Source organism: Papaver somniferum, chromosome 4 (genome assembly GCF_003573695.1).
Source record: "Papaver somniferum cultivar HN1 chromosome 4, ASM357369v1, whole genome shotgun sequence".
NCBI lineage: Eukaryota > Viridiplantae > Streptophyta > Magnoliopsida > Ranunculales > Papaveraceae > Papaver > Papaver somniferum.
The window spans coordinates 110,008,110-110,130,886 of record NC_039361.1 but is presented as its reverse complement, the minus strand read 5'-3'; the positions used below and the strand labels follow the sequence as shown (position 1 = coordinate 110,130,886).

Here is a 122,777-nt window from a genome sequence, read left to right as displayed (position 1 = left end):
AAAAAAAAAAAAAAAAGAGAAAAATGAAAAAATCAATCAAGTATTTATCAATTTCATCCTCTCTTGTTCCAAAAATAAAAGAGAGTAGTCAATGTAAATAAGAGTCATGTAAAGAGTCATCTTTTGTTTTATTGTAATAAGCAAGGAAGGGTGTATGCCATTGATGTACAACGCGAGTAATTGTGAAATACCTCCAACTCATTCACAATTCTCGTAAAGTCCGGACAGCTAGCTAGATTTCGACCTTGGTTCTTAGCCTGAGAAACTATCTCTTGGTGATTAGTAGTCATAACATCCGATCTTTCTTTACACATGTGTAGATACACTTTACACTCTTATCACATGTCTTTATTTGTTATCAGTGCTAGGATTGTGCCTTGGATAGCTAGATTGACATCTCCATTTTGTTGTGAGCTTAAACTGTCTTGCACATGTCACATTTGATGGAATCTGAGCTTATATTTTGACCTAGAACTTTGTAGGTACGTTCTAAGCAAACCTTCACGAGACTTCACTCGTCCACTAGGGACACTTAGTGGTTTAAAAGGCTTAGTGCATATGCTAAATGCATTCGAGAGACCAGCGACAGTGGTATAGGTAGGATTTCCTTAGTTTTGTTTTACTTGAGGACAAGTAAAATTCAGGTTTGGGGGTATTTGATGAGTGCTAAAAAGTGCATATTTCTATATATTTTTTTTGGCATTTAACTCATCTTTTGTGCATTAATTCTACATTTTATCCCATATTCTGTATTTTCATTGTTTTCAAGAATAAATATTTTTATTAATTAATTTTGTATTTTTAGGTACCAAATAAAGACTAGATGAGTTGCGGAGCCAAAAGAGCAAAGACACGGGAGAAAGCCGGTGGAATCTCTAGCGGAAAAGAAGTGAAGAATGTGTTATGGAAGACTCAAGGATAAAAATGGGCTTAAAAAGGAAGAAATTGTTCTTAAAGAAGAAGTGGGCTCAAGATTACCTAAGCCCAAATCCAATTCCTAAGCCCAAACCTGTTTTCCTTCTTAACCGTAAGATTGGATCCATTCCATCATCCAACGGTCGCTGCGTCATCATGCATCAGATTTCGATGCACCTTACCAACACTACAGCACCTAACTCCATCTTGAGCCGTTAGTTTCGTTGTATTTTTGCATCCAACGGTCGCTCATGATCTGTCTCCATCTCGCCGTTAGATCCGTTTCAGAAGTTATCATCCCACGGATTCCCTTCACAAAACATCAAATTTGATGATCCCGTTTAACACCTAAGCAACCTAACCCTATTACCCGCACCAAACGCACCCTTCTGCCAAAATCCATCGAGCCATCTCCTTCTTCCCCTCTTCTGAAACAGCGACGCTGTCTCCATCACCACCATCTTCTCCCCCAAATCACTCCACCATCTTCTCCCCCCAAATCATTCAATCATCACCACTCGAGCCATCATCACTTAGACCTACTTTTCTAGCCACTTATTACATCACCTCCTAATCGTTTCATCTCACATGAACCCTAGGTTAGGAGTTGATGAAATAGGTGAGGTTAGAGAATAAATCGAAGGCATGGGTAGTATCAGCAGACGACAAGGAAGCATGGGTGAGAGCTATCAATCGTTTTCAGAGATTAGGTAAGGATTTTTTGTAAAACCCTAATTTCACTGATTTGGGGATTTTAGTTTTTTTTTGGCTGTAACTATAAAAGGGTGTTAGGGGTGTAAAATTGGGCATCTCTGGACTAGCCAGTAGAGAATTGAAACAAATTTATTTTGATGCAATTCCAATTTCAGTTCTTCTTATGCAGTTAACAGTGAATGTGTGCATGTTGTTTTCAATTATCTCGAATGTTGAATGTTGCTTGAATTATCATACTCAATGAATGTTATTGCTAGTTACAAGTTTAGCATGAGCTAAACTGCATTAGGCTGAGGCTCAGATGAAGCCTAGTGCATTGTAAAATGGTGAATTGCTAGGATAGTTATCCTGATGTCTGTTTTGATTGAGCAATGGGAAGAGATTGATGCTCTTAGTGCCTGTGATTGATTGTTCTGTCAAAAGACAGTCAATGCTAGGGGAAAACTAGTGAGAAAATTAGTTTTCCTCCCATTCTAGATGTATGCATAGGATTTTCAACTCAACCTAGGATCACATTGCTTGGCTAGGACACAAAGGTGGATTCTAAGCCCTTAGCTTAGCCACAATCCCTTTTACAGTCACTTAAATTCAGTTCTGTTTTGCTTCCTGTTCAGTTTATCTCCTTACCTGTTTTGCTTGTTTAATTTCTTGCAATTTGTAGCTGTTGTGCACTGAAATCAGTGCACAAACTCCCCCTGCCCTTGGCTTACAGCCTTGGTTCCCTGCTATTTTTATTTTATATCCTCTGCCATTTAATCTTCGCTGTTTTGCCATCTTGTGTTAACTGCTTTGGTTTGTTAACTGTTTTGGTTCTTTGCATCTGCCATATTACCTTGCCTTGCTCACTGCCATAGTGCTTTGCACCCATTGATAGCTTAGGATAATTTCTTGTATGCTCCCACTCCCTGTGGACTGATCCCATTCTTACTTTCTATACTAAAACTTGACCTTGTATACTTGCAAGTCTTTTGTGTGTCGTTCCCAAGCACACCACAAGCTAAGTTCGATATAGCGGTTGAAAGATATTAGCTTGAGTCTAATCAGGTTTTCATTTAACGACGAATATTGAATGCTTTGTTACCAAGGTAACATTGATTGCAAACCCTGATTTGAAGATTATATAAATGAGAACTCTAGCAACTGGGAAACCTAATCCCCACACCTCATGTGTGATTCTAGTTGCGACTAGAGTAGATTCTCTTTTAACCTTAGGTTTTTCCAAAACCATGTAGGTTAACGACTTCAAGACTTCATTGGGATTGTGAAGCCAGACTCAACTATTTTCTCTGTAGTTACGTGTTCTAATCTTGTTGTTTTCTATCGTGATTGAGTATTATCTTCTCTAAGATTTTCTCGAGATTTAATCCCCGATGGGCAGTATAAAAAGTAGTCACAAACATCTTCGTTTCATCGTTTGTGATTCCACAATATCTTGTTTCACTTTTATACGATTAAGATTATTGTGAGGTAATTGATAATACTAGGATGTTCTTTAGGAATATAAGTCTGGTTTATCAATTGGTTCATGTGCACCTTGATTTATCATAACACGGAACAAAACTCATAGATATTTCTGTGGGAGACAGATTTATCTATCTTAATAGACTTTTCTGTGTGAGACAGATTTGTTTATCAAGTTTTCGACTTTGGGTCGTACAACTCTTAGTTGTGGGTGAGATCAGCTAAGGGAATCAAGTGCGTAGAGTCTTGCTGGGATTCAGAGACGTAAGGAGCGCAACTGTACCTTAATCAGTGTGAGATTGATTAGGGCTCAACTACATTCCAGTCCGAAGTTAACTTGTAGTAGGCTAGTGTCTGTAATGGCTTAATACAGTATGGTGTTCAAAGCTGGACTAGGTCCCGGGGTTTTTCTGCATTTGCGGTTTCCTCGTTAACAAAATTCTGGTGTCTGTGTTATTTCTTTTTCGCATTATATTTTCTATATAATTGAAATATCGCAGTTTGTGCGTAAGTTCAATCAATTCTTAGATCCGAACTTTGGGTTGTTGATTAAATTGATTGACACTTGGATATTGGTTTTTGATACCGTCCAATTTGTTTCTTATATTAATCAGTCTCACGGATTTCTATCTGTTCGATTTGTTGATTACATTTTTTTTTCTTTGAAGCATGAAATTGTAATAAAGTTAGGAAGAAATAACACGAGGGTACATTATACCCATAGAGTCTGTCATTACAGTATGGCCAATACACGATGGAGTTGTGTGGTCCCAGATTGTTGTGGTTAGATTTCCCGTTGTGCTGTCATCTGCCGCTTTGTTTGCTAACCCGTCTGCCGCACGATTTTCTTCTCTGTAAATATGGTTCATGGTGAAATGCGGAATTTGGGGAAATCTAAGCTTAATTTCTGTTATCATATTGTTTAAGTACCAAGGTGGTTCGGCTGTCGAGGTTAAAAATCTTAGAAGATTTTCCGAGTCTGTTTCGAATTGCACCTTTGTCCACTCTCGATCTATAGATGTTCTTGACGCTATGAGCATGGCCCAAATTTCGGCAGTGAGCGTTGTTGTTATCCGTAATGGTTGTGCAATTGCTAAGATTGTTATAGCATTTTCGTTTCGGCAAATAATTCCCGCTCATGTTATTCCCGGATGTCCTCTAACTGCTCCATCTGTGTTGATTTTGATTCAGTCCGGGTGGGGTTTACTTCATCCTACTAAAATTGTGGTTGACTTGGGAATCTGATGCAAAATGTTTGTATAAGGTTGCATTCCTGGTAGTTACGGTGGAAGGTTCTGTTGAGCCCATGTGTATTCCTGTTGTAAGCGGGTAGCCATTTGGAGTATGTTTGTTGGGTGTGTTTTCTTTTGGTTGTATACGATGTCATTTCTAGCTAGCCAAAGTGAACAAAAGAGAAAGTATAATGTAGTGGTGGTTTGGTTACCTATTTTATCCTGAAGAAGTAGGGATATAGATGTATGCGGGTTTATTGAAGCGTGTATTCCTTGGTGGGTGCTCTATGGAGTGGATATCCGGGGAAGTAGTAGGTTCCACGAATCCATAGCGATCGGAAAATTTAGCAGGATATGCTTTGCGGTTTCAGGGTCAGAATTGCATTGGGGGCAAATATTGGAGTTGGCGAGGCAGATGTGATTGAGTAGTTGGAGGGTTGGTAGGCCCCCGTTAAGTGCTTTCCATAATAACAGTTGTACTTTTGGTAGACAGGGGAGCGTCCATAGGAAGTTGGTTGGAGGGGGGAGTGGATTGTGCTGCAATTGATCTGAAATGTATGTTAGGCATTTGTATCCTGAAGCCGTCGTGTATTTTCCTGATTTTGTGAAGGGCCAGATTATTCTATCTGGCTGGTTCTCATGTGGAAGGTGAAGGTTTACGATTATTTGCATTGTGTTTGGAGGGAGGATACTCATCTTTTCGTGGTTCCAAGACCGGGTTAATGGGTCAATGATATCAGCTACTGATATTATGGGGTAGCAAAGTATGGGGTCTATGCTATTTTCTAACTGAGGGATCCAGTTTGCTTGGATTGGGGTGGTGGATCCGTTTCCTATTTGGTAAAAGAGATGTTTTTTCATGGTTGGTATGAGGGAAGCCAGATTCCTCCATAGGGGGCTTGTGGACGAGGGAGAAGGAGGGATGTTTAGGAGGATTGGTTGGTGTTTAAGGTATTTCTCGTTGTACAACGAGGCCACTATAGAGTTTGGTTTCTCAAGTATGTTCCAGATTTTTTTAATAAGTAGGGCCTTGTTATGCTCTTTGCTGCTTCGAATTCCCAATCCTCCTTTTGATTTAGGTTTGATGAGTTTATCAAATCCTACTGGATGAAGTTTCCTTACGGTTGAGTCGTGTCCCCAGAAGAAGTCTCTGGTTATGCGATCCATTTTTTAGTGGATATGAGCTGGAAGTAATTTTGTTTGCATAAGATGATTGGTTGTAGGTGTGAGAGAAGTTTTAATGAGAACTAATCTTCCTGCCTGATTTAGGCATTTCGTCATCCAACCTTTTTCTTTTCGAGCTAGTTGCTGAAGAAGGGGGGGCAACAATATGTTGAGATGTTCTTCCTTGTTTAAATTGTACTCCCAGGTATGTGGGTGTGTTTGATGTTGTTGGCATGCCGAAAGTTTGTTGAAGTTCGATTACCTGATGTTTTTCCAGATTTGGGTGATGGATTATTGTCGATTTTGAGGTATTGATATGTTGACCTGCTGAGGTACTATTGCAATAAGTTCTTGAGTTGGTTTGTGCCCTCTATTGTTGCTTTATATGTTATTAGCAGATCATCCGCGTACATGAAATGCAGTATTGTGGGGCTTTTTGAGAGATGCGCAGTCCCTCTACTTTTTTTGCGCTTCTAGGTTTCCCAAATTTGTTGAGAGGATTTCCGCACAGATAATAAAGATATAAGAAGAGAGGGGATCACCTTTCCTAATTCCTCTAGTGGGGGTGATGTAACCGTGCGGAGTGCCGTTGATATTGACTGAGTATGTTACTGTGGTGATGCATAGCATGATGTAGTCCACAAAGAGTTGTGGGAAGCCCATTTTAGTAAAATCTCGTTTGATGAATCCCCAATCTAAGGAGTCATAAGCTTTTTGTATGTCTAGCTTGAGAGACACTTTTGGGTCCTTGGTTCGGCTAGAGGATTTGATATAATGGAAAAGCTCACTGGCGATTGCTATGTTATCATGAATAGATCTTTGGGGCACAAATGCACTTTGGTAGGGGCTTATGAGGAAGGGGAGAAAAGGTCTTAAGCGGTTGACTAAGATTTTGAGATAATTTTGTAAGTGACATTGCATAGTCCTATTGGTCTGTATTGAAAGGGTTTAGAAGGGTGATCTACTTTCGGGATACGGGTGAGGTTAGTATGATTCATGAGTGGGTGTATGTTAAGGGAGTTAAAAAAGCTGCGTACCATATCAATTAGTTGTGTCTGGGTTGTTTCCCAAAAAACTTTGAAAAACATGCTAGTGTAGCCGTCTGGTCCTGGGGCACGTTCGGAGCCGATGGAAAAGAATGATTTTTTGATTTCCTCAGGGGTCACCTTTGAAGTAAGAAGAGAACATTGTTGAGGGGTTATCCTTGGGGTAATGTTTTCAAACAATTGGTCATCAATTCTTGTACTTGGTGCTGTATATTGATCGGTGAAGTGATCTAGCATAATTTTGATGATTGCGTCCTTATCATGGATCCAATTATTTTGTTGATCTTGGAGTTGCTGGATGTTGTTGAAGCTTCGATGAATTGTATCCTTGGTGTGAAAGAATGTTGTGTTTCAATCTCCCGATTGCAACCATTGTATTCTACATCTTTGTTGCCAATAGGTTACATGGCAATCTAGCAGGGTGAAGTGATCCATGCGTAACTGTTTTTCTTGTAGTAGCCATTGTTCCAGTGCTGGGCCCGTCTGCGTAGCACATTGATGTTGTGCCTGCTTGATTTTGGCGGTTGATTTTTTAATTAGGGTAGGTAAATGGTCGAAGGTTACCTTATTCCATTCCGTCAGGTTTTCGCTGGTTGATATGAGCTTCAGTTGGAGATTTAAGGAGGGGTCTGAGTCATGCATTTTGTCCCAAGCCTAGTTAACCACTTGCTTTAATTGTGGGTGAGATAACCATGAATGTTCGAATTTGTAGTTCTTATTTCCTTGCCAGTCCAGAACTTTGATTTGTAGAAGAATGGGGGCATGATCTGAAGCTATTCGTGGCAAATGCGTGATTCCCGCATGAGGATTGACGGTTCTCCACTGTTGGTTTGATATAGCTCTATCGATGCATTCTTGGATATTGTCCTGGCCTTACTGGTTGTTTTTCCAAGAGTAAGGGTCGCCTCGGAATCCTAGGTCTAAGAATCACATCTGATCAATTATATTAAGAAAAGGTTGAGTTTGAGCATAGGTGACTGGTGTTCCGCCTTTCTTTTCGGATTGTTCCGTCACTTCATTAAAATATCCGATGAGAATCCAAGGTGTAGATATGATGGGGAATAGGGATGGGAGATCTTGCAAAAATCTTTCCCTGCGTCCGGTTGTGGTGGACCATATATACCGATGCAAATCCATGGTTGCGCTGGGGCTGGGGGGGTGACAATGGCGTGAATAAAACTTTGGGATGTCCTTATGATTTGTATGTTGACATCATTATTCCATAATAGGCAGAGGCCTCCTTTTCTTCCAATTTTGGGGACAGAACAGTGGTTCTGGAATGGTAATGTTTAAGCAATGCGAAGCATTTGATTGTTATTGGCTAATGTTTCTGAGATGAATAAGATGGTCGGTTTATATATAGAGATTAATCCTCTTAGGTGGTGTGTTGTTGGTGGTTGGTTTATTCCCTGGAAATTCCATGCCAGGATTGACATGGTTAGGGAGGAAAAAGTTGGTTGGGTTTCGGGTTGTTTGGTGTTGGTAGAGGTTTGAGGTAGGTGGGAATTGGGCCTGGGTTTTTAGGTTTTTCCGGACGAGAGTGATTGTAACCTGAAGGGAACCTTAAATCAGTTTGAAACTTGAGATCCGTTTTGATCTGTATATAGATTGAGACCAGTCCGTTGCGGGTGATGTTACTGTTCCTGAGCTTGCGCTGATGTTGATTCAGTTACATCTTCAATTCTAGGACAATCGGGAGGCTGACACTGTGCTGTGGGATTATGCACTTGACCAAATCGCTAATGAAAGTATAGTTGTTGTACGAAAACCTTATAATGCGACTTAGGTTCAGTAGAAGTTTCAAATATTATACACGTACAAACTTTCAAATACATAATACAACTTAAAATTGAACAAAGTTAAGATAGATACAATTGCAAAGAGAATGAGAGATTTAATATAATCAATGTATTTTGGGGGACTCACCTGGAGGTTAGTCAGATCATAGGAGCATGGGTTTGGGCAAAGGGGATATTTCTTCATATTCGGCATAAACAAAAGAGGCACTAAGGAGGTTTGATCGATTTAAAGTAAAATTGAAAATTAAAAGCATGAGAAGGTCACACCAAATAAAAATAGATCCTACACTACTGAACATTAAACAACATAGGCCTTAAAAGGACAGATAAAAGAGAATTAAGAAAAAATAATGATTCTACAGATGGTTAATTATCTAAGTCAAGCTGAATAACCCAAAATCTAAACCTATATAATCAACCCAATACAAAACATCAAGCTCAATAAGCCCCACAAGGCAAGAAAAACACAGTAGAATAAACGATAAGACTAAGGACAAACAGGGGGGATAACTAGGGGCCAGGGGAGGAAAAATGCAGGGAATGGTTAAAGAATCAAGCCGATTGAGTCTTTGATATACTTTTCTAAAGATTGAGTTTGACTGTGTAGTTGATTCTCTTGAAAGTATATTGGAGTTAGCCCATACATATTGCTTAAACGAAATATTGGGTGTGGTTGTTAGACCCCCCACTTTTTCAGAGGAGTATGCAATAAATGCGCAACAAACCGATTTGGAGAATGATCAAGTTATTATTTGGAGCATCTTCTTTCTCAGTTGTATGATCAAGACCCATGTTAGTCTCTTCCATATTATTTGATTTTATGTAATCTCAACAAATGTAAATCACATTGCATACTTGTTGTGTCAATATGAAGTGTATAATGATGAAACAAGAGGGTGTATTCATGTAACACCTCTTCTATGTAATCCTTCAAACCACTTGAATGAGGTAGTCAAATACATAAATTCTAGGGGCTCTTAAAAGACCCTCCTTCCTTACAAAGAAAAAAACAAAAAAAAAACCATGCACAAGACGTCGTGGCATAACACACACAGATATGCCTGAACATGGTTTCGGTTTAATTTCCACCGAAACCGGACCGAAACAGACCGGTTAGGAAGAAACCGAACCGAACCATTTACTAATGGATTGGTTATGGTAAAAAATTTTGAAAACCGACATTACTGATTCGGTTTTGGTTTGACCCCAAAACCGAACCAAAAACCAATGGAAAACCAGTTATGTTCAACCGTTAGATTAAAACCTAAGATTTAATCTGCACCCTTCGTTTTTCTTAACCTAAGATATCATCGAGCAATTTCTTAACCTCATTTTCTCTATTGTTTATGTTTTTTGAATTTGTAATCTTTATGTTTTGAATTGTGCGTCTAAACTTGAAATATGAACTATGGTTGTGTTAATTACTTTCTGCAGGTAGGTTAAAATTCTACTGTGATTATTTTCTTTTTAAGATTTGAATTGTCAGTTTCAGAAAACTTACATACAGTCAGTTTTCCATTAACCCAATAGAACAAACCGAAACTGGCTAAAATCACTAAGAAACCGAATCAATGGTTAATGATTCGGTGATGGTAACATTATATTGATTTTGTTTGGCAGGAAACCGAGCCGAAACCGACCATGAACAGCCCTATTACAGATGCTGGAATTATAAACACGTTCGTGTACACCCTTGGGTAGCATTTGCGTACATTGAACTCAATCAAGAGCCCGGTCCCTTTCCAATAAAAATAGTCATTTTCATTAAACGGCCACCACCACTCGCGTGGCTCAAAAACTTATCATCATCCTCATTTTCTAATATTAATTCATATTCATAAACCCTAGGGGGACTCTGTTTGTCTCTTACCCCGAAACCCTAAGGCCTAAAACCCCCTTTTTCATCATCTTCTTCCTCCCCCCTTTTCTCTGTAACATCGGCTACTCCAGATCTACGGTGAGTTTCAACATATTCTCATTCTTATCGAATTCAATTGAAAAAAAAGATTTGAACATGGCTGCTTTTTGCATGAATCCTGTTGATACGACTAGTTTATCATCATCATCATCTATATTGAATTCGTCGAAATCCTCATTGTTCTTAAAATCTGGGTCAATCCAATTCTTATTGTATTCAAAGAAAAAGGATAATAATCTTTCATCGTTGAGTCTTCGTTTGAAGCAACGTCGATTTAAGAATAATAATGGTGTTGGTTTAGTGAAATGTGGGAATCACATTGTTAATGAATCTCCCAGTAATGGGGGTGTGTTTGATGGAGGTCTTGGTAGTTCTCCTGTTGGTAAGAGAACTGATTTGAAGAAAATAATGATATTAGGAGCTGGTCCTATTGTTATTGGGCAAGCTTGCGAGTTCGATTACTCGGGGACTCAAGCTTGCAAAGCTTTAAAAGAAGAAGGATATCAAGTCATTTTGATTAATTCGAATCCTGCGACGATTATGACAGATCCTGATTTGGCTGATAGAACTTACATTACACCGATGACACCTGAGTTGGTTGCGCAAGTAATTGAGAAGGAGAGACCTGATGCTCTTCTTCCTACAATGGGTGGACAAACTGCGTTGAACCTTGCTGTGGATTTGGCTCAAAGTGGGGTGTTGGAGAAGTACGGTGTGGAGTTGATTGGAGCCAAGCTCGATGCTATTAAGAAGGCGGAAGATAGGGATTTGTTTAAGCAGGCAATGAAGATTATTGGGATCAAGACGCCGCCGTCAGGGATTGGAAATACTTTGGAGGAGTGTTTCGAGATTGCTAAAGAGATAGGAGAGTTTCCGCTGATTATTAGACCTGCGTTTACTTTGGGTGGGACTGGAGGTGGGATTGCTTACAATAGAGAGGAGTTTGAGGAGATTTGTAAATCCGGTCTTGCAGCTAGTACTATGTCACAGGTACTTGTGGAGAAGTCTCTCTTGGGTTGGAAAGAATATGAACTTGAGGTCATGAGAGACTTGGCTGATAATGTGGTTATTATTTGCTCGATCGAAAACATTGACCCAATGGGGGTTCATACTGGAGATTCAATAACAGTGGCACCAGCACAGACGTTGACAGATAAAGAGTATCAACGTCTTAGAGATTATTCCATTGCGATCATTAGGGAGATTGGTGTTGAATGTGGGGGTTCAAATGTCCAGTTTGCTGTTAATCCAGCAGATGGTGAGGTCATGGTGATCGAGATGAATCCTAGAGTGTCAAGATCTTCGGCTTTGGCATCTAAAGCTACTGGATTTCCAATTGCTAAGATGGCTGCCAAATTGTCAGTTGGGTACACACTTGATCAGATCCCAAATGACATTACAAGGAAAACACCAGCTAGTTTTGAGCCGTCCATAGATTATGTGGTGACCAAGGTAAAATTTCTTTCTTCTCTCATCATCATATGAAACGTGTATTTAAATTGTTATTTTCCTGTTTCTTAATTCTTCTCCATGATTATCTACGCCATTTCCCTATCACTTGTATATGATAACTTCAGTGATTCGGGACAGATGAAGCATCTATCTCTTCCTTCTGGTGTTCATATTTCTTCGCGTTAGCATGCTAAACTGCCTTTCCATTATTTATCTATCATATATGCTAAAGGAAAACTTCCCTATTGTTGTTAATTGCCTTTTCTTTCCTTCGTGTTATTCTCTATGTATAAATGATACCTGTTGAATATGTATATAAAAATGTGGCCCCATCTCCAAAACTCAGATCAGCTTTTTCATCCGAATTGCTTACTTGCAGAATGAATGCTTAATGTTTCTTTCTCCATGTGCAGATTCCTCGGTTCGCTTTCGAAAAATTCCCCGGATCTCAGCCCATATTGACTACCCAGATGAAGATGTTATAAACATCATTGAGTTGGAACGACCTGATGGAATCATAGTGCAGTTTGGAGGGCAAACACCGCTCAAGCTTGCTCTTCCTATCCAGCGTTATTTGGATGAGCACAAGCTTTTGAGCGCTAGTGGGGCAGGCTACGTTCGTATATGGGGTACCTCTCCAGATTCGATCGATGCAGCTGAGGACAGGGAGAGATTCAATGCAATCCTAAAGGAGCTCGAGATTGAACAACCACAAGGTGGAATTGCTAAAAGCGATGCTGATGCTCTGGCCATTGCTAAGGAGATTGGCTATCCAGTCGTGGTTCGTCCTTCATATGTTTTGGGTGGACGTGCGATGGAGATAGTATATAGTGATGAAAATCTCGTGAGATACCTTGAAACTGCTGTCGAGGTGGATCCAGAACGCCCTGTCTTGATCGATAGATACCTTTCTGATGCCATTGAGATAGATATTGATGCTTTGGCTGATTCATACGGGAATGTGGTCATTGGTGGAATAATGGAGCACATTGAGCAAGCTGGGGTCCATTCCGGTGATTCTGCTTGCTCGTTACCCACAAAGACTATCCCTTCATTGCGTTTGGAAATTATCAGGTCATGGACTAAAAAACTGGCCAGGAGGTTAAAAGTTTGTGGGCTCATGAACTGTCAGTATGCAATCACGGCAGCAGGAGAAGTTTTCTTGCTTGAAGCAAATCCTCGTGCTTCCAGAACTGTTCCATTTGTTTCCAAGGCAATTGGGAAACCGTTAGCCAAGTGTGGCGCACTAGTCATGTCAGGCATGTCACTCCAAGACCTACGTTTCACGGAAGAGGTTATCCCTAAGCACATGTCAGTTAAGGAAGCCGTACTCCCATTTGAGAAGTTCCAAGGGTGTGATGTATTGCTTGGACCAGAAATGCGTAGTACTGGTGAAGTTATGGGTATTGATTTTGAGTTCTCTTCTGCATTCGCAAAGGCTCAAATTGCCGCGGGTCAGAAGTTACCCCTCTCGGGAACTGTTTTCATCAGCTTGAATGATCTTACAAAGCCACATCTTGCTGCAATAGCTCGCTCTTTTGTGGATCTTGGGTTTAAAATTGTTTCGACATCTGGCACGGCTCACATACTAGAAATGGAGGGGATCCCTGTGGAGAGGGTATTGAAAATGCACGAGGGAAGGCCGCATCCTGGTGATATGTTAGCGAATAAACAAATTCAGTTGTTGGTGATAACAAGTTCGGGTGATGCCTTGGATCAGATTGATGGCAGGGAGTTGAGGAGGATGGCCCTGTCTTACAAAGTTCCCATTATAACAACTGTTGCTGGAGCAAAAGCAAGTGCAGAGGCAATAAAGAGCATGAAACACAGCAATGTGAAGATGATTGCTCTTCAGGACTTCTTTGACGTAACTGTAGATGCTGAACTGAACTTACAGTCTGCTTCATAGTCACTTTGACCTGCTATTAGTTATTTTAAGCTCTTTTTTATATAATGGGTGTAGATTTTTCTGAATTTTGTAATGCAACTGGTTTCTCTTTCTGTTAAGGTTATTAATGAAAATCTTATGTTCTTTTAGAGTTACTTAGATGCATTAGATAAACTTGTTCCCCGATGCACATGTTAAGTGTGTTTTCTGGTTTGGAGATGCTATGTGGTTTCAGATAATATAATCTAAAAATTGCAGTCTATGATAATAACTCCAGTGGTAATAATTTTTGAACTTCATGTTTGTTTTGTTTTATATGTTTGTTTGTTTTTTTGGTGGGGTTTACTAGTTACGACCTTCCAGTTAATCTCTTTAGGCCATACTTTCTTCGGAGGGAGGCTTTTAGTTGGCTGTTTCCTGTTTTGAATCACCAGTTTGATATTTACCAGGCTCTGCAGTTGATAAATTTCTGATTTTTTCTTTGTGCAGTCTAGTACCACTGGTGCAGAAGGTCAGTGAGGGAGCAGTACTGGGAATTGACAGAAAAGCTGTGTGATAAATTATTAAATGGGGAAGATTAGCAGAGACAGTACTAGTGTTGCGCTGAAGACGATAGTTTAGGAAATGGTGTGACAACTGTTGCACAAGGGTTTCTTGTATCTCTTTCTCCGGAACTAGTTAAGCGAATGATGTAAGTTTTGATCTACTAGATAGAATACATTCTTACTTCAATCTATGTTTAATTTTATATCACGTGTGGTTTTTCATTTTTGAGGTCTGTCATTTGACTCATTTTCTAGTTTCTTGTTCAAATTTGCTACTGTTGTCCATCCTTGCATTAAGGTAAATTTTTTTCTTATTTTCTGCACATTCTTTCTCCCCGCAGAACAATTTACTTTCCTCTCTTATTTCTTACTGAAAACCGAAGCACTTCAATAAGCTTTGTTGTTTTTAACTGGTATGGTGCTCTTTCAGAACTAAACAGGAATTGAACCAAGGTTTCCAATGGTTATACAGGGACAACTGGTTTTAAATATTAAACTCACAGCCCGATATATTTGCTACATGTTAAGAGATGTTGAACAGTTTCTTTATATCTGTAGGCAATCCATTAGTTGTTACTAGGGTAACTATTATGCGGAGTCTGATTTATGATGTGTTTATTTTCTGTTTTATTCGTCTCTTTCAAATGGTAATGAAGAGATTGTTGTTGTTCCTTGTTCAGTTTGATTAGTGTTTAAATTGACAATGCTTCAGGTCCTGTCTGCTCCTGTACTGTCTGCTGTTGGTGAGCGTTATTACAATGTCATTGCTGAAGCATTAAGAGTGTGTGGGGAGGTTGCCTGAGTTGTGCAGCCTAATGTTGTGGTGAGAGTTGTTGTAGTTCACGAGATTACCCAATTTATGTCGGTCTTTTGTTTCATATTTAACACCCATCTTTTTCAGGATGTTGAATTTGATTGTAAGCTGAACATTCATCCAGTCGATAACTCGTCTAGCTAACCAAGATCAAAATCAGGTTGGTAAAATCCGGACACAACCTTCATCTTCTTTTTATGTCGTCTTGGAGACTTAACTAGCTAAGCTACCAGCCGAAGTTCTCTTTCTTATGTACTGAATCTCTTCTTGCAGGAAGTCAAGGAGTGTACTATTTCTTGCATGGGCCTCTTCGCTTCAACATTTGGTGCTAACCTCCAAGCGGAATTACCTGTATGACTTCCTGTTCTTGCTGATTGGATGGGTGGTGAGATGACTAGACTTGCTGCTGTGAAGGTAAGTTTAGATCTTTAGAAGAGTTAATCATGTAAGATTTCCTTTTTTGGTAATGCTTGTTCTGTATTATGCGTGCCGGAGCATCTTATTGCTGAATTCACGGCATTCCTGCAAAAGGTGTGCTCTCTGCTTCTATAAGAGTCGTTCAATCGCCCTCTAAGAATTTTGCGGTATATGACAATTAGAAGTACTGTTACCTTTTCTTTTCTTGTTAAAAAGGGTAGCCGTACATTGAGGCAAGCAACATTAGGGACACTAGGTTCTCTAGTTGTAGCTTATGGTGATAAAATTGCAGCTTTTGCTATTAAGTTAAAATTGCGAAACTTTCAGCTAAGGAGAGGTTCTCTTACTTATCATCTAGCCACTTTATTGTTTCGATTTTCTTCTTTAAAGGTATTTTATATGAATTGACTCAAGGATTTGAGACCTTGCTTTTCATGTTACAGTGTCTCAGACTTGCATATCTGTTTTACTTTGATGACAGATAGAAAGTCAATTCCCAGTGTTGGTTTGACAGTTAGCAATGAAGTTCTTTCACAAGCTCTAACTTTCATCAGGAGTTCATAGTTGAGTTCCCTCAACTTTGTGATGTTACTTCATCCTGGATTTGCTGACCGTTACATGGAACGCTTTCCTTCAATTCCGCTGGGCCCTGCGAAGTTTTTCCGCTGCCTTGATGGTGTCTGTTTGTAGCATGAAGCAAGAAATGGGTATTCCAGTGAGACAACAATATCTAACTGGAATACATGAAATTGGGAGAACGATAAAGCTTTCAAAAACTAGGATCAGTTAACAAAATCACATAATCTAACTGTAAATAATAGGCTAACCTTTTACTTATCTGCATGCCGATGAGCCTACATTAGGCCATTTAGCATTTAAGAAACTACACAAGGTGAGGTCTATCTATCCAGTTCAGGATAAGAGTTCCAGAGCAGTAAACAACACCGAGAAAATGCACTAAGCTACTATTCTATTTATTTTTGTATGTATGACAAAAGCAACAAAATCCGAGCAACATACATGTCCCAATTGCACCTCTGCCTGCAGATTTTTCTTCTGATGAGGGTATGGAGTACTTTATATAGCTGAGATGCAACCACTGGTGATCCAAAGTTGAGTAACGCAGAACGGTTCCCACCTTCACCTGTCCGTGATAGATAAGATACAAATTTTATCATGAATGTTAAAAGGAAATACAGCGTCAATCAAAATCCCCCTCTGCCTTGCTACTTCTGACAGTTGCAGTTCTAAGATTTTCATTGTACTACTGCTGGCATTTCTTTTTATGGACAAGTTCCCTATTTTTTATTGCTGGAAGCCAAGTTCTGAGTTAGACCTTGGAACACGATCTAGTAAGCAGCAACTTTTAGGAACAATGAGATAGGATAGGCTTTAGCCAATATCTATTGTATGCAAATTAAAAACGTTATTTACACTTATGAAGGGATTCAAAAGCTACTTCTCAACTTCGTTGCACATCCAAAAAGTTGTTTTTCGACTTCCAGAAATCAAAAAAATCAGAAGTCAGTTTGACAATAATAATTCAGGACGACTTTTAGGAATCTTTTGTGAAACAAATTTGTATCTAAACGTGTTAAAAAATCTGAAAATAGTTTGGGAACAAATTTCGAAATGATATTGGAAGCTAAATTTTTTTTTGTAAAGTAAATTATTTTTGTTTCGCTTCTGTATCCCTGTCGATCAAATCCATACCGTTAAAATGGATTAGTTCGGCCATTGACACGTTATTGGTTGGTCAGCGGAGTGTCACATCTTTATTCGAATGATAATATACCAAAATTAAATTAGTCAAAATTAATTACGTAATAATTCATAATTCCGTTAATTAATAATAACAAAATGAACTTTTTCTGGAAAAAAATATAAATGGACCTATTTTCTTTTTTATCTATCATCAAAAAACAATCTGCTGCTGGTGGTGGTTACTATCGCTTTCGGCACCGCTTTGATAAAATTTTCCTTGTTTCTTTCTACCGCTGATCTGCAAACCATCATCTCCTCTTCTCCGTTGGTACGTAAATTTCTTCAGAATCATATTAAATTCCTTTTCTTTTTTCTGTAAATTGGTGATTTTTTTTTATTTTTTTTATGAGATACTAGGGTTTAGTTTGACATTCTTTTGTGTGATTGAATTGAAATTTCATTCAGGTGGGTTTGTGACATCAATGGCGGGGGGTTGTATTGATTTTGTGCAATTGCTCAATCAAGACTTATCAACCAATATCTTATCGTATTTGGATGATCCAGCTGATGTTGTTCGTGTTGGTTCCGTTTCGCGTGCTTGGCGTCAATTTGGTAAAGCTCTTGAACCCTGAATTTATGCCCAGTTTATGTTTCATCTTGGTGATTTTGATTATGCTACTGTATAAGATGCATTGTAGTGGGAAATTAGCTTTGTAATGATGTGATTATGGTAGAAAACAGCCTGTAAGGAATATCGGTTCTGCGTGTTCATGCATCGAGGGCCATTGTTTGTTGTGATTCTATGTGTCTCTCTACCAATGCAGCACACTTGTAAAGGCAGTTTCCAGTACTTGTTCTATCAATTCTTATAGACTGTAGTTTGCCCGATGTCGCCTTTTAAGCTTTTTTGTCTTTTGTTTTGGTCGATAACATACGCATAAATCTTTATTAAGTAGAGGAATTGCGAACCTAAGAAGCATCAAACAAAATTCTGAATTGAAGTGAGAATTGAGATGGATAAGCAGTTTAAGTCTTGTCACGGTTTGGATTTTTTTTTTCTTATCATGGTTTAAACATGGTTTATTTAATGTGCTGCAGTGATTTCAAATGGTCTCTCCAAGAATCTCTGCTTAAGATTGTTGCCAGAAGTATCACATGCTGTACCTGCCATTGAAGAAAACGACATAGTAGAGCCACTAGATGTCAAGTCTACTGATGATATGGAAGTGGAGAAATCTACTGCTGATATGGAAGTGGAGAAATTGAAGAAAAATCATCGAGTTTATGCCTTCCTAGCAAAAGGTCTGGCTTCTTCCGTGGGAAATTGCATTTCTGAGGTAATATGTGCATCCAGTACCGATAATTATCCTGAAGAAAGCATTCTGAACACATTGGAACCTAGAGATAGGATCAGTGACAAGGCTTGTTACTGGTCAAGTGAAGGAGAGAGTGATCAAGGGGTGCCTGAGACATTAACTTATAAACTGACATCCGACTTGTGTTTTATTAATGAAATCAACATCCAACCATTCGAAGGTTAGTGTCCATGATCTAGTTGTATTATTTGACTCCATTCTTTGGTTCTGTTTATACTGATGACAAATATGTTTTTTCTCTATCCAGCATATTTCCAGTATGGTTCTCCTATATATTCAGCCAAGGCTGTGCGCTTTCGAATTGGCCATTTTACTGATCACTATACGGAGACAGATCTTGTGGATGTGTTTGAGGTAGGTCATAGACACATTGAAGATGACGTAGTATGGACATACACCTCAGAATACTTTCCAATGGCCCAGGTATGCTAATGTTGCAATTTTCCTTCTCAGCCTCTCTTTCTCTTTCTTCTTTGGAAAGGGGTGACGATGACATAAAAACAGATTTATTGCTTATTCCTGGTGGAGGCCTTTTAACTTCTCAACAACTCTAATTGATTTTACCACCGAACAGGAAAATTGCTTACAAAAGTTCAAGCTGCCACAACCTGTTTTTGCTGTTGGTGGAGTTTTGCAGATTGAACTTTCAGGTCGGGTTCAGCAGCAGGACGTAGATGGGTTATACTACGTGTGGTTAGTTCTTTATCTCTGCCTCATCTCGTTAATAGCCAAGAGGTCTTTAGTCTTGTCATCATTACATTGTTTTCTTACTAGATGTTGATTTTTCTTCCTTCTAGTATTTCTCACGTTCAAATCCTGGGACGCTCACTCAAAGAGGATTTCGATGCTGAGTTTGTTGATTTTTCTGGGAAGTGCGTGCTGAAGTATATCCCAAAACCAGATGCCACTGGTGACTCTAATCCTTCTGCAGGTGATGTGTTAGAAGATGGCAGTGGTGGTAGTACGCCTGGCCCATCTAGGTTGCATTCTTTCACAGCCGGGTTGGTGCAGAGAGCAGGGATGGGTTTCGAGCGCATTTTTTCTTTACGTGGGCATGGTGTGCTCATTATGGATGATGATAGCAATGATGAAGACAATGAAGATTATGAAGATGGCATGAACGATAATTTAGTCGAGGCTGAATCTGATGCTGAACAAGCTTTTGAATAGGCTTTGCATATGGAATGGAAAATAAAAATTTAGACTGCCATCTTTGGCAGCAGAAATTTTATTTTATGTTTACTGTGTGTGAGAGACCTAAAGATGGAGAGTCCTGACTCCTGACATTGTACTTTATTTGCTATTGAATTTGTTTTCATTTGCACTTGGCTTGCACATTACATATTTAGACATGAAGTCTTAAATGTGCCTCAGATGTTTCTTTCTTCTGTAGCATTTTTCAGATTTATGCTCAATGTAATTCAAAAAGAACATGTCCAACGTATTTCTGCTAGTGTGGTATAATCGGCAACTTTTTTCCCTTGTCACCTTAAAAGATGGTTTTGATAACTAGGAAATGGCAGGAGATGCGAAAGCAATGAAGCTATTGTGCACAGTTAGAAATTTGATTGCATTGGCAGTAACAGATTATACTTTAAATTTCTTGGATTAAACCTGTTTGATCAGAGTCAATTGCAACTAGGGTTACACTTTAAGAAAGACCAATAGAAAATGGCGCAACTGCAAAACTGCCAATCCCCTAATAAACATACCCAACACAACGACACTTTTAACCATAGAGAGCTGCTCTCAACATACATTAGTCAAAGGCTTCTCAGATGAACTATTACTGGCTGCCTGTTTAGAAAGGTTTCTGTACAGTGAGAATTCTTCTCTCTTTGAAGTCATCCTTATAAAAAAGAAGGCCGTCTTAAAAACAGCCAAATATAGGTAGCACAACTTGAGATTAGTCATCCCAACAGTTCGGAAACTCACTAGATATGTCTTGAATCATATCAGGAAAATCTAAATGACTATCAGAAACCTTTTTCTCAAAGCTGTTTGCACCACCACCACTGACCACGGGACCGTTGCTGCTGTTGGCAGTTCCCTTGAAACTATCACTTCTACCCATACTGTGACCACTCGAGGGGGCTGCACTGTTTCCAAATCCCCCTACCGGATTACCAACAGAACATGTGCTTCCAGCTTTAACTGCACCTGAACCACTTACAGTGGAACCATTATTTCCATTCACACCATTTAAAGCATGCTCATTCATAGATGTCCCATTTGCATTATCCAAACCAGAAGAGTTTTGCGGCTGTGGAGGCTGCTGGACCTTTACGTCATTGTTATTCATCATATCTGCCAGCAATTGCTGGATCATTTGCTCACTTAATTTTCCCTGAGAAGAGGATTGTGGGCTGTTCTGTTGAACCAGGTTATTTGTATTCTGTCGCTGATGCTGCTGTTGTTGTAGATGGTTCTGCATATGTAAAGGACTTGGCATATTGTTCGCTTGACCATTCTGAAGAGATCCTTGAAGTGAAGAACCTGCACCTTGAAACATCACAGACTGCTGTGCCTGGTTTGACATGCCAGAAGAACAAGAAGCTTCTTGTTGGAATGTGTTACGGTTTGAATTCATTGAGCTCTGTCTCAGCAAATTTTGGTAATTATTCAATCCAATTGCTGATTGAGCTGGACTATTCATAATCCCATTTCCAACCATGTGGTTATTGTTTCCATTGTTCATGTGGTTGTTCAAGCCACCAGACTGCATAGCCAACAGTTTGTTCAGAGTGTTTGCGTCCGTTGGCAAACCCTGAGCAGTAGCCAGCTGCTCCATTTCCTGCATCTTTTGAATCTGATATTTGGCAGCAGTTGTCTGTCGAGGATAATTCTTTAAGCTATCTGCAAAGTATTTAAATGGGAATGACTTATGATACATCCAAGGATCAAGTTCATTTTCAACCAAAAGCGTAAATAATCCTTCCAAAATTAACAGTAATTAGTTACCAATAGGTCCAATCTTGTTATCACGGCTGAACTCTATCAAATCTTTCATGCTACTGACGACTTCTGATATCTGTTGGTTGGTAACAAAAGCAGGAATATGATGAGAAAAAGACGCATCCAATTTTTATTCAAAAAAAGAAAAAAACTTCAAACAATAGACTAAAGACAACAGGCAAAATACCTGCAAGCACCGAACATATCTCTTTGAAAATCCCAAATCATTCAGTGACTGCAACTCCATAACTTTTCCTAGCTGACGCCAGGCTCCCGTGAAACTACAGAAAGAGAAACATAAAAGGCCCGACTAGGGAATTAGATTATATTCTCAGCAAATGAGTTGCACATCCATATAATAATATAGGATCTAGTAAAAGGGCCATCAACAGTACAAGCAGTTGAAGTTCGCCATAAATCTATGATGCTTTTGAAGACCCATGGAGTTGAGAGTTAATCCCAATTACAACCAGAACAAGATTTAGATCCTCCCTAACCACAATTTTCTTGTAACTTAATTTATCAAGGCACCAAGCTCCTTACTCTCTATATGAAAAAGTAGGTACAGAATGGAAACATGTCATATTTTAGTAAGAAAATATATAAAGAAGTGTTTAGCTGACTCACGCATTGCAGTGACTATGCAAATCCTGAGGTGAGAGACCTGTAGATCCACTTTCGCTGACAGCACTTTGATACTTTTGGGCTGCCTGAACCAATTGGTTCACCTGCAGTGAGAAAGAGCATACTTCGAGTTACTAAAACGTTAAAGCCATGATTATTAAATTTAATATTACCATGCATAGTGAAAGAAATTACATCAAAGACAAAAACCTAGTAGATCAACAAGACCCTGACAACTTATCAGGTTTTCTTCAACAAAATGGGAGTTGACAGAACACTTCCTGGATGCAATGAAGCAAATTTTGAGACCCAGGCCAAAAAAATACACAATCATTGAATAAAACTAAGATGCTCAGTGTTCTCAGTATTATGGCAGTGTCCAAACCACTAAGGCTTACTATATACAGACACCCACTAATCACTTGGATTTGTTACGAAAATCCACTTCTTTCGTCAGTAGGAATGTCATATAGTTAAGAGGCCCGAAAACAATAACTACAGAGTCGGTGACATGCTTAGCAGGGGAAATAAGGCTACTGAGGTGATCATATCCACAAATTAGCCCAGAGATTGGCGTTGGAGAATGTTAAGGTACATCAAATGGCCCTCAAATCCTGAGTAGATGTTTGAGCTAGTGAGATGAACAAGGAAAAACAATGACGTACCTGTGGCGCTAGCAGCCTACGAGACAACAGTTCTTCATGACGCCTAGCACAGAACTCCCATTTCAATATCTGCAGAGCAAAATATATAATGCCAAGATATTATTAACAATTTGCAACCCCATTTTTGTGCCATGTAGCAGCTTTTCCTTGAGCTTTTTTCCCCAAAAATACTTGTATTAAGAAAATTTGATAAAAAGTAATGCCACCCATACTACAAGCACTTCAAAGTTCAAACAACACTCTCCACCACACAGACAACCGTCTCAAAATCTCTCTCAATGACTCTCCCACTTCCTCATGAAAGTAAAGCTAAGATGATAACTACACAAACTTAGCAGAAGATACACCTAATAGCTATAATTAAGATGCTCCTTTAACTTAGCAGATGATAACTAAGATGCTCCTTCCTAATAGCTATAACTAAGGTATTAAAAATACCTTCACAATACTTGAAAAAGTTCATGAACCCACCGAGAACAAGCCAAGAACCATGTTTCATTGTATACTGTATTCCTACCATTTATGAAAGGCCAAGGTCATTGTATACTGTATTCCTACCATTTACGAAAGGCCAAGGGAATGGGTCAAAATCAGTATGTCCCTCTCATTAAGTGCGTACAAAGTACCTTTAACTAAACTATGGGAACAAGTTAAGTTAAGTATTTGACTTAGCTATTAGTTACATTATGTAGTTAAATAAATAGCAAATAGCAACAACTATTAGTAAGAGTATCCTAATATCTTATACTATACTCCCGCTTATTTGTGTTTCCCTATTTGATAGTTGATTGTGTTTTTCGTGTGCTCCAGATAACCATCCCAGTATTTTCCATTCCCTATTTGGTAGTTGATTTGTTTTTCGTGTCTCCAGATAACCATCCCAGTATTTTCCATGAATCCGCGGGCCTCGTTTTCATCTCAAAATAGGTTGAAGTGACCAAACTGAATAATACGTGTTTTCTGAGATTCTTCATCCTTTACCAGGATCAGATTACAGACATCAATTAACAATTGGCTCTAAAGAGTATTAGAAGTGTTATCTATTAGAAAAGTTATCTGAAGGGGTGGCCTTCTTTTGGGAAGCAAAAACATGCAGAATCTCCTAGTACAGCTGCCCTGTTTTCTACTAACCCCATTTTTTATCACTGATAATATGAGGATTAAAAGATAACGACTAACATAAAGAAGAACATAAAAATAAAAAATAAAATATCTTAAAACATGAAGAATATCACTACACACCTTCAAATCAGGGGTGAATATTATACGAAGTTGGCCCTCACGAACAACACGAAAATTTTGATAAACACTCTCCTGGACTGCTTTTCCATATTCCAGCATCATTATACCTGAGGGAAACCTACACTCGCGTGGCATGTCTACAAATAAGAGCTCGTCAACCACACCACTATCAAACTCGATCTGATTCAGTCTAGGGAATACTTCCACCGTCGCCTCTGTCACAATAAACAACAATGAAAGGTGAGTTTGTGTACATCCATTCGATGACTAGCAGTATATCACTTCTTACTATGACGTCTAACAAAAGAAACGTGAAAGAACATAAGGATATTGCCAAAGAAAGAATTAGCTGCATTCAAATTGCTTCCTCCTTACCATGCACAACAGTTAAAAGAAGAAAAGGGATTGAAAACATAAAACATGAGCTACTTACCAAACCCCCTTCCTGATCTGCAACCACAAATGTCACATTGCCATGCATCCTGACAAAGACACATACATCAGCTTGTAAGCTAATCAAATTCTAGAAGCCCGGCGGTGGATTAAAATAAAGCTATAGGAGCGCTCATTGGTGCTAAAGATTATATGAGTATCTATGTATAATGATGAATACCCTCATGGTGGTAACGGACAATACAACCCTATGTACCAAACAAAAGAATATAAGCAATAAATAGAAATCCACCAACTGCATGACTAACCATAGCTGCCTGGGGGAAAACACCCAATGCATGAACTCCAACATTATCATACATTGACAAACACCACCTTCTCGTAGCACGTGGAGCAAAATACTCCGCTACAAATTTTCTCCAATAGATAATAGTGTTTTCCTACAAACAAAAATCAAAATCAAGTCAAATAGTGAAATGCAACGAAAAATAATCTAACCATGGCAACTAGATAGGGAGGAAAAAAAACAGAAGCTGAACCGGCAAAAGGAACTGGTGATAAAAAGGGAATAATCATCCATTTGACTTGGCAATAGCAACTCAGAGTAGGGGAGCAAAAAACAGGTGCATAAAACATACAGGGGGTCGGTGGCGTTGATGATATATGTACTGCATCAGCCGGCGAGCACATACACCACTCTCATAGGGGCGTTTCACTCCAGAAAGTGGTTGTATACCCTGTTGCACTTGTTGCCTTAACTGTTGCTGCTGCAACTGCTGCTGCATCTGGGCCCTCTGAATCTGAGGCAGAGACTGCAGTATATGTTGTGGCTGTTGTTGGCGCTGCTGCATGATCCTCTGCTGTTGAAGTAATGTTTGCAACTGCGGATAAATATCTTCTTGCTTGATCTCAATTCCAAGCCTTGGCTTCTTATTCATTTGTGAGTAGTTATTTGGCTCCTGACCCAAAGGGCCAAGCATTTGAGGAATTTGGTTTGGTCGCAATGATGGTTGAGATGTAGCACTAGAACCCCCTTGCTGCCTTTGCTGCACTTGCTGGGAGTTCTGATCTTGATGAGAGTTCTGATGAACCGAAGAAGCATCCATCACTGAAGAACCCGAAATGCTAATATTATTAGACGAAAATGACAATGGTGAGGCAGGTAACCTCATATACGACTCTGTATTTATGCTGGCACTTCTCTGAAGACGAGGTCCCCCAGAGTGAGTAGAATTAGCGTCTGTAACTAACGAACTCGCCCCAACACTTGGTCCTGAGTTCGCTGCACGGTTCATATCCCCCGAAACCGGACACAAAGTTGTACCACGCCCAGCTCCCGAACACGAAGAGTTCCCAAAAGATGAATTTAACTGTCCCTTCACTATTGATTGATGATGTTGCCCTTGCCCGTCTCCTTGATAAAAAATACCAGAACTCGAAGTGGAGTTTGTTGGCCCCCCAGCCACCCTAGACGGTGCCGCAGGGGGCACCGTCCCCTGGTGACTGGTTTCCAAGTAGCTCTCCAGTGCCAGCACTAAACCCCCAATCTTCAACAATGAAAACTCAACTCAAACCCTAAAAAACCTAATAACTTTCAACATCATCCTTAATCCCACGAACCCCAAATCTAATTCCACTTCAAACAATCAATAAATCCCAAAACTACAACCTCTTCATCATAATCATCATCAAAATCTGTTACAGATATCAAAACACAAACCCTTTGTCAGGATCTCAAGCTCATTCCGAGTAATGCAAAAAAAAAACCCTAATTTTCTAATTTCAAACCTTAAAAAAAAATTCAAAAAAATCAAATCATGCACAAACCCACAACAACAACACCATCAATCATACTAATTTCATTCTTAAAAACATGTTCTTGGTCCTAGATTTAACTCTTAGATACTGTAATAACAACAACAAGGATCAATCTATCCAACAAAGACAAATAAAGTCAAAATTAGTACTCACTGACCTGAAAAAAATGAGGAGGAGAAGAAAAAACAAGGAGAAAATAGATAGATTTTTTTCTTTTCTTCACTAGATTTTCTTAAATAAGGCAACCGCCATTGCAGCTTAAGTTCACAACCTAAAAAGCTTATATATATAACTCGCGGGAATTACAGTAAAAGAAAAAAAAAATACTTTTTTTTTAATGTACCGGCCGTACCGGTTACCTACCCTACTGTTACCTGATTTTCTCGGTGACGAATTTGGCAGAAACACGTGGCTAAATCTTTGCGAATTATTCGTCTCGATCTAGAGATCTAGTGGTGGAGACACGATTCGGTTGTTTTGATGGGGATACGTGTTGTGCTTTTTGGTTGATTTGAGGATAGTGTCACGTGCGAAGGAGATGGTGGGGTGGTGTGTGGGATGGAAACAAACCCTCGTGTGGTTTTCACTGTCATGCAATTAATTTATTTATTATAATCTATTAATTAATTGTGATAATTTAATTGGATTTATTGAATTTGTTTAACGCTTTAAAGAATTGATTATTTTTGTTTTTTGTTTATAATTTCGTATTTAAAAATTACTATATTAATTTGTAGACAAGGCTATGTTTTGTTATGGGATGTATTGAGCTGAAGGATATAATATGACCATTGGTTTGCCTGGGCTATAAAGGCCGTCAAAGTGTGATTTTTTTTTTTTGTCGATAAAATTTGGTGTTGACGAATTTTAAATTCAGGTTGTCAATTTTATTTCCCAGTAACCTTATCACTGAAATAAAATGATATCGCCGATCATACTACACTAGAAATATGATCATTTCCGGAAAAACAAATATGTCATTTAAGAGTAGATTAGTTAGGAGGGACAAGCTTTATTTCTCGAAAAAATATGTACCAAAGGTTGTCAAGCATGTGCTTTATTCCAAAAAAATAAATATAAGTAACTTCTAGATAACTCTCGATTTACAAAAGTGATATCCAATATAACGGAGATACGAAAGGTAATTCTGATTACTGCGTCTTCGGATTCGATATCCATTTTATAACACTAATATTCAAGATTAGAAGGTCTCCGCTTTTAGCTCTTAAAATTATAATATGTGACTATTAGTGAAAATTAAGAAAGTTGTCTCATCTGATGGTATACAGAAAAAAAAAAAATCAAAGCATCCGGCAGATGATGTCTTTTTAACTGAATAATAAAATCATTTGCTAAGACCAAGCATTATGATAAGTGTTTCGTTCAATTATATTGATGGCCATCTATTTAGGGACGAAGAGAATATTAATTTATTCGAGAAACCATGTCTAACTCGAATGTAAGATCTTACGGGTATGCACTCTACTCGGCTAGATATGACTTGAAAGTTGAATCCCACTCAAACAAATGGGGCTATTCAATTGTGTGATTGATCTCCATGAAAGTGATACCGATACTATAGCCATGGAAGATAATTTTACAGAGATTAATATAATATGGACTATAATCATGCAATAAGCTTAGATATTTTAGTATATAACTTTCTTCATCAGAATTATAGTATACAATCCATTAGTTTATGTTAATTTTTGTGTGTGGAATCTGTTTAAGAGTATACAAATGAAGAAGACAGAGATAAGGACTTTTTCTTACAACACTACTTTATGATAAGATAAGATTTAGATTGTTAATAATCTCATATTATGATCAAGTACCTAAGTGGCTAAGTTCATAACCTACATTTTCTATTAGTAATCATTCCTTTGTTTTGGACACCATTGGATGTTTTCCATGTGTAATGCGTACTCTTTTAAGCAATATATTTAGATTTTTGTGAATATATGTTCTTCCAATGACGGAAGACTGTGGAAGATCAAAAACGAGCTCAAAATTTTTTAGTTAAAGGTTGTTATTTTTTGTGGTTATTTTCAAGTGAAACACATAAAAGACTTTCTTCTCCTTCTAATCGTTTATGGTAGTTAGTTTCTTTTCGTGGACGACTATCAAAGAGAAGGCGTTAACACGGGATAAACTCGTGAGAGAAGGTCGGCAGGGCCGTAGCAAAGGTTTTAGGGACCCTAGGCGAACTTACTAAAACGGGGCCTATACAAGCAAAATGACTAAAATTCTGGCCATTTGATGTAAAGTTATTACAGATTGTCAAATGATAATGCAAAAAAAAAAAAAAAAACACAAAGCAAATACCTTATCTCATAATAAAAAACGATCTTCCTGCCCTTTCCGATGTGAAATCTTCAATTATACCATCCAAATTAATGTTATCTAACATCTCAATAGATAACATTGCTAACCCATTCAACCTTTTTTGTGACATCGTCGACCGAAGATAATTCTTGATTAACTTGAACTTCGAAAAACTTCGTTCGGCCGAGGCCACTGTAACTGGAATTGTCAATAAGATTCGGTATGCTATAAAGGCATTCAGATAGCAACCTTCTGTATCTTTTAAGAAATTCAATACTTCAATTGTTTTACCGGTGTCGGCAAGCATATAACTTTTTAAAACTTTCAATTCCGAATAAAAATCATGCCCATTAGTATCGAAACTCATACCATGCTTTAAATGACTCTCAAGATTGATACAAGAATCTATTAAGATATATCATCATCAAGAGAACGCAACTGATCAACATTATATAAGAATCCAAAATTTTCTGCGAACTCTTCAAATTGTTCAAATCTACTAGTGAATGAAAATATAGCTTGATCTAATACGTAATTGAAATAGTTAACTCTAAAGAATTCTTTACTTGATGGAGGTGCTTTTTCGGGTACACTTTCATCATTAAAATGTCTTGTTCTTTTAATTATGCGTTTTTCTAGAAAAGTAAGTTCAATCCCCACTGTTGCGGCGACCGATGTAGCTTCAATCAACGAATTCTCAAATCCAGTCATTATATATTTGTCAATAAAAGAAACAAGATCTTTAAATCGCTTCACGGCAGTGTCGAGATGCATATCCTTATTTTGAAGCAACTTAGTAATTGAATTAACCACAAGCAGTAGATGGTGCCAAACAACCATCCCAATTATGAATTCAAAATTTTCAAATTCATGCTCCAATAGTGAAGAAGCTTCAGCTCTTGTTTCTGCAGTAAACTCACTGGACTCTGATAAGTAAAGTAAAGCCTCTTGAATTTTCGGAGCTTGGAATCGTATTGCTCTAATAGCCTCAATATGGATTTCCCATCGAGTATCTGAGAATGCTTTAATTGTGAGACTACCAACCTTATCTTGATACACTTGACAACGCTTAGTTGATGCTGAAAAAACTTATACAAATGTTGCACAACCTTAAAAAATGTTACTGCCTTGGGACATGATTTATCCATATCCAAAATCAAAAGATTTAGGCTATGACAAGCACATGGCATGTAAAATGCTCTAGGATTTACCTCAAGTAACCTGTTTTGCACCCCTTTGTTCTTTCCACTCATATTAGATCCGTTATCTCATCACTGTCCTCTAACATCATCAATATTAAGATTAAGCTTACGCAAAAAAGATTTAAGTTCTTCAAAAAGTCCTTCTCCCATCGTCTCTTCTACTTTACAAAAACCTAAAAAGAATTCTTCAACTTTCTGTCGGAGTTGCCGAAACATCTACACACCTTATAACAACAGACATTTTTTCTTCACGACTTTTGTCCGAAGTACAATCAAGTATCACAGAAAAGTACTTGTATTCTTGAATCTTTTTAACAATTTTTTCCTAACATGACGTGCCAACAATGAAATCAATTCATTTTGGATTTGGGGTCCAAGATAATGGTGATGAATGTCATGATCTTTAATACGCCTAAGATGTTCTTGCATTACCAAATCAAATTTAGAGATCATTTCAATAAAGCTCAAAAAATTACCGTTATGTGGTTCGCCAATCTTGTCGACATCTCCACGGAAAGCCAAATTATTCCTGACAAGAGTATTAACAGGAGACATTATTCTTATCAAGACTTGCTTCCAATAATCTTTCTCTTTCTTGATCTGGACATGCATCTCCTTGTCTATGGTCACCTTCTTTTGCAATCTGTTTTCCAATTTCACCCACTTATTAAGATTTATAATATGTCTTGAGGAAGTTTCATGACTGCTATGTTTATCACTAATATTCTTCCAGTCCTTGGAATCCTTTGTATCTAACTGAAATTTTTTTCCATCTTATTTAAATAACTTGCAGCAGAAACAAAAAACTCTATCCACAGTACTTGAATACACTAGCCATTTCCTGTCCCAACTTCCCCCATTCTCCATCTTTCGTAGGTAATGATCATGATTGAAACATCTATTATATTTATCAAGAGGAAACCAAAAATTCTTATTTATTTCCCTTATTGGACCTTTCGTTACCAAGATATCTCTCACACTTTGGTTAATATTGTTACCCCAATTTCCCAGATCATAAATATTCACTGGTCCATATTCTTTATGTTCAACTTCCTCTTGCACAATCTCATTTGTATCAGATGATGATAATTCTTCCCACTTGGCTCTTCATCTTTCTGGATATCATTTGTATTTGGTGGTAACAATTCTTGCCCCATTGGTTCTTCATTTTACTTATGTGCATTTTCATCATTCTCCAACAAATCACCATTTGCTTCCATCTCATTAACCAAATTTTTCCATTCTTCATCACCGTCATTCATTATTTCTTCATGGATGTTAGCATTTGAAACCAAATATTTATTCATTGCTCCTCGTAGAGAATTCTTAAGTTTTTCAGCTTTTGCCTTCGTCTTTTTTTTAGAAGCACCACTCTTGCATTTTGTTCTTCTAAATGGACCCATGATTGGAATCAATGTTTGATCACTTCAAGAATCCAGAGATACAAAACATGTTCACAAACAAGCCAATTTTGTATGTCCATGTCAATTAACTAACAATTGAAATTTAACAATCACCCATTTGACAACAATAATAATACAACATAATCCAAATCTAATTAAAGAGTAAAAACTTAAAAATTGAATTGAATCAGAATTTGGAAATACATGAAACCAATTGTTCCCTAAATTGCAATATAATGAGCATTCTTTACATACAATAACTAATGAATTGTTAAATAAAAAGTAGAAACAAGAGAGAGTTAGACTATTAATCGGAACTTACCTGATTTCAGTAGTTTAATCTTCTTCTTCTTTTTTAATTAGAGAACGGTCGGAGGAAATCTAAAGCTTTCATACAGAGAGATAATAGAAAAAAGGGAAAGAAAGAGTTGTAGTCAAAACGATAAATCCAAAATTAGTTTTTATCATCAATACGGAATATTCCGTGATCCTCTACTCACTGTCGACACAAACCAAAAATTTTACAAGGGTGTAAAACATACCATATAGCGACCAACATATAATTTGGGGGCCCCTAAGATTTGGGGTCCCTAGGCCATTGCCTAGCTGGCCTATAGCCAGTGACGACCCTGAAGGTCGGTCGTGGGTTAATATGTGATTTTCATGCTTTAAGGAGGAAGAAGCAAAATGCACGCTTCTAAGTTTTGGTTCGTTGTGCAGACTTCGGACCATTTCGTTAGTAAGTTTAAAATGAAATGGGAAACTCCTCAAAATATAATTAGTTTAATAAACCATTGAAGTAGAATGGATAAAGGTAGAATGACTCTAGTTTGGAAAGTTGTTTCGGCAACAATAACTTAGGTGATATGGCGGAAAATAAGTTTGAGAGATTTTCAAAATATAAGCTCAATTGAAGTCAAATTTGCATGTATAAGTTTGGTTAGGCTTGTTATGGTTAAGTCACAAAGAGTTATTCAAGTGTGTCTATTTAGTAAATTTCAAAAGCAGATAGGAAAAGGTTGGGCCCGATGAACATTGACTGGGGTTATTTTATCTAATTTTTGTAACATTTTCAGTTCACTTTTTCTTTTCTAGTTTGTCATTTTACGGTTTTATTACACCTTTGTGGTTGACCTAATCTTTTTTTGGGTCTATTCCTGGTTGGCTATAAGTTGGGGGCATCTCGCCCTTGTTTCCCTTATATATATATATATAGAGAGAGAGAGAGTTCTCTTTTTTACTGATCCAAAAATAAATAAAATGAAAGTTAACTCCACAAATTTCCCTATAGTGTTACAGTATAACGAGCTAGCTGGTTAGATTGAAGCAGATACTTTGAAATTTCACAGATGAATTTATTTATCACATTTTATAAAGGGGATACCCAAATTTTCAGGTTCCAATCCAAAGATCCAGTTGCCAAGGTTATCTTATTTTACATGGAGACGGTACCAAATATACTCCCCAAAAGGTTTGGTGTCCCTTATAACAATCGCCTGATTTTCGTGAGTTCAAACTCATTAGTAACTAAATACTAACAGTTACATTTTATTTTCAATGTTATTAATTACACTTATTAAGAATATAGTCAAGTATTAGTCAACTTGTATTGAGTGTTTTAATTTTAAAGTTTGTTATGTCAACCGATATGCTATAAATACCTATTAGCTATGTTTAATGGATTCACCTGATAATACATTTGGTATGTAATAATATCCTTACTTCACTCCAACGTTTCATATGTTATAATTTTAAAGTAAACTGGATGACATTCAAGCAAGCTCTAACTGTCAAAAAGTTAAAGATATGGATAAAAATTTAAAATACTTTCATGTACGACCTAATAAGCACAAATCTCGTAATAAAATTGATTTTTTTTCTTGCTCCGGATGAATCAAAGCGTCAGACAGGAGAGTCTAGAGAAAAACTTCTAAAATCACACTTTCAAAAGATCATAACTACTTCGTCACCTGCTGATAGCTTTCAATTCCTCAGTCAAATCCCTACATGTATCCCAGAGGAAGACAACAATGCTCTCACTGCAGTCCCGACTGAACAAGAAATATACCAGGCCTTAATATCAATAAATCCATGGACTATCCCAAGACCAGACGGATTTCCCCTGGCTTTTATCAGTATCAATGGAGCATTGTAAAGTATGATGTGTGCAGAATGATACAGGCATTCTTTCACTCGGTTTTCTTCTAAAGCAGCTGAACCAAACTAGAGTAGATTTAATTCCCAAGACTAAAATAGCTCGCAAACCAGAGGATTTTCGTCCAATTGCTTTGTGCAACATTGTTTATAAAATCATATCAAAAGTTATTTCTCTTCGGATGAAAAAGCACACAAACACTATTATTTATCTCATGCAAACAACGTACGTGGAAGGTAGACTAATCTCAGAAAATGTTAGCTTAGTTCAAGAGATAGTGCATGCCATGAACAGAAAATAGGATACACTGCTCATTTTGCATTGAAAATGAACATGTCGAAAGCGTTCGACAGATTGGAATTAATTGAGTTTCTTGATAAAATATCCTGAGAAAATTTGGGTTTAGTGGAAAGTTTTGTCAGCTAATTCTGCAACGTATAAGTACAACATAAATTTATTATGATTAACGGCTCTTCTACAACCTCTTTCAAATCATCAAGGGGTTTTCGTCAAGGAGATCCACTGTCTCCATATCTCCATCCTTGCAATGGAATCCTTCTATAGAATGCTAGCTCACTCCGAAAGTATTAAACAACTATCGGGTATAAAAATCTCAAGATCTGCACTCAAGATAAATCATCTACTTTTCGCGGATGATTGTCTTATGTTTTGTAAGAAAATCTCACTCGTGTTAAAAAAGTCCTTCAAGTTATTGGAGATTTCATCTCATGTTCAAGGCAACTCATCATTTTCTCAAAATTTGTAGTTTACTTCAGTAAAAATGTTAATCCTTCTTGTGGTCAAGACCTTAGTGGTATCTTGCAAGTAAGACAACTGAATATTTCAGAGGAAACATATCTCAGTCTCCCTTTCTTTGTTAACAGGGAGAAGAGAATTCCTTTTCAATTCTCATCGACAAGATGGAAGCTAAGTACTTAAGATGGAGTGGAATCAGCATGTCAGAAGCAGCAAGATCTGTTATATTCCGTAATGTTACAAATGTCATCCCATTTATCACATGACAAGTTTCAAACTTCCAGACTCCACTATATCAATAATGAATTCATCCCAACAAGCTTTTTGGGGAAATAAGAAATCTAACAAAGGGAAACACGTGATCAAATTGAAGAATCTCAACAAACCAAAAGAAGGGAGTGGTCTCGGCTTTATGGACCTCCACTTACTCAATAGAGCTCTATTAGCTAAATCGGCATAGAGACTTTGTGAAGCAAACATAACCCTTTGGGATAAATCTACGGAAGCTAAGTACTATCCAGATGGTGAAGTTTTTGACCTAAAAAAGAAAGCCAACACCACTTGGTCCTGGCGAAGTATCTCTTCTGAACTACATTTCATCAAGCAACATAGTTGTTGGGCACTTGAAAATGGTAGTAATATTCTTATATGGAAGCACATATGGAATCCGAAGCTTACTGACCCACATATTCCCAAACAGAATTCAATAAACTCCCACCTCTATACTTATGTTTGGAAGCTGTTTGAACCTGACTCTTCTTCTTGGGATACAAACCTGCTACATTCTCTCTTTAAGCCAGGTATTGGTGAACATATTCTCAAGATCTCCATTTATAGAGATAATAATGATAAACTAATTTGGATTTTAGAGAAGAGTGAAAGATTCTCTGTCAAATATTCCTACAAAAATATATATGAAGACAACATACAAACGACATCAGTTGGTCCACGAATGCAACAAATATTTAAGCGGCTCTGCAAATTACAATGTCTCCCAAGGATCCGTCAATTTTTGTGGAAATGCATAGTTGGTATTCTTCCAACAAGAGATCAGCTTGTCCGTTACATGCAACACATTTATCCATTATGTTCTTTATGCTATCAATGTGTTGAATCTCCTGCTCATATTATTTTGAACTGCAATATCTGGCGAATAGTGTGGTTTACGGTTACAGGCTGGACTACCAACAACAACACTAACTTGATTGAATGTGTGTGTAGCTGGTTTGACAGTCCTTAACACAATCAAATCTCTGAAGCAGATCTAGTCAAGAGATCCATCATTTCTTGGTGCATATGGTCTGAGAGGTGTCAAAGAGTCTTTCAAAACTCCAAAAGTACCCCTGACAAGATTATCTTCAAATGCAGCTAGTTTATTGAGGAACATAGTAATGGATATATTACCACTCAAAAGAGAAGCACTAGATTTAATCGACAAAATCTTCACTCGATACCCCCTCTCATTGACTTTCTTACTGTAAATGTTGATGGTTCATATAATGATGTATTGAAAACTGATGGCATGGGTCTAATTATTCGAAATTATGCAGGTACGCAGCAAGGAGCAAAATGCGTCTTTTTGAACCAAGCATGGAGTGCCGAGCAAGCGGACTGTATGAGACTAAGAGTCTCTGGGAAGGAGTTTGCTGGAAAAAGAACTCAATTGGAGAAGGTCCGATTCAATCTTGACTCAAAGATAGATATTAGACGTGTTTTTAATCAATTTAACTCATGACCGTGCCATTACATACCAAAGGAGATAAATAAGATAATAGACATATTGTCTAAACATGCCAGATTTGAGAGGTTAAGTAATGTATGGTCAAATGTTTCCCTAGACTACAACTTGAAGAGGATAAGAGTCATGTACGCTGTTAATATCTTTTAATAAGATTGTTTTTGCTTCAAAATACAAGAATCCTTAAAAACATTTTTCTAAATATCTTCACTAGAATTATGATTCAATCGCATTCTTAAAAAAGAATTGATCACATCTATTTTCAACATCTTGATTCTAAGTATATTAGATCTTCTCTTTCTTGATTATTTTTTGTTTATTCTTTTAATGATCCAAACATCAATTTCTTGAAATCGTTAACGTCAACTACTCGAAATATGTCAAACAATAATAAAATCCTCAAAATGTAAGTAATCAAAATATTATTGATAATAGTTATTATATCGCCAATTCTTCTAGTAATGGTGATATTAACTTTTATTACCATTTAACAACATTGGTGCTTTTGTTTCGACTCAACGAATTACTTGTTTTGGAATCATCAGTTTGAATCGATTCTGATATCCGGTGATCTTTTTGGTTATGTGGATGGTGAGGTTACAAAACTTATACTTAAATTTCTTATTAATGGTGTTAGTGTAAATCCAAAATGGATTTATTTAAGGAAAACAGATCATTGATATCTAGTTGTTTGAATTTAATTTTTACGGAAATATTTTCGAATGACGTTCTTGGTTTATTTTCTGCCCGTGAAACTTGGTGTTTTCTTGAGATTAGTTTCAGAACTCAATTTGCAGCATTCAAGAATACACAACGAAGTCATATACAAGGATTAAGAAGAAAAGGTCAATCAATCTATATTTATCTTCATACTATGGAATGGATGATGATTTAGTTGTTATCGAAGAAAGGTAGCATTATGATTTAATGATGTACATATTGAATGGTGTAGGATGGGAATATGACAACTTTGTGATTTCAACACAAAATCGTGAAATTCCTTTAACGCTTGCGGAAATAAAATCTCGTTTGTTGAATCACGAACAATAATTTCATGATTAATAACAAGATTTTATAAATGTTTTTGATACTGCTAATCCTACGTATTTTGGTAGAAGAAATGTTAATTATAGTAATAAAAGTAGGAAGAATAAAAACAAGAATTCTAAGAATAGTATCAATTTTTCCAAGAACTCAAAGAATAATATGGTTTTGTTTTTTTCAAGAACAATGTTAGTTCTACAAATGCTAGTGTCGATGCTTCAGGTAACATTGCAAATACTTTTTAACAGTTGAGCGTCAAATCTATAGGAAGATACATCATTTTGCTAACACATGCATTTTTACTATCACTTACTAAACAATGATTCTCATGATGTTTCAAACGTCCAACAAATGCAACAATCCATTGGTGGTACTCAAATTAGTGTTATGAATACATGTGATGATCCTTTCATTACATCAACTTGGATTTCTGATTTAGGTGCTTCAAGGTATATGACTAGAGATAAAGATTTACTTCAAGATACTTTACTTTTGTTTAATTATGGTCACGACATAGTTATTGTTAGGAATGGTAAGACACTAACCATATCTCAATCTAGCTTATGTGCGTTATATTACCTAATGCTAGTTTAAGATTATCAATTTGTTGTTAACACTAGAAATGAAACAAAACCTATTTTCAGTTGCTTAATCTACTAAAGATAATTATTAAAATTTTATTTTTTGATCCACGGAGTTATGAAATTAGGGATTTAAACACACATGTTATCCTGGCTCAGGGAACATGGTTAACAATATGTATCATATTTCTACCACTCTTGCAAAATATTATGCCAATTTTACTTCTTATCAACTCTTATTACTTCTCCAACTATGTCGCATAACAGTTCAGGCTATCCTTTTATGAAAATTGCTTAACACTTGAGTTCTAGTATATACAATACTCTTAATTCTGAACCTACTGAACCATTATGTCATCCTTGTAAGATTGTTAAGACTTAAAAATAAGAAACTTCTTTTTGATCTTTCATCTCCTAATGAATTTTATCCATTGCCTCTGACTCATTAAGACGTTTGGGGACGTTCTCTTATAGTAATGCATCATGCTGGCTATATATAGGAACTATATTATTTTTGGATATGATTCTAGTATATTTCACTAGATTTATTAACGAAGTTGGAAACTGAATATTGTTCAATATCTCTCATTGTTCACTATTAAAATTTTATGCTTTCAAACTGAAATGCTTGCGAACTTGTCAAGGTCCATTTAAGCATTTCTTGTTTTGAAGGTATCGCCTTAGAATTTCTTGTCCCAATATCCCTAATAAAACCAGGTTGGTAATTAAAGAAGAAACATACACATACAATTGAGATGGAAAATACTCTTTATTAATTTTTATCTTATTCAAAATTTTATAGGTTTGATGCATTTCTGGCTACAACTTACCTAATCAATAGAACTCCAACTCAGTTTTTGCTTTTAAATCTCCTTACGAGAGTTCTTTTTAAATTATGTCTAAGTTTATTCTTTCTTGAGAATATTTGGTCGTTGATCTAGACCTGACAAACTTTCACCAAAGTTTGTGAAGTGTGTGTTTCTTGACCACAATCCTTTTCTAAAGGATAAAAATGTTTTGATCTTGTAGTTATAAATGTTCATATTTCTAAACATGTCATTTTTATGAGTCCAGATTCTTTTATTCCCCATCCTAATATGGTGATTCTATTATTTTTTCTTCAGTTTCTCCTTATCCAAATTTGTATTGGTACATTTTTACTAGATTTCTCGGATTCTGCTCCTACCCATTCTGAATCTTTTTCCATTATGCATGTTACTACTAGGTCCATGAAGGGAATCATTAAGCCCAAATTTTTTCCATATTATGTTTTGAATAATTATGTCAAACATCTGCTTTTCTCTACTTACACATCTTTGTCAACCATTGTTCTCGAGCCTAAGACTTATAATACAACATATAAATATATCCAGTGGGAGACTTCGATAAGAAAAAAGATATTTGATGCACTTGTGCACGATGAAACTTGGGTACTAGTGCCACCATAACCACACTTGAATATTCTGGGTCGGGTGTAAGTGAACATGCAAAGTTAAACTTAAGTCAGATGATACAGTGGATAGACTTAAGTCAAGAATATCGGCTCATCGATCTAACCAACAAGATAATTTTAATGAAACCTTTTGCCTTGTGTTTGATTCTACAGCTGTTAAAGTTGTTTAAACTCTGATTATTACTCGTGGATGGTTAGCAAAACAATTGGATATCTCCAGTGCTTTTCTGCATGGTTGTTTGTCTGAGGATGTGTTCATGAAACATTACCAGGATTTATACATCCAAACTATCCTTCTTATTCTGTCATTTAAAAAGGTCACTTTAGGGTTTGAAATGAATTTTGATATCCTGGTTCAACATATTTAGTTATTTCCTAGTTGATCATAGGTTTGTGAATCCCTTCTGTAATCATTCAGTATCCATCTATAGGAATGATTCAGAGATGATGGTGATGTAGTCACATGTAGATGATATACTTCTTCATGGAAGTTTCCAATACACTTATTGATGATTTGATTTTTTTTTTAACTAGTAAGAGGCTTGCATTACTTCTGAGGTATTGATCTAACACATACTCTAGAGTTATTAAATAAAACCAAGATGTTAGGATGTAAGGCTGGTGACAATCTATCCGTGAAGTTTAAGAGAGCTTTCATTCATGATGTTGTTTTTTTAACTGATTTTTTGGAGTATAGGAATAGTTGGAGGTCATTCAATATTTAACTCTTACAATGCTTAAAATATGCTTCGGTATGAACTACGAGATACAATTTACGCATACTTCTATGGGTCAACATTATTTTCTTGTGAAGAGGGTACCCTGGGTACTATTATTTCCTTGACGAATGGAGATATTCATTCTCCAATACCTTATACCGATTTAGATTGGTTGGTTTCCTAGACACAAGGAGATCTACTTCTCTATATGTAGTGATTATGGGGTTGATGACCATGAAACAACCTACTGTCTCTAGGAGTTCAATTGAAGCTGAGTACAAATGTCTTACAGTTGCTGCTACTGAGTTACAATGACTTATATATATTACGATTGAGTTCCACATTTCAGTTCGTCATCTTTTCATGTTGTTTTGTGACAATCAAATACAATATTTCTGGCTTCTAACCTTGTTTTCCACGTCAGAACAAATATCCACAACATAAGGGAACTGGTAGATTTTGGAAGTTCATCATGTTATGTTTGAAAACCAATTATCTGATTGATAACTAAAGGCTTATGGTTACCTACGCTTTCGAGGTTGCACTTTACCTTGTTGTCTATTTGGTAAAGGCTTGACCAATTCTCAAAGTTTGTTGTGTTATCTGGTACACTATATATGCATGTTAGCTATATGTAATAGACTCACGAGATAATACTTTTGATAATGATGCTCTCATTTTTTTGGTCACATTTTTAGCAATTTTTTTTTGTAATAAACACTGCTTATTATTTACCTTTATGTTGTATACAGTGCAAATTCAAGCCTACAAAATTAATCCATGGTGACATAAAATAGTTTTAAAGATAGAACGAAAATCAAGATAGTACCTCATAACAAATGAGATAGGATCCATTGAGATGATTGTTAAATTTGAGAATATTGTAATTTAAACAACATTTTTTTTTAAATAAAAATCGAGCAATTTATTTTCAAGCATGGAATTTATTTACACTACTTTATGTCAATTACAAGAAGGTATGTCTTACCTGTGGAGTCATTTGTTACAATCTTTTGATCTGGGAATGGCGGACTCATACTTTCCCAAATTATTGTGGAGAAATTTCCTGTTAGGTTGTGCTACCTGCCGCGTGATTGGTGAGAATCACGAGATCATCTGCTGCCTGGTTTCTTTCACTGTAGTTGTGCAAGATATTCTGTTACGAAATTTGTTGCATGTTTTGTTTGATTTATTTAATCATCCCAGTTATATATCACGGTGATTCAGCCTCAGTTGTGTACACAGTTGTGCAGGAAGCACAAAACAAGTTGTTCTTCCACCTTTCAAAGTCAGATGGTAGCGAATTTGATTCTATTTATTGGGTAATATACTCTTCTTATAGCATGGGTTATGAAGTGAGTGTTTTTAACACTCATTCACTGCCAAAATGAGTGAGAGACTAGTTGGAAGAGTGACTTCGTGACTGTGGGAGAGCAAAATGATAGACTAGGCGGCTGAAAGTCAGGCGTATCAGGTAAGTTACTCGATCAAAAAGAGCAGAAAAATCTAACTATCCCAGGTAAGTTAACAGGTAAGTCAACAGGTAGTATCATGTACTACTTAAGCATAATTTATAGTTTTTATAACTTAAACAAAATTTTTAATTGAGTATTAAAAATGCAGGAATTTTTTAGAGATTATTCTCGATTATAGCGAAACGTCACATTTTTAAAATTCTTGATCTAACATGTAAAAATGTTCTATACAAAACACAGTAGTACTTTTCCTTTCTACGAAAATAATAATGAATGTACCGAGAATCTTTCTGGTAAGATTTTATTTGATTTGTACCCGAATTTTCTATTTTTTTGAATTTTAATTTCAAAAACAAATTCATACTTCATCCTTAGAGGGGTTAGCACGATTACTAAAGGCGGGTACCATTCTTGCTAGGGGCGTGTACCAATCCATATAAGACAAGACAATTCTAGCCGTTGGATCTTTGGATTGGTATCCGCCCCTAGCAAAGAGGCACCCACCTTTAGCAATCATGGGAGTTAGGACTTGGGAGTACTAAAAAATCCTGGCTAAATTGGGGCATATGACACTTATTTGGGGCCTACTCCTAGATTACAAAAAAGGTCATTAAAAATAACTTTCACACCACCCCTTATCCAATAATTACCTAAGTACCCATTTTACCCCTGATTGATTAGCATTAATTAATCGTATTAGGTGTTAATTATGTTTTAGATGTGAGATCAACTAATGTTAAAGAGTTCTTCAAAACATCAAACAACTTGATTTTTTTGATTTTTTTTCGTAAACAGTACCAAGAATTGGTTTACGTTCTTGCACTTGTAAACCGATTCTGGGTTGGTGTTCCAAAATTAATAGAGGACTTCCATAATCTGTTGACGTTGGCATATGTATAATCCGATTGACCAAATTGGGGTTTTATGTGACATATATAAACCTATTATTGTCTTTCATAAGATTTTTTTTTCATTCATTTCATTATTGTAGGATGCATTTAGCACATGCATCAAGCCTTTAAACCTCTAAACGACCCTAGTGGACGAGTTGTAGTCTCGTGAGGGTTTACATAGAGATCTACTCACAAAACCTACACAAAAACTTCTAACACCATCAATCCTCGTCGGAGGAATCCGAGTCCGATTCACCAACCATCATCACCTCCGGGGCATACTCCGGAATTTTGGATACCATGAAGTGATAGCTTGCATCAAATGCGAATGCTTCCCCCTTTTCCTCCAAGTAGCGCGCTTTCACGACTTCATGCTACAAAAACACCACACAAACTTACTTTGTTAGTAGTGTTTAGTTGAAAGATCAAACCACATGGATTACGTAAAATAAACCACAAAAACACTTACAAATTATTCAATGGACAAGTTAAAGTGGCTAGCGTTCAAAATCCGATGTCGGATAGCTAAATAAGCAAGTATCGCATTTTCGATGACTTGGTGCCTATCATAGACTTGCTGAACACTTCTTCCATTAGGATTTCCACAATTTTGCCTATATTTGTTATGCACCTTTGTCCAAAAGGTTTCGGCATCTACCCTTACGGAGGACTGATTTTTGATTCGAATTTCGGCATACCATGCTTTGATGATTGCCAAATCTTCGGCAGAGTCAAACGATGCCATTGTGGAGGTATGAAATGAGTAGTTGTGGAGTATATGGAGTGAGAGGGAATAGAATGAGAAATTTTGGAGCAAATGGGGGTCCAAGGATGAGATCTCTATATATAGAGAAAGTCCCTAACGGTTATTTATTTATTTTTGAAAAAAGTGAAATAATTTGAAATAATCGGTCTTCTCGAAGTTATGTAAAATCCGATTGTGTTTTTATGCCACCAGGAATCGGTCTTTCTTGTGACCAACATAAACCGATTAAAGACATGTAAAAAAAATTGAATTTTCACCGACACTAATCGGTTTATATAGATGCATATGTGATCCGATTGTAGCTTGAAAAACATACAGGAAAAATGACATTTCTAAGGCATGGAGATACCCCACACATAAATCGATTCGTATATGGAACCTAGACAATCGGTTTATGTTGACATATTGAGTAGCCCGATTGTTGGCATGTGTTCAGGCTAGAATTATTGAGCATGCATAAACTTGTTTGATAGACATAATTATAATTAAAACTTTAAGTGCATTAAGTTCAACACCATGATCATCCAAAATATTAACCATCCCAAAAGAGTGTTAAAAACTTAAACAACCACAAGTCTTATAAACTTAAACTTTTAATATCTAAAACTTAAACTTAAAAACTTAAAGAGCAGGAGCACCAACATCAGCAGCAGCAGCACTGGGAGCATTTGCAGCAGCAACAACAACACCACCATCAACAGGAGCACCAACACCAGTATCACCAGCGACAACAGCAACACCACCATCAAGAGCAGCAGCTTCTGCTTTAGCCATGGCTTGATATTGAGTCATTTCTTCCCACATACCTTCCATAAATCCATGGCGATCCCTCTCAGCTGAATCATGTCTCTCCTTCTCCTAGTGAACCTCATGACCTCATAAAGCTCTTCTAGTGCAAGCTTGTCTATCAGTGCGAAGGCTTGTTCAAGACGGGTCTCACGCCCAAAAGCAAACTTATAGAGGCTTCTTTCTGGCACTGATTGTGGTTCCCTAAGAATATCCTCCAAGGTGAGCTCTCGAGTGTAAAACGCTAGGTGTCCGAAGTCCATATCTATCTATCTATCTATCTATCTATATATATATATATATAAACTAGTTAACAATCGGTACATAATTAAACATATGTAATCCGATTCTAACTACAAAAACATACAGGAGTGTCAAACATAATTAATCGGCTTATGTGATACATATATAAAAACCGATTATGAAAAGGAATCTGAAGAGACAATCTTAATCGGTAAATTAACAAGCACATAGCACACGATTATGGGATCGCATAGTTAAAAAAAAAGTGTACCTAGAATCAGATTATTCTAAAGCACTTATAAATCGATTCTGGTGAAGTCTTTTCATTTTTCGTTTCTAAACCTAGAATCGGTTGATGATAACCATCATATAAACCGATTACTCTGCATGCTCTTCATGGCCGAAGAACAAAACCAAGAATCGGTTTATTCAATATGTCAACATAAACCGCTTCTGGGTGTAATCAGAGATTTTGATTTTCGAAAATCGAAGATTTAAACATGTAAATCAATGAAGAAATGCGAATCATAGAATGAGTCGATGGAGATTTACCTTTTTCTTGGCTGGATCGAAGATCGTTGGAGAAGAGGATAAAAAAAATTGATTAGGGTTTCGAAAATTTGGAAAGATTAGAATGAAAATAGAAACTTTTTTAGGTTTAGGTTTTTTATGTTTTTGGATTTACTGAAAAAAGAAAAAATAGTATTTATATGAGATAGTATTTATAAGAATTAACTTGGGGGTAAATTAGTATTTTTGAGAAATTTGGTAGCCTATAGCAATTTGGTGGAGTGGGAAGGGAAATTTGATAGGCCCCAAATAAGTGTCATACGCCCCAATTTAGCCAGGTAAAAAATATCGAATGAAATTAAAACTAAGACCACACTCTACTGTTGAAGCTTATAAGAAAAAAGAGGGGAGAAAGTTTCAAAACTTACAAAATTTGACATTAGAATGTAATACTGTAGAAATACAATTTTCACTACATCTTCAATTCTACTCTGGTTGGTCATCCTTGCCAGGCCTTCGGTAAGGCATGTACCTGTGGTCTTTTGCAGCATTCTTCTTCCTTCTATCATTCAAGAATTTTTCAAGCTTGCCAGAAGCCTGCAAATATGAGTTGTATAAACATATCAAAATTTGAACTGAGAACTCAAATGACTACTTTGTAGTGTTCCTTAAAGGGCTGATACATACCTTGAGTTGATTGTATTGTTCAATAAGACTTTGTCCCCGTAAGTCCGCTGCAAAATTATGTATATGTTAGGGTTTCTGAGCTTTATAAAGGAATCATGTTATGAGAGGGAGAGAGAGAGAGAGAGAGTACATCGCTTAAGATAATATGGTTGTTTCCCTTGCTTTGCGGCTTCCCTCTCTTTCTTTTTATGATTGCGCAGAATATCTGCATCAGTACGCTTCACTGACCCTGCTTTTAGTTGCTTGTCCTGAAGAGGAATGGAAAGAGACATCAAATTTAAAACACCAGAAAATGGTTTAGCAAATTTTTGATAAAAATATGCTTCCTATTTCATTTGTTCTTTAGAAAAGAACACGAAAGGGACCATAGTCGGACAGTACTAAAATTAGAACATTTTCGGACAACGTGGTTAAAAGACTTCTGCAAAAGCTATCGTTCATCTGGATACCTCCATAGTAATTCAAAGGATAAATAAAAGAAATAGAAGTAAAACTGGGGCACTAACTATGGAAGATATGCGGCTCTTCAAGTCAGCAATGACTTTTGGGTCTTTTGATTTCTTCATCAACTTCTGTAGTTCCTACAAAACACAAAAAGAACAGCTCTTATAGCAGCAAATAAGTCTATCCGCAATGTGCTTTTAATCAGATACTATCAACAAATGAGGAAAATAAATCACCTCTTTCTCAGCAGGAAGCTTATTCTTAAACAAGAAATCATATCTCTTTCTAAATCTGTACACTCATAAACAAACAAGTTAAGGTCAAATGTCCAGAAGAGCCAATCATGGAGCCACACACTAACATGTGAAATAAACATAAAAGAAAGAAAAACTGTCATGTTTCACTCACATTAGCTCTATGAATTGTGAAAATTCAATTGCAACATGAGAAAACATGTACGCAAATATATATCTAGAGAGCTCACCCATCAGTATCAAGTTCCCCAGATAAAGACTCAAATCGTGGATCACGTGCCACCTGAATACAGAAACTAAATACATAAATAGTTCAAGACGAAGACATCATTCCACTATTTGGGATAAGGTGCAGAAGAACAAGAGATCACAAATACAGTACAAACAAATTGTCTCAAATCATCACCAGCACTAGAAAGCAAAAGGTGCTACTCGCAACACTAAGAAGAGCCTCCTTTACTGGTACAGAAGACGTGATGCTGCTTATGGAGTTAATGTAAAACCACATATAGTTTATCGTTTTGGTTCAACCTAAGCATTTTCTAACTCAAATTAGAGACAGTCTAATCATGCTTTCTAGTTCTGACAAGTTATGTTCCTTCTCCGCAATTAAGTTGGCCTTTCTATCTATTTAAACTCTAATAAGGTAGGTAGTGCTAGATAAGTTAAGCGAGGGAGAATCAAATTCGAAAGCCACAATTTGCAAATAAAACCACAAATTTATCTTCTTTCTTCGGCAACACATGAAAACTAGGCTATATATTTAACTTGTGAATTACAAAAACTACTTCATGAACGTGAGGGTAGTTTCGAGGGCATATGATGAATCCAGAACAGGGACAGTAGAATTAACCATCAATGCTTGCATGTGACTCCTAACAATGTGGATAATGATTATTGACCCGTTGAATTGTTTTTTGGAAATCTTAAACTAAAATAAGTGATTCGTTTTATTTTATGCTAAACAATGTATTTGATAAAAATCTCTCTTCATTTTAAGCAACATACCTGAAACAGCCTCGTATTTGTAGTGGGTATTCTCAGCAAGGGTGAAACCATGAAAGTTATGCACTTCGGGATCAAAAATACCACTCCTTGTGAAACCCTGACTTTATATTGTAACAGTGGCTTAATGTTGCAGAATGCTATGATTTGTGTGTCTATTAACTGATTTGTATTTATGCTTCTTTCAATGTGGGCAGGTTTTAAAATCCCTTGTCAAGAATACCAAAGCAATTGAAGGTGCTAACTGCTAATGTTGAGAAAACAAGTCCGTGTCTGCGCATTGCCTAAATGCAAATGAGAATGCAAGTGTTGTGGTTATCTATACTACTCGACTATGATTACGGTGAACAGCACTCATATCTTTTCCCTTCGAGATTGGACTAGCCGTTTTTCTTTTTGTCCTTCATTTCCGTTATTTTTGTTTCACTTCCCTCTTATTGGTTTTTAATTAATCCAAATGATTCGTTCAACAATTCAAAAGCAAAGCCACAAATATATTTCTATGCAAAAACCAGGGCTAAGTGATAATCTCTACAGTCATTATCCCTCAATGCCGTTGAAACTCCTAAATATTCCGTAAAATTTCCATGTAATTGGATCATAAAAACAACAATGTAAATAATGAAAACTCGAAACTCACCTTTTTTGGAACTTGAATTACTTCCCTAAACCTCCCCACAGGCTTCTTGCTACTCATTTCCATTGGCCTTCATTCATTGAAACAGAAAAAATATCAACCACTGAAATTCATTGAAACACAAACAAAAGCACGCAATAGAGAACTACCTATTCTTGTTTTTTCGCTTAACCTTCATCTCTCCTTTGTTCTTTTTAGGTACAGCATGAAACCCATTAGAGCGTTCTTGATGAAGCTCTCCCATTGGGACATCCGCAAGCGTACGTTTTATTGCCGCTTCCAAATCTTCTTCCTACAAAAATAACAAACAGTCATTCATTTTCAGTAAACAACAGAATTCTTGTTCTTCTTCTAGTTGAATTGGTAACAATAATTTTCTAAATCAATCATGAGAGTGTTCCCTATAACAGATGAATTTAGGTTAATGAGGCAGTTGTAATTTAGGGATTGGCCAAGTGATGCAGAACATAGATTATCTTTAATAAAATAGAGAGTACAGGGGGTTTAACTAACCTCTTCTTCTGAAGAAGATTGGTCGTCATCTTCAATCTGGGAATCATCATCTTCACTCTGGTGGTCATCTTCACTTTGGTGGTCATCTTCTTCATCACTGTTTGCAAATTTGATTTTTGAAGGACCAGCTTTTTCCATGTATGATTTCTTTATTTCCATTCTTCAAAGAAATTCAGAGTATCAGAAATCAATACGAGATTTAGGTTGATTTTGCTTTAGAGGTGGAAGAAAAACTCAGAGTGAAATATCAAGAGAGCTAGGGTTTTAGCCGAGAAGGAAAGGAAGAAGAGTGAAAGACAACGAATTGGAAAATGGTTAAACTCCAATTTTAGCCTTCGGTTGTACTGGGCCTTGGCTACATGCGGCCAGAAACTCCGAAAGAAATAAGTAGAATGATTTTTTAGGAATTTTTTTAGTGACCATGATTTTTTTTGAGGGATCATGATTTTATTAGGCCATCTTCTCTACAGTTATATTGGGTGTCCTAAAGTGTTGAAATGACTAACCTATCCTTAATCTAATTTAATTTAAAACCAACCTAATAACCACCTATATATATAACCACCACCTCCTCCCACCATCACCGCCCACCACCGCCGATTACCACCATCACCATCTCCGATTATCACCACCACCAACCACTGATTACCACCACCACCTCCTCCCACCACCACCGCCCACCACCGTCGATTACCACCACCACCACCTCCGATTATCACCACCACCTCCGATTACCACCACCACCACCTCTATATATATAGCTTAATTTAAGACATTAACAAAGATATTCTCACAAACTCATTACTTGTCATTCGTTTTTTTGTTGAATAAATGAGAAGTAATCATCAAAATGAGTTGAAAATGGAAGTTGCAAAGAGGTTTAATGGAGGGGTTTTTTTTTTCAGACAAAAGTTCGGTTACGTCGCAAAAAACAAGTCTCAGCCAAACTTTTAGTTCGGTTACGTCGCAAAACGTTCGGCTATCACGAATTAATTTTTTTCTTAACCGAACTCAGAGTTCGGTTGATTCGCAAAAAATACTTTTAACCGAACTCCTTGTATTAGAACAACACAAGTCCATAAGTTCGGTTCCTTCGCAAAATAAAGATATCACCGAACTTTAAGTTCTGTTGGTAGAGCAATTTGATATGTAACCGAACACACAAGATGTACACAAATAAATTGTTAAGTTCAAAGTTCGGTTACCTACCATTTTATACTAGGTAACCGAATATAGCACTGTAACTTTGGTTGTTGTTTTTTTGTAGGTGAGTTCGGTTAGATACTCTTTTGGATAAAAGTTTGCGAACCAACCGAACTTCTTACACTTGGAATAATTTTTTTTAACGTAAAGTTCGGTTGGATAGTTGGTTGGTATGAACTTTGCGTACCAACCGAACTATGCACAGTTGGTAAAATTTTATTTTCACGTAAAGTTCGGTTAGTTATTGTATGCAAAGCAACCGAACTTCTAGACCCTAAAGTTCGGTTACATTGCGGGCAAACCGAATATTACACTGTACGACCAAAACCTCAATTAACGAGCGAGTTCGGTAACCTGCGTGTTTGGAAAACGTAACCGAACTACACTTTCAGGTGGGTTCGGTTACATGTTCTTGACATATGGTAACCGAACTAGCCCAAATCTACATAAAAAATTTCATTTTTTTTGAAAGTTTGGAGCAATTAAACCAACATTATCTAAGTTTGAAGCATACCTGATAACCCAAATGGTCTTCCTCCGGTTGTGGTTGGTAAAATTCATCGTTTTCATCTTGATATTGAATTTGGGGAAGAATACAATCACCATATAAGAAATAACTCATATACGGATCATTGTGAAGATTAACAAATACTCTAGGAGAGGAAGGAAATGAAGATTCAGATGTGCTATCATTAATTGAATCATCACTTGAATACTCAAGATTAGTGAACTAAAAAAAAAATTATTTTCCATGTTTTTCTTCTTCATGTTCTCTAACTTTACTCTCTCAATAATTCTACTTCTTTAGCTTAATCATTTCACTAATGATTTCACTAATCATTACCCAAAAGTAATCAGGAGGGTAGTTTAGGTATTAATATAAATATCTAGATAAGGGGTGACCTAAATTTACTTCTAAATGTCTTACTAAAAATAGAACCATGGTCCCCCCAAAAAAACCATGGTCCCCAAAAAATCGTTCAATAAGTATCCGTTAAACCTTATTGGCCTTGTCTGTTTACTGCTGATTCATTTGGAAACCTATTTTGAGGTATACTAGATTTTTTTGAGGCATACTATATAATTCCAAAATAGGGTCACTAAATAAAAAACAACATCACCATTTTTGATAATGGCATAACTACCCTTATATAATTAGTGTAAATGATTATGATTAGAATTAATTAATTATGAATTTTAAGGATTGATTAAACATTAAATTATTAGTGGTGAATTAGTAGAAAAATCAAATTTATGTGAGAGAGTTGGGATTCTTGAGAGGAAGAAGAAGAAGTGAAGAAAAAAAGCTTGGGTTTTGACTTTTGAGATTTTAGTGATTAGAAGTGACCAGAATGTGTGATTCAAATCAGAGATAAACTTCTATCGAGGTTTAATTTCCTTTTATAAGTTGAATCTGCCAAAAAATTGAATTTTTAAAACCCAGATCTGCTGACCAGATGAACAGTTCGGCTCAAAAGTTATCAGCCGAACTTCACTCAGAAACTGAATCATCCACTAGGTTCGGCTTGAAAAATTGAGGTTCGACTGGAAAATTGAGGTTCGGCTGGAAAATTGAGGTTCGGCTGAAAATATTGTAAAGTCGCATTAGCCGAACATAGTGTTTCTCTAAATCATACACTAAGTTCGTCTCAAAATTGATACTGCAAGATCAGCCCAACTGATCTTCTAAAAACCCTAATTTCATCTTTGAAATCATATTCTACCTATCAAACAAAATAAAATCAATCAAAAACAAGATGGGTTTGTTACGCATACATTCCAAAATACATCTAAGAGCAATTGAGATTTGGATTTCGCATTCCAACATCGCTCACTTCGATTCGTGTTTCCTTTGATTGATTAATTTCTTTATTGAATTGGAGTCCTAGATGTTTAAGTTTAAAGTTTATTTTGATTTTTAATTTTAGGTTTTTGAGGATAAGGGAACTATGACAAATTGAAATTATTTAGGGATATATAGGTAATTACACTACCTTTAGACACCCCTTATAAACCCACCCTAGATAATATAATGGATGAGTATGCCTCAAAAAAAATTAGTATGCCTTAAAATAGGTTTCTTCATTTGAGGCGTCCGGATCTGAGCCGTTTAGATTCGACTGAAATCGTCTGACTCATCTGGATCTGACTCAATTTATTTTAAGTCAGACCTGACTTGTCTGACTCAAAAACATGTGAACCAGCTTGGTCCTATGAGTCAGGAATATATTCATACCTGACTCAAACGAGTCCAACTCAAGAATCAGGTCTGAGTCAAAATAGAAAACAAACTGTCTGACATCTGACTCACGAGTTGACTCAGCTTCAAAATCGTGAGTCAGATGCAAACAAACATGATTAAATAGCCGATGACGGTCCAAAAACTAAAAAGTTATACGAAGAAAGGAAAAAAACCTAAAAAATATTTTAGTTGGAAACTGAAAATTTTGGGTTTCATAATAGATCTAGGGAACACTCTATTATCTTTGTTGTTTATCTTTGCTTGCTCTTAGTCTTGTTGTTTATCTTTGCTTAAATCATGTGTGTAATAATAGTGCATGATAAGTTGGGTTCTCAGATAAAAAGAGTAAAAGGTTGCCAAGAAGAGCTACTATTAAACAGTAAACTTCGTGGAAGCAATAAAAAGAAGAAAAGCTCAAATGATTAAAAGAAATCTCAGTGAAGATTTAAACTGAGGTTTTTTACATGGGGGAAATTTTCAAAAGCAGATCAATCAATAATTTAGAGCTTTTTGTCTAAATTAGAAATATAACAATTCTCAACAAGAAAATGAATCAGGGATGAAGCCCTAGACTGCTTTTAACCACTTTTGGATTTATCTTGTTTCGACATGCTAAATGAAATATGGTCTTCTGATTTTTTTTCACTCTTCTTTTCTTCGGTTAGATGATCTTGCAGGCTTTGCTGGTTTGACAACCATGCCGAGGAGGATCAACACAATGGGGATGACAGTACCAATGTAATGTACACTCCCGTATGAAGCTAGTGTCTCGTGCATGCTCAACACCTTCACATTAAACCATAACCAACAAGATGTTCAGCGAAAAGAAAAGTTTGATCGGGTTTACATTTTCATGGATAAAATAGAGGAATGATTCATCTTTTGTCATTAAAATAAGTGACTAGTTTTGAATGTCAACTTACCATGAATCCAACGCAGGAATAGTTAAGAACCAGTACGGTATATGCGAAATTCATAAGGACAAGTACGGTCTTAAGACCCTGAGGAACAGCTTGCTGCCATCGGTAAATAACTGACAGAAACAAAACAAATCAATTAATATGACTGAACATCAAGGGTTAGAATCATTGCAGAAGGCTTCAAGACACGAGTTTTCTTTCAAGGGAAAACAATTAGATGGATACCTCTTGAACCTGCAATCATCAATGCTGATTGAACAAAGAAAATGATGTATCCAGGATATAGTCCCTATTAAGTAATGAGGCGAAGAAGGAGAAAGTTAGCCTTTTTGGAGAAGCACTGTAAAAATAACAGATGTTTCATAATTTAACGGAACACTGAGTAAATCTAAGAATTTCTTCTTCTTATTTACCCCATCTAGACAGGCGTCCCTTATCAGTGCACATAAAGGATTAAATTTAAGTCTATACTTACATGCCATACAGCGCTAACTGTCTGTGTAGCCAGCAACTGCAGGAAACCAGGTTTTTTACCCTTCTGAATGAGCCTCTCATACACATCTAAACCATAACAAAAAATTGAAGTTAGCTATCGGTAATTAATGAAGACAAAGAAATTAAAGTGAAAATGTAGTCATCCTGAAAATATATCAACCAAGAGCTTACAGTGGCGTAACCAAGTGCTGACTTGAATATTCCAGTAAACTGGCAACTGAACAGCACTCTTAGCAAATTCAACTCCAAGAATATCGACATTTTTCGCTCGGTCCCATTTTGGTGAAGAAGAATCAGACCAACCAGTGAAACCCAAGCCAGAAATAATGATTGAAGCCTCAGAAATTGACCAGATAAAGTAATATTTCCACCTTGCTGTAAACCCAGCCATAAACTGGTAACTAAGCCGTTTCCAGAAACCATATTCCTGGTATAGAGGGTCAGTAAACCGGGACAATGGATAATACGGAACCAGGAACAAATAAAAGCCCATGCAGAAAGCGCCTTGCAAGATAGCTCGAATGGTTGCACCAAAAGGCGATGGTGTTCCTTTCTGAGAGGGTGCCCAAATCTGTGAAAGCCAATGGAAATAAAAAGAAAAACATTAGCAATTGATTAATGCAGACAGAAATAAGGTTCCAAACAACTAGGGAAGACATCCAGGAAACATACCCCTTTTCTTTCTGTCCATTCCAAATAATCTTTCATTTCATAAACTGGTCCAGCAAAGTGACTTCCACAGCACAGGCAGAATCCAATATACTCAATTAGTGAAGGCAACTTAAGCAGACGGTTTTTCTTTTGCGCTTCACGAAGACCCTCTTCTTTTAATAATCCATCATTGTAATTAATTGCACAAGAGATGACCTTTAGGACCAACACCATCAATGCTCCTACAATGAGGTTAAAAAGAAAACTACATTATAAATTCATGATTGACCTAATTATTCCAGATGAAATGGGATTGACATAAAAATGTATTTCACACTTGATAAACATCTCTACATGCAGACACGAGGGGTGGAGTCGGGTACTTTGAGATATTTGGCGCTAATATAAAACAAACAAAAAGAAAAACGTTGCACTGTGAACAAGGATTAATGCCTCGACGGATCATTTTATTTACCATGACAATTGAGATGATACCAGATCCAACATCCATCTAGATGCTTGGCTGATTTTTCGTTAAGATTTTGATCAGTCTTGTGCTACTAGCATAAACCTATTTGGTCCTTTCTTCTCAACTTGCTTTATTTATCTCCAACAATTACATGACTTATGGCTACAAGGAATCTTTTTTCCCATTTATAGTTAGACTACAAGGCAGGGGTTAAGATTTTGTGTACCAGTTGCATCAATCCCTCCTTCCTTCCATGCATCCCCGCTCATGTAATATACATGGCTACACAAGCAGAAGACTCGTCAAACATCAGATGACAAATGAGAGAGTTAAACATGATATTAAGTTAAAAATGATGAAACATAGGACTAACATATACACAAATATTCAACTGACATAATTCTTTGTCCCTAACACCGTATGAGTTGGGAAAAGACATCATTCCGCATAGATTATATAATGCACAACATAACTGATGACTGATTAATTGCTGTGACGCAGGGGCTGTTAGGAAATGCACAAAGGCGGAGTATCTTTCGCACTATTGCAAACTACACTGTTGTCACAAAAACATTCAGCATATTATGTATTCCTTGTTTCAAAGATAACACGAGAAGATCTCAAAGGTTCAACTTTATGATGATCTCTCTGCTTCAATTTTTTCGAAACTGAAGACCTTTCACTAAGTAAAAATTGTTTTCCACACATCAATATTACCTATCCAGAGTTCGCATGTAAGAATTGTCAACACTCAAATTCAGGAACTACATTATTGTAAATATTCAAATATCAAGTTCCTCTAATTATGCATCCGAATTCCCATATTATCTTCATATTTCAATCACCAACTATAAAAATCAAAATATCAGAGTTCATATCAGAATTGAACTCTAGAAACTCCAGAACCAGATCTATATCACAATTTACAATCTAAACCCTATAAAAATCCAAAGAGAAAATAAAAAACTGAAATTGAGAGAGATATGAGAGAACATACCATCCAATAAGATAACCAAATCCAGTGAAGAAAGTAATAATTCCACAATACTTTCTCATCACAATCATAGAAGTATAACCCAACAACATTGGAATCAAAAAGTGAAGATTTGATGAGAACCCAAAAGACAGATACGATAAAATCACACCAGTAATTGCTGAATAGAGATGTTTTGGTAAAGTCCCAGGTACAAATCTATGTAAGAAACTAACTGGAATTGTTGCTACAAAACAGAGTAAAAATCTTAATACTGCTACTGATACACCAATAGCAGATGCCATTGTTACCAAATCAACTTCCATGGCTGCTGAGAGTCTAACTCAGCCTGACTCAACTCAATTCCAAATAACCCTAAATTTTTGATTCTGTCTCTGTAAAATCAAGTTGAAGAAGAAAAAGAAAAAAAATATTTGCAAGAGTTTTTTAGTTTGGTTTTGTTTCTATACGTGGAATTACATTAATGGCCTTTTAGTAGTTGGCGAGAGACAGAAGAGTTAAGATTGGCTCAGGTCGTGAAATTACGAAACTGTCCTTTTTTCTTTTTGTGAAAATTCTGAGTTGAATGCGATAGGAAGGAATTGGATTGGGTTATTGTGTTAATATTCTGACACGTGGTAACAGATTTCGAGGTTATCAAGTTCCAGTTTATGTGGGGTCAGTTTTGTTTTAAATGTGTGCGTTGGAATGTACGAAGATGGTTCGAGGTATCAGACTGGAGCTCGGTGTTACTGCCGGACGGAGAATGTGCTAAGATATGTTCGGTAGTAATTTAGTGTTGTTTGCTACTAGATTTATGACTGTTGGATTTGATAACATTGATTTTGACATTGGGAATGTTTGGGTGATGGCCTGTCATTTTTTTTTATCAAAAATCTGTTTGGATAACCTTCAAGAGCAGTTTTTTTTGGCTTCTAATAGCATGTTTGGACACAAAAAGTTAATTTTTTGATTTCTGGAAGTCGTTTTGAAATTTGATTGCCGAATTGACTTCTGATTTTTCGACTTCTAGAAGTTATTTTTGATATGCTATCCAAACATGGTATTAACTTTTGGCGTTTTTGTTTCTACAAGTCATTCTGAAACTATGTACCCAAACTAATTTCTGATTTTTCTTATTCCAAAAGTCAAAAGGTAACTTATGGAATGACATCCAAACGTGTTATTATAGCGCGTTTAGAATTCAAAAGCAGAAGTGTTTCCGCTTCTCCAGGAACATAAGTCGGAAGATATTTGTATCACATAAAGTCGATTTTTGTAGTTCTAAAAGTTCTTTTGAAATTCTACACCCAAATTAACTTTTTTATTTTTTGACTTCTAAAAGTCAAAACATTATTGCAAGATGTAAGGAAAAATATAAAAATGACTTTCCAAACCCAGAAAGCTACCTCATTTTAGGATTGATTTCTGCTTCTAGAATACATCAATTTTTCGATTTTTAAAAGCATCAAAGCTGGAAGCTATGGGAATAAAATTTGAGAATGACTTTCGATTTATTGACTTGCGCTTTTAAGTCTGTAAGTGGATCAAGTGCTTTGTTTGTCCTTTGGCCTCCTCTCTTTTGTGGTCCTCTAATGTCCTAGCGTTGGCTGCAAATGCGCTATGATCCGATTGGTTTTACAACAGTGGTGATCGATTGGTAGTTAATTGATGACAGTGAAAGCTAAAACAAAAATTTAAGGCACTCTGCTACCGGATGTGCCGGCATTTGGGCACCGTGGATCACTTCTCTACTCAAAGCTTATGAAAATAAATAACAAAATTTATAAAACAAATAGCAACATGATTAATGATTAGCACACATACATGAGTTGGGTTTATTACAAAATCTAAACTGGATTACGATCGTAAAACAGAGTATACAAATAGTAAGTTATACTCACTGACTTGGGTTGTGCATTATTTACCAAAACCCGTATACTTGCCCTAGTGTAAGCACATGAACACCTGGATGATTCAGATAGTACAGTCAAATCAGAAGATTATCGTAGACATTGTTTATATGTAATCTCTAATAACAGTTCCCTCCACCATCTAAATTTGTAACTGTTTTCTATTGTTTTTTTAATGACTTTTTGAAGCAACTAGTTTTATGGCTGGAGTGTACAACAAAAATACCCTGAATCCTTATTTATAAGTTTTTAAATCCGTCCTATGTCATGAACCTTGTAGCACACACCGTTGAACCCGAATTTCATGACTGTGCTCCCTAATTTTCATGTTCAAAATTTAATGTATTTACATGATTGTTCTGCATGCAAATTGCCTTCCTTTTCAACCCTTAAAAATCTTGATCAATGGGTGTTACTGCCGGACGGAGAGTGTACTAAGGTATGTTTCGTAGTAGTTTTGTTTTGTTTACTACTCACTACAACAAAAACACACATGGATCATTCTTAAAAAGTGTGATCTAAGTATTGATTGTCTATGATCTTTGACAGTATGGTGATTTATAGATAACAACTCTCCTGCAATGAAAAGTGTGATCTTCCCCTATTCAAACAACATAAGTTTTAAAAAGTTGAGATCTAAAGACAAGGTTTTAATAGTAGTGATCTTTCCTCTAAGTTTTCAACCCAGCCTATACAAACAGTATTATTCCATTCCATTTCTGCACCTGTAACCCATACCATATTTGCACCTGTAACTCAAATTCAACAAGTGATATAAATAGGAAGCAATGTCTGAATTAAATTCATTCCATGTCTGAATCAAATACACATTCCTGCAGTCTTACTACATCGATCAAAGTATATACTGAACAACCTGTACTGAATTTGCTGAGTCTACCAATTTGTAGACCAAACATACTGATTTAACACTCATTACATGAATAATAGTTCTACTAAAAACTGTAAATGCAATTTCAAGTTGCAAATTCCGTTCCAAAAGGGGAAATCTCAGTCATCAACCAAAGTTAAAATGTCACACTGCATCGTTCAGAACAGATTCGGCAAACACCAGAGTGTATAGGTTGATGTCAGTCTCAAGTTCTTGCAGTTAGAGGCCACATCAATAGAAGGTTACATAATACACATTTATCAAAGTATGCAGTAGAATTCTTTTACGCATGTTAATGCAGCTTGATAATAACAAAATCTTGAGTCTATTATTTGATTTTAACAAGAAAAATTAAGATCCCTTTAAAAGTTAGTAAGAGCAACTGCTGAGGAATAAATTAATATTTTCAAGGGTCATAAGTTGAACGTACAACAATTTTGGGTCATTGTTTCTTCTTGCTTATGTTGCACAAAAAATTTATCACCTGTATATCTCACCATATTTTCTTACTCTCTCATGTTCTTGTGTTTTTCTACCCTGAATTTACCCTGGTTTGTCCTCTGTTTCTATCTACTTCTACAGTCTACACTCATTTCAAATTTTCTTATCCTTTCCTTTTCTTTTACTCATATTTCTTTCCTCTAATGTCTCTTCAGGTTCTGTCAACATGCTGCATTAGTGTGTCATTTTGTGTAGGAATTGAGATACCCTCATCTTAGCTTTGATAGCTATAGTAACACTGCAAAACTGCAAAAGCCATAACACACTTCCCTACTTCCTAACCTATTTAACGAAGTCTTAAGCTTTAGAATTATCTAACAAAGCCAACATAAGGTCCATAGGATAAATTATCATCCCTGGCAACAGCTGAATAGAAAAAATCTAGAATTTTCAGAATTTTACCTTACAGAGCTGAGGAAGGACAAGTTTCACTCCTTGGCCACTAAATTGCAACATCATTGCATGAGCATCATGTTTAGCAGCTTCACGCACAGCCGAAACTACAACTTAGAAAGCAACTAACAACAGAGGAAAAATTTGAATGATGTACCTAAACCAAGACAGACAAACAGAAAAAAAATCAGATATATGAAAAAATTTGCAGTACAAAACCAGACGCATACCGTGCTCCCTATCAAAGACTCGTTAGGTGTGTACGCATAGCTCATATTATACCTCATTCAACTTCACCAGCAGTCCTGCTTGTTTAATATCCTCTGCATCGTCCTCCTTATCTACAATACTAGTTTTGTTTTCTGTTGCCTTGATAACTTTTTCTATGTCTTCATCCTTTCCTAGCACAAGGTCTGTTGTTGTTCTACTATCATCGACCATATGTATAAAAGGAAACAGAACATTATCAAGATTTCTGAGAATATGAAAAGGGGTTGTTGCAATTGAAGAAAAACAAAAAACTAAGAAGAATCGATCGCATTTAAGTTGTTACCTTGAATATGTAGCCGTAGGAATCATCAGCCACGTGGGAGACAACCATGGTGTTGGCATATCAGGACATGGTAAAGAAAGTGAAATTCTTTCGTCCTCCAGGTCATACCTGTACACCCAGAACAGATTTTAGTGTAAAATACACACAACTCTTTAATAAACCCATATCTGATGCCAATCAAGACAGTCGCGTAAACACATATAATCCATATCACATACCATCTCAATTCAAATATAGACAGGCAAACACTTCACTTACCAACAGTACTACACTTTGCAGTCCTACAGATCATTCATTCATGACAGCCTAAGGTTTCTCAACAAACTCAAGAAACCCCAGATTTTACATCTCAAATTTCTTTTGATCCAAAGACAACCAAGCAAGCAATACTCTTATCAATACTGCACTTAATCAAAGTAACAGCAACAGAGACATCAATATAGCAAAAATACACATTTTGCTTCAAATAAGGAATTTCTTTTCCATTCTTTTGCTAGTATTTTGGTTTTCGGAATTTGGATCGATCAGACTTATCCCTTCCTTGTCACTATTTTAATTACGAACATAGCTATGTACTTGAATGGTTGACTTAAAATAAATGAATACAACTAGAGTAGAGATTAGATTAATCCTTGAGCATATATATAAGATTCGTGGCTTCTGCGTTCATCAATACTAATAACTTGGCGATATGAGAGAGAAAAACAACCAAGTCTGCCATTGAAGGTGGTGGAACTGGAACATTACCATAACACAAAGACTTCCTAAACCAGGACATCTGTAACACCAGTACTCTCCATATCCATAGACATAATTGGTTCTTTTCCAAAAAGGGAATTGCACTAACTGAAACCCTCACCTACAGTGTGTATCACTTTTAAGCACCAAATACCATTCGATTTTAATAAATTTTCTATGAACTCATATACCGGTTGGGATTAGGAGTCGATAACAAGTGATTTGTAAAGACACTCAATAAAACCACTAATCATAACCTGACATTAGTCTTAACAGATGATGAGTGCTAAAAAGTGCATATTTCTATATATTTTTCTTGGCATTTAACTCATCTCTTGTGCATTAATTCTACATTTTATCCCATATTCTGTATTTTCTTTGTTTTCAAGAATAAATACTTTTCTTAATTAATTTTGCATTTTTAGGTACTAAATAAAGCCTGGTTATCTCACGGAGCGAAAAGAGCAAAGGAACGGCAAAGACTCTCGCTAGGAGGAAGCGAAGAATGATGTTTGCAAGAGCCGGATCAATTAGAAGATATGGGCTTGGCATACCCAAGGCCCAAAACCCTTACCCAAATCCATTTCCATTATCCATACCCATTTCCATGAGAGCCGTCAGATTGGATCTATCTTGTCATCCAACGGTCGCCTCATCATTGTGCATCAAAATCCGAAGCTCCTGTCAAACACCATAGTACCTAACTCCATCTGAAACCGTCAATTTTGTTGTATCTCATAATCCAACGGTCGCTACATACCTCTCCATCGTAGCCGTTCGATTCAATCTATATGGGATCATCCAACGCTCTTTACTCGATGTTCATCAAAGTTCGCTATCCCCGCTTCACACCCTAGCAACCGAACACCTACACCCCAAACAAACAGACCCTAATCTCATTATCCATCGAGCTCTCTTCTCCCCAAATTCTCTGCAACAGCCATCCCCCAACAGACCTGCAACTTCTTCCACCTTCATCTCGAACACCACCACTACCACCTTCCCCCGACAAACTCAGTATTCCATCACCACCCTTGTCTCTTCCTTTATCGTCTGTAGCATCGAGTCCTGATGCTACAAACTCGACAGTGAGAGAAGCTAGGGTTCACAGAAGTCTAGGGCTAGGCCAACAGCGCAACAAGAGCTAGAGGAGGAGCAGAGGGACATCAAGAAGCATGGGTCGAGCTCAATTCAGGAAATTGGTGAGAGAATTTGATTTTCCCCAAAAAATTAGGGTTTCGAATTAAGGTTTTGTATTTTTGAAAAACTATAAAAGGGAAGCTGTAGAGAATGCAAAAACTGTTCTTGGGTCATCCGAGAAACCCCCTTATTGGGTTAATTTGATTTTTCAATCCAATGCATATCTTCTTCTTATCCACTATTAATGTTTGTTGTGTTAGTGTTCAATGTTTTGTTAATGTTTAAGTTTCAAGTATGTTCTGTCATGTGTAGTTAACTTTCTTGTGCTATTTCATTATGTTCTAAATCACTGGTGCTAAGGTTGAGATGAAATTTAATTCCTGTTAGGTGGTAAAATATTAGGAAGGAATTCTTGTAGTGATCAGTTGCCTAGGGAAGTGATGAACTTAGTATGTAATATCACCTGTGATTGAGTGTGCCTTAAACAGACACTCAATGCTAGGGGTGATTGAGTAACTCAGCTCATTAACTTTCCACAAAAGCATACCCTGGATTATAAGGAAGGCACGAACCTCCCCCTTTGTCCATTAGGGACAAGAACCTAAGCCTGAAGTGCTATTATCTAGCTAGGTATAAAATGGATTCAAGACCTAGTGCCTTACTGTTTTAACCCTTAGCTCATTATCAACATCTTCATGTCACTTATTGCCTCTGTCTCAGTTACTTTTAAGTTATTATTGTTGCTCTTGCTCACCACTGTCTTTGTCACTATATTACTCTTTTACTCACTGTCATGTTCTTGTTAATTTTCTTTCATGTCCTGTTTTCAAATTTTAATTTTCATATTTTCACTTTTGCTATAACTGTTAGTTCTGATTTTGTTCACTTCTCACAGCTCTCATTTCAGTCCATTCATGCTCTGTTAGCAGTTAGAGATAGCTAGGAAAACTTCATAACACCCCAAGTCTCTGTGGATCGACCCGTATTTGCACATTAGCTTCAATCGACACCGTGCACTTGCGGTATTAGTTTGTAGGTCTTTTTAGAAACCTACCAAGTTTTTGGCGCCGTTGCCGGGGACTTGGTGTCGTGTAGTGAAGTCTTTGCATCTTAGTATAAGCATTTAGTGCATCATAACTTGCATTTTCATCTTTGCATAATTTTTCATCTTTGCATCATTTTCCCTTGTTGTTCTTGCTGTTCTTGACAGCTTCTGTTGAGCTTTCCAGGTGCTCCTGTTGCTGTGCTGTTGTGACTCTGTTTTGCTTGGCTGAGCCCTTGCTGTTGCTGCTGATTGAGTTGCAGCTGGGCCTGCCACTTACTGCTACTTTTCAGCTGCCAGCCTCTGCTGCTGCCAAGACTACTGCTGTAGCTGTTGTGGTGCTCCTGCTTGTGCTGCCTCTGCTGTTGCTGGTGAACTGGTGGAACTGAGGCTATTAGTTTCCCCGTTGCTGCCTGCTGCTGCCTTCTGCACCTGTTGCTGTGTGACCTGACCCAAAGCCTGTTGTTGTGCTGTTGCTGCTGCTGCTGATCTGCTCCTGCTGCTAGGCCTGAAGTGGTGCTGCTGCCATTCATAAGCCAAGCCCAACTGGGCCTCAACAAAGACAAAAGCTTAGGATGATCCAAAGCCCAACTGGGCTTTTGCAACCAAACTGAGCAGCTGGGCTGTGCTTAAGCAAGTAAGCCTAAACCCATTAAGAGAACCCAACCTGTGGGCTTCCATTTTTAATTTGTGGGCTTGTAATAATTTTTTCCATTTTTCTGTTGGGTTTGTAATTAATTTCTTGTGGGCTTGTTTGTTTAATTGCTTGTGGGCTTGTGGTGTTAGATTGATTTGGGCCTGTAGTTTTAAATTAGAAAAACTGAACTTTTAAAAGCCCAACTGGGCCTCAGACCAAACAAGCAACAGTTGGGCTATTTCAAAAGCTACATTGGGCTTCAGTTTGCATACACATTGTAGGCTTAGTTCACCTTCCCTTGGCGAAGCAATTTCTTCCACCAATGTGGGCTTGCTCCCAACACTAAAACCAAAATTCTTGCTCCCAATACTAAAACCAAAATTTTTGCTCCCAATTAAAAACCAAATTTTTCTACCTCTTTAAAACCAAATTTGCTCCCATCAAAACCAAAAGCTCCCAAATGGGCTTTGTCTTCAAAGTCTAAAACCAAAATTTTCTAAAACCCATTAAAAACCAAATTTCTTTTTCCAAAACCCGACAAAACCAAATGTTACCCATAAAAACCAAATTTTTCCCAAAAATCCAAACCCATCAAAAACCAAATTTTGGGCTTTGTAACATAGTTACTTAGCTTTTGAGCCAAATCATGTCTAGATCTTGGTCTACAGTTGGGGAATACAACAAATCCCTTAGAGAACTTGCGTATGGACATACTTCACGTTATGAACCTCCCATAGACCATGATGTCAATAGTTATAGGAATTATTATGGACATTTTCAAAGTCCCGAGCCTCAATACATGAACCCTAATAACTATTCACACATGCATCATTCACCACAACGTGAAAATGAACATTTTGCTAGTGCCTCACTCACACAATCATCACTGATCGATCAATTAGAAGCTCGAATCGCAGCTTTAGAAATGCAATCACATGAGGAATCTGTCACATCTAATTTTCTTAGGCAACCTGAAATCTATGCATGTCCCGCATGTGGTAGTTTAGACCACCCTGTTGAGAATTGTCATATTTTGCATAATTTTAGGCAATCTAGAGAAAATCCAAGGTATGAAATGCCCATAAATTGTGAGAATGGTAGTCATTGGGACCATAATCAATCCTTTGAGGGTTGCGATCAATATTTTGTAAATCCTAATGACCATGCACACATGTACCATTCACCACAATTGGAACATGAAGAATTTTGTACTCCCATGAATTTAGACTCCACCACAGAAGCTTTAAGACTCAGTAAGCAAAACTTTGATAGATCTACATCACGAATTCATGCATATTTAGATCAGATTTTGCTTCACCTACAAAAGGAGGAAATTCATGAGGAAATGTATGTTGTCCCTAATGAAGTGTCTAGTCCCATTCATGTAAATGATGTTGAATATGAACCTAATTTAGAGGAACATGAATCGACTAATGACACCACCACTGTTAATGAGGACCAATATGCATGCTACCATGATGATGATTATGGTGATATGTTAGAAGAACATGAAAATATTGTGGAACCTGTTGGTTCAATAACATATGGCTTCTCTCCCTCGACCTTCATGAATGTTGTTTTTTCTAATACTCATTGTAATTCATATGATTTTGATATTGACATGGGATTCGTACAATTATTCTGTGAAGATGAGCATGACATAGGAATAGTTGAATCTTCTGTAGACACTAATGCTAATATGCATGAAAATATATTTGATGTGTCTGATTCTCTACCTAGGTCACATTGTGATATTTCTCCTGATTTGCCGATGCATGAGAATAAATTTGTTGATGATGTTGATGACTCTGATTGTGATCTTGCCAATTTGTTTGATGATTGTGAGCATGTTGTGACACGTGTAGAAGACTTAGGAGATGTTGATGTGATTAGTAATGATGTGCCTATCGTCCTACATAAGTCACAATCTGTTGGCCTTCCACCCAACCTAGATTTGGTTTGTACCCATATTGTCAAACCGATTTTTCTGAGAGTCCCTAATCTAGGTTTGGAACTGTGTGCTTCCCAAGTCCTTTTGGACTATTTTGCTTCTAAGTATAATACATTTGAGGAACCACAGTTGGAATTAGCATGTGTACCCATCCCTAGCAAAGTTCATTTCGAGTTAGACCTTGTACATGATGAACCCCCAAAACTGCGAGATTTTGTTTCCAAAATTTTATCCGTTGAAAAATCCAGGTTTGGGGGTAGCTCATTTTATTTCACAGCTTCACTTGCATGCCTATCATATTATTATTGTGTGAAGCTGTTGAAACCTCTATACTTTGTCTTTTGGGTTGATCCTCAACTCTTTAGATTGTTAGTGTATGGTGAATTTTTGTATATAATCCAGTAGATAAAATTTCTTAAAAACCTTTTTGTTCCTTTTGTATATATTTTGCTAATCCAATATGATCTCGGCTGACATATGTTGGATTCTTGCCTTGAATAACGGAGTTCTAATATTGCTTTCGCCAAAATCGGGTATTCTCTTTCCTTTTTCTCTACTCAACATGATCCTCTTCATATGTTGTATTATAATTTTGTTCATATTTTGAAACATTGAGGACAATGTTTAGTTTAGGTTTGGGGGTGAAAAGTAGATACTTTGATAATATGCAATAATTGAAAACAAGAACTCTTCCTTTTTGAAAAAAATGAAAAAAAAATCAAAATAAAAAATTAAAAATTGAAAAAAAACATAAAAATGGAGCTCATTTACCTTGAAATGTTGGCTCTTGTGCAAATATGTAATTATTAGGAGTCTTAGTCTAGATATTTAGGCACCCTGATTCTAGCACAATTCACATAGTGATAAGAAATTTGCACGCGCACGATCTACCAATACATGTATAGCCTCATCCTTGAGGTGTTCTATCGGAAGTTTTAGTTACCAATCACTTTAGAATACTGAACGAAACTTGACTAGCTTGTTCTTTGGTTGGTTGGGATAGAAGGTGGAGGTTACATTAAGAAAGACAACCATCGAATTTAACTGGGTGCATCAAAAAGGGCTACCTCTTGCAAAGTGTCATGTAATCTTTTGTTTCCTTTTGTATATGTATCAAAAGTGTTTCCTTATCAAAAAAAAAAATAAAAAAAAATGATGTATATATTCAGAAAAAAAAAAAAGAATGAAAAAAATGAAAAAATCAATCAAGTATTTATCAATTCCATCCTCTCTTGTTCCAAAAATAAAAGAGAGTAGTCAATGTAAATAAGAGTCATGTAAATAGTCATTTTGTTGTTTCATTGTAATAAGCAAGGAGGATGTATGCCATTGATGTACAACGCGAGTAATTGTGAAACACCTCCTACTCATTCACAATTCTCGTAAAGTCCGGAAAGCTAGCTAGATTTCGACCTTGGTTCTTAGCCTGAGAAACTATCTCTTGGTGATTAGTAGTCATAACATCCGATCTTTCTTTACACATGTGTAGATACACTTTACACTCTTATCACATGTCTTTATTTGTTATCAGTGCTAGGATTGTGCCTTGGATAGCTAGATTGACATCTCCATTTTGCTGTGAGCTTAAACTGACTTGCACAAGTCACATTTGATGGAATCTGAGCTTATATTTTGACCTAGAACTTTGTAGGTACGTTCTAAGCAAACCTTCACGAGACTTCACTCGTCCACTAGGGACACTTAGTGGTTTAAAAGGCTTATTGCATTCGCTAAATGCAATCGAGAGACCAGCGACAGTGGTATAGGTAGGATTTCCTTAGTTTTGTTTTACTTGAGGACAAGTAAAATTCAGGTTTGGGGGTATTTGATGAGTGCTAAAAAGTGCATATTTCTATATATTTTTCTTGGCATTTAACTCATCTCTTGTGCATTAATTCTACATTTTATCCCATATTCTGTATTTTCGTTGTTTTCAAGAATAAATACTTTTCTTAATTAATTTTGCATTTTTAGGTACTAAATAAAGCCTGGTTATCTCACGGAGCGAAAAGAGCAAAGGAACGGCAAAGACTCTCGCTAGGAGGAAGCGAAGAATGATGTTTGCAAGAGCCGGATCAACTAGAAGTGGGCTTGAAGAGGAAGAATTGTTCTTAAAGAAGATATGGGCTTGGCACCAAGGCCCAAAACCCTTACCCAAATCCATTTCCATTATCCATACCCATTTCCATTAGAGCCGTCAGATTGGATCCATCTTGTCATCCAACGGTCGCCTCATCATTGTGCATCAAAATCTGAAGCTCCTGTCAAACACCATAGTACCTAACTCCATCTGAAGCCGTCAATTTTGTTGTATCTCATAATCCAACGGTCGCTACATACCTCTCCATCGTAGCCGTTCGATTCAATCTATATGGGATTATCCAACGCTCTTTACTCGATGTTCATCAAAGTTCGCTATCCCCGCTTCACACCCTAGCAACCGAACACCTACACCCCAAACAAACAGACCCTAATCTCATTATCCATCGAGCTCTCTTCTCCCCAAATTCTCTGCAACAGCCATCCCCCAACAGACCTGCAACTTCTTCCACCTTCATCTCGAACACCACCACTACCACCTTCCCCCGACAAACTCAGTATTCCATCACCACCCTTGTCTCTTCCTTTATCGTCTGTAGCATCGAGTCCTGATGCTACAAACTCGACAGTGAGAGAAGCTAGGGTTCACAGAAGTCTAGGGCTAGGCCAACAGCGCAACAAGAGCTAGAGGAGGAGCAGAGGGACATCAAGAAGCATGGGTCGAGCTCAATTCAGGAAATTGGTGAGAGAATTTTATTTTCCCCAAAAAATTAGGGTTTCGAATTAGGGTTTTGTATTTTTGAAAGACTATAAAAGGGAAGCTGTAAAGAATGCAAAAATTGTTCTTGGGTCATCCGAGAAACCCCCTAATTGGGTTAATTTGATTTTTCAATCCAATGCATATCTTCTTCTTATCCACTGTTAATGTCTGTTGTGTTAGTGTTCAATGTTTTGTTAATGTTTAAGTTTCAAGTATGTTCTGTCATGTGTAGTTAACTTTCTTGTGCTATTTCATTATGTTCTAAATCACTGGTGCTAAGGTTGAGATGAAATTTAATTCCTGTTAGGTGGTAAAATATTAGGAAGGAATTCTTGTAGTGATCAGTTGCCTAGGGAAGTGATGAACTTAGTATGTAATATCACCTGTGATTGAGTGTGCCTTAAACAGACACTCAATGCTAGGGGTGATTGAGTAACTCAGCTCATTAACTTTCCACAAAAGCATACCCTGGATTATAAGGAAGGCACGAACCTCCCCCTTTGTCCATTAGGGACAAGAACCTAAGCCTGAAGTGCTATTATCTAGCTAGGTATAAAATGGTTTCAGGACCTAGTGCCTTACTGTTTTAACCCTTAGCTCATTATCAACATCTTCATGTCACTTATTGCCTCTGTCTCAGTTACTTTTAAGTTATTATTGTTGCTCTTGCTCACCACTGTCTTTGTCACTATATTACTCTTTTACTCACTGTCCTGTTCTTGTTAATTTTCTTTCATGTCCTGTTTTCAAATTTTAATTTTCATATTTTCACTTTTGCTATAACTGTTAGTTCTGATTTTGTTCACTTCTCACAGCTCTCATTTCAGTCCATTCATGCTCTGTTAGCAGTTAGAGATAGCTAGGAAAACTTCATAACACCCCAAGTCTCTGTGGATCGACCCGTATTTGCACATTAGCTTCAATCGACACCGTGCACTTGCGGTATTAGTTTGTAGGTCTTTTTAGAAACCTACCAACAGACTCGTGGCTTACATGCTAAAAACAGAGTATTAGGAGTCGGAATAAGTAATTTAGACCATGACTCAACCAAGATAACTCACCATAACCTACCACTAGCAATAAAAATTCTACTAATGAGATGGATAAAAGCCTTACAAAATCACTCCAGGAACTATATAAAAGCATAAATAACTTTAACTAGATGAAGCCCCGTACAAACTCACCTTCACAAGAGTATTAAGTTATTAACCTTGTTGAGCACTGATGTAGGACATCTGGACCAAGTCACCCCCGTTTGAACATGATAGTCAAACCTTATTCTATTTCTAGTACTATTCCCTAATTTATGATTTCCATATTCTAAAACTGTTCTAGAACTTAATAGTTTCCTAGTTTAGTATGATTTCCTTTTTCTAGTTTTACTATGTTTAGGAAATAGTGAAGCCTATATAAGAAGGCCTAGCCTTGTAGAATTTCTACACATTCAACATTATTATCTTATTTGAATTATCAAAGATATTTTATTTAGTTATTTTTCTCTAGTTTTCTTATAGCTTTTGTGAATCTATTGATTTCACACTAGTTTTCACTACCTTTTGGATCCTTGATCCAAATTGTTACGCTTCCGCTACGTTAAGTGGTACCAGAGCCTCGATTGAGAGCCTCCACTAACATGGGTGATAAGAAGATTGAAGAGTTAAGGACTAGTTTGAAGAAAGACCTAGAAGCTGATGTGCAAGCAATGGGAATCAAACTAAAAACGGAGTTAACCACTGAGTTAACCATAGTGATAGATGAATGTTTTGAAGATTTCAAAGAGTGGTTTTCTACCAAGTTCATGGGACACAAAGGAAAGAAGGTAAACGAAGGAAAGAAGGTAATTGGAGAATTACCCAAAACCCAAGCTGAAATTGTCCATCTTCATACTTCTACCCCCGCAACCCCACCACTCATCTTCAAACCCCTCCAGTCACTTCCCAACCTTCTTACAACCATGATACTTCCAGAAACAAGTCATATTACCATCCATTATTCACTACTCCAACTTACTCTTCCTGTACACCTTACACAACCCCACAATTTGAAATTTTTGAAGATTTCATCTCTTACTCTACTCCCCATAACTTAAACAAATCTTCTACAAAGCAGCAAGCAGTTAATGTTGAAGACTATGAGCCATATTATTATCCTCCACCACCGCGCCATCAGAGGAACATGGGAAATCCACAAACCTATCGCCCCAAGGCTGATATAACTCCGTTTGATGGACTTCTACACATTGAAGATTTCTTAGATTGGTTGTGTACAGTTGATCGTTTCCTTGCTTATATGCGCATAACCGAAGATCAACAAGTAGAACTTGTTGCTTTCAAGCTTACGGGGCCAGCCTCCTCATGGTGGGATCATCTTCAACTAGAAAGAGCCAACCAAGGAATGCGACAAGTTCAATCCTGGCCAACCATGAAGCAGCTATTGAAGAAGAGGTTTCTGCCTCTGGATTACATGCATACCTTATTCATCACTTTACAAAACTATCGTCAAGGAAACCGTTCAGTACAAGAATATGTGACTGAATTTTCGCGTTTATTGTCTCGGAATCAGCTGAATGAGACAGTTGATCAAACAATTGGACGTTTCATCAACGGACTTGATTGGAATATACAAGAAAGGTTAGATACTCAACAATATACTTCTCTTCATGCTGTCATTAATAATGCTCTAAAAATAGAATCTTTCATGCTTTCTCCACAACCATACCCAAAAACCTCATCCTTTAGCCCTAAAAAACCTATATTTCAAAGTTTTCCCAATAGGCAACAACCATCTCCATACCAATCTCGTATTTCTCCGACTATCACTACCACTACCACCCAACCATCTTCTTCTCAAACCCCACCTGCCACGAAGGCTCCACCACCTCCACCCCAACATAATAATGCCCAACCCATTAGGTCAAGTCCTCCAAACCCTTATGCCTACCCAACTAAAAACAAGTGTTATAAGTGTAGCAACCAGGGCGCACATCAAATCAATGTAGAAGTGGGCGTACATTGATGACCGAAGAAGAATTTGACGTGTATGAGGAAGAAAGTGAAGATGTTCATAGAAATATCGAAGATATACAAGCATATGCGGAGGAAGGAGATGAAAGTTATCATGTATCTTATGTTATTCGAAATCTATTGTCCATTCCTCGTGTTGACTATCCAACCCGAAATCGTCTATTCCGCACTCAATGTTGTGTGCAAGACAAGATATGTGATGTGATCATTGACAGTAGAAGTTGTCAAAATATTGTTTCATCTAGATTGGTGGAAAAACTGCAATTATCTACTCATCCACATCCTAAACCATACTCCATTGGTTGGATTGATGATAACAACAAGAAGAATGTAGATTCTCAATGTTTTGTGTCATTTAAAATTGGAGAATATAACGAGACAGTGGTTTGTGATGTTGTGGATATTACTGCTTGCCACATATTACTTGGACGCCCATGGCTATATGATGTAGATGTCACTTATTGAGGTAAGGATAATACATATTCGTTCATGTACAATGGTAGCAGAATCACATTGCAACCATATTACGCGAAACCTAAGCCAAGTCTACAACAAGAAGAGCCTACGATGTTGGCTTCCCCAGATATCTTAGCAGATGCACAAGAATCAGGTATGATTTATGCCTTAGTTTTACAACCTTCTACTCCTGACCTTCCTACAACTATTCCTACTCAAGTGAAGTCTTTGCTAGATGAGTTTGCATGTGTTTTACCATCTGATATGCCTGATTCTTTGCCTCCAATGAGAAATATTCAACACCAAATAGATCTAATGCCTGGTGCAAGTTTACCTAATCTTCCCCACTACCGTATGATCCCTAAGGAACATGATATACTTCGAGATCAAGTAGATGAATTGCTGTCTAAAGGTTTCATACAACCTAGTTTGAGCCCTTGTGCTGTTCCAGCTCTTCTTGTGCCTAAAAAAGATGGAACTTGGCGTATGTGTGTTGATAGTAGAGTTGTTAATAAGATCACAATTCGGTATCGCTTTTCAATTCCAAGATTAGATGATATGCTCGATATGCTCTCTGGTTCCATAATATTTTCTAAGATTGATCTTAAAAGTGGGTATCATCAGATTCAAATTCGGCTTGGGGATTAATGGAAGACTATGTTTAAGACAAAAGATGGTCTCTTTGAGTGGCTTGTTATGCCATTTGGTTTGTCTAATGCTCCAAGTACATTCATGAGGCTTATGAATCAAGTCTTAAATCCTTTCATTGGTAAGTTTGTTGTGGTTTATTTTGATGACATCCTTATCTATTCTAAATCTGAAGAGGAATATCGCTCTCACTTGTGGGATGTTTTCAATGCTCTCAAGGAGAATGAATTATTTATCAATCTGAAGAAGTGTCAATTTTTCACTTCAAAGGTTCTGTTTTTGGGTTACGTTTTTTCTGCTGATGGTATCAAGTAGATGATTCAAAAATCACAACTATTCGTGATTGGCCTACTCCAAAGACAACATCTGAAGCTCGAAGTTTTCATGGTTTAGCTTCCTTTTATCGTCGATTTATAAGGGATTTCGGCTCTATCGCAGACCCTATTACTGACAATTGGGAGGATAAAAGGTTCGTATGGACGAATGAAGCTGAATCAAGTTTTCAATTACTCAAAGAAAGGATTACTTATGCTCCTATCCTTGCACTACCTGATTTCAACAAGCTTTTTGAAGTACATTCTGATGCTTCTATATTAGGAGTTGGTGTTGTTTTGTCACAAGAAGGTAAACCTATTTAATTTCTTAGTGAAAAACTTACAGAAGCTCGTCAAAAGTGGTCTACTTATGAGTTAGAATTCTACGCGGTGATTCGTGCACTATGGAAATGGAGACATTACTTAATACACAAGGACTTTGTCTTGTATACTGATCACCAATCCCTCAAGTATATTCAGAGTCAGTCACCATCCAATAGAATGCATGCAAGTTGGATTTCTACCTTACAAGAATATTCGTTCTCTATTCAGCACAAGTCTGGTTTGAACAACAAGGTTGCGGATGCACTAAGCCGTTTCACAAATCATAATGCTCGTGAGTTACTCCTTGTTACTATCCGTGCTGAAGTGATTGCCTTTGAATCCCATAAAGAGTTATATCATAACGATCCAGAATTTTCATTACTATGGCAGAAATGTTCTTCCAAGCAACAAGGTACGGGCAATTTTGCTTCACATAATGGGTTTCTTTTCAAAGGTAGTTTTTTATGCATTCCCGATGGTTCCATTCGTGAACACCTTGTTAAGGAGTTACATAGTAGTGGTCTTTCTGGCCATTTTGGGCGAGATAAGACTATATCTCTAGTCGAAGCTCGTTACTTTTGGAATTCTCTCAAAAAGGATGTCCACGATTTTGTGCGACGTTGTATGGTTTGTCAACGAAGTAAGGGTCATGCACAAAATACAGGATTATACATTCCTCTCCCAATTCCAGATGCTCCTTGGGAAGATATATCAATGGATTTTGTGCTAGGTTTACTAAGAACCCAAAGAGCTCATGATTCAGTTTTTGTGGTTGTTGATCTCTTTTCAAAAATGGCACACTTTATTCCTTGCAAGAAGACTATGGATGCTGTAACCACAACAAATCTTTTCTTCCGTGAGATAGTCCGTTTGCATGGAATTCCCAAGACCATTACTTCTGATCGAGACACTAAGTTCTTAAGTTGGTTTTGGAAGACACTTTGGACTCGTCTCCAAACCAAACTGCAGTTTAGTAGCACAACTCACCCTCAAACAGATGGGAAAACTGAAGTAGTAAACCGATCATTAGGGAATCTTATTCGTTATTTATCTGGAGACAAGCCACGACAGTGGGATTTATCTCTTGATCAAGCTGAATTTGCCTACAATTCAGTTCCTAATCGATCCACAGGTTATGCACCTTTTCAAATTGTTTATTCTAAGGTTCCTAACCACATATTGGATCTTTTCTCTTTACCATTGTAGGATCAGATTCTCGCAACAATTGTGTCTCAGCGAAATTATCAATGGTATTGCACAATAGTCGCAGAACAGTTTCAGAAAACAACGTCAGCAAATATCATGGGAAAGATGTGATAGTCTTGCGAAAATTAGAGAGATTGCGAAGTTAACATTTGTAAGGTTGCGAGAATGTCGCAAACCATACCCGAAAATAAAGGACAGATTAGTTGTCATCCACTATGTATTTCCTTATAAATAGTCATTCGAGTTGTAAAAGACAGAGGGATCTTTTTTGAGTGAGAGACAAGTAAATAGGAGAGAGAGAGTTCATAACAAAGATCATTCTTGATTTTCTTTATTTTCTTTGTCTTGTAAGAACATCCAGAATTTAATCAATAAAATTAAGAGCGTTAACCTAAATGAGTTGATCAACAACGAAATCATATGAGGGTTGTAGTGTAGGATTTCCTGCAACTACATAATGGCGCTAGAAACAGGGACAATTGAAGATTGTAGACTATTCTAGAAAAAATCGAAGATTAATATTGAGATTTGTGAAAATTTAAAGTAGTTGATTAAGAATTTTTCATAATTTCTTGAAACACTGTTAGCATTGAAGAAATGGCTAGAAGAAGAAATACATCCGAACTACCAACTACTATTAGAAGAAGCAAAAGAATTGCTGGAAGAGAAGAAGTGAAATGGGAGAATCTACTAGAAGGAGAAATAATAGAGAAAATATAATTTAATCACCAACTCAAAAAACACTAGTTCAAGAGAGGAATACAGATTATGACAGAGTGAGCGTACACACTGGGCGATCAAATTCAGCAGAAGAAGTAGAAGAAGAGCAACAAAATTGAAATTACAGACAGGAAGAGAGAAATCAAGAAGCAGATGAAGGAATAATTCATGGAGGTGAAGAAATTGGAGCGTTAGAAACATTGAGACGAAGAATACATGAAGAAAGAAGAGCTGAGGCGGAAGAACGTGCAAATTTAACAAGACAAAATCACGAATTAAGGATGGAGAATATCAGATTGCAGAATAGAAGATCGAGAAGTATTACAAAATCATATTCCAGATCAACTAGAAGAGAAATGAGGCAAAATTCACCTACAATCAATGTTGGAAACAATATTCAGGAAGAAATGTCAAATCCTAATGAAGAATATCGCGAAAATAGAGAAAGAATTGATGATCGTTACATTCCACAAAATGAAACTTTTGATGATAGACAAATTGGAGGAAATCAATAGAACGGGAAAATTCAGAGACAAAATAACCAAGATGGCGAAGGAAATCAAGAGGAGGGAAGAAAAATTTTACATGTGAGAGAAAATCAAAGAAATCAACAGACAATTGAAGAAGAAATTGAAATACATAATGCTGAACAAGCACGTTTAATCTGCGAACGTGAAAAGTTGAGAGCGGAAATGGAAGAGCAAGAGCTTCAGGAGACAATTCGCCAGAACAATCATGACAACCGAGAAAGAAGGCGTATACAAAACTGGAATAATGATAATCTCAATGAGGAGTATGATAGAGTGAAGAGAATGGCTGAAAGACAGCGAATTGAGTTGATAAGAAATGAACAAAATTATGGAGGGGAAAATGAACGACATCATCACTTGCAAATTCAAGATACGGATGAGGAAGAGAATTGCAGAAGAAGACGAGATGAGGATAATGAAGAAGAGATACAAAATTTTGCAAGAGAAGATAAACGTGAACGCAGAAGAAGAGAAGCAAAATTAAAGAGACCAATGGGTCAAGATTCAGGAGTAAATCAACAAATCTTGAAAGAATTAGAAGAAATGAGAGGAATGCTAAATAACAGAGGAGAAGTAGGTAGAAGACAATTGGATGAAGCAATAGAAGAAGCTGCGAAAACTCCATTTACAAGGGATGTACAATTAGGAGGAATACCACCGAAATGCAATTTGCCCGCATTAACCAGCATTTTCGATGGAACAACTTGTGCAATTCAACACATTAAATCTTATGTGAGATGCATGTTACAATGGGAAAATCATGATGCGGTATTGTGCAAATATTTCGCATCCAGCTTAACAGGAGAGGCGTTAAAATGGTTTGAAGGTATACCAAAGAACACAATAGCCTCCTTCAATCATTTGCAGACCACATTCTTGGGAGCATATATAAGTAATAATTCCTCACGACCTGGTACAGAAGATGTGTTTGGATTAAATCAAAGGATTGGTGAAAGTTTGAAACACGTGACTAAAAGATGGAGAACCATGTGTAGCGAAATGGCTGGCCGTGTAGATGAGAGATATCTCATATTATCATTTATCAATGCTATGTTTTCAACAAACCTATTGTATGTCCAAATTTTCAGAGTCAAAAATACAATTACGATGACTGAATTGCGAGAACTTCAAGAAGAATACATTGCTTTGGAGGAAAGACAAAATGAAATGGAATCATATCCAGTTGCGAATACCAGCTCACAAGCAGCGATTGCAAGCTTATTACCCAAGCTAATAAATACAGTGGCGAATACTTCGCAAGTACAACAAGAAAAGGTGACAGGAAACAATCAGCAGAAGTTGGTAGCTATGAGAAGTCGAGATCAAGAAGAGTATGAAAGAGAAAGAAGTTTCTACAGTCGTGGAGGAAATAACAAGATTCAAAGACTCGATCAACCGCAAGAAACTTATGGAGGTCAAAGACCAAACTTTAATAGAGGACAATGAGGTCATAAGGTAGTATGGGAAGAAATCAAGATGCCACCTCTAAATGCAAGTGTGTAGAAGATATGGGAAGCTATAATCTTGATGGAAAATATACCAACACTGTGGAACATGGGAACGGAACCACCTCCAAATCACAGAAGTCATGAATTTTGTTCTTATCATCATTTTCATGGACATACCACAAACGATTGCAGAAATATAAAGAGGATTATTTTGAGAATGATAGATCAAGGAAAATTAAACGACTTTCTGGTAGGGCATCCACAACCTCAACCATTACCACCACCACCAGAACATCACAAAGTGAATACAATGAAAAAGAAAGAAACATTCTTCATAGAAGTAGGTGCAAAAGCAAAAAAATCTATTCTGTCACTCTATCGTACATTCATATAAGACAATTGAAGACTTTCATGATAATGTTTTAAGTCGAGTGTTCGCAAGAGATAATAATGGAAAGAAATTATGAATATTGCGAAAATTTCGCAACTAGAAGGGGCAGAAACAGATAATTTCCTTTACCGCAGAAGAAGTTCCCGAAGGAGAAGAGATGCATGACAATCCATTGGTAATAAAATTAGAGATTAATCCAAAACCAAAAGAAGATGAGGATGATGAAGATGAAGCTGAAGATTCATGGGCAATCAATAGAATCTAGTCGATACTGGAAGCTCTGTGAACATCTTATTTTATCATACTTATAAAACCATGGGTGGAAGAGATGATGATCTTATACCATCAACATATAAGATATATGGTTTTAATGGTACTGCAAACAAGCCTAAAGGGGAGGTTACTATGCAAATTCCATTGAAGGGAATATCTTCTAAAATCTCATTATGTGTTGTTGATGTAGAATCACCCTACAATGCGTTAATTGGTCGACCTTGGCTACATGGGATTCTAGGTGTAGCTTCAACTTTCCATCAATGCATCAAATTCCATCACCCCAATGGTGTAGGAATTATAAAGGGAGATTGGGTTGAAGGAAAGAAATTTTACGAGACTGAGATAGAATCTTGCGAAGGAAGAGCAAACAAGAAGGAAAACTGGCGACACAAATCAAGGATGTACAAAGAAGTGATAAGTTGATGGTGGATACAATCGAAAATAAAGGAGAAGAGATGTTACAAAATCAATGCTAGCTCAGGATAAAAAGGATGAACATATCATTACCAAGGAAGCAGTAGCAGAAAATCATAAAGAAGCAGATGAGGGCAAAAGTAATAAAAGCAAGAAATGTATGAATGATTAAGTTGTTGCGATAATCTCGCAATAAGTAAAATTCTCAAAATACATTTGATTGAACAACAAAATTGAGATTGAGAAATTCAGATACAATATTATGAATGGCGAGACTCTCGCAGAGATAATGAATCTTACAAAAATAATCAGAAAAGAATGACAAAAGAGAAAGAGGCGAACCTTTATGGCATACACCCTAGTTCGCGAATAAAATTTCGCAAGAGGCAAATGTAAGACCTAAAGTACGTCATATTAGGGGGTACCTGTTACATGCTCAGGGAAAGGCTACACCGCCACCGGAACCTGAGTCATGGAGATTTGGGGTCAATAAAGCCCATCCGGGGACACCTTGGATTCTCAACTTAAGCATATGACTTAGGTTGGGCGACTAAGGTAATAAGGACTCTCCCAAGGAGTGCAATCTGATCAAGGCGCCGAGGTACACGGTTGAGTCAAGAGTGCCGAGGGCGTTTGAAGCGTCCTTGCCATTCTTGACAAGTCTTGGCTTATACTGCACTCGGCCCGAAGAAAACCCCACTTAGGGTGCAGTCTCGTAACCATAAGCCCTATAGGTAAAAGGGATAAGAGGCTGCGAAAACAACTGGTTGTTGTTAAGACTGGATGGGAGGAGCTAACCTTGTATGGTAGAAGTACGCCTCCTTGAAGGGGCAACCAGGGGGAAGATAAGGGCGGCACCCTCCATTAGGGAGCTGATAAGTGTCTTAAGACGCAAATGTCATGAGGCTTTTATTCGCAAGGATAATTAAGGCTTGTATTTGTGCAACATTCCTGAAGAGGCAATAATACAAAAGAAAAAGATAAGATGAGATCAATGGGTTTTCGCATGAAAGTGCGAAGACGTCCTGCGATTTCATCGCAAGACGGCAATGTCATGGGGCTTTATTTTCGCAAGAATATTTAGGCCTGTCATATTGTCGCAATATTCCTGAAGAGGCCATAATACAGAAGAAAAAGTTAAGGCAAGATCAATGGGTTATTGCATGAAAGTGCAAGGACGTCCTGCGATTTTGTCGCAATGACAAGAGGTGGCATAATAAGACCTTTAATTAGGAAGGCAAAATAAGACCACACAGGAATGAGATTTTGAAAAGAAACAAAATTCACTTCGCAAAAGGTTGCGAAATTATACAATAAGAAAAAGTTTATGAAATCTCTCATTTGGATTCAAATAACAGAGGCAAGTATGGGAATGTATGAAATTAGAAAATGCTATTTGTCTCCATATGAGAGATTTACTCAAAAATTCAAGAATTAATGATTATATTGATTAACTGTATTGCAAAGAAGAATTGTTTAATTTACGCAGGCCAAAATGAAAGAAACACAAATATACAGAAAGAAGAAATAAATATACAAGTGCTACAAAGAATCAAAGAAGAAATAAAGACTATTTCTTGGTTAATCCTTCATTATCTTCATCAGACTTATTTCCTTCTTCATCTGCGTCAGAATCCTCATCACCATCAGAACTTCCATCACTATCAGATTCTTCATCGTCGGCTTCACTATAGAAGACAAGGGTAATCAGAATGTGGGATATTATGATCATCACAAACCATCTGGATGGTTTGACTGCGAAAATGTGTAGCATCATTCTTAAAATTCTCAATGGTGATTTTAATTTGATTCTTCAATCTAGAATACTTGTCGTTGCGAGAAGAAAGATTCTTTGCGAGTTCCTCCTTTTCAGCTTCAAGTTCTTCAATCTTTTCACGATATCTATTTTCAGAATCTGCGAACAAAAGACAACCAATTATTAACTTGATGAAAATCCATAAGAAGCAAAAGATTAGTAAAGAAGAGCAGTTAACAACCTTCTCTGTCAGAAATCATGTCTCTAATCAAGGCTGTATGTTCAACTTGGAGACTAACATTTACGCCTAAATCTTTTCTAGCATCATCTAAAATTTTCGCAGCCCAGACAAATTCATCCTCACTACTTATGAGAAGACGAGAACGAATTTGATTTTCCCTTTCGCAGAGTTCAATATTCTTGCGGTTAGCTTCATCTCGCTCAAGTTGAACTTCAAGGAGAGCCTCTTGGAATTTCGCCAAGCCTTGGCACCTTGATCAGAGATACGATCTTATCATCTATGAGACCGCTAATCTTGGTTCTTAACTCATTGGTTTTCTCTTTGGAATCAATAAGGAGACGTTAAATCTGTTGCTAAGCCTAAACTGGATCTATGATCAATTTCTAAGAGGCGAAATTTGATCTAAGTTCATTTAGAGAAAGATGAAATTCTATCATTAGAAAAGCTATTTAAGGAATTGTTAAGACGTTCAAGAAGGGTATCATTATCCAAGGCATTAGGAAATGAACGAAGAAGGGTAGCTTCATCAGAAAGACCATAAATGTCTGCAAAAAGGATCATTTAAATAAGATAAAACAAAGATGAATGAATAAAGAGAAAAGAGAAAAGTAATATACCGTAAAGCTGATTATTAGCTTGTTGAAGACTAGAAATTTTGTTCTTATAAGAGGAAGAATCAATTTCTAATTGTCTATTTTCTCGCGAAGACCTTTAACTTCTCCATTCTTTCTTCATTCTTTTGCGAAATTGAAGATTCTTCTTTTCAAGATTTCGCGTCTTCTCTCTAGATCTGAGGCAACCGCAAAAGAAGCTTTTCCAGCCTGCGAAAAGAAATAAAAAAATTAATATAGAAAGAGATTTTGAGTTATAACAATGAAGAAGTAAAAATAAAAGTATACCAACTATTGAGAGAATGCAAGAAGTCGGGAGTCACTGATCTAGAAACTCCGCGAAGAGAGCTATCACCATCTAGTAAAGGGACATCACAAAGGGTAGCGAGAGCTTTGCAGGTATTTGCGAATTGGCTATCTCCCATTCCTTGTAGAGAATCAGAAAAGAGGCCAGAAAGCTTAGCCATAGAAGATTCGGTGGAGAATCTTCAGTTGCAGCGAACATCATTATCCTCATCATCCTTGTCACTTTCAGAATTTTCGTTAGGAAGAACATTTGAAGGAGAAGAAGAACGAACTTTTCTTTGGAGGAGGACCAGTTGATTTTTCCTGCGAAGAGCACCTTTACCTTTATCACCAATCTTCGCAGCATCAGCAGATTCTTCTACTTCAGCAATAATCTTCACACACAGATAGAAATAAGAAATGGAGCATGGAACAGTACTATTTAAAGTCATAAGAGAAAATTTCTTACCTCATCTGTATATGAGCGAAGAGCTAACAGAGTACTAGATTTCCCAGTCCTGTTATAACTATCTTTAGTTTTTGGATCTGCGGAATATCGCAAGAGTTAGCGAACAGAATAGTAAAAATCAATAAAGAAGTATAAAATGAGTTAAAGGGGAAGTATACCTCTTCTCCTTTCGGCCAAGAAAACCCAAGGTTGATATGCAGCGAGATTCGCAGGAAGAACGTTTGATCCAGCAATGTAGGACCCTTTAGCATTAAAGGAAACACACCATTTGTCATCTTTGGATTGGCGAGGAGTTGTGTTTTTACCAGAATGCCAGTCAATATCTTGCATAAGAATTTTGGCTTCATCAATGTTATCTTTCTTCTTAATCGAATACCCCAGCGAGTATTCTCTTTCTTCATGGAGATAAGTTCGTAGTTTTCAAAGAAATTCGCCACTGTATATTCTCAGCAACTATCTCTAGGTCTGCGAATTTTGGATCCCTAAGTTCTGGAGTAAAGAGATCCTCTACCAGCACCACGATTAGCGAACTCTAGCATCAGACGGATGCAATCCCCACTTAGTTGGAAAATGGCTCGCGAAAATCCCGGATGAGCGAGAATTTCATAAAATAAAGGAATGTCTGGGTTATAAAGAGGAAGAGGGAGACCTGCGAGAATTTGACCTAGCGAAATTATGATTGATTAATCATCACAATTTTGATTGGAGAAAAGCTTGACAGAAAGATTGATTTGGCATTCACATCAGGAATGGGGGAGAGTGTAAGACCTTTATTAGCAAGATCTTTTTGGACATCTTGTAGATTCTTCTCATATCTATGACCACTTGGAGCCATGATTGAATAAAGGGTATGGGAATTTATGGAAAGTAAAAGAATTGAAGGAAGAAAAAATTACAGCAGCAGAATTTGCAGAAGAATGACAGAGTCGCAGAGATGAGAGAATAAAAATAGAAGAGAAAGTAAAGAGAAAAGTGGAAAGAGGGAGGGAGAAGAGAATATAAAGAAAATTTACTTCTCGAAGAAATAAACACCATTAAGACGAAGAGACGTGAGCGGTTGAAAAGTAGCGGTTACAGAAGACGTGTCAAGAAATAAGTGGAAGAGAAAGAGTACGTGTGATAAATGTGGAATATGAAAAGATAAGTAGTTGCGACATTTCTCACACCATTCTCTACTTTGCAGAGAATATTTGAGAAGAGGCAAGATGTAGGATCAGATTCTCGCAACAATTGTGTCTCAGCGAAATTATCAATGGAATTGCACAATAGCGTCGTAGAACAGTTTCAGAAAACAACGTCAGCAAATATCATGGTAAAGATGTGATAGTCTTGCGAAAATTAGAGAGCTTGCGAATTTAACATTTGTAAGGTTGCGAGAATGTCGCAAACCATATCCGAAAATAAATGACAGATTAGCTGTCATCTACTATGTATTTCCTTATAAATAGTCATTCGAGTTGTAAAAGAAAGGGGGATCTTTTTTGAGTGAGAGACAAGTAAATACGAGAGAGAGAGTTCAGAACAAAGATCATTCTTGATTTTCTTTATTTTCCTTGTCTTGTAAGAACATCCATAATTTAATCAATAAAATTAAGAGCGTTAACCTAAATGAGCTGATCAACAACGAAATCATATGAGGGTGTAGTGTAGGATTTCCTTCAACTACAACCATCAGTACCTAGATCCAATGTTGCAGCTGATCACATGATCGAGTCCCTACAAGTGCTACATGATAAGGTCAATAAGATTGGCCCCATTCGCATTCTCAAGAAGATCAGCGACAATGCTTACATTGTTGACCTCCCAGCTCATATGAATATCTCGTCCACATTCAACGTTAAGGATATCTTTCCTTATTTTCCAGGCGATGAGGTTTCTCTTCCAACACCGAACTCGAGGACGAGTTCTTTTCAACAAGGGGGGCCTGATGTAGGACATCTAGACCAAGTCACCCCGTTTGAATATGATAGTCAAACCTTATTCTATTTCTAGCACTATTCCCTAATTTATGATTTCCCAATTCTAAAATTGTTCTAGAACTTAATAGTTTCCTAGTTTAGTATGATTTCCTTTTTCTAGTTTTACTACGTTTAAGAAATAGTGAAGTCTATATAAGAAGGCCTAGCCTTGTAGAATTTTTACACATTCAACATTATTATCTTATTTGATTTATCAAAGATATTTTGTTTAGTTATTGTTCTCTAGTTTTCTTATAGCTTTTGTGAATCTATTGATTTCACACTAGTTTTCACTACCTTTTGAATCCTTGATCCAAATTGTTACGCTTCCGCTGCGTTAAGCACCATCTCTACCCTACCAAATTTCTTTTAGCCAATTGACGAAAGTATCATTGTGTTTATCATGTAGCCATTTCAGACTTCTTGACTGGCGAGGACACTCATTCTTTAGCAACAAGATGTGTCGTCTATATAAATCATCAACAAAAAATCATTTCAAGTGGTCTGTAGAATTAAAATTAAAATGTTAACAATTAAGGAGCCTTGCCTTCCGGGGCTTTAGAGCCAAGCAAGATATCAGTGCCTTGTCATACCCAGCCTTCTTTGCAGCAGCAACATCAGCATCATTTTATTCTTGGATCAAGCTTTAACTTACATTAGATCCCAGTACCTTTGCCCGTGGGATACCTTGATAACATAACAGCCATTTTCTTGTAAGGCATCAGCTACTTGCAGCAGAATTTTCTTTCGGTCTTCTTATGGAAAGGCCTGCAAGAATTTGTATCATTATTCCGAAATTAGTCCTAACATTTAAGCTTCTCAGAACAAACAACAAATTCGACCATACAGTTCAAGTATTCATGGAACGAGCTGACTAAATGCAAAAGAAGAGAAGCTACAACTACATCCCCCATTTAAGCAAACAAAAGTGTTACCTGAAGTCGCCTAGAACACTCCATTGCTGCAACTGCCATATCTCATGAATCAACTTCTTTACCGGGGGACCATAAATGTGCATCCTTGGACAACTTTTATGATGTTATCAGTAACATTTGAAAAAAATAAAAAATGGAAAGGAAAGCTCAATCAGGTACGCATTTGTAGCCATCCAGCATCAATCCACCTACAACAACAACTACTACTCAATCACAAATCCAACAATCCACACACACAAACTAATGAAAAAACCACTGAAAAGCTAAAGATAAATTCACCTCAATCAACGTAAATTAGAGACGAATAAGTTAACCACTACTCCGACTTGATCAATTCAGTTTGATTATATTACCCTAAAAAAAAAAAAACCAAATTCCTCTAAACAAAAATCTCAATTCACGAAAGATAATTCAATTCGATTAATTCAATCTCTGTACAGTTCCTACAATACATAGATGCTTAATTTCATGATCTATTTATAAAACAAAATCAAAACCCTAGACAAAAATCAATAGAATTTATATATATATATATATAATAATAGAAAGAGTAGATTTAATGTTACCTTAACTACTGCAACCTTGTTCTGATCGGAATGGTAATCCTTTTCTGAAACTACTTCTGATTCTGATTACGAAAGAAATTTAGGGTTCGTGTTCTTTTTATGTGGCGTGAAGGAAGAAGATATACTGAAATTATGATTTCGACGAAGATACTAGAGAGGAAACCAGTTGAATCCTACCTGAATCAAAATGAAATTAATGATTTCGACGAAAACTCGAGATCGTCACTTGAATTTCTCTATTGATCGAAGAAAACTGGAGAGATGAAGGGAGAGAGACAGTGAGTTTTCGAGTGAAAATGATGAAAATGGAGTTAAGAGTTAAGACTGAGAATACGAGGCTATTGGACCCCCAAAATTAAGTGGGCTTTTTTTTTTTTTTCCTTGATGGAACCTGAAGGTCACGCGTTCGATCCACGCCCACCGCAATAGTGTTTTCAAAGACAGCTTTTTGATCACGAAATAATACTGAAAGTTGTCAAATGCTCCAGTTATAAAATCACACTTTTTAAAATGCAAGAGATGTATGGGCAGGTCTTTATATCTAAGATCACACACTATAAAAGTAATGGTCTTTAAGTTTTATCCCTAAAAAGACCATAAGTGTTCGTAAATTGTGATGTTTAGTGTGTGGTTTATAGCACTTTTTGTTGTAGTGACTGGATTGATGACGGTTGAATTTGATAATGTGAATCTGTGGTTGATGACCTGTGATCTTTTATCAAAGTTGGTTTGGATACACCTTCAGCTATTCGGCTTCTAAAGCAAAATACGAGAATGACTTCGCGAACCAAGAAAGTTACTTTCTTCTTGGAATTATTTTTGTTTCTGATATATACTTGAAGAGGTAGCTTTTCGATATCCAGAAGGATAACGGTTCGAAGCTAAGGTGGGAATAAAATTTGAGAACGATTGTTGTTGCGCGTTTAGGCACCATAAGCAGAAGCCAGAAGCTAAACATTTTTATTTCACAAAAAATTGTCTTTTTTGCTTCTGAAAGTTGTTTTGAAATTTTACACCAAACTGACTTCTTGCTTTTTGACTTGTTGAAGTCGAAAAATTACTTCTGAATGGACATCCAAACAGACTTTGTTAGCGAGTTGGGATACTAGTAGCGAAAGTGTTTCTGCTATTTTGCTTCACAATAAGCTGACTTTTCTGCTTCTAGAAGTCGTTCTGAAAAATTATTGCCAAACTGACTTCTGACTTTTCGATTTTTCGATAATTTTTTTTTGCTTCTGACTTATGATTCTGGTGTCCAAACACCTCTTAATAAGTGGATCAAATGCTTTATCTTTATTTATGCTTCTCTTTTTAGTCATGTAATTATCCAAATGGGCAATGGTCCGATTCATGGTTTTTAAAAACGCCGCTTCACGCTACCTTCGCTCTAGATTTTTTCAATTCCCTCCGAAGCGTAGTTATGAAGCGAATCTACCATGAAGCGCCGCTTCACGTTACGTTTCGTACGCTTCGCTTCAGATTTTTCCAATTCGCTCCGAAACTAATCTACCATGAAGCGGAAGATTCCTTTAATTGATGCGCTTTTCGACTTAGTCAAGTCATTTTTAGGGGGTTCGAACCTCCGACTTAGAATAAAGTGAACCACCGTGTCACGTTACTGTTTTTGAAATTAACTGGACTTATATTAAATTTATACAATTATTATCCTCCTAAATATTAAATTATTAATAACAAACTACTATTATTTATAGGAAAAAATCCGCTTCAAACATCAATCATGAAGCGACGCTTCACGCTTCAACATACACATCGCTTCGTAAAAATAAAAAACGCTTCACGCTTCGCTTCACGCTTTCAATACCTTGGTCCGATTGGTTTTACGATAATGGTGATGGATTGCTGTGAATGTGTGAATTTGATGTACGCAATGTTTCAAGACTAAAATAAGTGTTCAAAACTCAACGATTTTCGGGTTTTAGCTTCAAATTCAAAAGTGACCTTGGCGATTATGGTTACTAATAAATTAGACCCATCTTGCAAAAAAAACAGGAAACTTGTAGGGCAGGTCGTGTGGGTTTCTGTCATAGTGATAAGTAGATCGGAAATGATAATTATAATACTAACTTTCATGGCACTTACTTTTGCATGTCGCAATTAATTTGACGTTACTATTGCACAGGTCTGGTAGGAAACTGCAACTTACGTCCTAGGTAGGTATAACATGGCCCAACAGTTAAGCGCAACAGTTGCGCGTTACTGTGAATGTAGCCTGGTAGATGGAGCTGCATATGCCGACGGTGTAGCGCCAACATGGCTGAGACAAGAAAGACTACTTAGCAAATGTAATACGACGCGATAGTGTTGCATATCCTTATTCAGAGTTGGCCCAGCTCAAGAGAAGAGTAAAGGATGAAATGCAAAGCCATGAGATGACTTTGGCATCATTCCAAGCACTGGCCAAGGCTTTGATTATGCATATACAACAATGGCGTGGCCAAATGCGCCATTGGAGATAATTGCTCGCCAAAAGAGATGCAAGTGATGCATATGAAGCATGAAGTTGAATTAAGCAAGTCAAGACTCAGTTGGCATGATATTTGGTTGTTGGCATCCAAATAAGCTAATTGCATGATCGGAATGAAGAAAGCGCAACCATTGCTGAATACTTGGCAGAAGTGCAAGTTGGATGAAGCGTAATCATTGTCGGGCACTTGGCGTAGGCCAAGAGTGAGTGAAGCACAATCATTGTCGAACATTGGCAGGGCCAAAGTTCAGTGACGCATAATGATTGTCGGACTTGAGTTCAAGATGTCAGTTGCGAGTGCGTGTGTGCATCACACGCAAGCCGAAGTGAAGGAGCATGTTAGAGACGGTTATAAAGTAGCTTTATAACCGGGTTTGGCATAGACTAACCGTCTGGAACAAGTGTGGCGTCATTCTACACGCCAGCACTAAAGTTAGCAGTTAAAAAGTGAACTGTGGCGGTTAGGGAACTGCCCATGGACAAATGGATGTTCATGGGGCGTGCAAGAGAGCTGCATACGGACTGGCCCAGGTTTCTTGGCATTATAAATAGCCAGGCAACACTTGTAAGTGAAGTTGTTCAATAGTTCAAGTGTTGAGGAACCACATTGCAGTAGAGAGTGAATTCTGTGAGGCTTAGAGAATAAGCTTGTAAAGTCCATTGGTTGGACGAGTTTTGTATCTTCTCCTTAAGCTAATAAAAGTGAGTTTGTTGGCTTATATGTTTGGCTTTGGTATTATGTTGATTAGATAATACTCCCCAATTTCTGTGAAGTCCAAACATGGTAGGAACCTCTTTGTAGTATGGACAACATTGCTGGTAAACAGAAAATCTAAGTAAGTCTTCTGTTGCATGCTCAAGATAGAGTTGGTTGTTTACATAGGTGCAAGCTTATAAGGCTGAAATACGAATGGGTGATAAGAGATCACTGAACCACTCTATTGCGGGGTTATGCCCTCGGAAAAAATTGATTGGAGCACTTGGAGGTGTGACAGTAGGTGAGTTGCACAAGTTTTTTACAATGTTTGGATACCAAATGCAAACTATGACCAGCAGGTGGTATACACAGTGACAGTTCCTTTTTGGTATAACCACGCAACATACCGCCAAGCTCTATTGCATTGTGCACTAACCCCTCGACCCGGGTATCAAGTCATGCAACGGTCATATTTAACTAGCAAAACATATATACTTTTGTACTGAATCATGTTAAAAAAACCTCCAACACCATCTGTACATATAAATAACATGTGGTTGTTTTTTTCCTGATGGAAATATGAATAACATGCTAGTGGTGCTACATGCCTACATGTATTGTTCGAGACTTTTAATTGTGTATTGTTCGAGACTTTTAATTGGGCCGACCGGTACGGAGAGTCCGGAGAGTCCCTTGTATGACCAATTTTTTTGTCAAAGGACCTAACACAAATTACAAAAAGATTTTTAGAAAAATTTCTGTGTCAAATTTAGATGTGGTCCGTTGGATCACATAGCTCAAAAACACGGAACTGATGTGAGCCGTTCAGATTTCTGTGTGAAGAATCGATATCGTTCGTTGGATAAGATCAAGGATATGATGGGAGCCGTTGGGTTTATACTAAATTAACTAAATTTATAAGGACCTGGTTAAAAAATTTACATAACTCAGAAACTCACAACCACCATAGCATCACCTCCACCATCACCAGCACCTCCACCTCCGCCACCACCAGCAACGCCTCTGCTACAATAGGGAACTAACATTCTGACATCATAACCACCACAAAACTGAAAATTCAATTTAAACTACCTTCACCTGCACTACTCAATCGATTGAAACACCAGCATTACGACCAATTTCGTCCTCTGCCTTCTTCTACAAATCACTATCCCCTACCTTCTCAATCTAAATCTCTGTTCTTCTACATCAACACCATCACCACTTCCGGTTCCCCATCAAATAAAAAATTACAGATAAAAAATTGGACTTGATGCTGAAGTGAAATTAGAAATTACATATTCAACTAATCAATCACATCTATCACCGACGCAAAACCACAAACCCATAACTCAAAAACTAACTAATTATTTTCCAACATAATCTCAAAATGAAAGACCCAAAAAGCTGACCTTCATTGACATGTAGCTTCCTCAAGAACACCGATTTTGATGATGTTATGAAGTTTTTTGTTTGCTTGATTTGATGATGTTATCAAGTTGTAGTTGCCACATTCGTGCTTCAGTTGTTGTTAGAACATTAGTGACGTGCATAAAACGAAGAGGAAGATAGAGCTAGAGAAAGAGGTGTGGAAGAAGGTCTGAAAATTGTTGTTAGTGAAGGAGGAGGAGAAAGATAGGGGAAGACGGAGAAATTTTTTTATGATTTTCTGCAACTTACCACAAGTACCCTTGGAGTGTTGGACACATGTAAGTCATGTGTTAAGTGGTTGTCTTTCTACTCTTTGGACGTGTACTAGATGGATGACGACATTGCTTGTAAGAAAAAGAAGAAAAAAAAAAAGAAAATATTAGTAGATAGCTAGCGCACAAACGTGTCGTGTCCTAATGTTTGAGAATATGCCGCGTTTTACGCTGGAATCGTGTCCAGGCTGCATAGGTCTGATCTAATTTATAACCGATACTAGTTTTCACACCCCACCAGCAGACCCAGAGTTAACACCACCACAAATGTACCCCTGCCGGAGTTTTAACTTTATGCAACACTGCCGTGTTATCGTGGCATTTGATTTCGACATTTTATTGACTCTCTGCTTTAAATTCGGTATATGCCGTCTTTGTGAAGACATTCATCTAAAATTGGTGAATATAATCCTTTCCCATTTTTAAAAACTGTGAATATTGACCAGATACACCGACCAAGGCATTAGCCATAACACCAGCATCATTTCTGACCTCGTGTCATCAATCTGTGAAGAGATATTAGGTATCAACTTGTCTAGACCCATCGAGAATTTTGTTGGGCGCAATAATCAAAAACAAGGAAAAATCAAATAAGTAAAAGTTATTGATATTTAGCTCCTTTATAATGAAAGTGATCGATTTGATGACACGAATGAGCTCCCTATATCTCCGCAACAACAACAAGGAAAAACTTTGGAAAAAACAGAGTGAGTCACGTGTTCAACACGTTGCCCTTAAGACATTAGCGCCCGGCTACACTCAAGAGTGATGCTATAGCCCTCACAGGACGGATATCTCCAGGATAAAACACCCTAATACACCCATTACCCATTACTAGAGCAACCCCTTTCCCATAGATTTTACAAAAATAGTGAATTTGTTTATATAATTGACAAATACAACTTAAGAAAAAAAACTCCCCGATGTGGAACTAAAAGGTCTATATAGTTTCTTAAAACTACTAAAAATTGGAAACTCCACGATGTGGGACTAAAAAGTTTCATTCACAAAATAAAACAATAAATTATAATTTTTTATTAAAACTTTAAAAAATTATTTTTTTATTAATCGTTTTCCAACAATCCCCACATGAATGAAAACTCAATAAAACATGAAAACACAGATAGATCTTGGTAAATCAACATCCCAACCTCGGGATCCAAACAGACTGATCGTGCGAGTGTTGAAATCATACTAGTCATTTCTACATCCTCTCCCTCACACAAAAGTGTGTTGACCCCAGGGTCATACTATGGATTGCGTAAATCATAATAGTATTGAGAGATTTCATCTTTAGTTCTCACATGGTGAGACTATAGGTATCTTTCAGCAAAGTGAAAAAGCATGAACTAGTGAACCCTTAGTGACCTTTAGGTCCTAAGTTCCAATAATACCAAAACCATTAAAACGAAAATCACATAAAAAGCGCAGGAAATACCATTTTAGGCAGAGGTGTCCATGAGGTCTTGAACCTTTGCTTAGTGAGATATTACCGGAATTACTTTCTAGAGACAATGAACTATGTCTTGAACTGCTAGCATTTGATGTAATTCGTGATAACAACCACGGGTGATATTTCCAAGATTGCTGCCAAGCTCGTGCCGTTTTGTCCAATTTGGCCCTGGACATATCCTGTTTCTCAGAATGCTCTAGAGAATCAAAGCTCATATTCTCATAGGAAGCGGCCCACTTCCTCATTCAGATAGGTGAGTTTCCATAAAGTGTTCTTCTCTACACACCCCACTTCAATCTTAAATTGAAACTATAGAACTCATTAAGACTTCTTAAAAGTCATCCTTCACATGAAGTCACACTATCACGTCTACACCATAGGGAAGGGACAGAGAATAAATTCTCTGAAGTGTTACCTTTACCCACCACAAATTAGTTGTCTCATTCGAAACCTTGATCTTGGGATCTCCAGTCAGCAAGGTTGAGTATCCTTCATGGCAAGTTTAATTTATGAGCTTAAGCCCCTTCCCCTCGATGCATTTCTAACTATCTCTTGGGATAAACCTTTCGTCAAAGATTGCGCGATATTCTCCTTGGACTTTATCCAATCAATGGAAATAACGCCGATTGAGATTAGTTATTTTCAGCTTTAGCTATTATATCTTGGCTAACACAGTGTATAGATATAGCTGGCACAGGCCTATGCCAGAGAGGAATGTCTTCTAAAAAACATCTTAGGCACTCGGCCCCCTCTCGTGCTTTATCTAACTCAATACTCTCAGATTCCATAATGAATTGAGCAATATATGTTTGTTTGTAAATCTTCCAAAAACAAACTCTGATGCTAGAGTGAAACATATCCACTCGTAGACTTAGACTCCTCTGAGTCAACTATCAAGTTTACATCACAAAGTCCCTCAAGGACAGCAAGATACCTTTGATAAATCAAATAAAAGGTAATAGAGTATTTTATGTACCATAATACTCTACTCAATGCATCTGAATGCTATTGCTCTGGACTATAATTATATCTACTTAACTTACTCACAATATAGGCAATGTCTGGACTCTTACAGTTCATTAAATTCATCAGACATCCTATAACTCTTGAGTATTCAAGTTAAGATACTCCATTATCCTTTTTTCTTGAGTCTACAAGAATAATCGTACGGAGTACAAGAAGGCTTACAATCACACTGATTGTATCTCTTAAGCACAAATTCAAAATAATGAGAATGATTAAGACTACATATGTTAGATTATTTTCTAATCCTCATCCCTAAGATTACATCAATAGGGCCTAAGTCTTTCAAGTCAACGTTCTCATTCAGCGCATGTTTTTAGTGGAATTAATCACATCTATGTTTGTATCAAGTATAAGCATATCATCAACATACAAGCATACAATCACACATGCATCCTTAACAAGTTACTTGTAAATATACTTGTCAGATTCATTAACTTAAATCCACTACACATTATCACATGATCAAATTTTCCATGTCACTGTTTACGTGCTTATTTTATAAACCATACAAAATTTTGTTCAACTTACAAACTTTGTCATCATAACCTTTCACTACAAAGTCCTCAGGTTGGTCTATGTAAATTTCTTTATCTAATTCACGATTTTAGAAAAACTGTCTTAACATCCATCTGATGTATCTCTAATTTGTTTATGACATCAATAACAATTAGCATCTCAACGTAAGTAAATCTCGTCACATGTGAATAAGAATCAAGGAAATATACACCTTCTTTTAGTTTATAGCCTTTAGCTACCAACTTAGCCTAATATTTTTCTACAGTTCCATATACCTAATGTTTCCTCTTAAAGACTCATTTACATATCATGGTCTTACTCTCTGGAGGTAAACTATAAACCTCCCAAGTCAGGTTCCGACGGACTGAGTCCATTTCACTAAATGAAGCTTCTTACCAGAATGGGGTTTCAGTAGATATCAAGGCTTCTTTACAAGTCCAGGGCTTAGACTACGCTAGGCATGTTATGAAGTCGGCTTCATAAGAAGTCTCAAGTCTAATTGTTTTACTTCTCTTAGGCTCAACCTTAACTTCATCTTCCTTTAAGATAAGTTCTGACTATTTGAAAATAAATCTAGGGGGATCAACAACACATCTCTAATGAGGTACAGGTTTAAGAATAAACATGTTCAAAGAACTCAGCATCCCTAGATTATGTAATAGTATTCACAACAAAGTCAGAAAAATCACACCAAAAGTATGAAAAATCAGAACACACAACCAAAAATCTATATGTAGAAGTATACTCAGCATACCTTATATGCAGACACAATCACGATTTTTGGTTTCTATCTAGTTCTTCTAGGAAGAGGAATGACAATCTTAGTCAAACACCCCCACACTTTGACATATTCATAAGAAGGTCATCTACCTTTCCATAAATCATATGGAGTTTCATCTGATCCTTAAGGGTACTATATTCAGGATATACTAGTTAAGAGGACTTCCTCCCCCACAAGACCGCAGGTAATCCTGAACTAATCAACATGGTAATTATGATCTCCTTAAGGATACATTTAATATGTTCAAGGCTTCTAATTGGTTATCAACTTCAAGTTTATACATCTTAAGGCTTCTAAGGCATCATACTTATCCCTAAGCAATTATACAAGATAGTACCTCGTACAATCATTTACGGAAGTTATAAACCATCTTTTACCATAGTGGTTTTGGGTTGAACTCATGTCAACTAGGCCTAACTGAATTAATTATAAGGGATTAGAATTACTATGAACATTTGTGCTAAAAGATTTTATAGCATATTCATTTCACTTTTGTGTTCAAGATCGAAACTAAATTTGGGTACGAAGCCTATGCTAGGCAGTTTATACATTGACTTATAATTTTACGGTTCCAAGTCTACCATGCAAAACATTCAAAGACACACAAAAGAAAGCACACGAATCAACTATGTTCACTTCATCAGATTTTCCTTCAAACTTATATAAAACCTAAGTTCTATAACTGTTTCCTAAAAAATCAATACCCTTAGTTATAACAAGTTTTCCACATTTAATTAAGATCTTCAATCTTTTACCATCTTCAAGAGAACAAGATACAATATTATTTCATATGCTCGGAACATGAAAACTTCATTCAGTGTGAGAATATTACAGATATGAACTTATGCTCGACCTTTCCCTTTTATGCAACCTCTGTCGCAGATGAGTTACTCATATAGAGTTTCTCGACATCCCTTATCCTCTGATAAGAGGTGAACAGGTCTCTGTTTCAACAAACATACTTAGTGGCTCCAGAGTCCACCCACTAGTCTCTCACATTGGTTATTAAAATAACTTCCGACATCATGGTTCATTTTGTTTCAACTAAATTATAATTAACTTTTTACTTATTAAGGTTTTATGTTGTCTACACTTTACTGCCGTATGGTCAGGAATTTTACAAACATAACAATCACCCTTAATTAAAGTAATGCCGGATTCAGTTTTACGAAACATACCTTTATTATGAAGACTATGCTTAGAGTTGTGTTTGATGTTCTCGCATTTGTCAGCTTTGGAAGACTTGTGTTCATCCACATGCGCCTGGTAGCCATGTTCCTTTTCAATTTCATGTCACAAACTTCGTTTATACTCTGACCACGGACACGGTAATTTCCCAATCACCTAATACACCATATCTCACAAACCTTAGTTCAGATAAAATATGAGTTTTGAAGATAATATCTAGATTTATAAACTTCGTTTAAACCACCATATCAAAAAACTCATGGTTACCCCATAAAAACTACTTTAGTTAACAACAAAATTCTGCCCGTCAGAATTTTTCAGGAACGTTTCTCAGTTTTGTAAAATATCAAAAAAATACTTTTACAACTCCAAAATTTCTGAAATTTTACGTGGGTAACTATCAGGATGTCTACTACTTTGTGTCAAAAGGGTTCATAGAAATTCCTTCTAGGTTAAGAGATAAACTCGAAACTTTACAGCTGACCAAAAATTCGTTTTTGTTTTTCACTCCACAATTAACATCCATGATTCACAAACCAACCAACCATTTTTTTTATTATTACAAATACTAATGTCTTAAGATTGTTGGGTGCAATAATAATAAACAAGGAAAAATCAAATAACCAAAAGTTATTGATACTTAGCTCCTTTATAATGGAAGTGATCGATTTGATGAAACGAATGAGCTCCCTATATCTCCGCAACAGCAACAAGGCAAAACTTTGGAAAAAACAGAGTGAGTCACGTGTTCAACACGTTGTCCTTAAGACATTAGCGCCCGACTACACTCAAAAGTGATGCTATAGCCCTCACAGGACGGATATCTCCAGGATAAAACACCCTAATACACCTACTACTAGCATATGTAGTAGATGCTCAACTTGAGCTTGGCAACTCCGAAAAACCATAAAGGAAAATCTCGAAAGCTTGAAACAACAATATAAAATATTTTTTTCCCTTGGGGGTCCCTCTAAATATAGAGCAACCCCTTTCCCATATATTTTACAAAAATAGTGAATTTGTTTATATAATTGACAAATACAACTTAAGAAGAAAAACTCCCCGATGTGGGACTAAAAGGTTTATATAGTTTCTTAAAAATACTAAAAATTGGAAACTGCACGATGTGGGACTAAAAAGTTTCATTCACAAAATAAAACAATAAATTATATAAAACTTTAAAAAATTATTTTTTTATTAATCGTTTTCCAACAAATTCCACTTCGATTTCCCCTGAGAGGGGATCGAACATTATACACGGCGTATTTAGCATCGAGATATGTGCGGGCAGAAATGGGACCCGCCAACTGTGTTTACATGTGTAGTTCTCGGTGTAAGGGACGAAATCAATATAGACATTTTGATTAGGTATTGTGCCAAAAATATATCTTTTTGAAAGAGACGAACCAAAATTAAATTTTATGCTGGGCCCACCAAAACATCATGTATAACTCAATATTACTCTCGTCTCGGCGGTTTTTTGTTTTTCTTCGATCGACCCTTTCCACCGTGACAGCGGTGTTCTATTTTAGCTTATCCCAATTGTTGAAGATGTTGAGGTGGATGTATGATCTTTTTTAAGGCCTTCACGGTGGTTCTATTTTAGTTTATCCCAGTTGTTGAAGATATTGAGGTGGATGTATGATCTTTTTTAAGGCCTTCGTTAATTTATAAGAAAAAATAAAATAAGAGATATGGGAGACTTCGTATGAAGTGACAACTCTATGGAGGATATTGGTGTGAATCAGGGCTGGCCCTGAGATTTCGCTGCCCCGAAGGCGACAGCAAAATTGTTGCCCCATTTCACAGCTCTTAAAGAATGACCAAGTTCACCATATTTTTCTTTTTAACAAAAGAGGTTATATTAATCAAGAAGGATAACTACAGCCAAAGAACAAAGCTTCTCATACTACATATGCAACACAAACTCCTAGTTGAATAAATTCAAATTTACACTTGGCTTTAAATTTCTCCATTTTAGACATCCAAAGTACAAAAGCACCCATCCTCACAGTTTTGTGTCTAACACCAAATGGGTGACCATCCCTTTTCTTCCACAAATACCAGACAATAGCATCATGCATCTCCTCCCAATTTCCTTACACCTTCATTTAAGCTCAGTAAAATTCCAAGCTTCAAAAACTTCTTACAGAGTTTCAAGCGTAATCCAGGTATCGTAAAAGCAAAAAGAACAAGGGAAAATGAAGAGATAATTACCCCAAGGTCACTATTAACTTGTTTACCATATTAGCAGTTAAAATTTGAATCAATTCAAAGTGCAAAAAACAAATGGGGAAATGAAAACATGATTACCTCACTAGCATGATCATACTCGGATGCTGCGAAGAACCCAAGCGTGATCATGGAATCCCTTTTCGTAAATGCTTATGCTGCATCCAAGTGAAATATATTACATGTTTTAGCATTGAAACAAATTGTAAATATGAAAGAAGTAAATTTAGACAAGTGAAAAATGTGAGTTAACCAAATTTATAGGGCACTTAATACAACTTGACTGCTACTTAGACTTGCTGCTGCTATGAGTAATATCCTATAGTGCCAGTTCTCCAAACTTCAATAACAAACACAACAAATTGGCTCATTTGCAACCATGGAATCAAATAGCTGATCAAATATTTGTCTAGTAAAACAAGGGACATCCAAAAATCATAAGAACAGTTGAGGTCATAACAAAGATAAGAAAGAAGGGGATAAATTTTCTCGACAGTACGAGAGAAAAAGATTGGTCTCTCTCAAATATATAAGAGACTTTTTATATATTTAGCACTAAACCATTAAAGTGACTCTTTATTTATAATATGCCCCTAAACCACTTAGGAATATGTCCTTTTTTTATTGGAATCACAATTTAAACCTTCTTTTTGGTTTTTATCACAAAATCACCCTTGACAAAAAAACTAATTTTGATGCCCCTATTGCGTGATGCCCCAAAGTCAACCTTCGTTGACCTTGCCTCAGGGCCGGCCCTGGTGTGAATTTAGGACCATCCCCAAGTCCAACCAAGTGACTTGTACTCGTTGATAAGGCATAAGTCTAAAAGAAAAGAAAAGAAAAGAAAAAAGTAAGCAACATGCATTGCCTGCTTTAGGCATCAAGGGAGAACCACCATTCAAATCTATTGCCTACTTGGACAATTACTGCTACAATAATAAGAGAATTATGCCAAGTTAATTTTCAAGATTGCAAAAGGGATCCCCGTGTTAGCAGCATCAGGCAGGGATATAAAAATTTATATAAAAACAGACTAATAATTTCTATTACTGGATTTCTAGTGTGTTTCTTTTAACAATTTTGTTATTTTTTACTAAAATCGAAAAATATTTCTACTACCCAAATGGTGGAACTAAAAAATATTATAGGGGTGAAAGAGAAAAACAAGTTAAGTCCAAATTGCCCATCATCTATCAAGTTAAGTGAAATTTCATAATACATAACTTTTAATATATATGAAGTACCTGTGTGGCTGCAAATTGCATAATAATCACAAAACACTATAAATTTACCTTTTGCCCAGGCATGAGGATGCAACTGTCCCCACATGCCATATACCATCTCCATATGTAAGAGAAAGCACTATGATTAGTCTAGGTAAAGCCAAAAACTCAAAATATTAAAATCAGAAAGGATTGGTACAACTCTTATTTCGCATGATCTAGGTGCTTCCATAGCATTGGCATAATTCAGTTTGAGCAACAGATCCTGGTGTGATGCATCTTTGTATGGGGCTGAAAAATATGAGTAAAAACATGAGAAATTGAATATTATTGGCGTTGAAGGTGCTTAAGATAGGTCTTGGAGATAGTATGCCAAGAATGGCCATTAGGTTTTTCCAGATCAACCACTGTAGTGCTTGGTTGTATGTGGCTGAAAACCGAGTTTTGTCTTTATTAAAAGTCGGTGGAAGCTGAATATTCGACCAATATATTTTCAATTTGGTATTGAAAAAAAAAATCTTGAATAAAATGTGATGGTGAGACTTTAAAAAAATGATAATTTGGCTCCTTTTGCGTGGTTTCGCTCATTAGCGGACACCTATACTGAGCCCTCAAAACTTGTGACCACCTATCCAGAGGCGGGTTCATGCTGATGATGTTCACTGCTGGATGAATCTGGAAGACCAAATCTTGGCCGATATATGAAATTAGATACTTGATGTACATATATAGCATCATTCAAGTAGATACAGATCAAGATCGTAGAAACATAAGCTTGTGAAATAACTACTCCTAATTCCAGACCTGTCAATGCGAGAACTATGAATAATAGGTGATAGACTCGCTTCCTTCCTACTCCAACTACTCATGAAGGCACTCACTGGTCACGAGTATCGCTCCCTTGATAACATAACACCTTTCTCGCCTATATTCTCGAACCTGGAATGGACGATCTCAGGCCTGACACCAATAGGATCTTACTTTGTTGGTCAAAGAAATATTCATGACACCTTCTTAGTTCTAAGGAACTGCTTTGGTTCCCATTGAGAAGATAATTGAAAGACTTTCCACTGAGAAGATTATTAAAAGACTATGAATGTTCTTATTAAGGTTATTCTTGAATGTTTATTACAGATACATGAGAGGTGTATTTATAACAAACACATGATAACAGATTTAGTCAAGTTAAGTCAAGAAGACTCGGCTTTAACCTATATTCCTAATAAACCCCCCCACCCTCAACCCCACTTCATCCCCAAATCTTACAGGAAAACATTGTAACAGTTTGACAAAAAAAAGGGACAAAAAGTAAACAAAATAAAACCAAAGTAAGCCACGACAATCAGAAACATCAGCAACACCAGAGAATGTAACAACAATAGCAGGAGCTAAAGTGACCTTTCTTAAACTGAAGGAAGTATAAATATCTCCAGATGTTTTAGACATATTCAACCGCAACAACAATCAGAACAGTAAAACATCCAAGGACATCAAATTAAGTAGATATTAATTTTGTCAGAAGCAGAAGAAGTAGTTGAATCTGATAAACAAATTCTGACAGAAAAATTCAAGTAACAGAAGTGGTATAATGATATTTGACTTGTAAGAAACAAAACTTCACAGCAGTGGTAGCAACACCACTAGAATGAGAACTTATAACCCACTCAAAGAATTAAATAAAAATGAATTATAGGAACATATTGTTGACAAACTAAACTTAGCCAATAAGGAGCAGCAGAAAAGGTACTAACAGTAACTTAAGTAGTAGTAACTCCAGCAAATACCAATTTGGATAGGAAAAAAAACATTATTTTGGTGTTCTATGTTGGGTAAGAGACTCAACTTGTTTTTATGTGTTCTTTGCTGGTTCAAAAAAAAAAAAAACTCAACTTAATTTTAGGTGTTCTCTAACTTATTTTATGTGTTCTATGTTGTTTAAGAGACTTAATTTGATATTGATGTTCTCTATTGGTTAAGTGACTTAACTTGATATTGGTGTACTCTGTTGGTTAAAAGACTCAACTGGATTTTGATGAAAAATTGGCTACTGAATTGTTTATAGTACCAGTTACGTACTGAAGTATTGGATTCGAAGGGTTTTGAGAAAATAGTTGTTAAGAAAGATTTTAGAACTAGAGTGTTAGAGCATCGCTCAATCGAACTCGCGAGTTTACTATCTCAAGCTTGTTTTCAATGTTAGATCACAAAATATATATTGATTTCTAGTCTACTAAAGTCGCGTCTCGGCCTAGGATTAGAGTATAGTAGTTGAGTATCAAACATCACTAAATAACCCTCGAAAATTGAAGACTGGAGAACAAACAAAGAAATCTGTGAGAACTTCATAAACAAAAAAGTATGTGAAGACTAACATATCCTATTTACTCATGGTATTCACCATTCTATCTTATGATACTATATCGTATGATTTTAGTACATTTAACAGTATATAAAAGAAATTTCGATTTCAAGCTTGTCTTAGTTAAACTATCAAAATATGATTCAAACAATGGATGTTCATATATCCTTAAAAATCTTAGCTAAAATAATTTATTATTCACAAACTATTTTCATTTCAAGTTGATCATTTGGAGATTTTCCAATAAATAGTGCATATTGTCTATGGCTATTGGGAAAGTTTCAAATCAATTATGAGAGATTATTACCAAAAGTAAGTCTAAATTCCAAGAACTGTAAAAGTTTGCAAACCCATTTACGCGCCAATTATTACTGAGTTCGGGAATTACATAGGTTATCAAACCCGATTTGCAAACCGCTATCTACTTATGTAGTGAGCTGCCAAGATTTGCAACCCGGTTTGCAAACTCCTATGGTCTGTCGGTCATGAACTGCGGAGATTTGCAAACCTTTCGGGTCTATCGCTCATGAACTACCAAGTTTTGTGAACCCTTTGGTTCTATTTCGTGAACTAACACAGGTTTGCAAACCTACCCAGTTCAGTGTTATCAAAAGGTCATGAGCTATTCTACATGTATTCGACTTTGCTAAGACTCCCATGGACACTTTTAATACAATTTTATTCACTAAATCATTGATTAGTTTTAAATGTTATTTAACACCACTATATGCCTGTAAGTTCAAAGGCTGCTTAGAATCTATGAACCATTATTGTGCACGATTCTAGAACCCCGGACCATAATGCATATTCTTCAGTGCAATTTCAAGGCAGACATCTCACATGCTTACATGAATTCCTAATAAGAATTTGATCTAAACTGAGAAAGTGTTTGCTTTAATTGCAAACAACCATAACTTGCATTCAAAGTTATATGGAGCCTTGAAAATCTATAAATATAGAGACTCTGGAAATATGATTTCTTAATCTATGACACTCGTATATGTCCTAGTTGATAAGCTAGAGTCCTCCTCTAAAATCTAGGTGTTCTCTGAGAAATATAATTAGGTTACAACTTTGAAGACTTTAATTAGGGATTCGTGAAACCCGGTCAGACTATCTTTTACCTGATAGTTCTTGAATTCTGATCTTGTTCTCATTGATTATTGAGGTTTTCGTAAACTTGGATCAGAAACGAGAAAGATAGAAATCACAAAGTTTTCTTCTTCTCAGACTTTTTGATTCTTCAATATATGTATCTAAACTCTTCTTTGATTTGTTTAATTTGGATTGTTTGTGAGAGGTGGTTAGTGATCTGGGATTCCCAACTAACTAAGTGTAAGTGATACGAATTCATAATATGAAGACTGACGCATCCTATTTATGCACGATTTTTACCATTTTATCTTATGAGACTATGTCGTATGATTTTAGTAGATTTAATATTGGAAAGCAGAAATTTCGATTTCAAGCTTATCTTGGTTAAATTATCGGAATATGATTCAAGCAATGGATGTTAGTAGATCCTTAGAAACTTAGCTAGAACAATTTATTGTTCACAAACTATTTTTGTTTCAACTTGATCATTTGGAAATTTCCCAAGAAACATTGCATCCGGTCTATGTCTATTAGGTTACCTTAAAATCAATTATGAGAGCTACAAAATAATTGACATAATATACGTACACACTTGTTTGTGTTTGCAAACTCCTTGTGTTAGTAGGTCACGGATTGCCAAGGTTTGCAAACCCGATTTGCAAAATCTTCAGGTTTGTCGCTCACGAACTACCATGGTTTACAAACCCGGTTTTCGAACCCTTTGGTTATGTTTCGTAAACGGACAGAGGTGCAAACCCGGATTACAGACCTACCCAGTCCAGTATTAGCAAAGGGTCACAAACTATTCTACATGTATGTTCGACTTTGCTTAAACTCTCACAGACACAACTTTATTTACCAAATGACTTTGTGTTTGTGTATCATTGATTAGTTTTGGGTGTTATTGAACACCACTATATGCCTGTAAGTTCAAAGGCTACTTAGACGTTGTGAACCGTTATTGTGCTCGATTTTAGAACCCTGGACCATGATGCGTATTCTTCTGTGGAATTTCAAGGCAGACTTCTCACATGCTTACATGAATTCCTAATAAGAATTTTCATTTAAACTGAGAAAATGTTAACAACCCTAGCTTTAATTCAAAGTTACCCGAATCCTTGAAAATCTATAAATACAGAGACTCTTGCAACATGATTTCTTAATGCTTGACACACTTTAGCCCTAATTGAAGCTAGAATCGTCATTTGAAACCTAGGTTTCCTCTGAGAAACATAATTAGGTTACGAGTTCGAAGACTTCACTTAGGGATTTGTGGACCCTGGTCAGACTATCTTTTACCTAATAGATCTTGAATTTGGATTTTGTTCTTATTGATCTCTGGGGTTTTCGTAATCTTGGATCAGGAATGAGATATATAGAAATCACAAAGTTCTCTTCATTTCATAATTTATTATTCCTACATAGATATCTAAACTCTTTTTTTTATTTTTCCTTAAGAGGTGATTAGTAATCCAGGATTCTCAACTAACTGAATGTAAGTGTTCCAGATTGGTGAGGTCTGCTGGACTTTGTCTATTGTAAACGGATTTCTAAACCTATATTGAGGTTTAAGCAACTCTTAAGATGTAAAAGAAAGCCATCTAAGGGAACCAAGTGCATAAAATCTTGTGAAGCTCAAGAGGTGCAAAGAACACAACTGCAGCTGAATAGCTTGGAGGGTTAGTTCAATCTTAACAATATTCTAGTAATAAGTCTGATAATAGTCTAGTGTCTCTAGAGGTATAGTACAGTGTGGTGTTTCAAAGTTGGATGAGGTCCCGAGATTTTTCTGCAGATGCAGTTTTCCTCGTTAACAAAATTTCTGGTGCCTCATGTTTTTCGTTTTCCGCATTATATTGTTTATCTTGATAATAAGATTAGGACAAGTAGTATGTGAATCAATCTAGATAGTTTATATACTTATTGCTTGAGATAAAAAATAAGACACGTTCTTGTTGAATTCATATCTTGAAAGATGGATTGCAAGTTTTTTAATTGTTAGAATTCAGATCCTCTTAATTCGGGTACAACTAGATTGGTCTTGGATATTGACTTTGAGATCGTCCAAGAACTCTTCTTCACAATCATTTCACATACCCTTTGGTATAAACATACTGATTATACAAGAGAAAAGAAAAACTCTATATAAAATATTCTACAAGGGTCTCTGCTTTGACCTACTTGTGAATTTATTAGGTTTTGTCCATACAAATTGCCAAACGAAAAAGTTAGTGGTGTATTTGGTACCCTCTCATTTTTATAGAGTATGTAAATATATTGGATATGAATAAAGGTACTGAAAGAAAAAGTGAAGGTATAAAGACGCTAAAAAGTTGTATTACTGCAAATTCGATGAGTTACCTAAAAGAGTGATAACTCAAACACAAATAGACACCCATTTAAGAAGAAAACCAAGCTGAAGAACTAGAAACAACATAAAGACCATCAAACATGTCCCCTGCATCAACATAAATACCATTAAATGCCTGTTCCATATGTTGAACAATTGCAGGTTTGGATTTTGAGAAAAATCTGTAGTAGGAGAAGTAAGAGGTGGTGCATTGCGAAAGAAACACTTGCTTGTAAAGTGTCCTTTTGTTTTTCTTCCAGATTTGACACTTAATAGTAGAATAATTTGTTAGAGCACTACTCGTTGGAACTCGCTAGCTTAAGATTGTTGTCAATGTTAGATGCAAAAAACTATATCTCTAGTCTACTAAATTCAGTCTCGGACTAGGTTTAGAAGTTGGTAATTGAGTATCAGACATCACTGAATAACCCCCGAAGATTAAAGACTGAATATCAATGAAGACATTTGGAGAACGTCATCATCAAGAGGTATGTGAAGATTGAACCATTCTATTTATTCATATGAATCACAATTCTATCTATATAAGACTATTTCGTATGATTTCTAGTAGATTTAATATTGCGAAGAAGAAATTTCGAGTCAAACTTGTCTTGTTAAACATCTCGAAATATGATTCAAGCAATGGATGACCACAAATCCTTATAACAATCTTAGGCCGGAACAATTTATTATTCAAGAACTATGTTTGTGTCATATGGATCATTTGGAAATTTCCCAAGCAATGATATTGGGAATGTCTCAAAATATCAAAAGAGACTTTCAAGAACTAAATGAAATACAGACTCAGGGTAGGTACATGTACCTAGTACGCATACCATATATATATGTTTCTGAAAATAGGTAGGTCCATGTACTCAGTAAGCGCACCTTAAATGTAATGGATATGTAAATGGGGACATACACGTTACCTAGTATGCGCACTGTAAAGGATCTGAGTTCGTGAACAATCAAGCAGTACGCGTACCTAGTACACGTACTGTTGGTTCCTGAATTCATGAACCGACCATAGGTACTCTTACCATGTCGTATACCTACCCAATATGAATCCTGCATATGCTTATAGATTATCTCAAATATGTTTAGCACTGCTACAACTCTCATAAGCACCTGGAAGACATTGTTGTGAATACCAATATTCTGCAGGGCACGTGTCACGATCTTAGTATCCGCATTCAGAAGTTAACTATGTAACCCTCGTTATACATAGAATCCTGAGTTACAAACTATACCTTCGTAGATCTAATTTATCTCGTCCCAAGGAAGGATGCCTCGACGGTTGAGATTAGAAGAGTAAAAGCCTAGTCTACAAGGAGGCAGCTGGCGAAGGGAAAAAGGTAGATGGGATATCTAATCAGCATTAAATGCTCAAATCCCTTATCTACACGCATAACCAAAGCACGTGGAGAGATACTATGTGGTAGAACCCGATTGGTAGAAGCTGGCGGTGAACGAAGGTACAACCTATACTAAGGTTTGGGAGTTCCCGAAGGAACGTGGGTCAGCTGAGGTGGCAAGGTTCGACTGGATAAGGCGAGCGGTGAACGAAGGTACAATATGTACGAAAGGTATATCAGCAGACGATGGACCCAAATGCAGCAAATATATACCTGGAGAAGAAGGGGTTATGAATACCAAGCCTCACCAACAAAATAGGGGCATTCAAGATCTAGGAGAGAAGATCTAGTCTTAAGGTTATACCTCTTTAATGTTTAGAACTTAAGTATTTAATTCAACTTGAGTTTTCTCTATTACTTTGGGAAGCATTTAAGATCTTTGTAACCACCATACTTAATAGAAAAAAAATCACTCATTACCCCGTGGACGTAGAAAAATGTCGAACCACGTAATCTCTTGTGTCTCATGATAACTTAGAAGCTTTTACATTATATTTGAGTTCTTTGTTATTATTGTGATCTTTAATATCTTTTACTACTTAGCATTATCAGTTCAACAGAGGTATCGATACTACTTAGCATCTGATTCTCTGAGCTGTATACATTAGTAGACTACGGGAAAACGAGTAGTCACAGTTTGGCGCCCACCGTGTTTTTCTCACGAGCTTGAGTTTAGACATAGTTTTACCTTTAACTTATGTATCTTCTAAAACGAAGGGATCCGTGTTCCAAAACGATGAATCTCACTCTCTAGTGATTTGTTCATCCGTTATTTGTGTATGTTTTTTGAGTTCATAGCCTCTAAAGACATACCTTGTTACAGATCTACATTTTTTTTTACAAAACGTACTCACAAAACGTAAAAATCTTTATTTTATTCTAAAACAACCTTTTTTAACAGAGCATATTTTGGATCTGAGAATCTTTGACTGACAGAGGAATCTCAGTGAGATTTTAAGGAAGAAAGATCTTCTAAAGCATTCAATAACCTTGTTTTTCGCGATATCTGACACCTCATTTTATTTGGTTTTCAACATTTAAGGTTGTTTTTTCCAAGGGTGTCATAAGTATTTAATACCTGTCTTTCAAAAACATTATTTCAGTCCTTTTCTGAAAAATCTACTCAGCTGTCTTCTGTGTCAGAACATTAATTGCTACTTTTGGCGAAGGCACCCAAGTAGCAGATTCTGTCAACTTTTTGTAACCGTAGGATAACAAAAGCCGAAGGTATGCAGAAACCAAATGAGGTACCAACAAGCTCACGACCAGCACTTACTAGAGGAAGATCTCAAAAGCCTTCTCAAGCGAATCAAAGAACCGAAGCAGAGGACGGACAAGGCGAAATAGCAAGAAGAATGATTGCTAACAAATCACCTATTCCTGCCGAAGGGATGGGGCAAACATCGGGAGCTCAACCACTTTACGGCATGCCGTTACCGGAGCATCCCACCAATACGCAGCCACCTGCGGCCAACGCAGGGTTACCCATAACCTTAGTTCCTACGGGACGAGGTTTGGGAAACCTAACTCCAATTCAGATAGATCCAGACACACCAGTTATGGAAGAAGGAGCAGATAACTCCGAAGATCCGGCCGAAAGCACTCCTCAGGGAGGTGGAGTCCAAGACGAAGACCAAATGGAAGCACAAATAGAATCCTTGCTACTCCGTAATAAGGAGAACGAGGATGCAATGCACGAGATGGCTCAAGAGAACCAGAACCTGAAAGGTATGCTGGACATACAGATCGAAGGCTCCCAAGCTCACCCTCCACCAAAAAGGCGTGAAAACGGAGCTATCTCAGGAATACGAAGGGTGTATCTCAACCCACCAAAGACCAATCAACCTAAGGGAGCAAGGAGAGCGCACCACGATCCAGACGAGACAGACTCGACATACAAGCCCTCTCAATCCTACTACGACGAAGCAGTTTCCAAAGATGCTCACAATGTGAACATGGTTATGGATAAAATGGAGAAAATGCGGAAGGAGATACAAGGCCTAAAAATTGGCCACGCAGGCGCAAGACTAGAAGAAGTGCTTCAAGAGGCAACCACATCCCCATTGTCTTTTCTCATTTTGAGGGAGCCCATCCCTCCGAAATGCCCGGTACCTACGTTGCAAGCATACAACGGTACCTCAGATCCCACATCCCACCTACGGTATTACACTCGTGTCCTTGCCCATTGGGAAAGAGATGAAGTAGTACTTTGTAGGTACTTCCCTGCAAGCTTGACGGGATCAGCATTAGCCTGGTATGACAATTTACCAGCAAACTCAATTGACTCTTTTGAGCAATTGTCCACGGTGTTTTTGGAAACATACATGTAAAACAAATCAACAAAGGAAGGGTTATATAGGCTATTTTCTTTAGCTATCGGACCCCGGGAAACATTGATGCAGTACACAGACAGGTGGAAAAAGACGTTCCAAGAAATTGGAAAAGTCAATCCTGAAACTAACATTAACTGCTATAAGTATGGACTTGATAGAACCTCATCCATCTTTGTGGAGCTTCACAACAGAGCCCTCGATTCCGAAAGAGAGCTCAGGGTTGTCCAAGACCGCTACATAAGACTTGAAGAAATCCAGAAGGACAACCCCAGGGCAAAAGCAAAGATGACAACAACGCCACAACGTACCAACTCCCCGGAACCAATTCCGGAGATACCTAAGCAACAAAACGAAGCCGGGGTAAAGACCATCTCTCGAGACAAACGATCCAAATACGGAGATGGAAAAAGAGACAAAGGAAGAGAAGAATTCGTAGATAAAATCTACATGAAGCTGAATACAACGTTCTCTCACATTCTCAGCAAAGAGGGAGCAAAGTCGGGCTCTCCTTACCCTAATACTAGGGGAAAGCAGCCAGACAAAACGAAGCAGGCTAAGGAGTATTGTGCATACCACCAATACTACGGGCATACAACTGACGCGTGCTACCATTTACGGAACGTGATCCAGAGATTCATAGACGAAGGCAAATTCATGGAGTACGTAGAGATAAACCAGCTGAAACCGAGGAAACCCCCAAGAAAAGGGTAGAATTACCCCAAGATGGCAAATATATCAACATGATCACCTTTTCCAGCGGAGGTCAAAAAGAACTGCTTGAAGATATCCTCGAGTTATCTCGAAACAGAAACAAGCTAGAAGCCCACGAGGTGTTCAAGCTAAGTGGACCACCTACTAGCACTTGGGAGGAATGGATGGCCACACCATTAACATTATCAACAAAAGACGTCAACCAGGAGGTCGAAATGCACAACGATCCATTAGTGATCACTCTTCCAATACACCTATGGAACGTTACGAAGGTCCTTGTTGACGGTGGAAGTTCGTTAAATGTACTATTGTTGATGGTGGATTTTCGTTTAAGGCTAAAATTGTAAAAGCCAAAACTATGCGCTAACATCCTGCAAAGGATAAAGCCACTGATAAAGTGGAGAATACTTCTTCACTATAAAACTTATAGCATTACCAATTAATGCATGACCAACCTTGTATTTCCTGTACTACTCCATTCTCATTATTGGTGCGGCATGACGACTAAGTGATCGCTCTCAGCAGAGCAATACGAATCTCCAAGCATTAAATAAGGAGGCATGTACGAAATACCCGTACAGGCTATAACTCTCGGAGTGTTATACTAGCCCGATCGAGCATCTGGACTATCCGTATCAGTCACAGAAACGATCACGACCATCCAACTTCACCAACATGATTGGATGACTTAGATCGGATACATAACCCCCAGGCAAGTATTGGAGTATTCACACCGACCCAATGCGGGCCCCGCATGGTCGGCCTCCCCAAAAGGGAGCATGGCTTGATCGTCCATCCAAAGCAGCGCGGACGTGAAACCCTAATTTAAGGTCTGCGACACATTACATGTGTCGCAAATCAGTCTCAACCATCCATCTTCGCAGGCATAGATGGAGGGTGTAGATGTAGATTCAAAGGGCCCAGAGCATGTCAACACAATCACCGTGGGCCCGCCTACATACATGACCGATCGGTTAGGACCAACTATAGTTGGTCGTTCCAGTTCGTACGCCCAAACAAGGCATGACGCACGGCCGGTGAAACCCTAATTAGGGTTTGAACATCACGAGCGTCCATTTTCTCCTGCACGAACGAAGGGTCCAGGAATAGACTAGGCCGGTACGGTGCACATCAACATGATCTCCGTGGGCCCATATATCTCCACACCCGATCGACCAAGGCATATCATGCCTGGTTGCCTCGATTCGCACGCCCAAACTAGGCGTGGTCACGCCTCCCAATTGCAAATTAATCTCGACCACTCAACTTTGCCGGACAAATTGAGTGGCTTAGATCACGTTTCTATGGGACAATGAAATACAGGCGTGTACTCCAGCCCGTCGTCTGCACACCAGACTAATCGGCCAAGACCGACCAGGCTTGGTCGCCTCGAAACTCGTGCCCAAAGTTGGCATGACGCTCGGCCTTTGCGACACAAAATCTTTGTCGCAAATCAATCCTAGCCGCTCCTCTTTGCCGGACAAATTGAGCGATCTAGATTACACTTTCACGAGACAATGAGGTATGGGCATGTACACCGGCATGCCGTCTACACGCATACCCAGTCGGCCTTGCCAAAATCGTGTCCCAAGCTTGGATTCGACCAAGCTGAAGAGTGATGCTTGCGTACCTCTTCATAAACCCTAATTCCACTAACGGTCGTAGATGAGTGTCTCAAAGATCATCTCATCCGTTCAACTTCACCTGCTTGGTTATACAGCCCTGGTCATGAGTTAGTTGGTTAATGAGGTGTCGTGGTGATTACAATCCGCCACTCTACCACACCATGTGGTCATCCAAGAGAGGACTTGCTTGCGCAGCCTCCAAACCATCACATGAAGTAGGTTGGACATGATGCCATTTTAGGACGCTCAACATCCATGCTCCATACATGCTGAATATATTCGATGCATTACATGCATAGAATTCACGTGATATTTTACGAGTATCAAATTACCAAATAACTTAGTTATTTAACCTAGAATTACATGCTACCTTTTGTGGGTCCCACGATCCGCACATTCGAGACATCAATCATGTCAAAAACTGGGGGATACATACTGGGGTATTGGTCTGGCGGTTTACAGCGTGCAGCGGACAACGCGCCATCACAAGAACGTGTCAGGAAGTAATGGACGGTTAGTGATGATGGCAGAAGTGAGCAAGACTGATCATGTAACACTAACACACGCCACTCCACTAATCCATCACTCCACTTTCTCCACTTCCCATGAGAGACGTGGGTTAGGCTCAATGACTTGTATAAATAGGTTCCCCTCCTTATTTTCAAACAAGACAAGACAACATAAGCAAGTGTTGATACAACCGTATTCAATCACCAGAACTGATAGCTTACATTCTGCAAGCCAGTTCAGCTTTCTGATACAAGTCATACATAGCCAACACCTTCAAAATCTCAACACCTTCTTCGCTTCCCTCCCTAAGATCAATCCCATCTCCTTCACTTTGTGACCGAAGCAAATATGGAACGGCCATTTCTTGGTTTAGGCCAGAATTGTACAAATTGATTTCTCGAATCACAAAGCACTCCCGTGCAGTGCATTTGTTTAGGGTTTAGGTTCATTCCTCATCCACACACCCCAAATTACCAAATTTGGCAGGAATAGTTTTCACCCATAAACAACTATTTTATGAACCCTACCTACGCATGGGTTTTACAGCGGAACAAATGGATTCTTCCACTTGCACCATATACGGTTTCAACGGAGTAGTCTCTAGGCCAAAAGGAGAAATTGTCTTGCAGGTACGTGCAGGGCCCTTAATAACCAATACACGGTTCTGCGTGGTGGAAGCACCTTCGCCCTACAATGTAATTATGGGTAGATTATGGGTCCATAGATTACGAGGAACAACTTCGACATATCATCAATACCTATGATTCCCTACACCCATGGGTGAGATGGAAATCAAAGGTGACCAGCAAGACGCAAGGCTATGCAATCTAGCAGAGGTCAGACTCAACGAAGAAAGAGATGCTACCCAAAAACACGAAAGAAAATGACGAAAAGCAAACACCATGGAGGTGAAAGACGGAGCCTTCTCAGTTCCCGAAGCCATCTCAGTTCCAGAGACAAGCACCTCCGTAACTCCAAGGGCGGATGTTTCCGCCAAATGTCAATTACAGAAAAGCACTCCTCAACGGCCTCAGCAACAAACCTGCTCACCGGTGGAACCAACGAAGAAAATCAACATCAGAACGGAGACAGAACCGAAAATGCTCAACATTGAAACTTTACTTGAAGAGGAAGAGGAGATGCAACTACAAAGGTTACTCGGGGAATACACATACGTCTTCGCATGGTCAATGGAAAACATGCCAGGAATTGACCCAAATTTGGTCTCACACCATCTTCGGCTCAAACCATAAATGCCACCATTTAAATAACGCATCCATAAGGTGGCGTATATCTATCATGAAGTGGTAGAAAAGGAGTTACAAAAGCTCCTCGCAACAGGATTCATACGAGAAGTCAAATATCCTACGTGGATATCTAACATGGTAATCGTACCTAAGAAGAACTGAGGCGTGCGCATTTGCATCGACTTTAGCAATCTCAACAAAGCGTGCCCCAAAGATAGCTACCCACAGCCAAACATTGACCAACTGGTCAACGCAACCAAAGGGCACCAGAGACTATCCTTCATGGATGGATACTCAGGCTACAACCAAATAGCCCTTGCAGAAGAAGATCAGGAGCATACTGCGTTCTTTATCCCACGAGGCTTGTATTTTTATACAAGGATGCCTTTTGAACTAAAAAACGCGGGGGAAACATACCAGCGATTAGTGGACAAAATCTTTAAGCCATGGATAGGCAAGATACTAGAGGTCTACGTGGACGATGTGCTCGTCAAGATCAAAGAAGCAAAAAACCACCTGTCATACCTAAGGGAGATATTCAAATCCATGAAAAATTTCCACATGAAGGTGAACCCGGAGAAATGCACGTTCGGAGTAACCTCAGGAAAATTCTTGGGATACTTGGTAACTAAGCGAGGAATAGAAGTAGATCCTGAAAGGGTCAGAGCAATAATAGAGATGCCATCTCCACAAACTTTAAAAGGAGTGCAAAAGCTTAATGGTAACTAAGAGACACAGACGTCTTTAATTTTTTGTTTGAACAAATCATCTGCAGGTTCGGGATACCAGCCGCCATAGTCTCTGACATTGGCAAGCAGTTGGAGGGAAAGAATATAGACATGTTGTTCAACAGTTTCAACATTCAGAAAAACAAGTCCACTCCGATAAACCCTAAGAGCAATGGACAAGCGGAGGCGACTAACAAGACGATATCGATGAACTTGAAAAAGAAGCTAGGAGCATATAAGAAAAGATGGTGTGAAAAGCTACACAATGTCCTTGGGCCTACCGAACTACAAGAAGAGCATCTACGGGAGAAACTCCGTTCTTGCTAACCTACGGAGCCGAAGCAGTCATCCCAACGGATATAATACTGCCAAAGAACCTGACGACGGACCTGCTGCTCGAAAAGCTTGATGATCTCGAAGAAAGACGAGAAGTGGCTTTTCAAAAGATGGTAAACTACCAACGAAGGCTAGCACATGAATACAACAAACGGGTTATCCCAAGAAACTTTGTAGTCGAAGAGTACATGCTACGACAGATACCACCGTATCAAAGAAAGAAGGAGTGGGGAAAGCTAGCTCCGACATAGGAAGGATCCTACATCATACACGACATTGCCGGGAAAGGATCATACTACCTAAGGAACCTAAAAGGTGAAGTATTACAACATCCCTGGAACGCAATGTACCTAAAGAAGTACTACCCGTAAATGGTTATTACTCAGGAGAAGAAGGGAAGGGGCAACGACCCACCATGTTCTATCCCTGATCAAAGGTATTATAAACCTTACTAATCAATGAAAGAAAATTTTTTGTTGAGAGAAAAGTCTGTTTGATTAAACACAAATTGGGTTAGAATAGACACCCTCCGTCAGAATTGACGATGATACAAGGAAAGGCACAACTGGGAATGTGTCAATACTCGGATCCTCGGAGTAATAGCTCCGTTCATGAGGCAATAAGAAAAAGTAAGATATCCCCTATAAAGATACCTTGTCGAAGTAAAGCATCCATCACGTTGAACGCGTAGGCTTACATGAAAATTATTACCCATGTAGGAGCCCTCGCCACCACGGTACCTTATGGACAAAGGATACTTGGGTAGGATGATTAATGTTCATTTGTCTTAAAAGTTGCAGATAACAAAGGTTCACATCGTAATAAAGCATTATTTCAAGGAAAGGAGATAACAAAGGCCCCTCAGCTGGGGGCATAACACAACAAAGAGTTCAGTTAAAAATAAACAGGATACATCAAGGATAAGGAAGACGAGGAAAGACAACTCCTTCATCTTGGATCTCAGCCTATGCAAAGGCATTGTTGATATAATCAATGGCCGAATGCTCGAACTGCACCTTCATTTGAGAAGCTTGAACCTCCAGATAAGAAGCCGACTTTTGACGAAGCTCCATCATCTGAGCACTAAGCTGATCGTTAGCTTGCTGAAGCGCCTCGGCCTTAAACTTAGCAGCAGCATCAAATTGGAGAGAAATCTCCAACGAGGATATCTGGCCTTCAAGACGGGTAATCTTGGCGTTCGCACCCATCAGTTGCTCCTGGAAACCTGCGGAACCAAAGGGTATCGACAATAAGAAAAAAGCAGTTAAAGACACAAAGGATGTTGCGGAAAAATAAGGGTCCTAAGCTACCTCCTGCATGGTTAAGGGATTCTTCTAAACTATGTTGAGCCTCTACAAGATCCACCTCAGCAGCGTCGAGATCCTCCACAAGGGTATCTCGTTCCGTCCGGAGATCATCAACATCAATCCGGAGCGAAGCATTCTCAGAGGACAAAACTTGGTAAACATTCTCCAACTCTTCCAACCTTTTTACTAGAGATGCATAAGATATGGAAGAAGAAATGGAGCCAGCCTCGACAAGTTTGTTCTTAATAGAACATACCTCAGAAGATAAGACATTTCGTTCTGCAGTAACCTTAGCTAAGGAAGCACATGCATCTTCAAAATCTGCATGATACTTCTTACGGATAACTTCTTGGGCTGAGAGACGTTTCTCGACTAAGGCAATATCCTCCTTTTGCTTTAAAATTAGACTCTCCTTCCAATTAAGGGCTTCATCACACTCCTTACGAAGTAAATCCATCTGCTTCACTAAATCCGCATTATGAGCAGACTCAAGGGAAAGTTTGGCCTCATTGTGAACGGTTACGTTCATCAGTCTATCAGATTTCTTTTGATAATACCATTCGTCGGAGGTTAACTTGGTTACTTGATCCCAGAGGCATCTAAGTTCACTAGAACTACCAGCTGGCAGGTGAAGGATACCTTAGGACTATGAAGCCAAGCAATAATGAAGAAAAAGCTAAGGTAAAGAAGAAACGAACCTATGACTTTGGAAGATTCAGCAGCTAAGGCAGAGTCGGCATCTTTACGACCATCCTCAGCGACTTTGGCAGCATTATTGGCGCTTTCAAGATCCAACAAACAAGCCTCGAGAGATCTCTGAGTCTTTCTCAGATCGTCCTCCAACGAAGATATCTTAGCAACAGTAGCAGCATTACTAGACGAAGGTTACTGAGAGACAACAATGACATGTTGTTGACGGGTACGTTCCAATAGAGCACTCAAATGAGTACACTTAGCTCTATAAACCTTGAATAAGGTATGGCCAACATCGATCTGCTTACAAAACTGCCGGAAAAAGAAGTATAAGAGCAGATGAAGGAAAAAAACGAGAAGCAAAACAGTAAGGCAAGAATTACTTACTGAGAATGCTGAGAGGCGAGGGAGGAAATCGGCGTAGGCGTCCCCTACGGATCTCACCAAAGCTCTGGATAGAGCGGAGGCAATCCGGGTCAAAGAACAACTCTTTAGCCGCACGATACTGAGCAGATAAAACATCCAGCTGAGAAGCCACCTCAAAAGAACTACCAAGACGATGGTGATCAACCCAAACAGAAAAAGGACCCTTAGAGTCCCGCAAGACGGCTTCGAGAATGGCATCATCAGAACTACCGAGGCTCAAGTTCTCAGACAGCTTACCCTGGCTAGGCTCCACAACAACTCCCTCAAACGCTTGAGAACGAACAAGGGGCACGACTGCTGAGCCCTCACCACGACGAAGAGACGACATGGTGGATGAGCTAGGAACCGAAGGGAAAACATGAGCACCGCCTAAGTCCATATCACCAGCAGAAGAAAGATTACCCAGTCTAGTCCAATCTGGTGAAGAAGGCTCTAGTTGCAGGAAATCCTACACTACACCCCTCATAAGATTTCATTAACATTCAACTCATTTTTGGATTAACAATCTTAATTTTATTGATGAATCTTTGAACAATCTTACAAGAAAAGATAAAGGAATCAAGAATAACCACTGCTCTAGATTTTCTCTCTCCTATTTACTTGCTTCTCACTGAAAAAAGATCTCTCTCCTTTTCTTTACAACTGAATGACTATTTATAGGGAAATACATAGTGGATGACAGCTAATCTATCCTTTATTTTCGGATATGGTTTGCGACATTCTCGCAACCTTACAAATGTTAATCTTGCAAACTCCCTAATTTTCGCAGGACCATCACATTTTTCTCATGATTTAGCTGACGTCGTTTATTATGTCATTTCTGAAGTGTTCTGCGACACTGTTGTGTTGTGTTGTTAATAATTTCGCTGAGGCATTATTGCTGCGAGATTCTGATCCTACATCTTGCCTCTTCTTATATCTTCTCTGCGAAATAGAGAATGATGTGAGAAATGCCGCAGCTGTCCATCTCTTCATATTGTGCATTTATCACATGTATCCTTTCTTCCATCTATTTATGGACATGTCTTCTGTAACCGTTGCTTTTCAACCGCTCACGTCTTTTCGCATTAATGGTGTTTATTTCTTCGAGTAAAAAAAATCTTCTCTATATATTCTTCTTACTCTTCTTTCCATTTTCTTTTTATTTTCTCTTTTCTTTTTACTTTCTCATCTCTGCAACTCTATTGTTCTTCCGTAAGTTCTGCTACTGTAATTCTTCCCTCTTCCCTCTTATTACTTTTCATCCATTCCCATACTCATATTCAGATATGCCTCCAAGCGGTCAAAAACATGAAAAAACCTTAAAGGATGTTCAAAGAGATCTTGCTGAGAAGGGTTTCACACTTTCTACCATTCCTGGTGAAAGTGCCAAGTCAATTTTTTCTATCAAAATTTTCTCTGATCAACATTGTGATTATCAATCAATCATAGTTTCGCTGGTTTAAATTCTCGCAGGTCTCCCCATTCCTCTTTATGACCCAGATATTCCTCTGTTTTATGAAATTCTTGCTCACTCGGGGTTTCGAGAGCTATCTTCCAATTGAGTGGGGAATGCATCCGTCTGATGCTGGAGTTCGCTAACCGTGGTGCTAGTAAAGGATCTCATTATTCTAAAGAACTTAGGGATCCTAAATTCGCAGACTTGGAGATAATCACTGAAAAATACACAGTAGCGAGTTTCTTTGAAAATTATGAATTGATCTCCATGAAGAAAAAGAATACTCGCTGGGGTATTCGCTTGAAAAGGAAAGATAATATTGATGAAGGTAAAATGCTCATGCAAGACATTGATTGGCACTCTGGTAAGAACACAACCCCTCGCCAATCCAAAGATGATAAATGGTGCGTTTTTCCCTTGATGTTGAAAGGACCTTACATTGCTGTGTCAAATGTTCTTCCTGAGAATCTCGATACTCATCAACCTTGGGTATTCTCTTGGCCCGAGAAGAAGAAAGAGGTATGTTTCTTCCAGTTTCGCCCACTTTACATTTCTTTATTTATCTTTATTCTTTTGTTCGCTGACTCTTGCGAAATTCTACAGATCTAGAAACTGAAAAATAGCTACCACAGGACTGGTAAGGCTAGTACCTTGTTAGCTCTTCGCTCATACACAGATGAGGTAAGAAATATTCTCTTATGATTTTAAACAATATATTGTTGCCTCTATTTCTTATTTGTATCTGTGTGTGAAGGTTATTGCTGAAATAGAAGAGCCTGCCAATGTTGCGAAGACTGGTGATAAAGGCAAAGGTGCTCTTCGCTGGAAAAAACCAACTGCTCCTCCTTCAAAGAAGATAAAAATCCGTTCTTCCTCTCCTTCAAATACTCCTTCTCATGAAAACTCTGAGAGTTATGAGGATGATGAGGATAATGATGACCTTGCTGCAAATGAAGATTCTCCATCTGAATCTTCTATGGCTAAGCTCTCTGGCATCTTTTCTGATTCTTGTCAAGGAATGAGAGATAGTCAACTCGCTAATACATGCAAAGCTCTCGCTAAGATTTGTGATGTTCCTTTATTGTATGGTGATAATTCTCTTCGCGGAGTTTCTAGATCGGTGACTCCCAACTTCCTGCATTCTCTTAATAGTCTTGTATGCTTTCATCTTTTTACTTCTTCATTATTGTAACTCAAAATCTCTTTCTATTTTAATACTTTTTACATTTTCTTGCAGGCTGGAAAAGCTTCTTTCGCTGTTGCCTCAGATCTGGAAAGGAGACGCGAAATTCTCGAAAAGAAGAATCTTCAATTTCGTACAAAGAATGAGGAATTGGAAGCTGAAGTCAAAGGTCTTCGCGAGAAGAACAAACAACTAGAAATTGATTCTTCTTCGCACAAGAATAAAATCTCTAGTCTTCAGCAAGCTAATAATCAACTGTATGGTATGTTACTTTTCTCCCTTCCCTTCATTCATTCATCCTGTTATTTTATCTTATTTGATTGATCCTTTTTGCAGACATTTATGGTCTTTCTGATGAAGCTACCATTCTTCGTTCATTTCCTAATGCCTTGGATAATGACACCCTTCTTGAGCATCTTAATAAATCTTTATATAGTTTCTCAAATGATAAAATTTCATCTCTTTCTATGAATGAACTGAGATCCAAATTTCTCCTCTTAGAGATTGACTATAGATATAGTTTAGACTTAGCCAACCAATTTAAGCGTTTCTTTCTTAATTCTAAAGAGAAAATCAATGAGCTAAGAACCAAAATTAGCGGTCTCATAGATGATAAGGATCTCATTTATAACCAAGGTGTTGAGACTTTGGCGAAATTCCAAGAAATTCTTCTCGAAGTTCAACTTGAACGGGATGAAGCTAACCGCCAAAATGTCGTGCTTAACGCGAGAGAAAACCAAATTCGTTCCCGTATGCTTATAAATAATGAGGATGAATCCGCTTGGGTTGCGAAAATCTTAGACGATGCCAGAAAAGATTTAGGTGTAAATGTTAGTATCCAAGTTGAGCATAAAGCCTTGATTAGAGATATGATTTCTGACAGAGAAGGTTATTAACTGTTCTTCTTCACTAATATTTTGTTTCTTATGAATTTTCATCAAGTTATTAATTGATTGCCTTTTGCTCGCAGATTCTGAAAATAGATATCGCGAAAGAATTGAGGAACTTGAGGCTGAAAAAGAGGAACTCGCAAAGAATCTTTCTTCTCGCAACGACAAGTATTCTAGATTAAAGAATCAAATCAAGATCACTGTTGCGAACTTTAAGAAGGATGCTCTGCATTTTCGCAATCAAACTATTCAAATGGTTTGTGATGACCATAGTATTCCTCACTCTGATTATCCTTGTCTCTTGGAGGAGATCCCAAAGAACATTCCTAGTCTGACCATCTCTGATAGCGAAGCTGATGATGAAGAATCTGATGGTGATGAAGGTTCTGATGGAGATAAAAGTTCTGATGCAGACGAAGAAGGGAACAAGTCTGATGAAGATGATGAAGGATCAACTAAGAAGTAGTCTTTGTTTCTTTCTTTGATCTTCTGTAATACTTGTACATTTATTCCTTCTTTTTGTATATTTGCGCTTTTGGTTCCCCATATTCCTTAATATATGAGTTTCTTTCATTTCGACCTGCATTCATTAAAACCATTCTTCCTTGCAATATGGTTAATCAACATAATCATTAATTTTTGAATTTTTGCGTAAATCTATCATGTGGAGACAAATAACATTTTCTAATTTCATTCATTCCCATACTTGCCTCTGTTATTTGTATCCAAATGAGAGATTTTGCAGATTTTTCTTATTTTGTGCCTCAACTTCGCAGTTGTTTATGTATAATTTCGCAATCATATGCGAAGTGAATTTTGATTCTTTTCAAAATCTCATTCCTGTGTGGTCTTATTTTTCCTTCCTAGTTAAAGGTCTTATTATGCCACCTCTTGTCATTGCGACAAAATCGCAGGACGTCCTTGCACTTTCATGCAAAAACCCATTGATCTTGCCTTAACTTTTTCTTTTGTATTATGGCCTCTTCAGGAATGTTGCGACAATATGACAGGCCTAAATATTCTTGCGAAAATAAAGCCCCATTACATTGTCGTCTTGCGACGAAATCGCAGGACGTCTTCGCACTTTCATGCGAAAACCCATTGATCTCGTCTTATCTTTTTCTTTTGTATTATTGCCTCTTCAGGATTGTCGCACAAATATGACAAGCCTTAATACCCTTGCGAGTAAAAAGCCTCATGACATTTGCGTCTTAAGACACTTATCAGCTCCCTAATGGAGGGTGCCGCCCTTATCTTCCCCCTGGTTGCCCCTTCAAGGAGGCGTACCTCTACCATACAAGGTTGGCTCCTCCCATCCGGTCTTAACAACAACCAGTTGTTTTCGCAGCCTCTTATCCCTTTTACCTATAGGGCTTATGGTTACGAGACTGCACCCTAAGTGGGGTTTTCTTCGGGCCGAGTGCAGTATAAGCCAAGACTTGTCAAGAATGGCAAGGTACGCTCCAGACGCCCCTGGCACTCTTGACTCAACCGTGTACCTCGGCGCCTTGGTCAGATTCTGCACTCCTTGGGAGAGTCCTTATTACCTTAGTCGCCCAACCTAAGTCATATGCTTAAGCTGAGAATCCAAGGTGCCTCTCCCGGATGGGCTTTATTGACCCCAAATCTCCATGACTCAGGTTCCGGGGGGGTGTAGCCTTTCCCTGAGCCATGCAACAGGTACCCCCTTATATGACGTACTTTAGGTCTTACATTTGCCTCTTGCGAAATTGTATTCGCGAACTAGGGTGTACGCCATAAAGGTTCCCCTTTCTCTTTTGTCATTGTTCTCTGATTGTCTTTTGTAGAATTCATTATCTCTGCGAGATCTCGCACATCATCATATCGTATTTGCATTTCGCAATCTCTTTTGTCATTCATAAAATGTATTTTGAGAATTTTATTTTTGCGAGAGTGTCGCAACAAATCAATCATTCATACATTCTTATTTTATTACCTTTGCATCTCTGCTTCTTTGTTATTTTCTGCTACTGCTTCCTTGGTAGTGGTATGTTCACCATTTTTATTCTGAGCTAGCATTAGTTTCGCAACATCTTCTTCTTTTCGTTCGATTGCATCCACCATCAATCTCTCACTTCTTTGTGTCTCTTTGATTTTGTCGCCAACTTTCCTTCTTGTTTGCTCTTCCTTCGCAGGATTCTACCTCAGTTTCGTAACACCTCTTTCCTTCAACCCAATCTCCTTTATGATTCCTATACCGCTGGGGTGAGGGAATTTGATGCACTGGTGGAAAGTTGAAGCTACACCTAGAATCCCATGTAGCCAAGGTCGACCAATTAATGCATTGTAGGGTGATTCTACGTCAACGACACAGAACAGGATTTCAGAAGATATTCCCTTCAATGGAATTCGCATAGTAACCTCCCCTTTAGGCTTGTTGGCAGTACCATTAAAACCATATATCTTATATGTTGATGGTATAAGATCATCATCTCTTCCTCCCATAGTTTTATAAGTATGATAAAATAAGATGTTCACAGAGCTTCCAGTATCGATTAGAATCCTATTAATTGCCCATGAATCTTCAGCTTCATCATCCTCATCTTCTTTCGGTTTTGGATTAATTTCTAATTTTACCACTAATGGATTGTCATGTACCTCTCCACCTTCGGGGATTTCTTCTGCGGTAAAAGAAATATCTGTTTCTGCCATTCCTCTAGTGGCGAGATTTTCGCAATATTCATAATTTCTCTTCCATTATCTCTTGCGAACACTCTACTCAAAACATTGTCATGAAAATCTTCAATTGTCTTGTATGAATGTACGATAGAGTGACAGAATAGATTCTTTGCTTTTGCACCAACTTCTATGAAGAATGTTTCCTTCTTTTTCATCGTGTTTACTTTGTGATGCTCTGTGGTGGTGGGAATGGTTGAGATTGTGGGTGCCCTACCAAAAAGTGGTTTAGTTTTCCTTGATCTATCATTCTCAGAATAATTCTTTTACATTTCTGCAATCATTTGTAGTATGTCCATGAAAATGATGATAAGAACAAACTCATGACTTCTGTGGTTTGGAGGTGGTTCCGTTCCCATGTTCCATGGTGTTGGTATATTCTCCATCAAAATTATAGCTTCCCATATTTTCTCCACACTTGCATTTAGAGGTGGCATCTTGATTTCTTCCCATACTACCTTGTGACCTCCTTGTCCTCTATTATAGTTTTGTCTTTGACCTCCATAAGTTTCTTGCGGCTGATCGAGTCTTTGAATCTTGTTATTTCCACCACGATTGTAGAAATTTCTTTCTCTTTCATACTCCTCTTGATCTCGGCTTCCCATAGCCACCAGTTTTGTTGTTGTTGCCCGTCACCTTTCTTGTTGTACTTGCGAAGTGCTCGCCACTGTGTTTATTAGTTTGGGTAATAAGCTTGCATTCGCTGTTTGTGAACTGGTGTTCGCAACTGGGTATGATTCCATTTCATTTTGCCTTTCCTCTAGAGCAATATACTTCCTGAAGTTCTCGCAATTCAGTCATTGTGATGTATTCTTGACTCTGAAAATTTGGATATACAATAGTTGGTTGCAAACATAGCATTGATAAATGATAAGATAAGATATCTCTCATCCACACGGCCAGCCATTTCGCTACACATAGTCCTCCATCTTTTAGTTAGGTGCTTCAAACTTTCGCCAATCCTTTGTTTTAATCCAAACACGTCTTCAATACCAGGTCGCGAAGAATTATTACTTATATATGCCCCCAGGAATGTAGTCTGCAAATGATTGAAGGATGTTATTGTATTTTTGGTAGACCTTCGAACCATTTTAACGCCTCCCCTGTTAAGCTGGATGCAAAATACTTGCATAATACGCATCGATTTTCCCATTGCAACATGCACCTCACGTAGGCTTTAATGTGTTGAATTGCACAAGTTGTTCCATCAAAAATGCTGGTTAATGCGGGCAAATTGCATTTCGGAGGTATTCCTCCTAGTTGTACTTCCCTTGTAAATGGAGTTTTCGCAGCTTCTTCTATAGCTTCATCTAATTGTCTTCTGCCTACTTCTCCTCTATTATTTAGCATTCCTCTCATTTCTTCTAATTCTTTTAAGATTTGTTTATTTACCTGAATTTTGATCCATTGGTCTTTTTAATTTCGCCTCCCTTCTTCTGCGTTCATGTCTTTCTTCTCTCGCGAAATTTTGCATTTCTTCTTCATCATCCTCATCTCGTCTTCTCTGCGATTCTCTTCCTCATCTCTATCTTGAATTCGCATATGATGATGTCTCTCATTTTCCCCTCCATGATTTTGTTCATTTCTTATCAATTCCATTCGCTGTCTTTCAGCCATCCTCTGTACTCTATCATACTCTTCATTGATATTACCGTTATTCCGGTTTTGTGTACGCCTTCTTTCTCGATTGTCGTGATTGTTCTGGCGAATTGTCTCCTGAAGCTCTTGTTCTTCCATTTCCGCTCTCAATCTTTCACGTTCGCAAATTAAACGTGCTTGTTCAGCATAATGTCTTTCAATTTCTTCTTCAATCGTTTGTTGATTTCTTTGAGCTTCTCTCTCATGTAAAATTCTCCTTCCTTCCTCTCGATTCCTTCGCCATCTTGATTATTTCGTCCCTGACGTTGTCCATTCTCTTGATTTCTATCATTTTGCCTATCATCAAAAGTTTCATTTTGTGGAACGTAACGATCATCAGTCCTTTCTCTATTTTCGCGATGTTCTTCATTAGGATTTATTTCTCGAATATTATTTCCAGCATTAATTGTGGGTGAGTTTCGCCTCATCTCTCTTCTAGTCGATCTTGAATATGATTTTGTAATACTTCTCGATCTTCTACTCTGTAGTCTCATATTTTCCATCCTCAATTCGTGATTTTGCCTTGTTAGATTTGCACGTTCTTCTGCCTCATCTTCTTTCTTCATGTATTCTTCGTCTCAACGTTTCTAACGCTCCAATTTCCTCATCTCCATGAATTATTCCTTCATCTGCTTCTTGATTTCTCTCTACCTGTCTATGGTTTCTGGTTTGCTGCTCTT

At 37.4% G+C, this 122,777-nt stretch overlaps 4 protein-coding genes, 2 long non-coding RNA genes and 1 pseudogene across 7 annotated transcripts; 3 read left to right on the top strand and 4 right to left on the bottom strand.

The window, feature by feature from the left end:
• The first annotated feature begins 10,154 nt into the window (after window positions 1–10,154).
• Window positions 10,155–13,744, top strand: LOC113276317 (annotated as a pseudogene).
• A 375-nt stretch (window positions 13,745–14,119) lies between these two features.
• LOC113276319 lies at window positions 14,120–15,104 on the top strand. The gene is made up of 3 exons (XR_003324286.1): window positions 14,120–14,280; window positions 14,847–14,957; window positions 15,036–15,104. It is a non-coding gene; the product is annotated as an uncharacterized LOC113276319 (long non-coding RNA).
• A 2,138-nt stretch (window positions 15,105–17,242) lies between these two features.
• Window positions 17,243–19,889, top strand: LOC113276315 (F-box protein At4g00755-like). Its single transcript, XM_026525913.1, has 6 exons — window positions 17,243–17,397; window positions 17,535–17,681; window positions 18,168–18,605; window positions 18,693–18,868; window positions 19,020–19,138; window positions 19,243–19,889. The coding sequence occupies exons 2-6, from the start codon at window positions 17,552–17,554 to the stop codon at window positions 19,613–19,615; spliced, it is 1,236 nt and encodes a 411-aa protein (XP_026381698.1). The 5' UTR covers window positions 17,243–17,397; window positions 17,535–17,551; the 3' UTR covers window positions 19,616–19,889.
• Window positions 19,890–20,001: 112 nt separating this feature from the next.
• Window positions 20,002–26,424, bottom strand: LOC113276313 (probable transcriptional regulator SLK2). Its single transcript, XM_026525910.1, has 10 exons — window positions 26,300–26,424; window positions 24,963–26,019; window positions 24,633–24,764; window positions 24,365–24,413; window positions 23,932–24,146; window positions 22,690–22,758; window positions 22,028–22,128; window positions 21,588–21,681; window positions 21,407–21,476; window positions 20,002–21,301 (listed from the first exon to the last, which is right to left on the bottom strand). The coding sequence occupies exons 2-10, from the start codon at window positions 25,617–25,619 to the stop codon at window positions 20,352–20,354; spliced, it is 2,337 nt and encodes a 778-aa protein (XP_026381695.1). The 5' UTR covers window positions 25,620–26,019; window positions 26,300–26,424; the 3' UTR covers window positions 20,002–20,351.
• An 18,096-nt stretch (window positions 26,425–44,520) lies between these two features.
• LOC113276316 (ribosomal RNA processing protein 36 homolog) lies at window positions 44,521–48,059 on the bottom strand. Its single transcript, XM_026525914.1, has 9 exons — window positions 47,732–48,059; window positions 47,368–47,510; window positions 47,222–47,288; window positions 45,807–45,859; window positions 45,559–45,613; window positions 45,385–45,459; window positions 45,009–45,126; window positions 44,879–44,925; window positions 44,521–44,788 (listed from the first exon to the last, which is right to left on the bottom strand). Exons 1-9 carry the CDS (start codon window positions 47,888–47,890, stop codon window positions 44,678–44,680), a joined length of 828 nt encoding a protein of 275 aa, XP_026381699.1. The 5' UTR covers window positions 47,891–48,059; the 3' UTR covers window positions 44,521–44,677.
• Window positions 48,060–51,576: 3,517 nt separating this feature from the next.
• LOC113276314 (lysophospholipid acyltransferase 1-like) lies at window positions 51,577–55,141 on the bottom strand. The gene is made up of 8 exons (XM_026525911.1): window positions 54,709–55,141; window positions 53,938–53,993; window positions 53,264–53,484; window positions 52,763–53,162; window positions 52,572–52,657; window positions 52,322–52,385; window positions 52,100–52,209; window positions 51,577–51,962 (listed from the first exon to the last, which is right to left on the bottom strand). Exons 1-8 carry the CDS (start codon window positions 55,008–55,010, stop codon window positions 51,819–51,821), a joined length of 1,383 nt encoding a protein of 460 aa, XP_026381696.1. The 5' UTR covers window positions 55,011–55,141; the 3' UTR covers window positions 51,577–51,818.
• A 27,616-nt stretch (window positions 55,142–82,757) lies between these two features.
• LOC113276318 lies at window positions 82,758–84,132 on the bottom strand. Of its 2 annotated transcripts, XR_003324285.1 has the most exons (4): window positions 83,813–84,132; window positions 83,526–83,600; window positions 83,247–83,434; window positions 82,758–83,079 (listed from the first exon to the last, which is right to left on the bottom strand). It is a non-coding gene; the product is annotated as an uncharacterized LOC113276318 (long non-coding RNA). The 2 variants fall into 2 exon arrangements; XR_003324284.1 differs by lacking the exon at window positions 83,526–83,600 and having other exon boundaries at window positions 83,813–84,127.
• Between the last annotated feature and the right edge of the window lie 38,645 nt (window positions 84,133–122,777).

What these genes read in the sequence shown, in the direction of transcription:
- LOC113276313 (XM_026525910.1), bottom strand. Translation starts at nt 25,619, where the DNA reads ATGAACCGTGCAGCGAACTCAGGACCAAGTGTTGGGGCGAGTTCGTTA. An exon ending in TTTTCCCCCAGGCAGCTATG is followed by an intron (nt 24,414 to 24,632) that starts GTTAGTCATGCA and finishes TGTCTTTGTCAG; the next exon opens with GATGCATGGCAATGTGACAT. An exon ending in TATTCACCCCTGATTTGAAG is followed by an intron (nt 22,759 to 23,931) that starts GTGTGTAGTGAT and finishes TTTGCTCTGCAG; the next exon opens with ATATTGAAATGGGAGTTCTG.
- LOC113276314 (XM_026525911.1), bottom strand. Translation starts at nt 55,010, where the DNA reads ATGGAAGTTGATTTGGTAACAATGGCATCTGCTATTGGTGTATCAGTA. An exon ending in AGGAGGGATTGATGCAACTG is followed by an intron (nt 53,485 to 53,937) that starts GTACACAAAATC and finishes ACCTCATTGTAG; the next exon opens with GAGCATTGATGGTGTTGGTC. An exon ending in GATGATTGCAGGTTCAAGAG is followed by an intron (nt 52,210 to 52,321) that starts GTATCCATCTAA and finishes TGTTTCTGTCAG; the next exon opens with TTATTTACCGATGGCAGCAA.
- LOC113276315 (XM_026525913.1), top strand. Translation starts at nt 17,552, where the DNA reads ATGGCGGGGGGTTGTATTGATTTTGTGCAATTGCTCAATCAAGACTTA. An exon ending in CAACATCCAACCATTCGAAG is followed by an intron (nt 18,606 to 18,692) that starts GTTAGTGTCCAT and finishes TTCTCTATCCAG; the next exon opens with CATATTTCCAGTATGGTTCT. An exon ending in GATGGGTTATACTACGTGTG is followed by an intron (nt 19,139 to 19,242) that starts GTTAGTTCTTTA and finishes TCTTCCTTCTAG; the next exon opens with TATTTCTCACGTTCAAATCC.
- LOC113276316 (XM_026525914.1), bottom strand. Translation starts at nt 47,890, where the DNA reads ATGGAAATAAAGAAATCATACATGGAAAAAGCTGGTCCTTCAAAAATC. An exon ending in GGGGAACTTGATACTGATGG is followed by an intron (nt 45,614 to 45,806) that starts GTGAGCTCTCTA and finishes ATGAGTGTACAG; the next exon opens with ATTTAGAAAGAGATATGATT. An exon ending in AACAATACAATCAACTCAAG is followed by an intron (nt 44,789 to 44,878) that starts GTATGTATCAGC and finishes TCATATTTGCAG; the next exon opens with GCTTCTGGCAAGCTTGAAAA.